Source organism: Pollachius pollachius (assembly GCF_949987615.1).
Source record: "Pollachius pollachius genome assembly, chromosome: 1".
NCBI lineage: Eukaryota > Metazoa > Chordata > Actinopteri > Gadiformes > Gadidae > Pollachius > Pollachius pollachius.
In genome coordinates, this window is record NC_136934.1 from 45,385,574 (window position 1) to 45,507,469 (window position 121,896).

Here is a 121,896-nt window from a genome sequence, read left to right on the forward strand (position 1 = left end):
GTATATGAGTGTGTGCATGTGTATGCGTGTGTGTGTGTTCTCGTGCTTGTGTACTCTTGTGCTTCGACCAAGCGTGTATGTGTGTCTGTGTGTGTGCGTGAGTGAGCCTGTGTGTGTCTGTGTGATCTGATAGGGTCAAGGACAGCAGATACGGTCTGTTCTACAGAGAGACACGGTGGTCTCAGGACCCTCAAGGTGCATCTGAGGTCACAGCACAGAGGCATAAAGTTGGGAAGGAAGAGAGAAGCCCAGAATAAAACACAGAAAATAAAAAAACGAATAAATGAACAGATGGATTCTTATGAAGATACATGTCTGTTGCCAACTGATTCAATTATTCAACTATTCAATTCTCCATTAGCCCGCCCACAATGCTACTGCGCACACACACACACACACACACACACACACACACACACACACACACACACACACACACACACACACACACACACTACTTAAATACATGCATAAATACATACATAAAGTGTAGCCGACATGCCTTTATATTTGATAGCGGCTTAATTGAATAAGACCATAAAAACATTACAAATATGTTTGCGATTCGATTAGCTACAGTAGACTGGGAAACTGCACTCAGCAGATAAAAGCGTTGTGGCCCCAAGCAAGGCCTATTGATAGCCTATATTGATCCGGCACTGCCCCCCTGTGGTCATTCCGGGTAACGCAAGTCTCAACCGTCAATTGATAGCGCAGTACTCGTTAGCCAGTATTGTGTGGTTGGACAGATTTCGACCAAGTTAACCACTGTTAATATGACACGTAGGCCTACATCCCCAGCCTTTATTTATTATATTATTCATTTTCCAACATGGACTTTCTGGAGTCCTAATAGGCTGACATTGACAGAGAAAGTCCTATGGCAACGTTGGCCTAATCTAATTCCTTCGACACAAACATCACCACTTCCACAATAATTTGCAATGCTTTCTTAATTGCTGGAGATAATAACTTTAACTATAAATAGCGCAGCTTCCAATTCAACTGTATACAGTAGCCACACAACACGACTGCAACCGTGCGCTATGAAAAATCAATCGTATACAATAAGATAAATAAAGTCAAAGTAACCTGGGTGATTATGACTGCACACCGGTGGTTTTTAACACCCTGCGATCGGAGGTTCATCTCGGTGGCTGCATGACGTCAGGCAGCATGACGTCATGCCCGCTCAGTGCGGCTCCTCGGAATAAGCAGCTGTTTACATACTGTAGCCGAGCGCGAATCAGCAGCTAGCGGTGTGTGGGAACACGATGGAGGACGTGTAGATAGCCTGTTATACATCTGGTAGGTCCTCACCGTGTTTAAACCGTATGACTGTTTAATAATAATCGTTGTATTATTAAGGTAATGATCCGCTGGTCTGACCTCCTGTGGCGTAGACTGAGGAGCGAAATGCATGGTGCGGATTGATGCTGAACAGATATGGGAAATAGATTCTTGAATGCGATTTATGCGATAGCCTGTGTTACCCTAAAATATAACATGATCCTGTCCTGTGTGTCCATGCCTTCCCGCTGTACTGTACAGTAGGCCTATGTTATTAGCATCGTGATGGGCTTATTGCCATGATCATATGGCCAGAAGGACACACACACACATACAGAGCAGGTGGGGATGTGTTGGTTCAAGAGGGACTCGCTCATCACGCTAATAATTGATGAGCGCCTCAGTGGTTCTGCCGAATAATGGAGTCCACGCCATAGATAAATATTGAACCTGTCCTATGACTTGCAGCCCACTCCATTACTACTCATCGCACTTCACCGTCCGTGCCATCCTCCCTCTGTCGGTATGAGTCTAAATGCACTACAACTTGTTTTTGCTTCGCCCCTCAGGAACGCCTTTTTTTGTAGAAGACACAATGGACGGATCGAATTGGTGAGTATCAAAATCAATGCCCTCTAAATCAACCCAGAACAAACACTTGTCTCACTGAAAGCGGTAGTGATTCATTTAGTCTGGGAGTAAAAAAAACTCAACTGTCCGCTACACAGTGCTGCCAACTTCAGGATGTTGTATTGTAAATGGTAAATTGACTGCATTTATACAGTGCTTTTCTAACCAGTGGCCACTCAAAGCCTTGCTCAGGGACACCTCAACACTCAAAAGCAAGGAGCAGCCGGGGATCGAACCAGCAACCTTCAGTTTACCAGCCAACCCACTCTACCTCCTGAGCCACATACACGTCAGCTTATTTGATTCAGAGCGTTGCAAAATCCCCCCAAAACACTTACAACCCAGGCGGTCCATTTAAAGAACAGGATGGGAGGAGCAGGCTTTAACCTCCTCAGACAGTGGCGTTCCCACCAGAGTGTTCCCGGTGTGTGTCCCCCTCCCAGCTATTCCCGGGACTACGTGGACCGCTTCCTGCAGACCAACGACCGGTCTGTGGTGAACCAGTTCCAGAGAAGGTTCTGGAAGACCAAGCAGACGCTCATCAAGGCCACGGGCAAAAAGGAGGACGAGCACGTGGTGGCGTCCGACGCCGACCTGGATGCCAAGCTGGAGGTAAGGGGGGGGACCACTTCCTGTGGGGGGCGGACACTTCCTGTGTGGCTTTTCTAACCAGTGGACACTCAAAGCACAATATTGCCTAACCTTCACCCATTCATGCACACATTCACACACGCCGACAGCGGTTTCAACCATGCCAAGGTGAGCAGTCAGGCTGAGGTGCTTTGCTCAGGGACACCTCAACCCTCAGCGGACGAGGAGCGGGGGATTGAACTAGCAACCTTCCGGTTACCAGCCAACCTGCTCTACCTCCTGAGCCACATGCCGCCTCTTAGTGCCAGAGGTGTTCGGAAACCTGCTTGTGACTTTGTGAATAGAGTCGCGTCTGTGAGCTGTTAGTTACTCTGTTATGAACTACGACCGCAGTACATACTTACGTACAAAACATACTCTGTGCTGCAGGTCTTCCACTCCGTCCAGAGGACCTGCATGGGTCTGCTGAAGGTGATCGAGCAGTACCAGAGGAGAATCTGCTGTAGGTCTACACAGTGCCGCAACGTGCCGCACCACAGTGCCAGTGGGAGTCATCGAGTCATGTAGCAGCACTTACTCTACGCACCGCACCACACGCTCTTCCATGTGGGAGTCATCGACTCATGCAGCAGCGCTTACTTATCCAAAGAGACTCAGGCTGAGTCTACAATCAATACTCGATTAGCTACAAGTGCTGCACGACCTTCTTAAAGAACGACAGCCGGACGGAGTGCCGGGCAGGAATAGGAATATATGAAACGATGACCAATATATTGTCCAGACCCTGGGTGCGTTTTGTTTTCCAGTGTTGGTAACAGTGGATCTAGTTGTCATCCTGAACGCCTCATGTAGGAGATCTCATTATGGTGGACGGCCCAGAAGGGAAAGTTTAAGACAGCTGCTGTGATCAATTTGGTTCTATCACCACGTAAGACAGAGGATACGATGAGGAAACCGAGGTATTTCCTATCCTAACCCAGGCCAGATGTGAAGTCTCAGGGAATACAGTGTCATTACATAACACTCATACATCATCGGGGCGCTTGGCTCCCCAATGCCAAAACATCACGATGACTAACCTCAACCGGATCTGACTCCCCCTAAGCCATCCCCTCTCTCCTCTTCCCCCTCCCCTCTCTCCTCCTCCTCCTCCTCCCCCCTCTCCCCTTCCACTCCTCTCCCCTCCTACTCCTCCTCCTCCTCTCCCCTCTCCCCTCTCCTCTCTCCTTCTTCCTCTCTCCCCTCTCTCCTCTCCCCTCCTCCTCCTCCTCTCCCTCTTATCCTCCCCTCTCCTCTCTCCTTCTTCCTCTTTCCCCTCTCTCCCCTCTCTCCTCTCCCCTCCTCCTCCTCCTCTCCCCTCTCCCCTCTTATCCTCCCCTCTCCTCTCTCCTTCTTCCTCTCTCCCCTCTCTCCCCGCTCTCCTCTCCTGCTCCTCCTCCAGACCTGTCCCAGGAGGAGAACGAGCTGGGCCGTTTCCTGCGGGCCCAGGGCAGCCACGACCGCAGCCGAGCCGGGAAGATCATGCAGGCGACGGGAAAGGCTCTCTGCTTCTCCTCCCAACAGAGGTTATCACCGCTGCTAAACACACACACTTCTCTATACATCTCTATACAATCTATTTAACAGATCTCTCTACATCTACACTTTGTAACATAACTGGTACCTCTATAGACACTTTTTTTTACCACAACCGGTACCTCTAATCATAAATCTACCAGCTCTACATATACAATCTATGTACCAGCACTAGCACCTCAACATATACACTCTCTACAATAACTTGTGGCTCTAAATATACACTCTAAGTACCAGCACTACCTCTACATATTCACTCTGTCTATCAGTACTAGTACCTCTTCATATAAGTACACTCTACCAGCACTAGTACCTCTACATATACACTCTATCTACCAGCAGAGGCTCAGACAAGCTACACTGACAACACTACAGTTTGATAAACACTCTAGTGTCTTCTCCCAGCCGAAGTTAGGACAAGCACCCCACCTCACCCCTTCCTTCTCCTCCGGTACACCACCAAGTTCCCCTCCGTCCAGCCTCTATCGTGCGGTATACACGATGAACTCTCAAGGCACTGGGCTCACCTTCCCAGCAGAGGCAGACTGAAGTACTCAATGCAATATGTTTATTATTACATTACCTAACATTTCCTTATCAAGGATCCAATACGGGTATCTTAAGTGATATAAAAGTCAGTCTGTGGCAACATCAAGGCAGTGCGCGATGCACTCTTCTAAAGAACAGTTCTATCTCAGATTGGCCATCAAGGATGTCCCTCAGAAGTTGGAGAAAAGTCAAAGAAGAAGCTGAAAGGGATCGGGTGATTAGGGACGAGGGGTATGTATTGATCCTTCGGGACTGTGTTAGCGATAGACAGAGTAGTTTGAGGACGACCCCTTGTTCAGTGTTATCGATATGATGAGCAGCTGGTAGGTTGAGCTTGCTAGAGTTGGTTACTATTTCTCAGTTCAACAGGTGTCCGTCATATGCAGGTAGGGGTTTGGCAAAGTACTTAAGAGTTATACAAAGCAGGCTGCAGACAATGGGGATCAAACCCAGAACCTTTCAGTTGGGAGTCGTACACCATAGCCATTACACTATCCAGTACAATTCTCAAGTGAAGTCAACCACCCCTCAAACGATGAACATGTCTTTGCTACACTTTTCTTCACAAAAACACAAAAACCCTTGCAGAAACTAGGCTGTGAAGTGAATAAACTATTTCCATTTTCACATCGATAGTCACAACCATTCAGTTGACCAGTGTGTGGTTGTGTGTATGTGTATGTGCGTGTGTGTTTGTGTAAGTTTGGTTCTGTGGTTCTGTGTTGGCTCTGTGTATGTGTGGTTCTGTGTATTCTGTGTATTCTGTGTGTGTGTGTGTGTGTGTGTGTGTGTGTGTGTGTGTGTGTGTGTGTGTGTGTGTGTGTGTGTGTGTGTGTGTTTGCGCGTGTGTCTTTGTGTGTGGGGCCTTCCAGGCTGGCTCTGCGCCGCCCGCTGTGCCGGCTGTACCAGGAGGTGGAGACGTTCCGCTACAGGGCCATCTCCGACACCTGGCTGACGGTGAACCGCATGGAGCAGAGCCGCACCGAGTACCGCGGGGCGCTGCTCTGGATGAAGGACGTCTCCCAGGAGCTGGACCCCGACGGCCTCAAGCAGATGGAGAAGTTCCGCAAGGTGCAGAGCTCGCCCGACTCAAAGTGTTGGCACGTTAGCATGTTAGAATGTTGGCGTGTCGGCTTGTTGGCGTGTTAGCTTATAAGCCTGTTGGCATGTTAGCATGTTAGCGTTTGGCCGTGTTGGCCTGTTAGCATGTTAGAATGTTGGCACGTTTGCATGCAAGCATGTTAGCATGTTGGAACGTTGGCATGTTAGCATTTTAGCGTGAGTGTTGTCACGTTGGCATGTTAGCACGTTTAGATATTAGCATGTTGGCATGTATCCATTAGCATATTAGCACGATGGCATGTTAGCATGGATTGAGGTGCGGCAACAATCTCTGGAGAAGACACCGTCTTTGCCATCGATCGATGGGCTGATTGATAACTTGATAATACAATAGTTTATGAATAATCTGTGGCTGTCACAGGACTGTAATAAGCATGTCCAATCATATCATTCGGCCCGAACGATATGATTGGTTGCTTGTCTACGTACGTCCATGCCCACTCGGCTTGGGCACAAACCTCTTCCTTATTACTGGTCAAAAAGCTGGTTCTTTAGTACATTCCTGGAGTCTGTCTAACTGTGTTCCACTAGTTCTATAATTTATGTAAACACCATGCTGCATCGTTGTGATGCTAAGACAGGGCTTTGCTGATGTAGTGGTGCGCTTCCTGCATTGTCCACGTTGCAATGAATCAATTTTGATCTCAAACAAAAAATACCAAACTCCTGCCAATAGAGGGCAGCAAACACCGTCCAAACCATCCACTGCTTTAATTTCTGGGTCCACATTCAGGAAACAACAAAGCGATATTCTACCAAAGCTAAGGCTTGACATCTGCGTGTGATTCCGAACCACACCCGTAACCCATTAAACCCCGAGCTGAAGAGTGTGAGGGGAAGAGTGTATCTTCACCTCCTCTCGCGGCCTTCCACGCCCAGGTTCAGGCCCAGGTGAGGACCACCAAGACCAGCTTTGACAAACTGAAGAACGACGTGTGCCAGAAGGTGGACCTGCTGGGGGCCAGCCGCTGCAACCTCCTCTCCCACGTGCTGACCTCGTACCAGGTGCGCCCCTTCCCTTCCTCCCACGCCCCCACCTCAGGGGTCAAAGGGCCCTGGTTGGGCCACCAGGTGTGGGTGTTATCAGCCAATACAGGCTTCAGAATCGACCCCTCGCGCATTAACAAGTGGGAGTGCCCACCAAGATGTTTAATGGATAGACCGACCTACAGGCCAACACAGTCGAATGGACCAATTGATAGGCTGATCTATCATCTACCATCTCAGTGGAAACAGAAATACTGTCCCTTTAACTTCCCATCAGGTCCATCTCCAAGACCATACCATATATATTTTGCATTAAAATAAGCAATGCATAAAAATGTAATGTGTACTGTCTATTGTTCATCAATGCAGTATTACCCTTCGAAGTCTTCAAATATACTAATGATGAACTAGAACAGTCATCATGGTGTGTAGGCATGAAAACTCCTAATTTAAAATAGATGCATATTGTGGCTTATCCAGCCAACCTCTTGGGAGTCCCCACCCCCAGTATGAAAACTCTTCTACAGTGTGCAGCCTCTCAGAAAACACACCCCCATGCTTTCTCACTATGGCTGCAGGCAAGCAAGACTTGTATGAATGTAGCAATGTATTCCTCTTAAGGTAACACAATCTGCCTTAGGGGTTATTAGCAAGGCATGGGCAAACTGACCCCTTCCAGGCCAGAGGAAAGAGTTTTCCAGTGGTTAGGGATTAGGGGGGTAAGGGGTCAGCTGAAAGGTTCTGGGTTTGAACTTCAACACCTATGCCCACAGCCTGACCTGCAGGCATCCGTAACCAACTGTCCCTCACCCCCATCCATCCACCATTATCCTTAAGGATGAAAACTAGATGATTCCGAGGAAGAAATTACTAATGGGTACACAGTCCGGTTTTCCCACAGTCCAAAAGGCGAGCTCTTTTCCCTGCTGTGAACCATCAGATTAATGTTTGCTGTCACGGTGGCGGCGCTGGTTCTGTTTGTTTGCGCTGCAGACGACCCTCCTGCACTTCTGGGAGAAGACGTCACACACCATGGCGGCCATTCACGAGAGCTTTAAGGGCTGCCAGAACTCCAACTTCTCCTCTCTGAAGGTCAGCGGGCGTGCCAGCGCTCCACGCCGCTGTCTGCATTGATTTCCCCGTCAAGCCCCGAGACCTGGCCTTCACTGAACACCCTCTTTCTTCCCCCGCAGTGCCTCCAGGAGCCAAAGCAGAGGCAGTCCTCCAAGAGGAAGGAGAAGGCGAGGAGCAGAGGGAAGCCCAGCGTCGAAGCCACAGACGGACAGTGAGAAAGGATGGATATTATGTTTGGTTCTTCATGCATGGAGGCTGAAATGTTCCACTTTCCAGCCATTGACGGGGCAGAGTGACGACGCCTGTGCTGAAAGTTTGGGTTTTGACTTGAATGTGAAACCGGTACTTAATTGAATGATCTAATTGTGTTTGTCATGTGCCTTTATTTTTAGGCTTCTGTCCCAAAAAAATGGAAACACAGATGATGAATCCACAGAAGGTAAGCAAAGTTGATGCTAATTAGGTGTCCAAATTTTAATGAATGACACACCAGTTTAAGTATTTAATTGAATTCTTGAAACAACTCTTACCGTCTCCTTCCCTTAAAAGTGTTTAATGCACTATAACTATTGGCCAGTTTTTGTACTGTAATACATTTTAAATGTAAATGAATCTTTCCTTTTACAGCACAGCTGCAATCAGTTTCTGGAAAGTTATTTGAAGATGTGGACATCAGTAGCCAATCAACAGGTGAATAACCATCTTCCGATCATGCATATCTCAATTTACATACTTACTATACTATTTTGTCTAACCACTTTTAAACCATGAAATTAATTTGGTGATCCAGGAAGTGAGGACCTTCTCTCAACCAATCAGGAAGAGGAAGGCGGGGAGAAGGACATCATGGCCCTTCTGAATGACATCCTGGGAGGAACCACTCTGAAGGAGGGCGAGTTCTCCCAGGAGTGGCGAGAGGTGTTCGGAGAGGGGGAGGAGCTAGGGGCGGGGCTTGGGATGGAGTCGGGTCAGGTGTCGGGGAGAGGGGGAGGAGCCGAGGGGACCCTGCGGGACAGTGACTACTTCCTGCCTTCTCACCTATTGGACCAGAGCCTGGAGAGCATGCAGCCCACAGGTCAGAGGTCAAACACGATAATGTGTTAAAACCGTTCCATCCATCCAACATTTCGTTCGTTAAGCAATTGTTTATTGTCACGTCGATATACTGAAGAGTGTCGTCGCCAAGGTTAGCGTACGTAAACAAAACATCCCTTGCACGTGACCGGGTGTCTCACCACAGCACGTTGGGGCCACCCTTCAAGCCCCCGGATGGCAGAGATAAACAGAGCCTATTATGACCAGCCCCGCTGGTACAACGCGATGGACGCGGACACCAGCGTGGCGATTAGGGCTCCTAATGCCCACTTAATGGGCATGTCTGTTTCCATTCCACCCCGCTATGGGAAGCTGCTGCCAACACGTCTCAGCCCTGTTTTGTCGTTTAGTCTATTTCCAGCCCAGGAGTCGAGGCCAGCCCTGGAAAGCTACGGTTTTGCAATAAAATGTTTTGCTAAGCACAGGATTCACTGTCTGCAGTGGATGAGGCTTCAGGTTTTTAGGGCTAATTTGGTGGGTTTGGTTTTAGATGTATAATGTTGTTTCAGAAGGGGGGGGATGAGAGGGCTGGGCTCACTGAGGGGGTTGTTTGGGAATGTTTGACTGAGGTTGAAAGGACTCTACTAATCAAAGGGAGTTTTGGTTCAAGTCCAGCAATCCATTTCCGCATTGTCTGTGCAGCAGACTCGTTCAAGATGGTCTCTGGGATCTGTTAATACTATCAGAAACCAAACCAGGTCCCACTCCCAGTGTTCAGCCTTCTCTTTCTTTTCTTTTTTAACAGCAGATCACTGACTTGCCAATAGACTTACTACTCATATTAGCACATGCATGCATGTTGTAGGACAACAGATTTCGCGATCAGATATGGAACACATAGAATTGTGTGTCTAAATCCATGAATGATGCAATGAACACTCCACATCCTCCACACATTTCCACAGCAAAAAATTCCAGTGACAACAACACAACTAGTTTTAAAATCAAGTTAATCTTAAATTCCCATGGAAGCAAAAGAACATCCTGAGATCCGTAAGAGGAAAGATGAGTTTGACCGCCTTGCATCCCGGACATAATGATAGAAAACGACGCTGATCTTCAAAAAGACTCTTTAGCACATTGGTACACAGGATTACACATACTTAGGCTGAGCTCGTAGAGGAAGGAGCTCTGCATCCATATTTGGTTATGCACCGCTTTGCGTGCTCTGTGTCCATCATTCATCACAATTAGTTTGCGCGTGGTTAAGGGAGCGGGGAGAATGTATTTTAATATGCTTCTGTCTTGCATTAACAAAGCGCTCTGGTAGGGGTTCAGCTGATTGTAATTTATGTAATGAGAGACAGTGTTTATCCTGTTGATCTGTTGTTTGTTATGCAGAGTCGTCTCCCACCCCCCCCCCACCCCCCCCACCTAACGTCACGTTCTCAGTTTATCGGTTCCCTTGGAGGAACCGGTAATTAAATCACGGGTTGGACGGCGGGGGCCGTGACGTGTTAAAACGTCCCTCGACCATCAACTCCCAACTCTCAATCTCCATTTTAGATTGGGCCAAGAGCATTCCACAGCCCGTCGCCGCGGCAACAGAGCAATCATCTGGAGCCAATAAGAGCCCCTCCAGACCGCCTGCGAAAGGTAGGCATCTGCCAAATGAGGAAACCATATGAAGTCATTCGTTTTCTGAGAGAGCCCTAGACTGTACCATGAAAGGGTTTAAGGGGGTGGCTTCTGGCCCCGGCCTGGGTTTAATGGGCGCTCTCTAAGCACCCTCGGAGCGACCAAGACTTTCCATGGATAAAACTAACTTAGGCCAGAAACCTTGTTTAAAGGGGAAATGTCACAATTTAATATTTTGTAATACAAGAGCTCTGCTCCATCGGTGTGTACTGAAAACATTGCAGTCTGCAACGTCAACTCTGGTTCTGCCGGAAATAAGTGGAAAGTTGGACCATTGGCCAGTTAGATATGGAGGGCCGATGTAGATAACGCAAACCAATGGTCCAACCTCTTCGTGTTTTTGCTGCAGAAACCGATTAACATGTGTGCTGTGACACGTTACTCGCTCATATTACAAAAATGAGTGCCTATTGTGACGGTTCCCCTGAAGTTCTCAGTACAGTCCTGATGGTGGTGGTCTTATCTTCCAGAGACGGCAGGCATCTCCAAGGACCTCTCTGCGTGGTTCAACCTGTTTGCTGACCTTGACCCTCTCTCTAACCCCGACGCCCTCGGCAAGCCAGGGGAACATGAACTTCACAACGCATAGGACTAGTCCTCCCACAAGGGCAGTCATGGGGAGCCTTAGAAACCAGTTCTGGTGGACGAAGATCTTCAGAAACTTACGACTATACTCACTCATTTGTTTTGATTTGTTATGTTTTGTTTTGTTAAAGCTACATAAACATAACCACCCCAACAATTGCCCCCTCCCTCTCTTCTCCACCACGGATAAGGGTTCAAGTCCAGCTGTGGGGGAGCTGTGATAACGCTGTGTTCATGCATGTGATTGACAGGCAAGATCGATTCCCTCAACCAATCAGGGAAAAGAGGCACTGATTGGTCAGATATTAGCCATGATTTTCCTCAAACACATTACGGGGCTGTCAACCACATCAGAGCATTTAAATTAAACCCCTTAATCCTATCCACAGCACCTTTGAGTTCGTTCTACCTGTTGTTTCATGCTGGGCTAGACTTTTTTTCCGAGCATAGATACCTCAGTGAATGTTTGCTCAAAAACAGCTGCACCTCCAAAGTGAGCTGTCAAAGAAAAGAGTTATAGAGTTGAGACACACCCACCCATTTTCTTTCCAGTCATAATTGGAAATGACAAACAAGCAGAACAACTTTTTGAAGCAAAAACAACCAGGTTTAAAAGGTGAAAATATCCCCACTCAGAACCACAGTGTCCTACTGCGGGTGTGTACACGGCATCGCTGAGTTCAGCAAGTCCAGACAGTGAGGAGAGAGGAGTTATTGAGAGCCAAGATACCTCATGGAACTTATTGAATGGTCCTGTCAGGGCAAACATCGCTGGCTCCCAACTGATTTTCCCACTAAAATCAACAGAACCTAGAACCAAAAACATCCAAAGCAAACACAGCGAGTCTGCTGCAGACGGCAGGTGTTTCAGTCTTAAAGGGGTAACCCAACCCCTACCATTAAACCAAAAACACTCCAGTCGGCTCTCTTTATGATTGGCTCAAAATTGCGAAGTCAGTTGGCATCAATTTGAGCCAATTAGAAAGCAGCAGTTGGGAAACCCAGTGTTCCACTGGAGATTGTGTTGCCCCAGAGGGGATGTTTTAGGAGTTCAGTTTTGAATGACCAGTTTGCAATTCCAAAGCTTGAAACCGGTCCCTAGAATCTTCCAGGATAGGGAGATGGAAAGATATGTCATCCAAAAGAAGATCGACTCGTCTCTCGATTACAAACCCTGCTATCATTTACCAAGCCACCCTTCCAGTTTCCTTTGTATATATTACGTTCAGCCTTCATGTTGTACAAATAACACACATGCATATTAGTCACTTTCCAGGCATTGTTTTTGAATAGCTGGAAAGAAAGGACATTTATTTTTACTCAAGGACACCATGGGAGGGGTTTTTCTGTATCAGGTACTTTTTTATACAAATATATTTATTACTGCATGTTGCATGTCTAAGGTAAAAAAAAAGTATTGTATGTGATAATTTAGGATTATTGGATTGGGCGAAAATTCATATTTAAGAGGGTCATTTCACTTTACTCATTTGGAAAAAAACTTATTTTGGCCCACACATTATTGCATAATCATAGAACTATAATACATTTTTATGGGTTATAATTCTTCATGAGAAGAGCCTTATTCTAACGACCAGTCACACTAATTTAGCCATTTTACGTGATCGAGTGCTCAGACCGAACCACAGGTACAGCAACAGCTCTCGTGAAAACCAGGTTGCTGAATCTAGTTTAACAAACATGTATTTCACCCAAGTTGTTGCAGCTCCTGCAGTTTCATTTGAAGTGTTTGGTTGACTTTATTATCTAAAATACTATCAAGAGGGAAACAGAATTCTGCTTTGATATTCAATCCATGTGACAAGTATTTGTCTGTGTATATTAAAGAGTGAATGCAGCGATTGGCTAATTTCTGCTCTTTCACCCCACCATCAATGAAGAGAACATTTGTATCCCGTTAAATAGTAAAACATGGGTAGCCCACAGGGTCTCAAAGATGAGCTGATGAATCTAATCGGTTGACCTATAGCACAACACAATGTGACGGGTGGACTTTAGGTATTAGGTCGCAACATGCGTTTGAATACTGTACCGACTGTAAAAGCGAAAAAACGAAAAACAAGTTTGAAGTTGGGTGGTATCACGATTGGTGTTAGCTCAATGAAGATGTTTTTTTGTTTGTGTTTTGTAAGACAGTAACATCAGGGTGCTTTTTGCTTGTTGACTTTATTGAAAAAAACCAACAAAAAACAAGATCTACATACAAAAGGTAATCCACAGGAGAACTCGATTACTTGTGCCAGGAACGCCTAACGTAGTTTAACTGCACGGCACCAGAAGCATGCAAAGGAAGAAAAGGGTTTGTGATTGAACTCCTGAAGCTGGAAAGGAAAGAAGTGAAACGGTTAACAGGTTCCGTGGAATGGTTGTATGTTTTAAAAGCATCGTGGTTTGTTGTGCAAGTGGCTTGGCACAGCTCACGTTTTGGAACAAAGCTAAATATCTCTCAAACTCAAGTAAAGCCAAGGCATACTGGACTTCCATCCAATACAATTATTAATTGGGTCATTTTTGTTTTGGGTGTGGGAAAACTTTTATAGGGAATGTCTAAGGCCGGTTTGGATCTTCTAAGGCAACCTAATCGTACAAAAAAAACAATTGTGTAGACGTGGTCCGACTGCCTTCCCTTCCAACACCACACACAAAATCCAAAGTCTTTCCCTACGGAATCTTATTCGGAATATCAGGCCACTACCAAGTAAGTGCTTAGTCTTGTGTAAACTATTTACACAAAAATGTAGTTTTAAACAAAGTTCGGCCCTATAAACATGGCACTATAAAAAAAATAAGTCCTTTGCGTCTGCGAAGCCTGGGGTTATTCTCTCTGATCTTTGCGATCTGCTTTGGTACATCATTTACAAAAACGGGAATCGGCCAAAAAAACGGGACTAGCACTAGTCGTGCTATCGAGTTAGCACAGAGGAGCTAACGACGCTAATCAGATGGCATCGGTGCTCTCAGCCAAACAAGGAAACGCAGATCTGTGGAATGTGTCGTAGCACCTGAAACGTTTGAACACCTGCGAGTGTACGTGTGTGTGTGTTGTGAGGAACGTCTCGGTTTGGTTCACACTCACACAGCCCCTCTGGCCTTTCGAAGCATAGCTTAGCTTAGCATAGCTTATAGTCTTGACTCAGGAATGATTGACAGCCGGGGCGTGGCCGCGGTTCCCAGATGGGAGCTAAGTAACGGAATACATTCTGCAACACCTGAGTTTCTTTTCCTTGGATTGCTTGCTGGGGGGGGGGGGGGGGGGGAAGCTTTGCGTGTCGTATGAGTCGTCATTGGCTCACATGATCAGATATGTGTTGTCTGTGTGGTGCATGTGGTGAGCGTTGCTGGTTAGCATTCATGCTAGCTCCATATGTACAATATATTAAGGCTGGTTCCTTGTGTCCACTGTGCTGCTAGTACTGTAGCTAGCGCCGGCTAGGCCGTGTGCTAAGTTGCTTAGCTTCAGCTATAAACTAGAATGAACAGTGTGTGGAAAAAGCTTATGGGTCAAGCTAGTAGCTTGCTGAACACTAAGCGGTTAAATAAGCTGGTTAGAACGATCAAACATTAACAAAACGGTTCCCCTGTCGCTGCCCTTCACTCCCTTTCAGTTTCATTTTTTTTTCTCCTTTTTAGTATTTTCTTGAAAAGAACTGCTCTCTACTGAACACAATACACTGAACAGTCTTATAGCCTCTCTATTTTTTTGCAACAAAATAAAATAATCAAAGCAATTTGTGTGTTATTAGGCTTGTTCACCGGGCGGCCATCTTATCTTCGGCATTCGGTTCCATTGCCCTGCTTGCCTTCTGAATCAGAACCATTGGTTCTGATTCAGAAGGCAACCAACCGTTGGTTGGTTCTCACCGCAAGGAAGGCGGTAGAGCACTGCGTTAGTTGTGAGAGAGGGCGTTGTTCCCAGAAGCCTCCTCGCGGTCACGTGTTGGCGAGAACCAAGGCAGCTCAAGGTAGATCCCACACGAGCACCCAGACGGCTCACCACACACCCAGAACAGAAAGGTATCTGGCCCAACACGGCCTTCATCTTTAGGGGCACTGGGACTGCTCGTGATAGTGGAGGGTGGAGGGTCGTGATTGAGGCCCTGCTGGCTAACAATGGGGGTTAATGGAGGCTGTGGTTCTTCCTGTTTTGGTGCCTTTTTCTTCGTTTTGTCAACCGAGACGAAAGACTAAAAGAAAGTAGAAAGAAAAATCCAAATCGTGCCGTTGAGACGAACGAGGGGGAATGCTGCTTGGCTTCAGGATCACAGAGCTCTCCCTCCTCGGTATCCACGGAATCACCAACCGCCAGATCGCTCCAACACGCCTCCCCTGGAGATCATGTTCTCCGAGTCTCTGCCAACGGTGGGCTTAGTGTCAATCATCCAGCGAGGGTGGGGGGGGGGGGGGGGGGAGGAGAAGGGGAAGAGAACATTCCTCCATCGTAAAGGCGGCGCTGCTTTGGTTAGACAGCAGAACGCTATAGGACTCATCTCCGCGTGACGAGTGTTCTTAACATTCTTCACTGGATACTTGGGGTCGCTGGGTCGGGATGGGTAGGAGGGGGACCGGACTGGGGGGCAGCGGGCAGCTCTGGAGGTCCACCCCCAGCTGGAGGGAGCTGGGCTCGGGTCTAGCTGCTGCTGGCGACGAGTGCCTTAGCGATGCTTCCCTCGCTGCCCGGGTCTGTGCTGCCGGTGTCCGTTGTGTCTGTGCTGCCGTCGGTGGCGCCTGCGCCCGCCGCGTCTGTGTCTTTGATTCGGATGGTGGGGGTGGTCGCCGGGGGGTTGCCGTGGAAACCGAGGTCAGTGTAGGACGAGGGGGCGACGGAGGAGGAGGAGGAGCAGAGGGAGGAGCAGAGTTTGACGGGACAGAAGGCGGAGCCCCGGGGGATGAAGTTGACCTTGTTTTTGTCGGGGCAGGAGAAGAGCGGGAATCCTTTGGAGCGGCTGGACCTGGAGGGAAAGACGGACGCACGGACAACAATGAGCCAACGCATGTACAGTAACATTTACATTCACGACCTCACATTCATCCCTCCGTCGAGCGGCAGGTGGCTCAGGAGGTACAGCGGGTTGGCTGGTAACCGGCAGGTTGCCAGCTCTTTCGATCCCCAGCTCCTCCTAGGAGGAGCTGGGGATCGAACTAGCAACCTGCCGGTTACCGGTGGCCGCTGGTTAGACTGTTGAGGTGTCCCTGAGCAAGACACCTGACCCTAACTGGGGGGGGGGGGGGACGTTAAGGTATGACCGTGTGTGAGAAGGACGGACAGACGGACTCACCCCAACTCCTCGAACACCTTGACCCTCTCGCAGCCCTCGGGCGGCTCCCTCTTGAACATGTAGCTGTTGTTGGGTTTGGGGGACGTGGCGAACTTCGGCAGGTCTGTGGACGACAACGACAACACCGGCTGTGAGCGTGCGTTCATTCAGCAGTTCATGGAAGACATTGAGCAAGTGATTGCCAGGTTATAATGTTATCTGATACACAAAAGAGGACCACACATTGCCAGCTATTCGCCAACCCGTTTCCTGTTCCAGCAAGCGCAAGCGGCAGGTCTGACGTCTGTAGCCAGCTGTGCTTTGCATAGAATGCTGCAAAGAACCTCATCTCTGCTTTGACGGTCTCCCGACGTGAGATCACCATGGAGAAAGCGAACTGGGGACCCTGGGCCGAACAATGGCTGGTGCGGGGCCAGACCCAGGAACGACCGGCCCTAGCCCCGTGGAGGAATTTGTTGTGCATACTACACAGCTCCGCTCCAATCACTCATTTCCTTCAATTGCAGTTGGCAGAGACATCAGGAAGCGCGGGACTAGGAAACAAAGAGGGGAACTCCTTTCGTTTGGGGGCTGCTGTGTGCACGCCCCACACACACAGGCACACACACAGGCGCGCGCGTCCTCCAGTACCTTTGTCGGCGTCCTCCACGGACCAGGGGCTGCCCCCCACCGAGCGCAGCCCGTCGGGGCTGCCGGGCCGGGGGGAGGGGCTGCTGTCGCTGCCGCTGGACGGCGCCTGGGTGTCCGTGTCGCGCGTGTCCCCGCCGTTGCCATAGCGATGCGGAGGGAAGGGAGCCCGGCGGCCGTCCATGACGTCCATGGCCTGAGAAGGGCGAGAAGAGGAGAGGGGGTGAGTGGGGACACACACACACACACACACACACACACACACACACACACACACACACACACACACACACACACACACACACACACACACACACACACGTCCCACTGTGTGTGTGTAAAGGGCAACCAGAGAAGCCAATAGCAGGCCAGATGGTGATGGCGTCCACCCTGTGAATAGTGTAATGTGCACACTGCTCTGTTTTGGCAATAGGATATAGCCGATTCAGACGACAGCCTGGCAAAGGTCTGGTGCACTGCTGTCTCTGATGCGTGTGTGTGCGTCTGTGTGTGTGTCTCACCTGTAGACTCTGCTCCCCGTCCTCCCTGATGAAGACGTTCTCCAGCTCGTGGTTGATGCCCTCCACGTGGCTGGGCACCCTGGAGATCAGGCACTTGGGCACAGACAGGCTTGAGGACATCGCCTTGGGCTGGGGCCACGCACACACACACACACACATGCACACGCACACGCACACGCACACGCACACACACACACAAGGTTATTTACTGAGGGACTGAATGCTATTATGGAACTACATTAGAAACCCACCACAAACGTCCTAGTTTGAGCGTAACTAAAATACATTTACAAAGAGTTATGCACACCAGTGTTTCCCATACACAGACCAATGTCTGGCGCAGCGCCACAGAATGAACACTGAGCGCCACAAATTGTTTCTGCTCTTTTTTTTATTTCTTGACGCGATTTTGAAATATAAACATCGTTCCGTTCATTCATCCCCGTATAGCACTCTTTCTCCCCGTCATTCTCGTTCACACACACACACACAGAGACAAGCGCGCATACATGCCAATGGTGCGCGGGGACACTACCACCTATTGGATAAACCCGCGTATCACTGATACATGCACACGCACTGACAGCGGATTCGCCACGCGCCTCCTCTCAACGCGCCTACAAAGGAAAACCCGAAGCAGCGGGATATTTGCGATTAATGTGAAATGCGGTTATAGTTTATATATATTACGGTGTTAGACCCCCAGCCGGTTGTGCCGGCGATTTGAATTCGCTCTGCAGCAGGGACTGGAGAACAGGAAGTGGGCCGGTCCATTTTGAAATGTATTTTGTGCTTGATTGCTCGATTACGTGAATGAGCAAACGAGAAATGCCGCCCCCCCCCCCCCCAACCCTGCCACCAGCGGGGCACCACACATTGCTACCTGGTCTGTGGGAAACACTGCATACAGATTGAAATTCATTTATTTTAGGATACTTAGGCAAAACTGTTTTATTTTATAGAGCATGGATAGACACAGGCAGCGATTGACCAAACATCTTGAAACTTTCACCTCATGGGCAGTAACATCAAAGGAAACGGGTGTGGGGAGAGACCACCATGGAGGAATAAGGACCGACCATGGCTGAAGTCAGCCACGGCGGGAGAGACCAAGTTAATTCACAATACACTATGGGGGGAAGTGGACTCGTCTGCAAGGATGCAGGACAGCTGAAGGAATCTACACATCAAAGGGGAGGGGAGATTGGGCCTGGCTTCAGTATCAGACTTTGTGGCTTCAGAGGCAATGCAAATGGGAACTGGCTTAACACCTCAACGAGAGAGAGGACGGGAGCTAGCTCTAGGTGCACTAAGGAGAACTTAGGCAAATACCCTTTAGATTGATATGTAACAATGTAAACAAGGTTATATAATGGTTACGACTGTTTTTTCCACAACAACAACAAATAGGTCAAACTACTTGAGGACTTTCACCATAGAATGAATAACGAAGTCCCGAACAATGTTCTTAACTGCAATCTGTCAATATTTTCCTAAGAAACCTTTCATAATTGAGCCAGTGAACCTCAAACAGTTTCTTTGGTTTAAACGTGGTAATATTTCTTACATGACAAGTCGACATAGTAATGTATGCCAATTTATGAAGAAGGACATGCATCTAGAATAACCTTTTTGCACTAGGTTATTTGTAACATGGGATTCTATCAGAGAATTAACATGTATGAGAGAGAGACAAGGAGATACACAGAGTGACCCACAGAGAGAAAAACAACCAGAGAGAGACATGACTCAACATGTTCCCTTAAAATGACTCTCAACTCCTGGTCCAAAGTGAATGTCATGGACAATTTCCTTAAAGAGCCAGTGAACTCTTTTCGTTGTCAACGTGGTCATTTGTCATTAAAGTTGGCGTGGGTCATCACCATGGGAATAACACGCCCCCCCTCTTTCCTAAAACTCTCAGCACAAAACACATTTTCTTAAAATTACATAGTGTTCGAATTCCATCTTAAACACCGAAGAACTCACCGGCTTTTTCCACTGCAAAACCTCATTATATAGACTTCACACATCAGGGCATAACTAATGGGCCTCCGGTCTACCGCTTGCTCAGGTAACGACTGTCAGGGGTGAGGTATACACATGACATGCCATTATCACCCAGTATAGAGTATATAGGGACAAACACCATGCATGGGTGCTGTGTCTCTAGACTGGACACACACACACACACACACACACACACACACACACACACACACACACACACACACACACACACACACAGTCGGACGAGAGGACTTTTACATGCAGTGTTTCCCCCCGCACTGTATGGTAAAGGCAGCCGCCTTAACAACACTAGGGCCCCGCCTTGACTACCAATGTATAACATTTTTAAAAAAAAAAAATTAAAAACACAAAACCCCCGTAGGGAAAGAAAACATACTTCCATCAGGTACAAAAAATAAAGATAAATAATTTATCGGTAATACTGTTCAAAAAAATAGTCGTTCGAACTGAAACCCTCACCGAAGACTGCAGGGCCACGAGCCAACGCTCTCTGACCACCTTGATTAAGACATTCTCTGGGGGAAACACTGACACGTGTAGTCTCTTTCTCAGTGAATGGAAAACCACCTTGAGCAATGCATCAGCACGTGAGGTCACAGAGAATGTGTGAATCCATTACACAATAATTCAGGTAATTAAAAACAAGAAAGATCCCGTCCACAACCTGAGGTTTCTGCCGACATTAATCCTAGCCCAGGGTTCCTCAGAAATACTACAATTTAAAAAGATGGTAAAAAGACAAACCTTCTGATATGCTTCAGAATACGATGAGGTCGCCTTGCTGAACCTGATATAGTTGTATTGTTTCTTTTTCATTTAGTTATTCCTTCATGAAAATGATGACCAACGTATTTTTTCTGATCGATCGGTAGAGCAGCATGTGAATGTGGAAGTAATTCAATTATTTGGGCACGTTGCAACATTTTCAGCCAATGACCACGAGTCATCGAATGGGCAGAGACCGGGAAGGACGTGACGCCAGAGGCTATTTTGGTGGGTCACTATTTGTTAAGAGTGCAGAAGGCTTTTTTCCAGTAATTTCAGATGCAGGTCATTAAGGGGTAGGTATGCAAGAGGTCGTCTTGTTTAAGTCGGTTTATGAATCCCGGTACATTTCCACTGGGGAGTCACCACTGCACTATGCTGCCCCCTTTTATTTGTTCCAAAACACCCAGTGAATCTACAAAATGGAAGTATGGATGATGATCCAAAAGTGATTTGAGTTCACCACATCCTGTCCAATGACAAGCAATGACCATGTTGGAATAAAGTCTGAGGTTTGAAAAAGGTCTATATTTTAGGCTGGAATATCTTTTAATTACTCCATCTTCATCCTTTAACAGCCAATAAAGAGCTCATAATTAATTAACAATTTAGGCAATATGTGGTATTTCTCAATCACTCTAAAGGGAATGAAATCCAAGAGAGTTAGGGTGGGACAAAAGGTATGAGCAAGGGAGGAGGAATGCTTGGTGATCCAGGGATACTTTACTCATTACTTTGGGAGTAGTTCAAATCAACTGGGTCCATAGAGATGAAATCTGTATTATTTCCTACTTAGATTGCTTCCAAGCTCTGACTTTTTGCCACAATTACGAAAAGGTTTAAGAGTAAATCAGTCGAGTTTCCATTGCACCGGTCATGTGTGGTGCAGATGGAAGGTAGTGCCTGCGCCAACCAAGTGCCGAGCACTAACAATCGATAGGCTCACCCATTCCATATGCAACAAAGATAGCTAGGATAAAATGCAGAGTTCTGTTTTTAAGTGCAAGGAGGTACAACTTACATCATGTGCCACGACTTACAACATACAATAAGTGCGTAAGAGGGGTGTGGGGGGAGGCTATACAGAGTGTAGGTGACTCTGAACAAGTGACCAGAAGCTCTTATTCAAGGTCTCTAACAGACTGTGCAAAACACAACTCTGGTGCAGTGACCCAGAAGCTCTCGTGACGTGCCCCTTCCACAGGTGTCTCCCCACTGTTTACCCCAGGAGCTGGGTCTCACCTGGGGCGGGCAGGCATTGCTGTACTGTGTCTGCTGGGACTGCTGTGGGACGCCGTGCTCCTTGTCTTTGCCCTGGCGGCTGACCTGCTTGCTGCGCTGGAGCTGCAGGCGCAGTTTAGCAATCTGCTGGAGGAAAAGAAGAGGTTATGGTTACAGGTGGCCCTGTGTGGGTACAGGTGTGGTGCAGGCAGGGGTGACGGGTGTGGTGGTGCAGGGTGCTTATCAAGTAGGTGCACAACAGGAAGCTAAGAGGCACACGTGGGGGCAGAGAGTAGTCAGGAAATGAAAGTAAGGGCCTTTAAATAATGTTTAGAGGTTTTGTTTATACATTCCATGCAAGTCAGCTTTATTTATAGAGCGCATTTCAAAACACAAGTGTGGTTCAATGTGGTTTACATAGGGTAGAAATATCAACTAAAAAGAGGCAAGGATCAAATTGATTCAATAAATAAAAAGGATCAAATTAGCAGCAGAAAGCAGAAGTAGAAGTTGAGACAATCAGCAAAAAATATAAATAAATGACATCCTTCCAAGAGTCCTGCCCTCTAAATAAAAGTATGATAAGCTGACTGATCAGTCAATTTATTATACGTATATTCAGTGACTCGGTTAGTGCACAGGCCTGAGTCCCAGACGCCTTCAGCTGGTATTTATCCTTTTGCTAACAAGGCCTCATTACCCAGCATTTAAAAAATACATCTGTCAAACATTTTAAAAGGCTTTACAACCCACAGAAAACATAGTTCATAAACATGATATAGTATAGCATAGTAATCTAATCTACTACGAGTAACAGAATCTATCTGATCAGTCAACGTAATGTATCGTCCAACTAACCGATAAACCTTAAGTTTATTCATGTCTGTGCACTTTATCTGTCCAGCTTACTCTACTTCTCCAACACTAGTCAGATCCTATCCATTGGCATCAACCTTCATCTGATGACTAACATGGGAAATTTAGAGGTCTGTTTCTGTGTGTTGTGGAGTAAGACGCATTAAAATTTTACGATCATGTTAGGGCGCTCGTGGCAAGCCAAGACGAGTGGACGCACATGCCTACATGAATGATTGCTATTCAGAGCTGGTAAATAACTTTCTGTAGCTTGACCTCTGACCTGCAATCCTCCAGCACTGCTGGCAGTGATTTATTTGACGTGTTGGCTCTGCGCTAAGCAAACCAAGCTCTAATCTCAGTGTTCCCTCGTATAAAATGTAACAATGTTTGTACACCTTCACTTCTGGAAGGCTCTTCATCAACTCCCACGCGAAGTCTGCAGAACCAGGCCACTATAGAGTATTGTTTTAATGACCAAAACAAGTACAGTGTGTGTGTGCTGGGGAGATGGAGGTAAAGTAGAGGGCTGCCTCTGTGTCTAAGCAAGGGTTAGAACAGGTTATGCCAAGCTTAACACAAGCAGTTGGACTATGCAGACAAAGGTGCAGTCTTTATGGCCAAAGTGTGTGTGTGTGTGTGTGTGTGTGTGTGTGTGTGTGTGTGTGTGTGTGTGTGTGTGTGTGTGTGTGTGTGTGTGTGTGTGTGTGTGTGTGTGTGTGTGTGTTCGTCTGGCAACAGAGACAGCCACTCTGGAGACAGAACTCCTCCACCTCCTCCTTCACACATGAAAGCCAGAGGATCCACAGGTTCACTCGTAGTGTGTGTACTGAGGTCACGCATCGCATATAATAACAAGTCCAGGCAGTGCTGCTTTGATTCCAGGTCACCACAACTTCCTTGTTATTGATTCAACACATCAGGGCAGTTCACTGGAACTGACCGGATAAACGCAAAAGATAGGCGCGCACACACACACACACACACACACACACACACACACACACACACGAGGGGGGGGAGAAGTCGTGTCAATGTCATGATCAGTATTGTTTGCACCTGTCAAGTTTCAGTTGCTTTCAGCTCTCTGGGATCCAGAGAGTTCGGGACTTAATAACTCCACACTTAAGCTCAGTAGTATCATGGCAAGGCTGACCCTCAGCCAAAAATAGATACTGGGTTCGATCGGCAAGTTCCACAGCCTATCTGGAGGGCATCCTTGAGCGAGACACCCTAACCTCAACCTGCTACTCAATGACATGCATCTCAAGTCACTGCTCCTTACTTTGGTTAAACTGTCTGCTGAACTAGCAGAGAAGAAGGTCCCCAGGCTGCTATGAAGCATCACTCGATTGGAAGGGGGGCCTTCTCATTGGTGGAGCCGAGGACGAGGGAGGGATGGGGACGGGGACGGGGGAGGGCCGTTACACCCACCAAACGACATCCCCACACTTCTTTCCAAAACAACACGCCGCAGCGAGATGAGGGGTTCTGGTAGTACGAGGGAGACGGAGGGAGTGGTTAAATTTAGCCTGCGGTCTGTGGAGCTGGAGGCCTAATAGCCGTGTGGTGGCTGGTGGTCGGCCACAACGCCTGCCTGATAGAGGGCCTCCGCAGTACCGCCGTAAGAAGCCTGACGTTTAGGGCTGACCTCAGGGCTGACAAATAAAACACATTTTCAGTGAATGGGCCCGAGCTCTGGGACTACAAAAACACACTCGGAGGAATAGATGAGTGTTTAGTCTTGATATTCCACATACCACCTGCGGTTGGATATGTGGGGTCACAGTGGCCAGTTGGAGCTACTCTAGTGCTGTCAGGCAGAGGCTGGGTGGAGATACGACAGTGCCATCAGACAGAGGCAGGCTGGAGCCAAACTAGCACAGAACCTGTGGTTGAATATGTGGGGTCACAGTTGCTAGTTAGAGCTAAGTTAGCCCTATCAAAGAGAGGCCGGCCTGAGATACACTAGTGTTTTCAGGCAGAGGCTAGCTTGTGCTCATTTTGTGCTAGTAGACCCATGGGCTCCAGGGTGGCGTTGGGGTTGGGGCGGTTGTCATTAAGAGTGTGACTTGGTTGAGGGCAGATTGTGTGGGGTAGCCTACCTCCTTGAGGTGGTCTGCACTGCCCCAGGAGGCAGATCGTTGGTGGGGACTCCCCTGGTCCAGAGCTTCGTCTATCCAGGGGCCTGGAGTCTGAAACACATGTAGATACAAGCACATTTAACACACGTACATAGTTAGATACAAGCCATTTGGCGGACACCAAGATCCACAGCGCACTACAATACCGATGTACTGGCAATACCAGTAGAATAACATTTCAACACGCGCACCTCAATTGAGTTTTGTAGAAATTTAAAATGTTCAAATGAAAAACAAATAATGAATTGGTAAACAATCAAAAGCACTACGAGGCATAGACAACATAAATAAACATAATTGTGATGCTTGCATGCTTCCATAAGTAATATGGAAAAGGTTTAACACGAGTACCGCGAAGCAGACCCAAATTTAGCAAGCAAAACTCCAAGATTTGCAATGCAAATTATTGTTGTAATCCCAGCTGAGTTTAATATGTCGAATCGAATGGTGGAACGCACAACAAAACAGCGAATGAGCATCCACTGCCAGCAGTAGAACTACAGGACGGTTCGTGAATGCTGAGCCCCAGTTCTCTGGCCCTCATCCCAAACCCAAAAAGGCCGCCCTGATAAATGTCAAATATCCAATGTTCTCCCCCACATAAAGTCAGTTCTGTCCGTGCACTTCTTCGGCTCCAATTACATAAACAGGGAAACGGTTAAGTTATGTAAATATATGCAAAAGCAGAGAAAGAACTGAGGATGATTCATTCAACGCCCACCCCCCCCCCCCCACCCCACCCCCCCCAAGCCCCAGCCCTCCTCGTTGGGGCCGTATCAACAGCAAGTCGCCTGCTCAAACAAATCCTCAAACGTCTCAAAGATAACAGCCACGTCCGGGGGTGCTGGCCCTCTTAAATGTCAAGGCCCCCGCAGTGCCTTGTGTCTGACCCCCCCCGCTGCATAGGGCGGCCTCTGTGGAGCTGCTCGGCGGTCTGCTGCCGGACGGCCCAGCGGCCAAGGGCCGTGATATGGAATACCCCCGTGTGAATAATGAAGAACACACGTCGGGGCAGCTTGGGCCGGCCTGTTGGCTCCCCCCCCTCCGTGGAAAGGACAGGCCTTTAAATGACTGCTTGTGCTCTCATAAAGACGCTACTGTGCCGGCCACGCTGCGCGGCAGATGTGTTCGCCGGCCGTGGGCTTTAACGTTTTTGTGTGCGCGCGGCTTAGGGCCCGGCCTGGGTTCTGTTTGAAGCGGCTGCCAAATGTGGACAGGCTTAGAGCCGGGGCCTAATCCGTGCATACAGAATACGCATGGCTGGAGTGGAAGGGGAAGGAGAGTTACCCCCATTAGATGAAGTGGGCTCTGTGCTTAACTGGTTTGGGAACTGCTGGTGTTCATGGTGCGTAAAAAGTGTGGTTCATATTTTGACGTTTTAAAGTGACAATCGTGAGCCGTACAAAGGAACAATGAATACATCCGGTTGAAGAGGACAGCCCTTATTATTGATACCAGTTCATGGGGAATAAGTTATCATTTATAATGGTTTGGCTGGACAGGGTCAGTCACCGTAAAACTAAGAGTGGAATTGACATGCCATCATTAGTTCGACCTGAACTTTGACCTTCTAGTTATAGCTCCCAACAGATTGCATGATTGGTCATTATTTGTATTTGTGTTGCAATTTTATTTCAGTTTCTGGGAATTCACATTCGTCTAATAAATTGCGTTACAATTCGCTAGCACGCAACAACACATTCATGTTTTGCTTTCGCAGCTCAGAATGGATTAATAACATTTAAATATCGTCTTTAATGTTTTTTCCCACCTACAGTGCCTCAAAAGTTGTGTCACATTGTTAACTGTAAAGTAAATACCGCGCGGGACCACAGGCTAGCATTCCTTATTGACACTGTGCCCCTGAACACATTGAGAGTCTGTTAAGAAAATCCCCCACCTTTATTTATATCGGAGGCCTTTTATCAACCCCAGTCTTCAACTTCCCTCCTCAATGTGTGCTTTCTAAGCCTGTGCGCCAGGTGTTGTGTCTGATAATGTTCTGTTGGGAGATAAAGCATGCATTACCGCCGCCTGCAGCGTGTTAACCGCGATTACGATTCCCACCCTAGGGGGCTGAGAGGAGGCTCAGAGAGAGACAGACGGTACGCGGCCCCGCTCCGCTTCAGAGCAGGAAGCAATGGCTCAGCTTCCGTACAATCGCCCTGGAATTCCTGTTGGTTTGTTTGTATTACATGCCAGGACAAGAGAAAGCCAAACACCGTTGCTATCGCTCGCTGTGGGCTCCACATGGGGAGAACATGCATTGCGGTCAGCTAGCTTGTTATCTTCTACGTGCTTGAAATTTCTCTAAGGCTCTTGATTACAGATAAAGCTTTTCTTCTCTCAGAGGTAGCTTTGTAGGTTGCCAATAGTGCTGCCTCTCCGAGTGAGTTGATCCTATAATTTACATTATAAGTATGGAACTGTTATCACTCAATTCTTATGGAGATAATAATAATGTATAGATGGATGTTATGGGAAAGTGTTTAACTTACAGTGTGGGTGTTTAAGTTAGTGTGTGTGTATAAAAGTTAGCGTGTAGTGTTCGTGTGTGTTTAAGTTAGTGTGTTTGTCTGTGCATGTATACGTTAGTGTGTGTGTGCGCGCATACGTGGGTGCGTGCGTGCCCCAGCCCACATGCTTGCACCAGCTCGCCTCTGCTTTCTGTATGTCAGTCTAATCTTCATAGATGTTGTGTTGTGTTGTCTAACCACAGGGCCCAGGGCCGGGCGGACCCAGAGCGCTCATTACCATATGTATGGGCCCTCTGCTCTTCAGGCGCCTCACAAAGGGAGCCAGGCGAGGCAGGCAGCGAGCGGGGGCCAGGTGGTAGGCAGTGCGATGCCTCCTCCCCTGCGCCCCAGCCCCGGGGACAGGTGCAAATGGCTTCACCTCCATGCCGAGCTACGTTACAGCTCAAAGGGGAGGCCGTCTTGAACTTGCATGCCGCACAACAAAAGAAGCCCCGAGGCTTTTGTCTGCCGGGTTCTGCTGTTGTTGTAGCCTAACAAGCCCGGCGCAGGCCCGGCTTGTTAGGAGGAAGTGCTGCCTGACTATTATTGGAGTGGGGAGGGGAGGGCTTTTTTTTGTGTGCGCTCTCGCTCTACAATTATATTGCTTGGAGGTTGTTGAACATTTTTCCCTTTCAGAACCCACACAGCCTTTTCCTCTCCTCACGTTGACGTACTTTGAGTGTCCTGCGTTCTGATGGTGGCTGGCACTACACCGGCAGGGCCCTCCAGCCTCTGTGTCCATTCAGCACGGGAATTATCATCTCAAGAACAATTAGCACACTGACACATCTTTGCAAATCTTTAGTCTCAGGGAATGGCGGTGCTTGCTTCCCAGTGCCGTTCCCAGTCTTGCCGGTCCCATGTAAACCCTGTTGTAATTATGGGCTGAGAGTTCTGTATGCAACTCCTTCAAGGGGGCCCTAATGGACCCCTCCACTTCCTCGGCACCAGACAAAGAGCTGCGAGGTGGTTGAAGGGTTAAAGGGACGGAGCCCATGTAAATGAGGCTCGGCGGCTCTGCCACACACACACACACACACACACACACACACACACACACACACAGTGCACGCTAACACACACACACAAACACGGGCTGGGGGGGGGGGGGGGGGGGGGGGGTGGAGTTGTGTCAATGTCATGATCATACATATTCAATATTCAACAATCCACACAGACTTGCATGAGAACACACACACACCCACAAGTGCATTCAGGGGTCAGTGCCATGGCCAGATTAGTGGGTTTCCATGTGCAGGCTGCTACCCGGGAAAGAAGTGGGCCGACCGCGCACCACAGAATCCATATGTAGGCTTAATGGAGTGTTATGATGAGCAATAAAGTAATAAGAACCAACTTAGCAGCCTTATTAAACCTACATCTGTACTGAGGAAGGGCTGGGAAATTGCAGAATACATTGCGTCAACGCTTTCAAGTTGTGGTGGCTACGGGTAGCCAACTTGCAGGAGTAATTCTAGCATGACCTACTACTAGCTCGGTAGAATGAGCAATTAGGCTAGCTTAGTAGCTTGAGCAGCTAGGCTAGCTTAGTAGCGTGAGCCACTTGGCTAGCTCAGCAGCATGAGCCCCTTGACTAGCTCAGTAGCGTGAGCCACTTGGCTAGCTCAGTGTCTTGAGCAACTAGACTAACTCAGTAGCGTGAGCAACTAGGCTAGCTCAGTAGTGTGAGCAACTAGGCTAGCTCAGTAGCGTGAGCAACTAGGCTAGCTCAGTAGTGTGAGCAACAAGGCTAGCTCAGTAGCATGAGCAACTAGGCTAGCTCAGTAGCGTGAGCAACTTGGCTAGATCAGAAAGATGAGCAACTAGGCTAGCTCAGTAGCGTGAGCAACTAGGCTAGCTCAGTAGTGTGAGCAACAAGGCTAGCTCAGTAGCATGAGCAACTAGGCTAGCTCAGTAGCATAAGCAACTTGGCTAGATCAGAAACATGAGCAACTTGGCTAGCTCAGAAGCATGAGCAAGTTGGCTAGCTCAGAAGCATGAGCAACTTGGCTAGCTCAGTATCATAAGCAACTTGGCTAGCTCAGAAGCATAAGCAACTTGGCTAGCTCAGAAGCATAAGCAACTTAGCTAGCTCAGTAGCATGAGCCACTTAAATAGTCTAGTTTAGCAGAGCATTAGTTGGCTAGTTCATTACAATTTACTTGATTTTTCTAAAGCAACTTTATTTTTAGATTTTTCTAAAGCAATTTACAGACACGTCATTAATGAGCAGATTCTGCATTTCATTGGATTTCAACCGCAGAACCTTATACCTAGGGGTAATTACCCTAACCACTCAACTATCCCACCTCACCTCCTCTCACTCAGTAGCATGGCAGCCAGGCTAGCTTCAGCATGACACCGCTTCAACCGGCCATGTTCCTCGAGTGAGGAGAGGGGAAATCCAGCTTAGTAATTCTTCCTGTGCACACAATAGTTTCATGCCAGCTCGGCCGGTACCTGAGTGGCTTTGTCTTTCATGCAGGAGGAGTAGGGCCCCTGAGTGTCCCGGGGCCACTGGCCTGTGAGGTAGGGCCCTGTGATGGCGTCAAGGGATGACGTCCGCAGAATGGCACTGGAACCCCGCACGTGGAACTTGGACCTCTCCACTGTGGATGGAGAGAGAAGGAGGAGGAAACGGAGGGAGAGAGTGAGAGAGGAGAACAGCAGCCATCTTGGTTCGGGCTCTGTCCTTTACGTTCTGCCAAGACACCCAAAATCCTGTAATGGATCAATGAGGCACCATCCTATCTTTTCTACCGGACGATGAGTTTAGGGCCCGAGGTGGAACCTTTTTGGGTGAGTGTTCCACTAAGGTTGACTTAAAAGATAACGTAGAATGCGAGTGTGCGATGAATCTGTAAGCAAAGCCAGATCAAGATTAGGCCATACAAGTAATAAACACTTTGGTTCTTGAGAGCTCCCTCTTCTTCCATCACTCTCGGTTGGACTTTTAAAAAGCATGGACCATTTCTCTAAGCTGGGAAGTATTAGTGCCGAGTAAATAACATGCCTGCGCATCGGGGCTGCAGGCAAACACGAACCACTGAGTCAGAGGATCTGGGCTGCATGTTAGAGGAGCAGTCTTCCGTGAGCCAGAGTAGTTAAGCACACCACCCACAACAGAACTCATAAACAACGACACAATGCACACCAACACCGCCTGCATCTACTCAACATTCCTGCTCGGACTCTCAGTGAAATCAAACCCAAACACACACACACACAAAAGGGGCACGGGGTAAGGAATGGGCGAAATGGGCTCCAACGCCAGGATTACGGTCCGTGTAATTAGTGAAAGCCCTGCAAGGGAAGTGTCTTGCCTTGGATATCAAAGCGAGTGTGAGGACAGGGTGAGGTTGCTTGGAGGCCTTTTCCGAAGGGGGTTGTCCCATTTTCCCCCCCCAGAGCAGGTCAGCACAGATGCCCTTTTTTTCCTACAAATCCAATCCATACAAGGACAGGATCAAGTGAGTCAGGTGGACCAGAGGAACAAAGCAGCATATTGTTGTGCTGATGTATTGTGGTGGGTTCAGCGACTGCGTAAGCATATGCACATAGAGGTGTCACCTTGCATGGTCTTTGCAAGGCACTGTGGTAAGGATACATGGCTCTTAAAGTTTATTTACTCTTGTTGACTTGGTGGACTACGCTAATCCACTGAGTGTATAGGATGGAAGAGGATTCCATTGTGGGGGTGGGTGCGTGTGCATGTGTTTGTGCGTGTGGAGGGAGTTCCTGTTTTAGGCATGTTAAATGCAAGACAAAGGCAGGTGCAATGTTACTGAAAAAACAGTTGCTTCGCTTTCTTTGTTGGTAAAGGGACAGATTATGGACAATTACTTTAACACTAAGGCGGATCCAAGTCCTTTCTATGGGTCTTCTGTTTTCGTTATGTCCTACAGATAATACCCTGTCCACTATTCTTTGAATTATGTGTTTGATAACTACAGTTAAAAGGTTTGGTTGGTTCTTGTCTTGCCATCAGTAAGTGACAACAGTCATAAAGGTACACAATATCCACATGGCCTTAACGGTATTTTGCTAAGCAAATGGGCTGCTGTGTGCCATCTTGCAAGTCACCTTGTAAACTCCACAAGTTTGTTTGTCTGTCTCGGGCCACTGCTACAAAACACACATTGACTGCAGACTGCGGGGATGGTGAGCATATCTCCAGGCCCTGAACTCCACAGGATAGGAAAACAGTTTGAAGGAACCTCAAATAAATCACCTGTACTGTAAATCATTTACAGTTAAAGCCTGTATTTCTGATTATGATAGTGCTCTGAATGTACACAAAAGGGACAGTTTTGTGAGACTTATGTCCAGTGAAGAGGGCTGGGTAGAATTACAGATTCTTCTTCGAGTCCTAAAGTATTACGCCCCGAACACATGGCCATGTTTGAAAAGATGCAAAATAACGTGATTGAATTTAAGTCAAAAATGGTACTATTGGAAGCGAGCGAAAAATGTAGCCCACTACATTCATTCTCTGTTTAATACAATATGATTATTTGATTTATTTGGCTATAAGGTATGTGGGAGAGGGAGTCTGCCTTCATGGGAAGAGTCTGTTCAGCATGAGGCAGCCTGCCTGTTTAACCACTGTGTTTCAAAGATCACACACACACACAGCGTAATTAGATCCTGCAGCAGCACGAGCCAATTGCAGGAAACGTACTTCATCAATTGGGACGAGTTGATTGTTTTCTCATTTGCTGCTACTCTGCAGTTTAAATGGGTGACAATGAGGCAGGGCAAATTCAGCACAGCTGGCACTTTGATGGTGATGGGGTGGAGAGGCTGGTGGGGGTTTCATTGTTGCCATGACAGCGTGGTGAGAGGATGATGACACGGAGGTGAACCTCCAGGTCATGTGGTGGAATGTCAGCCCATCATTTTAGAAATCGCTGTTTTCACAACCATCATCTGGGCCACTTTGTCTTAACCCCACAGCTCAGGGCCAGGTGGGGAAAGATGCAGCAATGAAGTGCATGTCAGGCCAGCCAATCGCTAACTTAGTACGTAGAGTTGCATTATGGGGCAAGGATTGTTTGAGTTCCAGCGGACCCGGCCTGTTCCATCAAAGATTGCTTCTCCATTCTTTATTGGTTACTTGCTGCCCTGAGAGAATCTTACTGTTGTGATGTTGCACATGCTGTGTTTACGGTATCATATCACAGGGTTTTGTTACTTCTCTTGGGACTTCCACCGTAAACATTATGTCAGGGATCGACGGCGAGATTCAAATTTGTGTTGTGCAGTACATCATTCAATAACCCTGGGAAACTCCAGCTTAAGTTTGTATTCACAGAGCAAAACAATAACACGGACCATGTTGTCCTTGTTAATACAGCTGCATAACGTTTACAGGAACATAAATGGATTATCAGGGATATCGTCAATAAATATTAATAAAAAAATGTTGTTTTTGTAGCAAACTTTATCGAATCCATGTTGAGGTTAATCCAAAATCCGAAGTACAAACAATAATTGTTTGTTAATTTGTGTGACAGTATTACTAATTCTTAACACAATCTGAAATAGTTGTTGAGGGAGTACCTGGTCTGAGTTTTGTTTGTTTTGACCAGAAGGTCAGAGTCATACAGGAGACTCCAATCTCTATCGTCACCTCTTCCATGGGATACTGGTCGGGTTCAAAGGTCACTTCTTTTCAGTCGACTTAGGAATTTGGAGAATTCTCCGGTCTACTCTCTCTCTCTCCCTCTTTAAAAGTCAGCCAACCATCTTGTTTTTGGTGATGTGCTACTCTCCTTGTAAGCGAGCCGTCTGGGTGGAAAACCAGCAGAGGTTCACTGTGAGTTCTCAAACACGGTTAAGCGTGGTAAAAGCCACAGTAGACAAAAGAGGTTCCTGTGCTGTGTGGGGCCACCCGTTCACATCGGGCCCCATGCGAGTGATGAACCTGAGGAATGCGAGCCACGTTGTAACAGCATTGTCCTAAAAACATTATCCACTTCAAATTAAAAGTACACTCAAAAATAACAACTCAAAGTTAGAGTGCAAAAAATGTATCCGATGAAAGGTAGATAGAGACAAATAGATTGATACATATCGATAGGAACACTGATTGCTGATGCGACCCAAGGGTTGACTCAGAGGCTAATATAACAAGATGCCAGAGGTCACATTGTGGGCAGAGCGCATAGCTGTTGCAGGCTGCAGTCGTACACACTGTGGTAAGCGCAAGCACAATCAGACTCAGCATGCCTCCAGCCCTTCACTGGGAGAGCAAAAGCTGTATTCAGACACCTCTGTAGCGACACATTGCTCAGACACACGCCAGATGGTAGCTAGCTGCCTGCGTGTTTGACCCTGGTTCAATAGAGAGCACGGGGGCTTACAGAAAACAGCCATTATTCTCCAATGGAGAAAGCCTCCATGGATGTGTGTGTGTGTGTGTGTGTGTGTGTGTGTGTGTGTGTGTGTGTGTGTGTGTGTGTGTGTATATTGTATGCATTTTCTCTCTCTCCATTTCTCTCATATTTCTACACAGAAAGAGAGAGCACTCAAAAGAGTGAGAAAGAGAGTGACACACACACACACACGAGAATGAGTGTTTAGAGAAGTCAGTGTGGCAAGTCTGGGAACAGCCTGGGGCTGATTTAGGCCAGGGTGGAACTCCCATATCCTCCCAAGCGGTCCGTCCCCTTATCACCCTAGCGTCAAAAGACACCTGACTACACCGCATTGTGCCTCTCAGTGGGGGAACACGGTCCCTGGACGACATCCCTGCCAACTGGTCCCACTCTTACGCACCACCCCCTTTAATAAATGGATGATAGGCTGAGAACTCGGCAGATATTGCTTCCACAGGTTACCCAACAAACACCTGACAAACAAGTCCATTACCAAGAATAATAAGCACATTCACAACATTGTAACTAACACGCTTCAATCACTTCCCCGACGTGAGAGACACGTTGAATCCATTACCATGAAATGACAGTGTTACAACACGCATATGAACAACATTATAACTCACTTTTCAGTGAAGTTCTCCTTTAAAGTAGTGACCCAGTAAAAAAATCTTTACCTCTGCAGACGGCCGAGTCGGGGGAACCCGAGTCCTTGTTTTCGGGGGAATGTCTTTGCTTGCCATTGGCACCAGAGTTCAGTATGGGGCTGGCCGGATTCGACATGCACGTACTGTTGGTTCCTCCTCCGACGGAGAGGGTCTGGGTCTGGGTCCGCTGGGTCGGGCTGCTGCTGCGCCCCCCGGGGCTGAGGAGCTGGTAGGGCACCGTGGCGCGGAGGGGGTGCAGGCGGCAGGCGGAGCCGGGGGAGCCCGCCGTGCTGCGTCTCACCCGGGGCTGCTGGAGCGAGTTGCTCGGGGCGGACATGGTGCTTTAAAACGTTGTTTTTTTTTAACTTACAACCCGTGTCGTCCCCGAAAACGTTTTGTTTTCCAAAGTTGTCGGTTGTTCTGTCGGAAGAGAAGGAGGAGACGGAGAGACTGGTTAGGAGGGGGAAGAGAAGGAGAAAAGGAAAAAGGTTACCGTGGCTTCCTTTTAATTTTTCAAGCTCATGCGGCCGAGCCGAACCGACAGCTAGAGAGAGTACCCGCTCCGGGGGAGACTGTCGCTTACCTGGGAAGCACTAAACCACGTCCCCCGTGTCCACACACATGATAAATACAACTTTTAAAGTGACTTCTTCCACTCCTGTTGTGTATAACGTGCGTTTTTCAGCCTCTCCCGTCGTCCTACCTTCCTCATGACCACGCACTCTGAATGACAGTTGGATCAGCGAGGCTACTGGCTGACGCTGAGGGGCGGGCCAGACTCTCCGGTTCTGACCGTGTGGTTGGACGGCGTGGTGGTACAGTAGCGTCCGTCATTGGTGAAGCGCCGACTACGGGCAGCGCTTTGAGCCAATCGATACATTCGATGGATTATAATATATTTAGGATGTATGCATATTTCTGTATGTTTAGTGACTTGTCCCTTTAGAAACTCGTACGTTTCTTTTTAGTTATTAGTTAGTTATTTATGTATTACAGATAGTTCATATTTGTCAAAATGTCGCAATCCATTTAATTGAGCCACAGTTAGCTAATGAGCATATATTATATAAATATAGTTTCAAGTAAAATAGACCTGAAAGTTTCCTTTCCATAAATGGAAAATTTATAAACAAACCATAAGTACACAGTGCAAATCACCTGCTAATATAATAATGTGGAGTTTAATGAGTTCATGCTTGAAATATAGTTTTCCCCAAAAATAAAAAAAAGTTTTTTTATAATTACATTAACCCTACAACACAGAAAGTAAACATCTGATGGTGGACCACAGAAGGGCCATCTGTGTGTTTGTGTGTGTGTGTGTGTGTGTGTGTGTGTGTGTGTGTGTGTGTGTGTGTGTGTGTGTGTGTGTGTGTGTGTGTGTGTGTGCGTGCGTGTTAGCATGCATGCAACCGACAACAATAAAGCACAAGCGTACAGTGTAAATCTGCATCAGACTTCCTATTGAGTAAGCCCTCCAATTTGTCACTCAGGATTTATCCACCAAGCGAAGACAAGAACACAGCAGAAGAAGAAGAGGGGACGACTCTTGATCAACTCGCGTCTCCCAGAAGAAGAAGAAGAACCAAAGAGAAACTGCTCGCCAATTTGTCAACCTCCCTCTGAAGTAGTTCACAAAAGGGCAGCAGGCCCATAAAGCCCTGCCTGGCAGACATGGGTGGGGGGGCCGGAGGACGAGGGGTACAGTAACCTCCCCCTACCTCCATGACTAAGTGATTTAGCTAGCCCTGGTGTAGGGAGGCCTCCTCCATTCACTCCACAATGGCTCCCTGGGAGTGCGGTGATGAGGGGGAGAGAATGGCCATTGAGGACGCCGCGGTCGCTCCGCCCGCCGCAGACGGCGCCCGTCCTCCCGGAGATACCGCTATGCATATCTTTGGGGTGCAAATTGGGGACCTCGTCCCCCCCCACCCCACCAACACCCCCAGCTGAGGGGGCGAGACGGGGGGGCCGAGAGAGTGAGTGAAAGAAGGGAGTGTGGTGTGTGTGTGTGTGTGTGTGCGTGTGCGAGCGGGGTTCAGGCTGTTCTCTCTCGCCCGCTTTGAGTCCATGGTGTTCCGGCAGCTGAGGGGTCTTTATGGAGGCAGAGGGGGGCTGTGGGTGTGTTGGGGGTGTAATCTGGGGGCTCCTTGTCACTGTGCCCAGCAGCTGCTGTTTTCTGCAGAAGCCCATTCATTGACCACAGGCCTGGAGTGGGGACGTGAATGCATAGACCACCCCCCCCCACCCTCACCCCACACACACAAACACACACACACGCACGCACCAACCAACCCAACCAACAAACCACCCACCCTTGCTTCTTCTCTTCGTACTTTTCTCCCCCCCCCCCCCCCAAACACACATGCACACGTGTGCTACCAAAGCTCCCCCCCCACACACACACTGAACACACAATCAAAACGAATGGAAAGACTTTTTTTTTCACTATTACATTAATTATAAATCATATGTATGTAATTTGTCTTAGTTATGTTTGTTGGTATTCACTGTATGTATTTCAGCATGCATGAATGTAGTTAATAGTTTGTATTTATGCAATATGTAGTCATTAGCACACGGCAGAGTGACTTGGAGTGAATTCAAATTTATGTCATTAAAGCAGCCTAGGTAAGACTCAAGGGTTGATAAGAGATTAATAGAGCAGAGAGAATTTGAAAGTGAACCCAGAAGACGCCCTCGACTCCCTCCCTCTCGCCGATACATGAGGTTTAGTTATAAATTCCCGCACCTGTGATTGACAGGCAAGATTCAACTCATTGATAAAATGTAAATTGGCTACTCAAGAACCAGGCAGTTAACTTGAGGAATATATTCTCACAGCACTCACCCTCTAATAGCTGACTGATGGCTATGCCATTTCTCACAAATGACACTCAAATAATAGCTCTTAGATCTTACCTAAACCTTTTAGGAACAGGTAGGGGTTAGGTGTCTTGCTCAAGAGCATCTGCAGGTAGACTACGTACATAGTTGTTAGAATTCAGAACCCTGTGAATGAAGGACAAAATCTCACTCATTGTGATAAACTTCTTTTAATAGATCAACATAAACACATGAATCCTGATTCAGGTTAGATTGAAAGAGGCTGTCCGAGACGCACGACCTCGACGCATTCTCCTGAGTGGCGGCAGAAGCTCAAATTACGGTCAGCAAGGCGCCGAGTTGCATTTGCTCCCTTGTCCTTCATTGATTAAGTTAACCAATCACATCATCATGTTATGATTAAACAATACATATACTCCCTTCTTGTCATCAATACGTCTGTGTTAAAGTGCCCCTGTTCGACCACTGGCTGTGAGGTGTGTCAGCCATTTAAAGGCACATCCCTGGTAGACTGTACCAAATGGCAGGCTTTGGGGGGGGTCTACCCATCATAATTCCTCTTTATGGATAGAGATTGTGTAAAGTAATGGCTAGTGACCCTTGAACCTTACACCGGGTGGTGAACTAAGGGCCCTTAATAAAGTGTTACATTCATATCCAGCTATAGTGTGTCAACTGTGTGTTTGAGGCGTGAGCAGCGCATGAATGCCCGCCCTAGATCCAGGCCCCCCCCCCCCCCCTCGTCTTCCCTCCGCCGGGCGATCTGGTTCCACGAGACCCGAGTCCAAACGGGTTCCGCGGAGGGTTCCTTTAGACGCTGTCGGAGGGCACCAGGTTCCCTGTCGTGTCCAGCTGCATGCACTTGCACGTGCACGCCGACACCGGGCACTCGGTGTGGTCCCTGCGGAAGGTCAGAGGTCAGAGGTCATGCAGCGGTCAACGCTCGGGAATCGAAACATGGCCGCCAGCGACCGGTAAACTAAAACCTCAGACGACGGGAGAGGGTGGAGTGTGAACCACCGACAGTCAAGTCCAGTCAACTGTATATCTACCCCTTAATTCCCAGAAACAGTCTCAGAAGGTCCCAGGCCAACGTTTTATTACACTCCTAACCTGGCTAGGAGACTCACCCTGCTAACCATGGGGGCGACAGCCTTGCAGCAACCCAGGATAGATTCCCCGTTGTGATCCTATGCTACAAGTCATCCCATCTCTTCTTCAACCCACCCCCCTTTCTCTCTTCACTTCCCCAACAGCCCATTCATATTACAATTAAAGAAAAGGCCCTCACAGTGAGGCGAATGAAAACCCTTTTGTCACTCATTTTTCAGTGCTGCCGGGCGCTCACCTGAACCAGCCGAGCATGTGACCAGCATGGCCGCCGTGACGACAGTTGTGGCACCAGGTGAACCAGTTGTTGAACTGAGCCAGCTTGTTTTCCCGGGCCAGGTCCCCCTTCTCCTCAGACTTCCCCGAGCCTGGAGGACACGGGAGGGAGGATGGGATCAATAAGAGGAGGTGTGCAGGGTGAGGGACAGTGTGCAGGGTGAGAGACTGTGTACACAGACTTCATTAACACAGCGCTTTTCTAACCAGTGACCGCTCAAAGCGCTTCACAATACTGCCTAACATTCACCCATTCATGCACACATTCACACACCGACGCCGGTGTCAGCCACGCAAGGCGTCAGCCAGCTCGTCGGGAGCAGTTCCGGTGAGGTGTCTTGCTCAGTGACACGTCGACACTCGAACTAGCAACCTTCCGATTACTAGCCAACGCACTCTACCTCCTGAGCCACATGCCTTAAGAAATCCGTGTGAGGTCGGTGGTAACGCGGTTATGCCATGATGTGGCTGAGAGGTGGATACAGAGTCCAGGCCCCCCCCATGCTCCACCTCCAGATGCTCGGCTAGGAATTACAGCCATAAAGGCTGTGGACACGCTGAACGTGTTTGTAAAGGCTAGACGGGACGTTGGCTAATGGTTTTAGTTCAGCGTTGGTAAATGGTTTAGGAGCTGGGTCTCGCTCCAGGTGGCCGATCCCGGGGAGTTTCCCCCCCTGGGGGACTTTGGTTCTGACTTTTCACATGTAAATTGAGGAGGAAAATGGTGTGCTTCAATAAAAATGTAATAGACCTTGACATCAATGTCATTTTAATGTCTCATGATCAGCTCTTTCATATTCTAACCCTGGCAATGTTAATGCCTTGCTCTACCAGCGGGCATCAAACCGCTAACCCTGGCAGTGTTAATGTCTTGCTCTACTAGCGGGCATCGAACCCCTGACCCTGGCAGTGTTTAAGCTCTCACAGTTTGTATTCGAACCCCCTAACCCTGGCAGTGTCAATGCCTGGCTCTACCAGCAACCCCTAACCATGGCAGTGTTAATGCCTTGCTCTACCAGCGGGCATCTAACCCCTAACCCTTGCAGTGTTTATGCTCTCGCAGTTGGTATTGAACCCCTAACCCTGGCAGCGTTAATGCCATGCTCTACCAGCGGGCGTCCAACCCCTAACCCTGGCAGTGTTAATGCCTTGCTCTACCAGTGGGCATCCTGACAGGACCAGGCTAGGGGACCAGCTGTCCCCAGGCGGGGGGGTTGCTGTCCCAAGGGGGGGGGCCTCCTCACCTTGGCAGTTGGAGACGGGCGTGCCCATGTTCATGAGGCACAGGGCGCAGCGGGGGAGGGGCTTCCGGCAGCCGGGGCAGCTGGTGACCTTTGACTTGGTGGGCGAGCCGCTGACGCCGTACTGGCTGAAGCCCCGCCCCTGGTGGGGGACGGACGAGCAGCTGTAGGAGATGGACTTCCCGCAGAAGTTACAGCTCACAAACACCTGGAGGGGAAGGGGGGGGGGGGGGGGGGCAGAGGTGGAGGTGGAGAGGGAGGAGAAGGAGGAGGAGAACAAATGATGAATGACAATACATAGTAAAGTTGTTTATACTATTGCAGTCAAACTACTAGTCAACTTTCCGGCTGCTAATCTAGCACAAACAAAATATAGACTAAAACTCATTGAGTCAACATGAACCTGGAGAGGAGGAGGAGGAGGTAGTGGAGGAGGAGGTGGAGGAGGAGGCGGAGAGCGAATGGAAAGAAACGGGGCGAGGTGATAAGGACAGGTGAAACCAATGGCTAAGGCGTGGGGCCGGCCGGAGCTCGCTCGCCAGCTGCCAGGAGGTCATTACGAGTCAGATAAGTGCTGGATAATTCAGCGATAGAGACGCTGGGAACATGTGGGTCAAAGCTAAACTGTTTACAGCGGCGTGTCGGAGTCTAGAGCGGCCGGGAGGCAGCAAGGCAATACAAAACCCTTCCCTATTGACCTGGTGCGTTGATTACTGCTGAATGATTAACTCTCTCCCTGGGACATGGTCGCGCACACAGCAGACCTAGCTCCATGTGTTACACACGTAGCAACCCAAAAACACACACTCACACACAGTGAACTAAATGAGATACACGTTGCTTCATGGCCAATGCAACATGTTTATGGACGTCTGTCCCGGCGGCTGCTTTAAGAAGATAAGAAAATACAAACGCATGTGAAAGTTTAACAAACCCAAACCCAGTGTCTGTATATATCAGTGTGTTGATGTGTGGGTTGGTGTTAGTCAACTTCCTTGAGGAGATCAGTAACTAAAAGGCTAAAACACACAGGAACTCAACGGTTGAAGCTCTACTAAGAGGTTTGTGGTGGGCCTGCCGTTGTACCTGGGCCAGGGGCTTGGAGCTGGGGTCCAGCTTGCCCCTGTGGATGTCAAACTCGGCCCGCTTGTGCCAGAACCTCCATGCGTCCAGCAGGTGGCGGTAGTTCTCGATCCAGCCCTGGACCCGAGAGTCCTTGACCACGTCTCCTGGGGAGCCCTGTGAGAGGAAACTATGGAGTCAGGCTAAACGGAGCCACCACCTAGCATTAAGCTTCTGTTGGGATCGTCAACAATGTGGCCAGTGGTCATACCGTGTCAGGGTGATTGAGTTAAAACACAAGGCTAGTTTGGTAAAACTCTAGTTTGTAGGATAAATATATGACAGCTTTCATGTGAAATTAATTTCACTTCTAAATATATTATATACATTTTGGAGTGAAATTACTTTTGGATGACAAAGTATCCTCCATGAGTTTAGAACTTAAGAGTTGCATGTTGTAACGTCAGTGTTCACAATTCACAATTGCCCGAATTTGGTCTTCTCAATGACCCAAACACACGATGATGCAATCGATTGGGGAAATGTAGCGTTCACATGTATGGACACGATTCCTCGCTGTAGTATTCTCAATGTGAACAACACATTCAGTGAGTCATGGCTCGAGTGCTTCTATGGAGGTAGTGTGAAGCCTTCCTTTGTCTACACCTGCTCCTCTGTTATTCAATACGGTTATTTGTGTTGTTATAGCTGCTATTGGGTTGTGTTGTTTCCCTTGTTACACACACATTGTGTTTCTGTTCTGCACGGACATGCAACGTAACCAAGTTTGTGATTGATTGACAGTTTGGCTGGAGGTGTGTGACGTAGTGAGCAGGGGAGATCTAATTATTATGTTATTGTCTTTATTCCATGATCTTGTTCCTATGTTATGATGGGTAGACAGCGAGGGGAAGGAGAGGCTGTCCAGCTATGAGGAAGCGGCGGGTTAAAGCACGCAGTCTGAGGTGTTTCAAACGGGCCGCCGCTGTCGTCGGCTGGGAGCGTTACACAACAACGAACCCAATCACAGACCTGCCATAAATCGAAACAGAACATCCAGCCTTGGTTAAGGCTAATAACACAACAGCAATGGTGTGTGATTGAGACTTTGATGTGTCATCAAAGCGGAGGCAGAGACAAAGGGGCAACCTGTTATTATTCTAATTATTATATTGTTGTACTTCACTGTTGAAGGTCACTATTTAAGTTCCCTCACTGTTTAGTGTGACACCTTGTGGAAATGAAAATATATTTCACCTACATTTCAAACGGTGTGTAAAGTGGATCAATAATGTGTTATCTTATCTAAAACAAGAGATCCCTTAGGAGTGAATATGCAAACCCATGTTCTTGGTTAATGTATGATGTTTCCTACTCTACCCTCAGCATGTGTGTAGGTGTGTGTAGGTAGGTGTGTGAGTGATAGTGTGTGTGTGTGTGTGTGTGTGTGTGTGTGTGTGTGTGTGTGTGTGTGTGTGTGTGTGTGTGTGTGTGGGTGTGCTAGGGCTGTACGGTACGGACTAAAATGTATATCACGGTATGATTTGAGGCATAGAGGGTAACGGTATTATATCAAGGTATATTAATTTTATCTTCTAATTTCAATATAAATGCTTCTGAAGTGGTAAAATACTGGTTAGGCAGCGAAACTGCAATCTTTTCTCAAGTTACTTCCATCTCTGAAAAACACCAATATGTTGTATGGATTTCCTTCTCCACTTGCTCGCGGACCTTGTCATATAGTTTTGGCATCTCAATTTGGCTGAAGTGTGTGCGGGCAGGTAACGCGTACCTGGGATCAAGTGTTTGGACCATCTCTTTAAAGCCCCTTCGGTCGACATTTTGAAAGGGAACCATGTCCTTACAAGTTGCACAGGTAAACAGTGACGGTGTTTGTTACCTCGTTCCACCGCTGGCTTTTTTTGTTGTAAGGACTGGCTCTGGAAAATGACTGCAGAAGCGATGTCTGAGATTCAGAGACAGCTTCACGCTACCAGCGTCTGTCTCGTACGGTGTGGAATGAAAGCACGTGAAGGGACTATTGCGCAAGCACACAGGTGCGCAGCAAGCGCGCCTGTGTGCTTGCGCAATAGCATACTGCCTGAGAATGCAGTATCGCTGTCAAATCTGTCCCTGGGAAAAGTAAAGTTGCGCCGAATTGAAAAAGGAACTACGTTTCGTTAGCATATTTTCAGTAGTTCCGCGTAACTTTACTTTAGAGATGAAAAAGTAGTTACGTTACTGCATTACCACGTTACTTACTTTGTAACGGGTTACACACAACACAGTCTACTGGTCACACGGTAACGGCAAAATCCATACCGTAGCGCAAATTCACGCCGTTGTACTTTCTATACCGTTTCCATGTACACCCCTAGTGTGTGCTTATGTATATGTGTGTCGATGTGCGTGTGTGTGTGTCCTGGTTAATAAGTGTACCATCCACTACAAGTGTCATGCGTTCACACACACACACACACACACACACACACACACACACACACACACACACACACACACACACACACACACACACACACACACACACACACACACACACACACACACAGCCGCCCCGGGCCGTACCTTGAGCATACAGAAGCTGGCCGTCTGCACGTCCCCGGTGCGGTCCACGTAGCTCTCCATCAGGTCCACCCCGTCGCGGGTCAGCCCCGTCAGCAGGATGCCTTCCAGGTTCCCCGCCCCCTTCAGCTCATTGGTCAGCTTCTCGATGTAGCGCGGCAGCTGCCATGGCGACGGTGAGGACCGAGAGGAGAGGGAGGGTTAGGATGTAGTGCAGCGTGATGCTCAGAGGAAGGCTGGATGAGTCTCTGAGGTTAGCGTCGGAGTTGACCCTACACCAGCGTGCGGTAAGTAAGTAAGTAAGTAAGTAAGTAAGTAAGTAAGTAAGTAAGTAAGTAAGTAAGTAAGTAAGATACTTTATTAATTCCTTTGGGACAATTCAGGTATCCAGTAGCAACAGACAGTACAGCACAGTTGACAAACAACAAGATGAACAAACCGTAAAAGTAAACCCAATATGTAAATGATCAATATTGCACATAATTATTGTTGCGGGTAAGCCTCTTCAACGTTACCTGGGTGTCGTTGAGGAACATGCAGGCGAAGGCCACTCGATCGCGCACCGCGACACTGCTCTCGTACTGAGACACAGGGCAAGAACCAAACAATGTCGGGTGAAGACATGGTAAAAGCTTTAGGAGTACCTTCACTGTGTTAATGTGAGTCCTACAACTGAAAAGTTCTAAAACTGAAAAGCTCCTGTTTTAGCAATCAGGTTGACCAATCAATAGAAGCAAATTCTTCTATCAATCTACATTGATCTGGATCAGACATCTGCGTGGACAATGCTTCTAATGTCACCAGAGTGCCCTTTAACTCATCAGCCATCTTAACTTTAAACTCTCTGGGGCCCCCTATAGGGCAGTAATGATCTAACCTGCAGGGAGTGGGAGCCTGAATATTTCCTCTAAATATAAATCTATTCAACTTACCAGTAACCGCCAATCATTAAGCCTAATTATAATTAACGATTGGCTTCTCCTCAAGGTAAACATGAAACCAACGGACACCAAACCAGTTAGGTAGGCAGTCATACATGTCGTTGAATGCTGATGAAAGTTTAAGCGTGAGAGTCACTGTTAGGCCGCAGTGCAAGCATATCCAGACGAAAAATCAACAGGCAAAGTATTTCCCCAAAATAGCTAAAAGTAAACCTTCCGGCTCACAGAAGGAGAGTGTATCGATTCGTCATGACAACGGACAGCTGCTTAGAATCAGTTAGAATCCGGCTAAAAATAACAACTCAAAGTAAATTCCTCACAAGAGGAACGGGCATTATGGGGGATTTGAAGATGACATGAAACGCCATTGTTGTTAACATATTTCTGTAGTTTTACATAATTATTCTCTCTGTAGTGGTGAGAAAATCCCCTTCGGATCGAATGAAGTAGACATCCGTCCATCAACCTAATCTAACATGTGGGCTAACTGTAGGAGTGCTGTGATTGGCCGCGGGGTTTTGTGAAACCACCAGCTGACATTGGTTCCTGGGGCGATGGGGGCGGGGCCTCACCAGCACGCCGTCGTAGGAGCCGGGCTCGCTGGTGAGGAAGGCGAACATGACGAGGAGGTAGGGGTTCCTGAGCTGGGAGCGCAGCGAGCTGCACATCTCCCGCCACAGGGAGTTCCGCTCATCCGTGTAGCCCGACAGCGCCATGGCAACCACGCTCAGGTTCAGGTCGCCTGGGGAACCAGGGGGGGAAAGAGTGATGATTGACAGCTGCGGCCGGTCGCTCCCATGATGCATTGCGTTAGTGACACCTAACCACCAGCCCGTGACCACGAAGGGCTTTTCAAAAAACCACAAAACTAGAAACTTAACCGTCTAAGAAACAAAACTTAACTAACTCTGTCAGGCCAATTATGTGAATTTAATCAAAACTCGTCTTTATTATAGGAAAACAAACTGTTAGTATCCACACACATTCTGTAAAGCTATAAAAGTAAAACTAATAATACAGTTTACTTCTGTAGCATTCTCAAGACAATCAAAGACACAAAGTGTACAAACACAATTTGGGGAAATAAATCAGGTTGCTACGTTTGTTTTGCGAAATGTAATCTGATTCTGTAATATCTGATTATGGTTACGCTCAATGCTAATTTAATTTAGGAAGCCAGACAGATCCGACCGCTTTTCTGCCCTGCGTGGGGCATTGCCAATACTGTTTATGATCTCCACAGTACTGTACTTATGAATGAACTACGTTCATATTCAGCCTGTATCCACCAGGACCACTCATAGCCTGTGATGAGAACTGACCCACTAGAGCTTTCTATATGCAATGCACTCCCTGCCAAGCGGAGGGAATAACACTCAAGCTGTAAATAACAAGCTTTATTTACTTTGGATAAAAGTGTCTTCTAAGAACTACTAATGCTGTACGAAATAGTGTTGTGGTTGTTTTGCCTTATTCAGATAAATGTCATTATGGAGCAGGTCAGAGGTCAGGGCATCTTGCCCTGCATAACAGGTAAGACTACAGACAGTGAGGTCGGGTTCCAGAAACTTTCCACTGGAGACCCGCCCCCTTCCTCCCCCAACTATTAGACCCGCCCCCTTCCTCCCCACCACTAGTCCCGCCCACTCCACCCCAACACTAGACCCGCCCCCTCCTCCCAACCACTAGCCCCGCCCCCGTCTCACCCTTGTCCGTGGTGGCTCCCTTGTGCAGCAGCTGGATGGCTCTCCGGATGTCCAGGTTGAAGAGGGCCACGGCGGCGGCCCGCTGCCACTCCCGGTCCTGCTCCAGGGAGTGCAGGAAGGGCTCGGCGTCCACCTCCGGCCCCCCCCCGGCCCGGCTGGTCCAGCCACACAGCCTCAGCGCCAGGCCCCGCTCCTCGCTGTGGTAGCGCACCGCGCTGGCCGGCCGCTCGGAGCCGCTCCAGCAGCGCCGGCTCTCTGCGGTGCCTGGGGGGAGACATTTACATCAGGGGCATTCAGCCTGAGCTTTCATCCAAGCGGCGTACAATAAGTACATTTGTCAGAAGAAAGATAAACTACAATGTCGCTGTCGGTACAGTAAGGACGTTCATAGAACCAAGCACCAAGCACTAACAATTGCTTGGTTAACCCATTCCGCGTATGGCGTTCTTGCGTGCGTGCGTGCCTGCGACCGTCAGATGTCTCACCTGAGCTGACCTTGACGATGTCCTTGATCCCGGAGTAGACCAGGGCCTGTTTGTTCCCCTGCAGCTTCAGATCAGGGTCCTCGGTGCACTGTTTCATATGTGAAGCTTGCATAGGAAAACCAACTGACTCCGAGACACTGTGATACTGTGACACTGTGACACGCTCACACACTAGAGAACAGGTCTGAAGACTTTCATTTCATTGTCAGGGGGAACGAGAGGACATTTGACTTACGGTTGAAAGGTTCTGGCCTGAGTTCAAACCGCAATGTCCGCTGTCTACCTGTAGGCGTTCCGGCACAAGATGCCCTTACCCCTACTTGCAATTTCTGACATGCATCTAAACAATACATCAGTAAACATAAAAAAAAAGAAGGAAACACTTTCCAAATGACTGTGTGTTGTTCGAATTCCAAACATCATCATATCAGCTGTTTCTACTCTCCCATAACAAAATGCAGCGTGTCAGGAAGCAGCGCTCTGCGTGACAGGGAGTAGCGCTCGGCGTGGCGTTCCCAGCCTCCGGCCTCCAAAGGATATAGAAGAGGTCGTACCACAGCGACTTCAGCTGGGCGTCGTCCCCGCCGGCCAGCAGGTGGTTCTTCCACACCTGGGTGGTGTCGTGGCCGTAGCGCGACTGCGCCCGCTGCCTCATCTTGGTGGCGATGTCCTTCTCGATGGCGCTCTCCACCCCCCCTCCCACGCCGCCCTCCGCCCCGTCCTCGGTGCAGTCGTACAGGTGGCGCCCGCACGCCCAGGTGAGCGAGGCGGTGGAGCTCCAGGCCAGCGAGATGCGCTCGAACACGGTGAAGTCTGTCATGACGCGGTTGGCGGCGGAGACCACCACCATGCGGTTCTGGGCCGAGGGGTGCCAGGCGAAGCTGCCCAGCTGGCTGTCGCAGGGCCGCACGCTGCGCTCGATGACCGTGGGCTCCGTCTCGTCGCCGATGGGCGTGGGCGTGTGCTGCATGTCGTACAGGCGGATCACGTTGCTGTCGCGCGTCAGCGTGGCCAGCAGGCCCGTGCGCGTGGGGCACCACGCCACCTGGAGGGAGGGAGGGAGAAGGGTCACACTCGATGCGTTGTCGTCGCGACGACGTTAGAAGACTTTGTCGGCCTTCGATGTGTGCCTATTTACATCACGGATGCATGCATTTACATGATAGGCTTTCCATAGGAAAATCGTGAGCTAATGGAGCATTACCTACAACTGTAATGCAGTGCATGCAAATATGTGTCTTTATTTGGTCAAGACCACACAAACACTATACATTGTTTACCTGAGAAACGCTCTTATGTGAACTAAGTGATGGATGGACTTCGTTCATCTTGTGCCTCCAAAAAGTTATGCTAAGAAATTATACTCGTAAAAAGTGTGTTTGAAGTTGTATACTTTTATACAAACTGCTCTTTATACCACTTCACTTTGACAGCTCGGTTAGGGTTGGGCGATTTATCGAAATTTTGATTTAGATTTTAGCGGCAAATGATCACAAAATTAACATAATCGAGTTTTCAATTTTTATTTTATTTTTAGAAAGTGCACAGCTGTATACATATCTGTACATTATTTGAGATTTGAACATTTTCTTTTGGACCATTTTGTGTATTTTTTTTTTCTAAGTTCTCAGTTAAAAAGTGTTTTTGAGAGTTATATTGACTAATATTGACCAAAATAATCGTGATTATGACGTATTTGTAACATAATCATACAAAATAATCCTAATGGAACTTTCTATAAAAACTGTCCCGTATCCTACCTTGGTGAGAGGCTTGGGCTGCTCTGTGAGGGTCAGCACCGGCTTCTCAAACTTCCGAAGGTCCCAGATGGCCACCTGGCCCTCGAAGAAGGAGGCCACGCGGTCGTGGAAGTGGGGGTCCACCGTCACGCCCTGGATGGCCTTGGTGTTCACAAAGGTCTTCTGGCTGGTGTTCCTCAGGTCGAAGATGGCCAAGTTGCGGTGCATCCCGGCCAGCAGCAGCTTCTGGTCCTGGGGCAGCCAGCAGAGCGACAGGCAGGCGTCGTTCTGCCCAAGCTCATACAGGGGCTTGGTCACCACCGAGCCCGAGTCCACGTCCACCGCTGACAGACGGATCTTCTCGGCGGCAACACTGGCGTCGGGCGAGAACTGCCGGCTGATGTCCCAGATGAGGACGGAGAAGTCTGCACGGTGCTTGTCCAGGCCCGCGGCCAGCCAGTTGCTGTCATGAGGGTTCCAGGCCAGGGTGTTGCATTGGCGGGCGTGTTTGGGGATGAACTCCTTCCCCATGAGCTCTTTGCATTTAGAGTTGTGGCTCTGGCCCAGGCTGGTGAGGACCACCCGGCCGTTTGCTTGGCCCACGGCCAGAAGGCACTCGGGTTCGTGTTTTGGGTACCAGGCGACGCATTTCATGTAAGGCGTGTCGGAGTTGATGGCGAGTAAGGTGGCGGCGGTCTCCTCTGAGAGCGGGAGTGTGCCCGCCTTGGTCTCCGCGCTGCAGGCGGGGCCGATGCGGTACAGGCCGAGCTCAGAGTCGCAGATCACATAGCGGTCCGCGTGGTGGGGGGACCACAGAATGTCCGGCTTGGAACCACTCATGTTTCCGAGGTAGCTTCGGGGGGTCAAGGAGCTATTCTTTCAACTATGTCAACTGTGTTGCCGAATTGGATTAATAAACAGAACTTAAATCTGTTAACGTTTGACGTTTCATTTTTTTCAATGTGAAGGCACTTTGTGAAAGACAGGTTCTACACATTGACTATGCACTTGAATGAGTTATTAAACTAAATCTATAGTAATACGAATAGCGTTGACAAATGAGCTCCTATCACAAGTTGTGCTTAAAAGTATATATGATGGTTGTTTGAGTAGAAGGGTCGATATTGTAGCACACATGACACTTTTTCTCCTCTGTTCCAGTGACTGTCAGGCTAACAAGAGCTAGCGCTAACTCGCGTTAGGACAACTTTACAAACATAATAAGCACACACGCGTTAATGTACACCCAATTATAGTATCACCTCCCATGTTATTCTATCACTATGCAAATATTTAGGCTATGAACCTTGTTAAATGGGTAAAATATGTAATTGAACATACACATGTCGTCGGAGAACTCCGCGGGATGTTGTGTGTTACATCAAAATATGTCCCTGAAACATGGGGAGGGTTGGGAGAAGATTCCGGTTACGCACAGACCGCAAATTAACAAGGCGTCGTATTAAGGTGGATGTCTCCGCATAGTGGCGCTCTACCCATTCACATTTACAATTCACTGCATTGCTTTTATTATAAATAGCAAAGCCTAACGCTCTAGCCAGAGAAGTTTTGTAAAGCAACAGTTATGCCCACAACATGTGCCACTAGTAAGGATGGTGCCCAATATTGCAGCATGGTTTTAATTCTCGTGTATAATCCCATTCAAATAAGTTTACATTTACTGCAATGATCCCCTCTGAGTAAACACTTTGTAAAAGGGACATTAAGTAGACCACACACTCACATCTGCTTTTCACATTAGTGGGCGAGTGGGGGGAAAAAACATCCTGCGGGAATCCCGTCAATGATCTCCAAACAATATCCAACATAACATGGCATAACGGTTACCAGGACAATATAAACATGTTTTTTTGTCTTCATTTGCAAGCTCAGTAGGATCAGAACTTTACTTCGAGAAACAAGACAAAACGACTTTATGACCTAATTGGGCGAGTGCATGTCAGGACAAGGTATGGTTCATACAGCATAATCCCTTGCGACCCTCATGGACACTTGCCTCCCACTGAAGTAAACCAACGGCGGGTAGCAGGCGCATAACACTGGACGAGACGGCTGGAAGTCAGTGGACAACAGAAGCACAACACTATCCATCGTATCGAAGAAATGCGACAAAACGACTGACCCAACTGCAGGACGTTGTTGCATCTGGAAGAATTTCAAGGTAAAGTGTTTTTTTTTTCATTTTCTTTACAATATGCACAAATTGAATTAGAGATGTTCCAGAAACGTGATCTTAAACGCGCGTGAACTATACAATTTTTACAGACTTAAATGTTTATTATTTTTCACAAAAAAACTCAGATCTGTTGAAACAAATGAAAAACAGCGCAACATTTGTATCTTTATCTTTTAAATTTTTTAGTTGTCTGCGTCATATTTTCGTGCATTACAACATTATTAAGTATTGTTAACAAAATAAGTATAACTGCATTTTACTGCTTGCTTAAAAACGTTCCACGTATCTGCAATATATGAGTGGGCTGCGGAAATAGATTAGGCTACTATGAGTCACATGTACAGGAGCACCATTTACTATTCGTCCTAGAAAGTTAATCACAATCCCATACTTGGAATTGAACAAAGTTTTTTCTTTTTTTTTGGTAGGGTGAGCGTATTGATGGAGACAAACATGCTGAGAGGAGCGGTGCTTTTCCTTATGGTTCTGGCCTCTGTTCACCAGGCTAGAGGCCAGCCCAGAAGACCGGGTCCCAGAAACAACTTGAGTGGCGGTAGGAACGATAATCACTCAAACAGGAAACCCAGAGATCCCCTAGCTGGGGAAGTGAGTGGGATGTTCTGTGTTTAAAGACAAACAAACGACTGAGCTGTTAGTCAATGGATCGGATATATCTGACAGGAAAGATTTGCACACAGCAATGCAATCAGTTTTTATATGATGAGTGATGAGAAATTATCAAGGTTGAAGGAACTACTTGGAAAAAAAATACCTCTCAGGCCGTGCAGAGTACAGCTTACTCCTGACTCTGCTGATGTTAAGTAAGGCATAGGGCTCGATCCCCGGTGTCCAAGCCAGATGCCTGTGACCCACCCACCTACTCATTAACATTATCTGAATTCACAGAGAGTCGCCTTTGAGGATATCCCAACGACCTAAGCCTCAATGCAGCATAGTATCTTGTATCTTCTGTGTCCCAGATCTGTGTGTCTGTTTGTGTGTGATGGTTTGTGTGTGTGTGTGTGTGTGTGTGTGTGTGCATGACCCATCCACTTGCTCACTATGACATCTGAATTCTTAGAGAGTCGCCTTTGATAAAAAACCCAATGAATGAAGCCTAAATACTGAGTACTAATACTGAGATACTAATACTAATATCTCTACATTTACATTTACATTAAGGGCGTTTAGCAGACCCTTTCATCCAAAGCGACTTACAATAAGTGCATTTGTCAGAAGAAGGAGAAGCAGTATATCACTGTAGGTACGGTAAGGATGTTCATAGAACCAAGTGCCAAGCACCAGCAACAGTATCTCCCATCCTCCGTCTCCCAGATCAGCCCTGCTCACTGGAGGTGGCCTTCATCCTGGACAGCTCGGAGAGCGCCAAGGGGGTGCTGTACCAGAAGGAGAAGGCCTTCGTGCTCAACATGAGCACCAGCCTCTCCGCCCTGAGGGTGGCCGGCTCGGTGGTGAAGGTGCGCCTGGCCGTGCTGCAGTACAGCAGCACCGTCGACACCGCCCACCGCTTCCGCGCCTGGCGCGACCTGGCCGCCTTCCAGGACGCCGTGCGCTCCATGGCGTACATCGGCCACGGCACCTACTCCTCCTACGCCATCTCCAACGCCACGCAGATGATGGCGGGCGAGACGTCGCCGGACAGCGTGCGCGTCATGGTGCTGATGACCGACGGTGTGGACCACCCCCGCAACCCGGACATCGTGGCCGTCTCCATGGAGGCCAAAGGTCACGGGGTCAAGCTGTTTGCGGTGGGGCTGTCGGACGTGGCCAAGCAGCGGAGCGCGACGCTGCGCTCGGTGGCCAGCATGCCCGCCCAGCAGTACGTCCACAGCCTGGCCGACCCCCAGCTGGAGCAGATCCTCCTCAGAGAGCTGGTGAGGACACACACGTTAACCTGGTGTACCAACACATAACCGTCATATAGATCGCACTAACCTGGTTTAGCAAGGCGTGTCTATCTTATCATATAACGATCTCATAGATCACACTAACCAGGTTTACCAAGGTATAATCATCTTATCATATAACGATCTCATAGATCACACTAACCAGGTTTACCAAGGTATAATCATCTTATCATATAACGATCTCATAGATCACACTAACCAGGTTTACCAAGGTACAATCATCTTATCATATAACGATCTTATAGATCACACTAACCAGGTTTACCAAGGTATAATCATCTTATCATATAACGATCTCATAGATCACACTGACCAGGTTTACCAAGGTATAATCATCTTATCATATAACGATCTCATAGATCACACTAACCAGGTTTACCAAGGTATAATCATCTTATCATATAACGATCTCATAGATCACACTAACCAGGTTTACCAAGGTATAATCATCTTATCATATAACGATCTCATAGATCACACTAACCAGGTTTACCAAGGTATAATCATCTTATCATATAACGATCTCATAGATCACACTAACCAGGTTTACCAAGGTATAACCATCTTATCATATAACGATCTCATAGATGTGTCTTTCAATCTGTCTGTCTGTCTATCCGTCTATCAATCCGTCTGTCTGTCTGTCTGTCTGTCTGTCTGTCTGTCTGTCTGTCTGTCTGTCTGTCTGTCTGTCTGTCTGTCTGTCTGTCTGTCTGTCTGTCTGTCTGTCTGTCTGTCTGTCTGTCTGTCCGTCCGTCCGTCTGTCTATCTATCTATCTATCTATATAGCTATCATCTAGCTATCTGTCTTTCTGTTTGTCTATCTATCTATAGCCATTCCTCCGTCCATCCCTGCATCCACCCGTGTGATTAGGTGATTCAAACTATTACTGTAATATTCAATGTATTGCTGGACGGGGGTGATGGGGCCTCAGCCACGCCTAATGTCAACCGTAGCTTCAGCAGCTGTTAGCCGATAAAACGCAGACCCTCCCTCCCCTCACGCTAGGGACTTCCATCCATTGTGCAGCTCGCTCCGGACCCCTGGTCGGTGTCCTCAGCCAGGGTCCCGCCTCAAAGACCCCACTGTGCCCGGGGGGGAGGGGGTTCCCTGGGCCCGTGAATGTTGCTAGACATGAGTTGTGCGAACCATGGGCCAACATCTGGACAGCCGGGCCAGTGTTGCATTCTTAGAAATATTGTGCTGCATGGAAACTATCACAATTCTGCAATTCTGTAATGTAGCATGACAGTTTCATTATGCTTGTTCATACATTAAACGTGACATTATAGTGCTGTTGTATTGTACTTGTATAGTCCTATTACGTAACTTACATGTCAATTACATTATACATCTTTTGCAACGCTTAGAGCATTAGTGTAATGATTGTATTATTGATAATAATGTGTATGACCTATAGCAATTATTGATCAACTAATGAGGTGTTTGTTTGCTACAGCTGGCAAATCAATCAAAAATTCAAACTGAACTTTCTTTTATTTTTGTTTCTTTACCCAGACATCAGTGGCTGTTGAAGAGGTATGTACTCCTCTGTGAATACTAATACTTATAGTTACACTACTATAAACCAAAGAACATACCTCAGAGAAGTACGTTGGTTGCCAAAGGTATGCACTCTGATAATAATCATATTTATAATCCTTTAAATCAGATGTATTTTGCTCGTGTGTGTGGGTGTGTGCGTGCGTTCATGTCTGTGCGTGTGTTTGTTTGTGTGTGTGTGAGTGTGTGTGTGTTTCTGCGTGTGAGTGTGCACGCGTGTGCGTGTATGTCTATGTGACTTAATGTGTGTGTGTCTCTGTGCATGTGTGGTTGTGTGTGTGTGTCAGATGGTTAACCCTGTATCATTTCCTACACAGTGCCCCCAGGCTGTGCCCTGTGCGTGTGAGAGAGGAGAGAACGGCGTACCTGGGAGACCAGTGAGTACCTCAACACATTCATGAGTCAGTAGGAGTGTGTGTGTGCAGGGGGGGGTGGGTATGCTTGTGTGTTTGTGTATATGAGTGTGTGTGTGTGTGTGTGTGTGCGTGCGTGCGTGCGTGCGTGCGTGCGTGCGTGCGTGTGTGTGGATGTGGGCGTATGTGTGTCTACATATACTTTGTCGCTGCACATGTTCTTCCCAAAACATGGCTGTCCCCTACAGTTTCTGAAAAGCTTCCGGTGATTGGCTCCTCTGAGCAAGGCACTAACAGTTCATTCTTTCCATCGCTCCAGGGTCAGAAAGGAGACCAAGGCCACCACGGCCAGCCCGGAGCCGACGGAGCAAAGGTAACGCTTTTATTTTGAAAAGCTGAAGCAAACCAATGAGGTTTGAAGTACAGGATGAGGCTGTTTATTTCAGAAGAGAGAACAGCTCAACATCGTTGTGTGTCTCCTGGTTTTCCCGCCATCCGACGACTGAGATTTGATCTCATTTTTACTTTAGGGAGAAGCTGGCGTTCATGGTCGCCCTGGAAACCATGGCAATGAGGTCATACTTACCATCACACCTCATATCCTCCTCCAGCATTATGATCACGTTGCTTATTTTCCACATGATTTAATCATAGACCATTAACCTGAATCAACTGATTTTTGTACTGTTGTGTGTTTGTTGCAGGGTCGTTCAGGGTACAAAGGTAACAAGGTGAGCTGTGTGTTCTGCTGAGCTTTGCTGAGAGTTTTGTTAGCAGGCTGTGATTGGTCAACAGATAAACATGTGACACGCCTTCTGTCTTTCTCCTCAGGGAGAGCGAGGAGAGTGCGGAGCCCCTGGAGAGAAGGGTGGAATCGTACGTTCACTGGATGAGATAACACAACAGGAAACAATGCAGTGTGCCGTTGATTTGTGTCTGTTAACGAGATGTTTGTGATGTCGTACCGCAGGGCATCGCAGGCCCAGCAGGGATCAGAGGACCTAAAGGAATCCAGGTAAACACACTTATGGTTGCTATGATAATCCATCGTTCACTGGTAAAAATCCTATATTCATGGATAGATAGATGGGGGAGATTTGGTCAGCAGAACAATAAATGAAAAGATCCTCACAAAAGCGTCATTAAAAATACAGTACAATATACAATACAATACAATACAAAATTAGATCATGGGGTCATTGCATGTTTGGTTTGGCCGGCAGGCTTCCACAGGAACGCAGCTTAAAATAAGCTGCATAGACATACAACATGTAGAACTAACCTCACATATCCATTCAAATCACAAACACAGATAAGCCTCCACAAAAGTGACCGATACATCATGCAATCTACACACCCTGCTCTTCAAAGACAGAGGCCCATGATGGAGGACGGGTTCGGAAGAGTTGTCTTTCCCCCTCAGTTTCCACTGCCCTCATGGAATGTGAGGCTGTGATCCAGACTCTAATGCGGTGTTCTAACTCTGACACCATAATATTATTCTTGCGCGGTACAGACTTTGTGGGATGACCCTGGCTCTCGGGGTCGTTCCCCGTCAGTCTCCGGAGTGCTGGGTCAATAACCATACAGCCTCGCTGATTCACAGCCGGGCCTGAGAATCCACCAAGCTATGAAGCCATCGCTGTCTGTTGCATGTAAGGGTTAGCGTAGCATTGTAGCTCAGATCACACGTACTGCAAGGGAAGAGGAGGGCCGGGTGGGTGTGCTTTGATCATCGAGGGCCTCACATCTCGTGCCCAGATTATTTGTACAGGCCTCTTACAACAATACAATTGCCAAAAAGCCCCTGGGCGCCCACGTTTACAACACATGACAGATGCAGATGCAGTGTAAATTAGCCGTGTAGAGCAGCAGTCTAAAGCAGTGATATAGAGCATCAGTGTAGAGCAGCAGTCTAGAGCAGTGATATAGAGCATCAGTGTAGAGCAGCAGTCTAGAGCAGTGATATAGAGCATCAGTGTAGAGCAGCAGTCTAGAGCAGTGATATAGAGCATCAGTGCAGAGCAGCACTCTAGAGCAGTGATATAGAGCATCAGTGTAGAGCAGTGATATAGAGCAGCAGTGATATAGAGCAGCTGTGTGGAGCAGCAGTGTGGAGCAGCAGTATAGAGCAGCAGTGTGGAGCAGCCATATAGAGCAGCAGTGTAGAGCAGTAGTATAGAGCAGCAGTGTAGAGCAGTGATATAGAGCAGTGATTGGGAGCAGCACTGTGAAGCAGCAGTATAGAGCAGCAATGTGGAGCAGCAGTGTAGAGCAGCAGTGTAGAGCAGCAGTATAGAGCAGCGGTGTGGAGCAGCAGTGTGGAGCAGCAGTGTGGAGCAGCTGTATAGAGCAGCAGTATAGAGCAGCAGTGTGGAGCAGCAGTGTAGAGCAGCAGTATAGAGCAGCAGTGTGGAGCAGCAGTGTGGAGCAGCAGTGTAGAGCAGCAGTATGGAGCAGCGGTGAACCGCAGTACCTGGGGAGTGTTTTAGGTTCCATCGTCTCTCGATCGGTTATGCCCTGACTTCGGGGGGTGTCTTCCTCCAAAGGGTGGCAGTCTCCTGCAAAACGAATTTGTGATCCGCTAAGATTAGTCTCATCTCACATTCTCTCATGGTATACGAACATAGAAGGGGCAGCTAATTGCAATAATTGTAATATCTTTTTGTATACATTTTATATATCGTTTGATATATTTGACCTAGCTATCTTTACATCCCAAAAAAGCAAATGCACTATTTTAGTTATGTAATTGATGCATTAACATGTATATGTTTAAGTGACCCTGAGTGTGTTTCTGTCCCAGGGAGGTCTGGGACGGCCGGGGGACCCTGGGCGAGAGGGAATAGCAGGACCCAAGGTAAGGGTGCAAACTAAAAGCTTCAGAACAGCCTCAGCTCTCCCTTCCTCTTACTCTGTCCACCAAAACACGAGGAGACACATACCACCAATTCCCTTCTTCATTCCTCCAGGATACCTGTACAGGTAGACTGTAGACTTTGGGAGACCACCTTTAGGCACGGTGCGCGTAGAAGACCCTAGACCCTGCACTACCTTGCCCCACTATCTGCAGCCCATGAATGTGTAGCACAATTGTTTGGCAGCATTGAAGAGAACACACTTCTGTTGAACAGATCACAGCAGAAACTTTATTAGCGAACCCCAAACAACAAACAGACAAGGCTCCAGGCCTGCGTCTACCATCAAGGTGTTAAAAAAAAGAGCAAAATAATATTAATGGACAAAATATAGTAACAACTCTTATTCAACCAACACAGCAGTGTATCATTTCTTAGCACGTAACCATAACAGTCCAAGTGTAGTTCCTTTTAATCTTTAGATTGCAAACTTAAGTCAGGTTTCAAAACGATTATCCATCAGACATTAGCTACCGATGCTAGCGGTTTTGAGTGTGGCCTCCTGCCAGGCTAAAGCCACCTGATATGGAAGGCTTGCATAAATGGTTCTGGATCAACAATTACCGTGATAACCTTATTCATGCGGAGCCGTTGTGAAGTGTCATAATCTTCTGCATATCTCACATTGTAGTGAACCCACTAGGCTTGTTAGCAGCATGGTGGGCGGCTGGCAAAGGGACCCACAATGTGGTAGGCGGTGCGGTCAGAAGACTCTTCTAATACGGGGTTGGCAACCCGTAGGCCTTCTGAAAACACACTAGGCCTATTGTCCCTCATTCTTGGAAGAAAATATGATTTGTGGCTTTTTGTATCAGTAGATAAAGGGATGTTTCCCTACAAGATAGGCCTTATCATGCAGAACACTAATCTTTCTCAGTACAGTGAAGGACAGATAAAGATTATTTTCTGTCCTTATTCTTGAATAAGGACTAGCTAGTAGCCTAGCTACACCCTTACTCCTGCTACCTCTTGCTAACCCTAACCCTACTTACCATCAGAGTCTGAGATGGACTCTTGTGTGTGAATAAATATTGTCCGTGACTCAAGCACTACGGTTAGGAATATGTTTAATGAAGTAGGTATTGCTTTGCGCAACAACTAGACAGTGCAAACCTTGACCACCACTGCTGGTAATGTGTGAAAACTCATAGTTTTTTCGTCAAAGACTCAGATTGTTCTTGTAGTGCTGTAGCCAGGAGCACAGCAAACGATTTGGGGAATTCCATCGACATTGTCAGCCATTTTATTTTAGGAAATTGTTTTTGTCAGGACTGACAGTACGGACAGAGCCCATCACTGTAATAACGGTGTGCTCCCCGATATTCCATTCCCTGTAAAGCTGCTGGTAGCAGCTCACAACATTGCGTACTTACAAAAGACTCTGGCGTCCAGAGAATGTTCCGGTTTACTTTTCCTGATATGTGGCTTTGGACAGAATATTTGGTCTCATTGGCGGTCTGTGATTAGTCCTCAGATAATCAATTCAACGCACCTTTTGACAGCTTCAAACACCACATTTTTTGAATTGTGATAATTTAATGCCCTCTTTCAACAGCTCGATTTACAATATTTTGTTAAAGGATTTCCAGATGTTTCTCCAACACAGTTCCAAAGGGATTTAATTAATTTCTTTCTTTCCACATTGGTATCATTATCTAACCATGTTTCTTCTGACCTTGGTTAATCTCAAGTTTTCGGGTGGAAACAGGTCTGGGAGGCCCAGACACATTCAGAAACTGAAACAAAGTCTGTCTTTACGGTCATACTGGTATTTTTGCGAGATCGGGAGACGACCTTTAAGATGTCTGTGCAAGGTCCTTGGAGGGCTGGCACTGAGCAGCACACAAGAGCCCCTTTCTCTGGCTGGTATGAGGAAGGTCGTTAAGCCGCAGACCAGCCGGTGACAGTTCACACACATGACAAACCAGACGGAATTAAAAACAAGACCAAGATGTTGTTAATGTCATGGATGCTGTGAACCGCTGGCGGCTAGTAGGATCGCCATCTGGGCGTTGAGGACATTTCCACCCCACTGGTGCCTGGATGATTTTTGAGACGCTTCCACGTCAATACGCTTGAAACACTAACCAACTGATGTGGTTGATGAAATGAGAATGCAGGTCTCTCTGTTTTGTTGTAGGTGTATCACATGAATTTCCCTCTCTCACTCTAGCTCCATGTCCTTCTGTCTCTCTAAATGAATGTCTTACAATTACATCTTTAGAATTACATTACTCTCTCTCTCTCTCTCTCTCTCTCTCTCTCTCTCTCTCTCTCTCTCACTCTAATTAATGTCGTAATGTGGGTGTCTCTCTCCCAGGGAGACAGAGGAACGACTGGGTCTCCTGGAGTAATGGGAGAGATGGGCATCGGGTTCCCAGGAAACAAGGTAACTATTACAATTAATAACATGATTAATAACATTATTGTGGTTGGTGTTGTTGTTGTGATTTGATTCATCCTTATCGTCGTCGGTTATAACATGAAGCAGGACTGAATACAGATTAAACAGGAGAAACTGTAAGCTGAAAACATAAAGCAGGTCTATCTGATAGCTCTGTATCAAGCTGTTGATCTGGTTCTGTGACCCCAGGGAGAGAAGGGACTTCTAGGACGACCCGGGTCCACTGGTCCCACTGGGACAGGAGAACCAGGACCCACTGTGAGTATAGAGACTAAATCCTAAATATAAATGATCAATTAATTATATATCATTAACGTAATCTATGTGATAATAACCTGCTGGTGTGTGTCTCTGTGTGTGTGTGTGTGTGTGTGTGTGTGTGTGTGTGTGTGTGTGTGTGTGTGTGTGGGTCTGTGTGTGTGTGTGTGTGTGTGTGTGTGTATGTGTGTGTGTGTGTGTGTGTGTGTGTGTGTGTGTGTGTGTGTGTGTGTGTGTGTGTGTGTGTGTGTGTGCAGGGTCCTGCCGGGCCGCCAGGACTGCAGGGTAACCCCGGACCACCAGGGGAGGGGTTCTCAGGGCCAAAGGTCAGCCCCTAGCTTCACTCACACATTATCACTGAAAAATATAAAAGTCCATTCCTCATTATTCGTCCATGGCAGAAAGTCGTATCCTGAGCGACCCACAAGTGAGACTGACAACAGTCAAAGTGTACAATCAAAAAATGCATTGCAATCATGCAATCAATCTTGCATGCATGCAATCCATACATAAGAATTGCAATGTATATAATGTATTCCAATGTATAGAAAGATTCAACACAGTGTCTTCTAAACGTCATAGAGTTAAACCAAGTGAACTTGGTTCCTCTGCATGCTTCACTCGAGCTGAAACAATAACTAAAGAGTCTGGGAGGAGTTCCCGGAATAGGTCCGTGTTGAACCCTGTACTGTGTTGAACCCGCTGTATCACAGGGGGACCGGGGATACACCGGCGTCCAGGGGGTCAAGGGCCCCCCAGGAAGCGGGGACAAAGGGGACAAGGTACATACACGCCTCATTCATTAAAACAACCTATCCATTACTGCCATTGAATGTCCAATGAAAACATTAACGCTGTCGATGGCCGTCTGTCCCAAGGGAACCTCGGGACTGCCGGGATTCCCAGGTCGGATCGGGGCCCCGGGACCCGGAATTCTGGGGGAAAAGGTGAACCGGACGTAGGGATGCTTGGCCGCTGGGGGTCGTTCCTACTTCATGCCTAGACAAACAAATGAGAAGGCGCTCTCCCCAGGGTTTTCTGTCATTTCTGTCGTGTCTGTCCCAGTGGTTTTGAGGGATTTCCACCCTTGGCCGAGTCAGTTTAAGTCAACCGCCAAATAGATACTGTGGTTGGATGCCAGACACAAGCTTGATCAAGATTAGATTGAGGAAACGATAGAATCAATATAAATCAGATATGTCATTTTTGAATCCCGGATCGGACATTTGGAAGGAAGACTTAAGACATGCATGAACCATAAAGTGAATCTACCTCCTCCCCTCCTCCTCTCAGGGGGATGCGGGTGCCATCGGTGTGCCCGGTTCGAGAGGACCCCCGGGGATCGGGATACCAGGACCCAAGGTAAGAGCCACACCGTTTGTGGGGATCGGTCTCCTCCACTGGTCTAAAGAATACGGAAAAATACAAGTATAAGCACTGTTACTTGATGAGAATATACTCAGGAAGAATGTAAGGTACTGGTACAAAAAACGTCTGTTTGTAAAATACTAAAATGTAAACTTAAAACTAAACTAATGCTAAGTTTAGTTTTATTTAATTTTATTTTTTTTGCAAAGTATATACTAAGCATTTCTCCGTACCACTAACGTCTGAGGAGTTCCTTCCCCTCCCTGCTCCTGACAGGGGAACCAAGGGTTCCCAGGAAGCCCTGGCGTACCAGGAGAGAGGGCCATTGGCCAGCCGGGGCCCAAGGTAACTCTCTCACTCTGTGCAGTGTGTTGATGGGTATATTTTGCATGGAAGATGGTGTCAACATAATTGACCTTCATTTGCAGTTTATTCTCGGTGTGTTCAGAGGTTCTTGTTTCGACAGATGTTGTGTCCACCTGTTAAGAAAGTTGATGTGTGCGCCTGTTTGGACAGATGTTATGTGCACCTGCTTAGAAAGGTGTTGTGTACACCTGTTTAGACATGAGTAGTGTGCACCTGTTTAGACAGGTGTTGTTTGCAACTGTCTGACCGGACTTGTTTGTCCTCTATCAGGGAAACCCAGGGAAGGAGGGTCTATCAGGCATCCCAGGTTCCGCAGGGCTGGATGGATTTCCAGGACAAAAGGTAACTGACTTGGATTATCGATGATCAACACCAACAGGTGTGTAGTTGATCAGCCAATGGAAACCATTTCGAAACAAAAAGTTAATTCACTCACAATGAAGAAAAAGGCTGTAGTTTCTGCGAGTTTAAGGGGGCTGTGTAAGGGGTGATCCCTGCCTAGTGTTTCATGGTTTGTGTGAATCCCTATGCCCTGTGTTTCATGGTTTGTGTGTTTCATCGACAACAGGGTGAAATCGGCCTCCCAGGGCCCCGAGGACCAGAAGGGGCTCCTGGTATAGGCATCGCTGGAGCCAAGGTACCGGAATAACCTTGATTTACATGTTTGGTTTTCTTAGTGATAATACTTCTAATTTACTAGCTTAGCCACCCGTTGAAAGTTTTTTGATGTTGAATTAGTACTTTACAGGTGTTTGTATGTACTTAATATTTTGATTAATTTCTTAGATTATTTTACTCTAAGCAACTTGCCGCCATTTGTTTTAGATTTAGGTCATTGATGAGCAACTAGGGGTTAGGGAGTCCTGCTCAACGGTGCCCCACTGGTAGACTGTGGATCTGGGGTTCAAACCCAGAACCCTTCGGCTTGGAGTCAAACACCACGGCACTAGCCTTCACTTTTAGGCATATGTATTTGTTAGCTTACCACCCTAGCATAACAACCCAAGAGCTCAGGCACTTTACGGAGTCATCTGCACTACCTTCATGACTGCAAGTTTGGACAAAAAACGAAATGAGTCTTAAGTGTTTGTGTTGTTGTGTTTCTATTTCACCTCCAGGGAGACAGCGGGGAGAGAGGCTACAGAGGCCAGTCAGGAGTAGTTGGACCGGTTGGGCCGATTGGGCCCAAGGTTTGTACTCCCCAGCAGTGAAGGGGGAGGACTGACTGACTGACAGTCCCCCTGATGCTCACTGATTTGTGACGCCTTTCGGATCGAACCCCTTCGTCTGCACATTCCTCCAGCATTCCCCTGAAACGACGGGCCGAGCAGCCGAAGCACCTGCAGATCCACAACACCACGCAGGGATACAAACATTTCCTCCCCAGATACAAACATGTTGTCCCGACTTACCATGATTTATTTTCGTTGATGAGCAGCTAGGGGTTAGGGAGTCTTGCTCAAGGGGGCCTCACTGGTAGACTGTGGATAAGGGGTTTGAAAAAAGAACCCTTCGCAGGTTTGCTGTCAAACCAAAGGGTTTGACTGCAAACACAGAACTTTAAAATCACAGAACTTTAGCAATGGATGAGGGGTGGATAAGGGGTTCGAACCAAGAACCCTTCGCAGGTTTGCAGTCAAACCGAAGGGTTTGACTGCAAACACAGAACTTTAAAATCGCAGAACTTTAGCAATTTGGAAGATAGAAGATAAATCAATTTGCAGTCCAACTAAAGGGTTGGACTGCAAACTGATTAATCTTCTGCAACGTGGTTCATCGTGAAAACTATAGTTTTCACTATAGTTTCAACTTCGCCTTACGAACATTTCCCTCACGCCTGATTCAACGTTGATTTATCGACGGTGATTTATTCTAGATTTACGATTCAATAAATCGTGTTTGAGATTTTGTGTGTGTGTGTGCCGTTCTCATCGACAGGGGGAGCCCGGCCTCCACGGGCTAGCAGGTGCTATCGGACCCCCGGGACGGGGGATCCCGGGAGCCAAAGTAAGACCGCCGCTCAGCACACAGCCCGCCCGAAGCACAGCTGTCACCGGCACCGCTCACACGGGGATCTTCCTCTGACTGGTTCTGGTCTGCTTCCAGGGGGATCCGGGTCCAAGCGGCCCAGCTGGAGACGTTGGAGCACCGGGGAGATCTGGGACTGGACCCAAAGTCGGTTTTATGTCCTTAGCTTTGTTTAAGTTGTGATTTTTTTGGGATCCAGAGAAACTGGCCGGAGTCGGTCTAGAGTCTAGAGGAGTCCCTCCCGGTTCCAGGTGTGGAGAACATTCTGGGAAGCGGAATGGACTGACACAGGGGAGGGGTGGGGGGTGTTACACAGACAAACCATCAGTAGTAAACATGAATGAATCACTTAATTATCCTTTCCACTGAGATGACTCACTGAGAAACCCAGACTTAGATTACCCAGACCCAGTTCCTATATTGCATTATAAAAACGTGCACCTTTAATACTCTGGATCAGGACGGGGGACATGCATGTTGTAGAATGATCTACCACCAACGATGCACCTAACACCGATTTAAAATGTTTTGCCTGTATGTACGTAAATGATGGCCCCCATTGCACTCCTGACCATCCCTGGAAGGAGGGATCCCCCACTCTTTGTTCCTTCTCAAGATCTCTTCCTTGCTTATTAAGGGAGTTTTTACTTGCCCTCTGGGAGGCTAGGGTCAGGGGGTGTCATAAATACATGTTAAGCCCTTTGAGACTGGACCTGTGATTAAGAGCGATACAAATAAAATCGAATTGATATTGAATTCAATCTATAACACGAAACATGTTTAAGATGGCACTAAATACGGTAGTATGTCTTTCCCAGGGAGACAGAGGACCCCCCGGGCAGTCTGGGCCGGCCGGTCTGAGCGCAGAAGGCATCCCTGGGCTGCCAGTGAGTGGTCCCATTCTGTGTTATTTCTGCTATAACTCTGCTGGTACACTATACAGCCGTGATGGTGGGATAACCTCTCTCGTCCGAACCCCAGGGACCTCCAGGGCAGATCGGACTACCGGGAGGACCTGGACCGGTGGGAACTGGTTTGCCTGGACCAAAGGTAACGCATGTTTTTGAATGGACTTTTTGGTTAGTGACACCCAGCCGCTCAGTTCTCAGAGATCCTGCCTCCTCTAAGGCCTGTTAATGTCCGTGAGCAAGCCTCAAAGTGTCTCCTGAATTATACTCTAAGCAGGTACACGATATAGTCCCTCTCTCTGTTCACTTTGACCTGTTAAATCTTAACGCTGAGCTAAAGTCTGTGAAAAGAAACAATTAAAATGTTTCATGCAGACAAGACCCAATAGGTGGCGCAGTGGACGCTGGTAGGTAGAGCCGTCTGTCTGACGGTCTACCAGAGTACTGCTCACCCAGTTAGTATGGAAATGAGGGACATCTAGTGGTGAGACGGGCCCATTCAGGACGTGTTTGGTGGCTTGCTTACTGTTGGCTTAGTTACACAAGTAAGTAACGTATATCCATAATATGATGAATGTTCTCTGTGTTCTAGAAACAATAAGGTAAAAAAGTGGTCAAGCATTTATCTCTACCTGACAAATATTTTCTTTCTCTTTGTAGAATAGTAAATGTCATTTGTAGTGACAATGACAAAATGTAAAATCTCTTACCAATTTCTGTTCACCTAATGATGTTTTGATTTTGTCGATTCATTTCTTAATTAATAATAATTTCGAAGGAATACCAGTGTGGTTATTGTCAGTGAATAAACACGTTTTTAATACTTCAGGGAGACAGAGGCTACCCCGGACCCACAGGTCCTTCTGGGCCCCAAGGGATCGGTATAACTGGTGTTAAGGTAACAACCACAGCTCTATTGATCACCTGTTACAATGCAGCAGTGTTCCCACCCCTGGGGTCGGGCCCCCAGCCCTTGGGTCGGGACCCCACTGGGGTCGTGCTGCCCCTGGGGTCGGGTCCCCAGCCCTGAGGTCTGGCCCCCAGCCCTCAGGTCGGGTCCCCACTTGGAGTCCCTGGAGACGTACCAGGGCCGGGGCAGATCGCTGGCTTAAGCTGCAGATTAAGCTATTTGAAAGCTTAAGTATCAGATGATGAAGATGTTCTTTAAGGGCAAACGACCCGGCCTGGAAATAGGGTCACAGGCCAAAAACGCAACACAGTGACATAAACATTTCAGACCCGTGTCTGCTGCAATACCAGGTCAATAGCTGAATGTGGTTTTGTTTTCACACCAGGGGTCGCTGGGTCGACCAGGAGCCCCGGGCCCCCAAGGGATCCCCGGAGAAGGCATTCATGGACCCAAGGTACTGTCCGTCTTCAGCTCCTGCCCTGAATTGCTAACCATGCCACAAAACCTCCCAAAAAATCACCTGACTCCAGCAGACACCAGTAGCCTGTTAGTGCGATTACAGGTGTCCACTGGAGTCAGATGTTACCTGGTGTTATATTAGTTATCTGGTGTCTGGATGTCAATGCTGTTTGTTTCCACTAATCTGACGCTGAGGGTCTGTGTGTTCCCTCTGTGACCAGGGGGAGCTCGGGTACAGAGGGATCCCAGGACCCAGAGGCCCTCCAGGGGTCGGTCTCCAGGGGGAGAAGGTAAGGTGGCCCGGGTTAGGGTAATGAGGACAGGGTTAGGGTAACGAGGACCGGGTTAGGGTAACGAGGACCGGGTTAGGGTAACGAGGACCGGGTTAGGGTAACGAGGACCGAGTTAGGGTAACGAGGACCGGGTTAGGGTAACGAGTACCGGGTTAGGGTAACGAGGACCGGGTTAGGGTAACGAGGACCGAGTTAGGGTAACGAGGACAGGGTTAGGGTAACGAGGACCGGGTTAGGGTAATGAGTACCGGGTTAGGGTAACGAGGACCGGGTTAGGGTAACGAGGACCGAGTTAGGGTAACGAGGACAGGGTTAGGGTAACGAGGACCGGGTTAGGGTAACGAGGACAGGGTTAGGGTAACGAGTACCGGGTTAGGGTAACGAGGACCGGGTTAGGGTAACGAGGACCGGGTTAGGGTAACGAGGACCTGGTTAGGGTAACGAGGACCGGGTTAGGGTAACGAGTACCGGGTTAGGGTAACGAGTACCGGGTTAGGGTAATGAGGACCGGGTTAGGGTAACGAGGACAGGGTTAGGGTAACGAGTACCGGGTTAGGGTAACGAGGACCGGGTTAGGGTAACGAGGACCTGGTTAGGGTAATGAGGACCGGGTTAGGGTAATGAGTACCGGGTTAGGGTAATGAGTACTGGGTTAGGGTAATGAGGACCGGGTTAGGGCAATGAGTACCGGGTTAGGGTAATGAGGACCGGGTTAGGGCAACAGGGGGGGATTAGGGTAATGTGGAATAATTTGTAATATTTGTTGTTTTGCACTCTTGTTCATCACATTTTATAATTGTCCTTAAAATTATCATTGTCCTTTAAGCTGTGTGGTCAGAATAGACCGAGCCATTCGTACAGAGTCAAATACATTGTTCTGGCTTCCCTCTCTCCCCCCAGGGCGAGCGAGGGTTCAAAGGTGAATTCGGCAGAGCGGGGGACAAGGGAGAGTCTGGAGAGCCGGGGTCTGAGGGACCCTGGGTACTGGACACCTTTATTATTACAGTTTCTACTGTTATGATACTTATACTATGACTGTTATTATGACTGTTAGTACTGTTAGGATACTTCAATTAGTACTGTTAATACTGTTAATTATTACTGTTAATATAGTTTCAGCTGTTATGCTCAATGTATTATTACTGTTATAACTGTGATATTCTAAGTGTAATTTAGCAATTTTTTGTTTCTACTGATCTAATAATAATCATATTACTATTCTATTATCGTTATACAATCAAACACACTACTGCCTCTATCTTTGGTTGAATCCATTGTTATCTATCTCTCTATCTCTGCTTTACCTTTGCCATCAGGATCTTATTAACACCTGATAATCTGTGTACCGCCTATATGAATGTCTAATGAAAGTCCTTCCCATGTTGGCTGACAGGGCAGAGCAGGACAGAAGGGGGAGCCAGGACTCACGGTAAGTGTCACACCACGGCTATGATGACTGGATTCAGCTTGGATTACCGCCTACGAATGCTGCTCTAAAATCCATCTCAATCTCTTACAGAGGGCTGACATCATAACCATAGTGAAATCAATTTGCAGTAAGTCTCTTTTTTTACTTTGATGGCTATTAAAATGTGGATCATCTGTAGCTTAACAATAAAGAGCAACATTCACCTGGCCGTGCTGACAAAAATGTAACCGTGGAATCAGCACCACCTCTGGTGAGAAACAGGCCATAACAACCCCTCCCATGAGAGTCAGCTGATGCCTTACGCCAGGGTAGCTGACCACAATGGGCATCAATTTAAGCCAATCAGAATCCACAGTGTTCCCCTCCGGCACCCCCAGGCTGCGGGGTGACGTGCCGGAAGAACCCCCTGGAGCTGGTGTTTGTGATCGACAGCTCGGAGAGTGTGGGCCCCGAGAACTTCGACCTGGTCAAGGACTTTGTGAACTCGCTGGTGGACCGCGCCTCCGTCTCCCCGGAGACCACGCGGGTGGGCGTGGTCCTCTACAGCCACGAGCACACCGTGGTGCTGGGCCTGGGGGAGGCGGCGTCCCGCGACCGGGTCAAGTCGGCGGTGCGCGCCATGCCCTACATGGGCGAGGGCACCTTCACCGGCAGCGCCATCCACAGCGCCAACCGCGTGTTCCTGGCGTCGCGGCGCGGCGTGCACAAGGTGGCGGTGGTCATCACCGACGGCCAGGCGGACGAGAGGGACTCGGTGAGCCTGGAGGGCGCGGTGAGGGAGGCGCACGGCAGCGACATCGAGATGTTTGTCATCGGCGTGGTCAACCAGAGCGACGCGCTCTACCCGCAGTTCAAAAAGGAGCTCCACCTGATGGCGTCCGACCCCGATGACGAGCACGTCTGGCTCATCAGGGACTTTTCCGCGCTGTTCTGTGAGTGGCATTAGGGGTATTATGGGGCTATGGGTACTAGAGTGGGGGTATGGGTATTAGGGTGGGGTTATGGGTGTTACGGGGTTATGGTAATAGAGTTGGGTTATAGGTACTAGAGTGGGGTTATGGGTGTTAGGGTGGGGTTATGGGTGTTAGAGTGGGGTTATGGGTGTTAGGGTGGGGTTATGGTTGTTATGGTGTTATTTGTACTAGAGTGGGGTTATGGGTACTAGAGTGGGGTTATGGGTGTTAGGGTGGGGTTATGGTTGTTAGGGTGTTATTTGTACTAGAGTGGGGTTATGGGTACTAGAGTGGGGTTATTTGTACTAGTGTGGGGTTATGGGTGTTAGGGTGGGGTTATGGGTGTTAGGGTGGGGTTATGGGTGTTAGGGTGTTTTTTGTACTAGAGTGGGGTTATTTGTACTAGAGTGGGGTTATGGGTGTTAGGGTGGGGTTATGGGTGTTAGAGTGGGGTTATGGTTGTTAGGGTGTTATTTGTACTAGAGTGGGGTTATTTGTACTAGAGTGGGGTTATTTGTACTAGTGTGGGGTTATGGTACTAGTGTGGGGTTATGGGTGTTAGGGTGGGGTTATGGTACTAGAGTGGGGTTATGGGTGTTAGGGTGGGGTTATGGGTGTTAGAGTGGGGTTATTGGTACTAGAGTGGGGTTATGGGGGCTAGAGTGCGGGTTCTCATTCAACCACCAGTCCTTGAATGAGAACAAATCAGTTCCCAAAGCCTACAAATAGGGCCGCACACTTTCTAAAGCGGTTTGAAACTCTGCAGGTTCAACCGCACCCTATCGCTAACCTGGTGCCCTCTAGCAAGTCCCCTACCCTCTGTTGTGGGTTCCCCCTTTAAACCACGTCCTCCGCCCCTTTGTGATGCTGTCTCACAGCTCTGGAGTCCAAGCTGCTGCTGAAGGTCTGCGAGGACCCGGGCCAGGACAACGGTCTGTTCAGCTCGGTCCCCAGCAGCAGGACCAGCCCCGGGACGGAGGAGGGGGCCGGGAATGTCCGGGAGCAGCCCTACAGGACCGACACCGACACCCCTACCTACACCGGGGACCCCAGAAGGACTCAGCAGAGGGTGAGGGGGGCATACCCCGGGGCTCTTTGCGGTCATCGTCCGAGAATTTCCAATCAGATCCACCTTATGCAAACAAGCAGGGGTGCGGATAGTCTAGTGGCTCGAGTGGTCCCAGACCCAGCTTGAAGGTACTGGGTTCGAACCCTGATGTAGAAATCATGGAGCAAGATGCCTAACGCCTTTCTGCTCCTCAGTGAAGTCACTAACAGTAGCTTAGGATAAAGGTGTCCACCGAATAGTACACAGAAGCTGGGAACCAAAGCGTCCCTATCCCACAGGTAGGCCCAGACCTTTGGGATAGACAGCACCTTTCCTCTGGGAGTGGAACACCCTTTCCACTACACCAGTGGTTCTCTAACTGTTTCTACTAGTGTACCCCCTCTAAGATCATTTTCAGCTCAGTACCTGAGTAGGGTCAAAGCATGTAGAGGTGAATCCCATTCAAACATATTCTTCCTGAAACGGTTGACATTTTGGTGTTTTTGAATGCACTTTCTTTTCCATGGATTCTCTTTTCTCCTTGTTTTCAGATTTACATTTCAACCACTTGTCCTATTTCTTAATTTTCTTTTGGCTAGTTTTCAAAAGAATAAAGTATGCCCATTAGTTGAACCACTTCACTACACTTTCCTGAGCCACCAGTGGCCCCTCACATCAGTTTCTGTTACTGCTACTACCCCAGATCGCTCTGTCTGATGCACATAGGAGAGAAATGACACACAAAGGGCTCAAAGCGGTCTGCAATGTCCCTCTCTCTTCCAGCCCGGACCCCCAGCCACACGGCCTCACACAGAGCCCCCTCTTCCCCGGCCGGACCGCTCTGACCCCAGTCCCTCCGGCCCCCTGGACACTGGAGGCGTCTCCTTCGGCCGGGAGCCCTATAGACGCCCCACGGAGCCGGTGGTGGAGCCCCCCACCCCGGACCGGAGACCCCCACCCTCCACCCTCCAGCCCTGGCCCACCGTGCTGGATAAAGGTACCCGGAGGGGTCGCCATGGAGATGGCGGGGTTTCTGCATGAACGAGTATCTCCGCTCTAATGGAGGGTACAGGGCCTCCAAATCATCATCATCCAATCATCCATCTGTCAATCATCAATCTATCATTCTATCCATCCCTCCATCTATCCATCATCCATCCACCCATACATTCATCCATCCATCTTTCCCTCTATCCATCAATCTATCCAACCATTCATCTATTCGTCAATATCATCGACGCATTTATCCATCATCCATCCATCTTCTACCCACCCTTACATTTATCCATTCATCCATTCATCTTGTTCCCAGGGTCCTGCAGACAGGCCCTGGACCCCGGTCCGTGTCGGCTGTACCTGGTCCGCTGGTACTACGACCCCGACGCCAACGCCTGCGCCAAGTTCTGGTACGGCGGTTGCCTAGGAAACAGCAACCGCTTCTTATCAGATGAAATCTGCCGCAGCACCTGTGTTGTGGCGTAGCGTGGGCCTGCGTGGCCACACGCACACATACACACACACACACACACACACACACACACACACACACACTATTAACTTCACTCTGAACCAATAGAATCTTATCTTTACTAGAATGTACACTTGTCAGGATTTAGCACTGTGTTTTCTACCTTAAATCCACTGGCAATACAAGGAGGCACTGCTAACAATGTTTTTATATATTTTATATACTGTAATACGTCAAGATGTTTCTATATAATGTAATACTACGAGACTGTTCTGTACTGTTTTACTGGAACACGCTTGAAAACAGATGACAGAAGGGGAAAGTAGAAATATTAAATCAATAAAATACCAAGTACTACTTCTGGGGTGCTACATACTTTAAGCAATACAATGAATGGGTATTTCTAGGAATAACCTCTAACTTTTACAGAAAGTAAATTGTGTATTGTGTTGTGTTCGAAATGTGATTTTGTAATTTCTTGTATTTCTTTGTACTTCACACATGAATATCATTAAAGACGATACACACACACACAATATAAATGTAGTGCGGGCTCCAAACAGATGTTGGCATTATGTGGAAGGAAAAACGCTGTCCTTTCTCAGAACTTCCTTTCTCAGAACTCCCTTAAACTGCTTCCCCAACTCACGCCAATGAACAAGCCCAGAGAGAGAGAGAGAGAGAGACGGAGAGGAGAGAGACAGAGGGGAGAGATTGAGAGAGACAGAGAGGGGAGGGAGAGACAGAGAAAGACTGATTGAGAGAGAATGAGCGAGAGAGACAGAGAGGAGGGAGAGAGGGAAGATAGAGAGAGAATGAGATAGATAGAGAAAGGGGGGGATGAGAGAGGAAGGAAAGATATGGAGAGAGAGAGATTATCTAGAGTGTGTACAAGGAGGGCCCTGAGGAGCAAGTAAAACCCAAGACTGAGGAGTGAACGAGGTCAATGTCATCTTTTCTTCCCCTCTAGTGGGACGTCATTACTAATTACACGCAATTACCCGAGAAGATGAGTCCGTCCGGGGGGATGTACGCGGGCTAAATCCTTTCAGGGATCAGGTGTCAGCAGGGGGGCCTGTCAGGTGGGAAGCATCCTTTGTGTGTGCTGTCAGCTCTCTCCTCGGGGGTAAAAGGTCACATTAGCCGTCCATTGAAGACGTCTGGGGTCAAGAAGGCTCCATGCTGTGAGGAGCACTCCTTCTCTAATTCCCCCCCCCCCCCGGAGCATCCTGAGTCATCATTGTTAGCATGGATTTAGCCTGTTACTAGCAATATGGTTTGTACGATACGATATGATAATACTTTGTCAGAGCAAGTCTGAAATCTGTCTTCCATCCCAAGCAGCTCTATTTACAAACATCACAGACAAGACATCAGGACAGGACATCAAGACAGGACCCACAATTAAAATAAAAATACATATATTCATCATGACATTACAGCAACAGACGACAACATTTAAGGCCCATAAGCGTGCATTCGGTCCGGGATTTAATGCCTGGTTCAGTTCTAGGATTGACTAATGAACAAAAGAGTAATGGAGCAGCATCCATTTGTCTGGGCTGCCCCTCAGTCTCCGATACTTACTTGTAAGTTTCCCCACTCTGCAGACATAACTAAGGACAAAGTACAACGTACATAAAGTACAAACTTATCTTTACTTCTTGTTTTTAAATTCACATTCAATCAACAATCCACAAATTGATGCATTTTTTGTAAAAAAATATTATTTAAAAAAGTCAGTGCGTTGAGGTCATCTGTAGAAGACCAGGAAGGAGGACATGATGATGTACCCCGGGTCCTTGGTGGGGTTGGGGTCCCGGCCCTCGAACAGGCCGTAGTACAGGATCTTGTTGGACAGCTGGCCGCTCATGTCCAGCTGGGGAGGCACACAGGGTTTAGCTACGACGAGATTGATCCAATGTCCCCCCGGTCTCATTCATCCAAGGACGAATTACCGTGGATTGTGATGAGGGCTGGGTGACTAATCGAATTTTGATTGCGATTTCGATTTTAGCGTCAAACGATCACAAAACTAATATAATGATTTTTTTTTTTTTTTCATTAAATGTTTTATAGAAAGTGCAGGACAGCTAGATACATATCTGTAAATTATTGTAGAATTGAACATTTTCTTTTTTTACCATTTTTTTTGGGAGACATGCTGAACAAATACATCATGTTTTCAAACTCAAAAATAATCGTTTGAATAATCGTGAGTTCAATATTGACCAAAATAATTGTGATTATGATTATTTCCATAATCGAGCAGCCCTAATCCAGATGCACGTCACTAGCGAGCCGGTGGGGGGGGTCGGGTGTCTAGCTCATAAGGATGCATACAAGTAGACTGCGGACATTGGGATTCGAATCCAGTATCTTTTGGCTGGGAATCGAACACCATAGCCACTAGACGTCCATGTCGGTTATACAAACCCAAATCTCCTGTTCATTCCATATCATATTTATGCTAATGGGAGGTAGGACATCGTGATGTAGCCGACAGGTAGACTGCTGCGGACATCGGGATTTGAACCCAGTACCTTTTGGCCGGGAGGCGAACACCCTTGCCACTGCTATGGGGTAGAGAGGAAGGGGGTAGAACATTTTAATAAAGCAGACAGGCTCCCTGCTGCGGACATTGCAGGCTTCGAATGCGGTGCCTTCTCGGAACCTAAGGGGTCAGAACCCCCCCTCCGCCCTGGCCCATAGCCTTCTCCTTCGGCTGCCGCTGAGGGAGGGGGGCCCGCTCACCAGAGCTCACCACTCACCTGCCCCGTGACGTCCGTGACCCAGGGCCGGACAGGCAGCCCGCAACACCAGCCCGCCCGCCCGGACAGCCAGGTGCCGTACTCGTTGGGCACCGCCCCCTGCCGGACCCGCCGGGTACAGCCCAACGGGGAGCCTGGAACCACAACCGGTAGAACCGTGAGAACCGTGAGAACCGTAAGGACCGGCAGAACAGATAGGGCCATTAGAACCATTAGAACAGTGAGGACTGTTAGAACCATTAGAACAGTGAGGACTGTTAGAACGGTTAGAACCATTAGAACAGTGAGGACTGTTAGAACGGTTAGAACCATTAGAACAGTGAGGACTGTTAGAACGGTTAGAACCATTAGAACAGTGAGGACTGTTAGAACCCTTAGAACCATTAGAACAGTGAGGACTGTTAGAACCCTTAGAACCATTAGAACAGTGAGGACTGTTAGAACCGTTAGAACCATTAGAACAGTGAGGACTGTTAGAACGGTTAGAACCATTAGAACAGTGAGGACTGTTAGAACCGTTAGAACAGTGAGGACTGTTAGAACCCTTAGAACAGTGAGGACTGTTAGAACCCTAAGAACCATTAGAACAGTGAGGACTGTTAGAACCATTAGAACAGTGAGGACTGTTAGAACTTAGAACCATTAGAACAGTGAGGACTGTTAGAACCATTAGAACAGTGAGAACGGTTAGAACCATTAAAACAGTGAGGACTGTTAGAACCATTAGAACCATTAGAACAGTGAGGACTGTTAGAACCGTTAGAACAGTGAGGACTGTTAGAACCCTTAGAACCATTAGAACAGTGAGGATTGTTAGAACCGTTAGAACAGTGAGGACTGTTAGAACCCTTAGAACCATTAGAACAATGAGGACTGTTAGAACCATTAGAACAGTGAGGACTGTTAGAACCGTTAGAACCATTAGAACAGTGAGGACTGTTAGAACCGTTAGAACAGTGAGGACTGTTAGAACCCTTAGAACCATTAGAACAGTGAGGACTGTTAGAACCGTTAGAACAGTGAGGACCGTTAGAACAGTGAGGACCGTTAGAACCCTAAGAACCGTTAGAACAGTTAGAACCTTTAGAACCCTTAGAATCCAGGGGGCCAAGCGGATTGGATGGCAGTGTAGGGAACAGACGACATATAGCCTGTGATTGGAGATGATTTAACATTAGCCAACTAATCCACCATTAATGACCCTGAGCATGTCAATGATCCTCCAGGCTGTTCACCGCTCACCTGCGTCACTGAACTCCAGGCTGTTGTTGATGCCGTTGACGGGGAAGGTGTGGGACGTGACGCAGAACTCCCCGCAGTGGCGGTCATCGCTGCCGTGGGCAGTGATGACGGCGTACAGCAGGACCTGCCGGCCAGATCACTCTCATCGTAAAGACGCAGTTTAGTACACTGGCAGTTCAGCTGAGACAAGCTTTATATCAGTGTAATATGTTAAAAATACAACATTTAGATTCACATTTAGATCCTTTAGTACACGCTTTTAACCAAAGTGACTTACAATAAGTACATTCGTCAGACGAAGGAGAAACAACTATATATCGCTGTCGGTACAGTAAGGATGTTCAGAGAAACAAGTGTAACAAGCACTAACAATTGTTTGGTTAACCAATTCCCTGTGTACAACAATAACACATAATAAATAAGCAATAAAGGGTAAAGATAAGTAACAATCACACAACCCACACTTGGTTAGAAAAAGACAAAGTCAATTGTTGCTTGGAACAGATTTTATATCCAAGAAACTAAAAATAATAATATATAAATGGATTTCTTTAACCTTCTTCGTGGAGTCTGGGATGGGGATTGTGATTGGCTGGCGCCCCGTGTTGTAGTTCTTGTCAAACACTCTGCCACCATATAAGGGCATCACCCAGAAGGGGAAGCTCTGCTCTCCCCCCTCCCCAGTAACTGAAAAATAAAAAGAACCAGTGTTTACATCTCCAGCAGAAGCAAAATAACATGAAGCCAGTACACACACAATGGATTAGAAAGCACTGAAACAGAAAGGTTTCAGGAAACTATTGATTTATTAATAAGTATTTTGGTTGGTACTTTTCCATTAACGGCATCTCGTGTCTGTTATTATCATCCATTTGTCCAATGGTCAGTCGTCGCCACGGCAGCGTTGGGTACCTGGGCTCTGGGGGGGCCTGAAGCGCAGGTTGAGGGAGACCACCCAGGGCATGGCCCACCAGGGGTGCTTCATGGTGAAGGTGCAGCGACCCGCGCCCAGCAGGTGGGTGAGGGGGGACACGTCCGTCAGCCAGCGGCCGGACCCCCTGTCCAATCACAGGACAGACCCGGCATCACTCAGAGGATGACCACTACTGAAGGAAACTCATTGGCTGAACCGGAAGGGGGGGGGGGGGGGGGGGGGGTTGGCTTATTGAGGAGGTAGAACGGGTTGGCTTGTAACTGGAAGGTTGCTAGTTTGATCCCAGAGTGTCGAGGTGTCCCTGAGCAAGACGCCTCACCCTCACTGCTCCAAACGAGCGGGCTGTCGCTGTGTGTGGTTGACTCCGCCGTCAGTGTGTGAATGTGTGTATTAATGGTTGTAAGTCGCACGGTTAAAAGCATCTACTAAATGTAAATGAAAGGCTATATCAATATTGAAGAACATTGTTAAACATATTGGCATCCAGGATTTGGTTCAATTTGGGGACCATTGTAACACATATTGGCATGATTTTTTTCTTACCACATGGGGACCGTGCTAACATTGTGTGGACATTGTTGCACACATTGGAAAAAAGTGCCAATGTGGGGACCTTATTCCCGCACGTAAAAGGTCTGTAACGTCAGCTCTGCTTTATGACATGGCCAAGTTTTGGTTGCATCGTGGTTAAAGAGCACCTATTATGCTTTTTCAACTTTTATGACCTATAAACATTGTTATAATGATTTATAGTTATAGTTAACCATACTTAAGTGTCAAATAATGTCGTACATGCATTTAGACGTATTCCCTGCTGACCGTCTGGGGCGGCTGTGCAGAGCGCTAAACACTAGGGACACCGGTCGCCATTCACTTGTTCAAAAATTTCCAGGATTTATCTACGTAGAACAATCCGGATTTTCCTTGTATGGTAATGCTGCAACATGCTCTTGCGGAAGGTAACCAATCACAACGGAGTGGGGTTGGTAGGAGGGGGGGCGAGGGGGCGGAGACGGACGAAGCCGAGTGTGGACAGAGAACGCTGAAAGCGCCCGGATGAGAGGAAGAGTTTCCCCGAAAATCGACGTGGTTTTTTGTGCCGTGATTCGTGTCAGGTTGCTCTATAGGAGTCGTCAATAAGCAAATGAAGACCAGAAAAGTAGTATAATAGGAGACCTTTGGGTTCTGGCTGGAGGTTACCTGCGGAAGGCGCTGATCCAGCGGCCCAGCTCCACGTTGCAGTAGGGGCCCAGTTGGTCGCAGCACACCAGTAGCTGAACCGTGTGGTCCCAGTGGGCGCAGCTCATGTCCCGGCGGCCCGGGCAGGACAGCGCCGCGTCCAGCTCCAGGGTGTCCGAGAGCAGCATGTCTGGGGGGCGGGCCGTCGGGAAGGAGAGGAGCATTATGGTTTGTTAAAGTGCAATGCAGCGTACTTTCTGGATGCCAATGATGCGATGTAAAATCTTTGCATCAGATCGTTTTTTTTTCGTATTTTACAATACGCTAAATGTAGTATATTGGTTATACTAACATTAACCAGACTGACCCAGACGTTACTTTTTACTTATTTATTGAAAACCCAAAGACCTGGCTCTCCCGCACAGCGACCGCACATCAACTGGCTAGCTCAGGATAGCTAGGTAGCTAGTAGGTTACTTCAAACAGCAATAGCAAAACTACCCCTAGTGGTCAGATGTAAGTATCCAACTCTACAACACTAAGTATAAAACAAATAGTAGTAATTAAAAAGGGCCTTCCAACATTCCACCTTTGAATGGATATCACTACAGGCAACGATATAGCAATAAACGCTAGCGTCTCGGTTAAAAGGTACCTGGCGATAGCTCCACTGTAGCGACGGCCCCCTTGTGTCCGTGCATCACGACCCTGTCGAAGACCGGGACCACCTGGGCCGGAGCCAGGAGCCGGGTCCGCAGACCCTCAGAGAACTCAAACCTATTGGGTAGCACCAGAACAACATTGTAAATGGACTGCATTTATACCACAATTTTCTAACCGTTGGCCACTCAACGTGCTTTACAGTATCGCCTAACATTCACCCATTCACGCACACATTCACACACCGACGGCGGAGTCAACCACGCAAGATGAGGGCCAGCTCAGCGGGAGCAGTCAGGTCGATGTGCCTTGCTCAGGGACACCTCGACACTCAGCTAGGAGGAGCAGGGGATCGAACTAGCAACCCTCCAGTTACCAGCCCACCCGCTCTTCCTCCTGAGCCACATGCCGCTGGTTTGCTCACAACAGTGTTTGGCCTCTGATGACTGTGGAGGTGTAATCACCACTCGGCTGACGTTACCATTGGGCCTGCCAGTTGAGGAAGCTAAAAGAGGGATAGAGGAACCCGCCCATCTCCGACAGCGCCCCCTGCTGGTCGACGGCGATGAAGGCATGCGGAGACGGCGTGCCCTGGAAGGAGACGTTGACCACTTGTCCGAGTCTAGAGGAGGAGAGAGACGTCAGAGGTTAAAATGTGGTTCATATGGTTAAAAGATCACTTCTTCACGAAGCCACACTGAAACTGTAGTCTCCTCCATTTTAGTGATCATCCTATCTAAAAGGTCAAAACAGGATCAATATGTGCAGAATTGTAGAAATAGAAATGACCAATATGCCAATTTTAAAATCTAGATATGCAAAATCCTACAAATATGTTCACATAACAAATTGATTACGCTTGATAATATAAAATCCATACATCCTTTGTCAAGACAAATAGACTTAGAGTCTCCCAGTCTGACCCTAAACCCATTCATTTGCTCTGGGGGGCTGAGAGTGAATCCCTACCCTAGGGCCTCGATCACGGACCCCTCCCGGTGGACCATGGAGGCCGGCACGTCCGGCAGCTTGGTGGAACACTCCTCCTCCCCCTGGCAGTTCATGTTCTGCAGGGGCCGGCCTTCCGGGGCCCACACCAGGACTCCAGAGGCGTTGGACTGGGCCATGCTCTGCACCTGACCTCACGGAGACACACACAGGGTCAGGGGTCAGAAAGTCAGGAGGTCAGCAGGTCAGGAGGTCAGCAGGTCAGGAGGTCAGCAGACAGGAGGTCAGAAGGTCAGGAGGACAGCAGGTCAGGAGGTCAGCAGACAGGAGGTCAGAAGGTCAGAAGGACAGCAGGTCAGAGGGTCAGGAGGTCAACAGGTCAGGGGGTCAACAGGTCAGGAGGTCAGCAGACGGGCTGTGTGGGGGCTCCATTGTGTTCAGAGGATGGACCCCACACCTTGGTAAAGAAGGAGCAGTTCCCCTCAGAGACCCAGGCCACGCGGCCGGCCACGCGGTCCGAGGGCTCACACCCCTCTCCTGCGTCCACCAGGTGGTACGACCCGTGACCCCAGTTGTCCAGCCAATCGTATCTGGCGTCCAGGCGTTTCACGATCAGCGGCATCTTCCAGCCTGTGAAATAAACAACTTTAAGTTTTATTAATAAAGGCAACTATTATACATTTTACTGTAAGCTTTTTTTTAAATGTGTATGTTATGCAGTGTATATGGTTAGTTAGTTAGTTAGGCCTTTAAGTTCCCTAGGGAACATAGGCCATCGATGAAACTCCTCCATCCTCGTATATATACTGTATATGGTGCATTACCATAAACATGGCACCCTCACTAAAAGGCAGTAAAAGTATTAGAAGGTAAAAGAGTAGAGAGTCAATTCTTAAATCAACTTGTGGAAAGGTGTTAAGCCCATGATTTGAATGTACTGTACTGTCGCTGCTTCATCATGCTCTGGGGCGACATTGCCCACCCACCCTCGCTGGTGAAGGCAGCCTGCGCCAGGCCACATCTGGGCCGCGTGCAGACCCAGCTGTAGAGTACTGCGGGGATCCAGTTTCCCAGGGCGAACACCGGGACGGGTGAGAAGTGCAGCCTGGAAAGCACCTCTTCTCTCCTGTCGAGGTCAACGTCCTATTAACAGGTGCAATCGGAGCGTGGGGAGTTTTCCGAATCACTTCAAGCCGGTGTAGAGATATTTGACTTGTTGTTACCCGTGCTGCAGGGCCGCTCGCTGCACCTTCCTCCTCATCCACAGCGCGTCATCCGCGGCCGAGTCGTCCAGCGACAGGAACAGGACCTGCGTGCTGTCTGGGAGGTCTAGGACCAGGGCGGATAGGGAGGAATCGTTGTTCCACAGGCACTCTAAAAACCCTGACTTGTGTGTGAACGCGTGGATGATCAGAGCGCCGTGCAAAGCCCCCGGGGAATAGCTGAGCTCCCCGTCCAGGGTGGGGACTCGGAAGGCGGGGGCGGTGTCCCCCGGTTCGACCCCCCAGTGTTTGGTCTCGGAGCTGAGATCTACCGTGCTTTGGTCGAGGTCTTGGTCGCTTCCCTCACCCAGAGTCACACGTGATGTCATCAGTGTTACGACGAACCAAAGCTGCAAGCTCTCCTTGGAGGAGCGTGCCATGTTTTCGTCGTTCAATTGACAGAAACGAAAGTGAAAGAGCAACAACACCGGGACAGTGCTCCTACAGTAACGCCGCGAACCGCGCTTGGTTCCATCATAAAGGTAGCTTTTGCAGGCCAGGTGACTTATGGCTAAGAACCTAGGTTAAAAACTAGTAGAAGGGTTAAATGCGCGCCAACAGCCCTTTCCACCAAATAATTCGTTGGATAAATGGGCGTGTGGCCTGGCTACGGTGGCCGCAGTCGTGCAAAAATCATATTGGGTTCTCAAGGCATTAGTCTTTTGAGCTAGACCTTTTTATACCTCATCATGGTGCACGCAAATTGTGGTCAATGAGGGTGGGTTGAGGAATGTTAGGTTGTGTTCTCTAATCCAATACATGATAAATAATACAGAAATATAATAAATAATAAAGAGTGGCAACTTTCAGCGCAATGATGTGGGGGAAAGTTGCGCACCACTATCACTTGACTCAGTACACATCTTCATATGATAATCAGATCGAGCGGTGCGTAAATGCACACCGCGCGTAAAGGCGCGTAGGCTACCGCCCCCTTGGTCACTCCTTTCAATTCAGGCATAATCCGGTAATGGACTGAGAATAGTTTATGATAAACGATTCTGAGTTCATTCTGCTTGCTTCGTCATTCAAGATGAGGATATTTCAGGTTTCGCTCCTTCTCGCTTTTCTTTTGACTAACGTCGTTTCTCAAGACGATCCGGACGAGAGTTGGTCGATCGGTAAACAGGTGAGTTTAACAAACCTGTACTTTAATCTTACTAAGAACACGGGTTCAACGACGCTACGGTATCTATAGAGGAATCCTCTATTTACCATGGGAATCTAAAATAGGTTTTCCTTCCACTCTTTGACCAAAGCACAGATGGCCCCGTTGGGAATCCAATGCAGAAGTCCTGAGGAGCCGAAAGCGACGACCAAGGAAACATCGATACATGCCCAGAAACAGAGCTTCTGGTACACTGCTTCCCCTTTAAACGTCCAATACAGTTAGACTACTCTTAAAATACAAGAGACAGTCCCTCACAATTTCGGAAGCAGTGAGCCTTACAGCCAATAATTAATGTTTGCTTCGTTGATGTTCATGTGGATCTTCTTACCCCCAGGACATAAATCCCAAAACTTCATCGGACTGATGGGAAAACGGAGTTTTGAAGAAGAAGGTAGGTTGTGAAGACATTTCTTTACTGTGTAAAATCAAACGTTAGGTTAGGCCTACTATATTATGTCTGGTGTTTAAAGGACAACTTCTACCCTGCAGGGATCCGGAGCAAATTCTACAAGAAGATAAAGCTCCCGTTCTTTTTGGATATATTATTGCTGCAATAAATGTGTTTAGGTTGTTTCATATTGTGTCATATTCAGCGGAGAATCTCAAGACTGAGGGGCAGGTTGGAGACAGTTGTATATGTACCAGTTCACGTCAGGGGTTCATTTCCCGGCATCATTTTTGTAATAAGCGGGATGTATGGCTATGTTTGTCCATCTGTTGCCCATCTGTTCTTACAGGTTGGAATAAATTATGATATAGCCGCAACCCTAAGGAACATTGCACATATTGACCTGACTTTGTGAAGTTAACTACAAATGTTTGGAAGTAATATAAGACAGGGATCTACCACTGGATTGGGAACACTGAATTTGGCATATTTATGTGTTTTATTTCGTTTTGGCCTTATTGATTGTAACTGTTATGAAATAATGCAAGATATTTCTGAACTTCAAATAACATCCAAGTGGTATTCCAAGTCTGTGTTTCATCATTTGAAAAATAATATTCATATAATTTTGACCACGCATTTATTCTAGAGGCCACATCTTTTGGAGTTGTTCTGAGCACTTTACTGATCCTAACGGAACATTAAAGCCCCTGGGAAACCTTCCAGCTATACTGCGCTCTGGCGCCATCTAGTGTCCACCATTAATACCACAAAACGAGCGTTTGTAAAATGGACTTGAACCATCAAATCTCAATGACATGCACTCTACAATAAAGCGAAAACAAATCCATATTATCACAGGTTTATTAAGTGACTTTGTACATTACAAATGAAAAATAAAATTAAAAATACAGAGATAAGAGTACATAGCCCAAGAATCTTCGATGTCGACTTCTCCATTTCCCACCAACATTATTTCCACTGTTACTGAAATAATCTTTCCCTGCCCTGGCTGACCATTTATCGGATGTCTTCCAATAAACGGTTCAACCAGAGGGCTTGCTGCTCTCGGGTCGATGAGAAATGATCCACACATACAAAATAATCATGGATCACTTCGGCTGGCTCGGTAAATATAAAAAAATAAAAATAAACTGAAATATATAACACTCATCAAGTTATACACGGTGGTCCGAGGCTAATGGCGATAGCTAAAGACAGAAGTCAACGTTACGTTTCGGGGGACGGGGAGGCGGAGCCGTTTGGTTTGTTATTGCTGGAAAAAAAGTCCAAGGTGCGTGTTATCCAAGCGCTAGTATTTGCGGGACGTGGGTCGCCGGTGCCTCCCTGACGTCGCGACGAGAGACGACGGTATTCCCGTGACGTAAGACGGGATTCCCGTGACGTTAGACGGGATTCCCGTGACGTTAGACGGGATTCCAGTGACGTTAGACGGGATTCCCGCCCATGCACAACGGGATTCCCGTCCACACTCGACGAGATTCCCGTTCACACTCGACGGGATTCCCGTTCACGTTCGACGGGATTCCCGTTCACGTTCGACGGGATTCCCGTTCACGTTCGACGGGAATCCCGTTCACGCGTGATGAGAATCCAGTTCACGCTCGACGGGAATCCAGTTCACGCTCGACGGGAATCCCGTTCACGCTCGACGGGAATCCCGTTCACGCTCGACGGGAATCCCGTTCCCGCTCGACGGGAATCCCGTTCACGCTCGACGGCAATCCCGTTCACGCTCGACGGGAATCCTGAGACGCTCGACAGGATCCCGTGACTCGCTGGTCTGGCTTTTTGGTTTCTTTATTTTTTCTACTTCGATACCTCACACGGGGGGGGAGCAGAGCTACCGTGTTAGTTTACGTCTTCAGACTCGTGACCTGTGAACCAATACAATTCAACCTGTTTGATTGTACAACTGTTAGACACACGCGCGTGTGTGTGTGTGGGGGGGGGGGGCATGTGTTGGTGGGGGTAACTATGAAACTCCTTACAATTCTAGACGGGAGTTGTCCAACCTGGCAGGGGGGGGTAACTGATAGCGATGGGAGGGCGGGGCATAGGGACCGTATTCATCATAACAATAATAACAACAACAATAATAATAATTATAATAATAATGGGTTTGGCCTTTCTAAAGATGGTGTTATTTAGTCGTTCTTCTGTTATTCGGCCCCGTTAAAGGTCAACACGTTGGCTGAGACCCAAGGTGGCCTAGCATTGAGGGGTAGGGGGCGGGATGGGGGCGCTCTGGTTGCAGTTCACACAACAGGACATGCAGAGCCCCACCTTAACACCTGCTCTTCACCCACTGTACCGCCCTCTGGTGGCCGCGAGGAGAAGCACAGTCCCACAGGTGGTGATGGTTGGGTGTAAGAGAGAGGGGTAGAGCGAGAGAGGGAGGGAGAAAGCTGGAGAGGGGGGGGGGGGGGGCAGTGCCGCAGACCGTTGGGTGTCCTGACCGGAAATGTTGGCAAACGCACCGACACCTGGGAGGGGGGGGGGTAGCACCGTCGCACTGTCCTTGTTTAAAAGATCTTGCCTTTCTTTTTGTTTTTCTCCAAGGTTCTGAGAGAGAGAGAGAGAGAGAGAGAGAGAGAGAGAGAGAGAGAGAGAGAGAGAGAGAGAGAGAGAGAGAGAGAGAGAGAGAGAGAGAGAGAGAGAAAATCAGATATCACTTGTGGAGCTGAAGGCCTCGAACCAGTCTCTACTCCACCGTATAAATCAGTCTCAAATAATCTTTAATGAGATTTGTGAATGTGTGAAGCAGTCTGCAAATTTGTTTTCAGAAATTCATCAAACATACATCGGTAAATGTATAAAATAAAAATCTGTAAATGTGTACATAGATCTCAATGGCTTATCAGTATCTTCCAGCAAGTGTTTTGCTGGAAGAGCTGAAACTACAGGCAGGTCATCAGTTACAACTCAATCTGCCTGTGTGTGGTGATATATCTGTGCCGTCACAGCGATGCCACCTTCATACCAGCAGCCGGCAGTAGAGCCCTGTTATTTTAAACAAGACAATGGCGAGCTGGTCTGCGGCTGCAGTTGTGTCACAGCAAGGCAGACTACTTCATGTAACCAGAGGGGTCATGCGAAAGTATCCTTCCAGAGGCTTAAGTTATGTATTAAGCTATGTTAAGGGAAATGATCCTACGTACGTGATTCATCACAGAACAAAAATGCGTGATTATGTAATTTCATAAAACGCGTAGGCCGGTTATTGAGATGGAAAATAGTTTGGCCTTGCCTACAAATCGAGCCACGTCGTTTTAAAAAAAGGATTTCTGACGTAGTTAGACGAAGCGTGGAAGGCGTCAAGACCTCCGGTTCCCACACAAACAAAACAGTTGCAGCATTGAAAACAAATGCTTATCTGAATTTGTAAGGGCGCATGTCTCAGCCCGTCGTCTGGCGTCGACCGGGAGCTCGTGCGTCAGAGCCATCGACCGGCGCGACCGTATCTCGCGCCTGCTCTTACCTGGACGCGTCTAGTTTCTGCTGCTCCAGTCTCTGCTGCGTCTCCCAGTTGGCCCGCTCGTCCTCAAACAGACGCCGCTTCTCCTCCAGCTCCTTGTGCTGGGCCTCCAGGTTCCTCTTCATCTGCTCGTGACGCCGCTGGAGCTGCAGGGAGGAAGACCAGGAGGAGGAGGAGGGGGGAAGAGAGAGAAAGGCGGCAGGAGGGGAGCAAAGGGGAGAGAGGATTGGTGGGAAAGAGAGCAGAGAGGGGGAGGAGTGAAGGGAGGAAGAGGAAGAGCAGGAGAGGGAAGAGGAGGAGCATTGAGAAACAGTTCCTCCGGGGAGATTGACTGGCTTTAAATTGGCCAATAGAGTAGATGAGTGCGAGTACTTCTGTCCACAATCAGAATCAGTTCAATTGTATCCCTTATCCAATCTAATTTAATGGGAGCCGTCTGTGAAACATTTACATTACCTCTATCCAATTTGCATACGGACGTGTGTGCGTGTGACTGCATTGGTGCGAGTGTGTGCACGTGTGACTGCACCGGTGGGTGCGTTGGTGTGCGTGCGTGTATCTCCGCCGCCCGTTACCTCTGCCTCGGAGTCCTTGAGCTTCTGCACCTTCTCCTTGACCTTCATCTCAAACACCTGCTCCATCTCCATCTCCATCTTCTTCATCTTGGAGACGTGCTCCCGCCTCTCCTCCTCCATCTGGGCCAGCGGGCTTCTGAACACACACACACACACACACACACACACACACACACACACACACACACACACACACACACACACACACACAGTCAGGGGCCGTCCTTCAGCGTCGTCATGGCGACCTCCTCAGCAGGTGAGCGCCTAGGTTACGAGCCGAGACGGCAGGTCTTCTGGTCCCCGATTTCAGAGGGAGCAGGGTGGAGAGGGGGAGACAGGGGGAGGGACACGGGAGACGAGGGCCAATCGGCTGCGCGGCGAGGAACCCAAGCAGCCATTCAGAGAGTGGGAGGGCGGGTCAATAGGTTAGTGGTGGTCTGGACTTCGGTGTTAGGTATGAACAGAGGGTCACCCGTCACAGATTGTCAATTATTATATTATTGGTTTTCAAAATTAAGCCATTACATTCCCCGCTTTTAAAATCAGAATCCGAACACATTGAGAAACCAAATCCACCAGAATTCCCCCAGCATTGGTTTCCACGTGATTTGCATCCCCCCTGTGCTGTAGGTTGATGCCAGTCTTGGAAAAAGGTGGTCCAACAAGCGAGGTGGGGCTGGGGTACGGAAGCAGACCCAGAGAGAGAGAGAGGGAGAGATGGCGGGTAGGGGTCTGACCCGGGAGAGAGGAGCAGGGAAGGGATGGAGAGAGAGAGGGGTGGTCTGACAGAAGTGCTTTAGGTACAGCAAAACAACAAAAAGACCACTTACATTCCTTCACCTGTGTCACGTCTAAAAACAAACACATAGACACACACACAGAACACACAGAGTGCGCAGTGAGCAGACCAAGCGGCACAAACAGAGCCCAGCAAAACGACGACTGTATTGACGCTTCTGTTATGCTATGAAGCTAGGTTAGCCCTGCTGTAGGGAGGCTAGGTTAGCCCTGCTGTAGGGAGGCTAGGTTAGCCCTGCTGTAGGGAGGCTAGGTTAGCCCTGCTGGAGTGAGGCTAGGTAAGCCCTGCTGTTCTTAAGTGAGGAAGTTAAAGCTTAAGAGAATTTGAACTGCCAAATACCACAAAGAGACAGCGATAGAAACCAATGAGGCAGGGGGGGCCAAATTAATCCTTTAGATCGAGGCAGGGGCCCCTACTACTCTAGATCGAGGCAGGGGGCCCTAATACTCTAGATCGAGGCATTGGGACCCCTAATAATGTAGATCGAGGCAGGAGGGCCCCTACTACTCTAAGTCGAGTCAGGGGGGGCCCTCCTACTGTAGCTCGAGGCAGGGGGCCCCTACGAATCCTTTAATTTGAGTAAGAGGGCCCCTTCCCTATATCGAGGCAGGGGGGGCCCCTACTTACCCTCTACAGCAAGTAAGAGGGCCCCTACTCTAAATCGAGGCGGGGGGGCCCTCTTCTAGAGCCTCCAGATCGAGCCAGGTGGCCCCTACTCTAGGCCAGGACTTACTTGGTGGAATTTTGACCCTTGGCTCTGTTGTTGTCGACGCCGTTGTACGTGACTGCAGCCAGCTTCCTGCTGCGGTAGTTCTCATAGTGCACGTTGTTGGTGACGTCCTTCAGGTCCTGCATATGGGTCCTTGGGGCAGACGCACAATCCTTAGCTACACAGGCCAACACACAACAACCAAAAACGCAGAATCTTAACTTCAAATGTACCTCTAATCTTTAGACACAGACATCTCTTCACTTCAGACATCTCTTAACTAATCTCGAAGACATCCTCAAATCTTAAAGTACGCTCAGATCTTAACCCCAAATACAACTATAATCTACAAATACAGGACGACAGGGGATATGCTTTCCTGCTCTGAAACGTGGGGGGAAATTGCGAAAGCGGTCGTTCTAACGGAAACAATGAGTCAAGATTGAGACAAAGCAAATTCCCGAAACTAGAGATGAAACATGACACACTTGCATCCTAGTTTCACAACAGTACAAAGAGGAGAGTACTGCATTCTGTTACCTGATGAGCATGTCTCTGAGGATGGTGAAGTCACAGTGGTCGCCGTTCTCCACTGGGGCGGGGAGAAGAGGGAAACACAAAGAAGGACATTTTGAGGCTCAGCGAGCACCACCTCTACGGCCCGTCTGGGCCCCTAGGCTGGTCAGGGGCGACCAGGATAAGACGTCGCTGCGGGGCCCTTACCTTCCGCTACCCCCCAGGGGTACTGCCTCCCTCTGGCCCGCTTGCCGTTCACCTCGATGATGGTGTTGCTGCCGACCACAGCCAGGGGCAGCTTGTCCTGTGACACAGGCGGCAGCGTTAGCACAGAGGTGACTGGGGCGACACGAAGGGCCTTATCCACAAGTAGTAAATGGCTTTTCTAAACAGTGGCCTCTCAAAGCGCTTTACCAAAATCGCCTAACATTCACCCATTCATTCATGCACACATGCACACACCAACGGCGGTGTCAAACCATGCAAGGCAACAGCCAGCTCGTCGGGAGCAGTTAGGGTGAGGCGTCTTGCTCAGGGACACCTCGAAACTCAGCTAGGAGGAGCCGGGGATCGAACTAGCAACCTTCCGGTTACCAGCCAACCCACTCTACCATCTGAGCCACATGCCGCCCCCACAAAGCGGCCATCTCGGTTTCTAAAGACTAGCCGGGTGGGGGAACTTGAATGTAGGATTTCGCTTTCAGTTCCACCACCCACAGTGTTTAGAACCAAGATGTGCACTAGGTGGGTAGGGCTCATAAATAATAACCTTGATCTTTTTCACAAGTCTGTTCTCCTCTTCCTCGTCCGACTCGGGGAACTCGTAGATCTTGATTTTGTGCTCTTGGATTTCCCTCATGATCTGAGAAGGGGAGAAGAAGTAGAGTCGCTCAACTGCATAAGAACAGCGGCAGGTCTGTGGGGAGGCCATTTGTTCCCATGGCAACGGAAGTCGTTAGTGGGAGTTCCCTTAGAGTTGAAGCCGAGTGTGTCACAAGTTGTATACGTTCTAGTTGCAACACGAAAGACTGTGTACGACCATGTGCACGAGTCAGTGAGTTTGGACGTGAGGTAATGACGTACATTCACGCTGTCCAAGTGTTACCTGTTTCTTGAACTGTTGGCACTCTTCGGGCGTGAGCGTGTCTGCTTTTGCGATCAGCGGGATGACGTTGACCTTCTCGTGCAACCGCTTCATGAACTCGATGTCCAGGGGCTTCAGCCTGCGATGGGGAACAAGTCATTTACATTTAGGTCATTTAGCATACGCTTTTTAAACAAAGCGACTTAAATTTGTCAGAGGAAAGAGAACCAACAATATATCGCTTTCGGTACGGTAAGGATGTTCATAGAGCCAAGTGCCGAGCACCAATAATCGCTAGATTAAGCCATTCACCGTACACAACAAAGACAGCAAGGATGAGATGCTACACAATACTTAGTAAAATGTTTAAGTGCAAGGTCATACAACATAAAATAAGTGTGCGCATTAAGTGCCAGGACATACAACACACAATAAGTGTGCACATTTAGTGCCAGGACGTACAACATACAATTTTGTAAGAGGGGGTAAGAGGGGGATGCTATGCAGAGTCTAGCGATGACGTAAAGCCACTACGTAACCACCGTTTTGTCCCACTTTTGAGGCAATGACACAGAATATTGTGGGACACGGTTGTTTTAACTATCACCCTGTGTGCAAGTGTTTTCATAAATAGACAGGTATGCATTATAAAACCGGGAACATACTACTTTAATCCTACAAGTCAAGTAACTCCACTTGAGAACGTCAGCTCAAAAACAGCATTTATTGTTCAGTTTGCCTCGAGGGTGAGACTACGCTCGCATAAAAAGGTCAATTGAGGAGTGGGTTATAATTACAACGCGTGTGTTCCCGACTGAAGACGACAACACTAGAACAGCTCACGCAAGACTCCTTCACACAACCAGCCCCGCACTCACACTAAACCTCTACAGCGCTATCAGACAGATGGCGACCGCAGAGATGACCAGCGGGTCGCAGCCCACACGGTGACATAGCATTGAGTTTTTCAGATTATTGGCGAGTGTCTACATTCTGCTAAATATAGCAGCTTCCTGTCCACACGGAGCTGCTTAGACCTCCTTGGCAGGAGCACAAACACTACAAACCCAGGAATGCTTTCTACAGAAACTCGCACTTCAGACTCATGCATTCTGTAAAGCCCGAGAGATCGCACCAGCGCATAACCAGTCGGGTCGAGATACCGGCGAGAAAGCCAACATTGTATCGCCCGTTTAGCGCGAGGAATGCAACGTAAACACGATCCAGTTTTTCTTTGTTATTCGCTCGGTTGGGAAAACACAGCCACACTGGTCTCCCACTGAGGCTGAGGGTGGCGGGTGTTTGAGGGCGGCGGTGGTGGGTTTGTGGGAGGGTGGGGGTGGTGGTGGTGCTGGCGCGTTGAGGACACGTCAGGACTTTTGACCCAGCTCTCATGGCCCCCTCCGTGGGTTCCCACTGCGCGGAGTTAGCGCTGTTGATGTTAGCGCTGGAGCCTTCAGGGCTAAACACAAACAGCCGAGTACAGCTGGGACCCCGGGGGTCGCCTCGCTCCAGCCTGAGAGCAGTCAGCGGCTCTGCTGTGGGAACGCTTGAAGAGCGGCCGTGTCTATGAATTTGAATGCGTGCAAATAAGGTGCGTCCTTGTTTGGGTGAGCGTATGCTGCCGCGTGGGAACGAGAGCTAGGTGTGTTTGTGTGTGTGTGTGTGTGTGCGTGTTTTCCTATGTGTGTGTGTGTACAATGCGTTCAAGGCTGGAGTATTGCGTGTCTAGAGACGGGTTTGCTTGTACAAACAACACGTTTACGAGGATGAACAGAATGGACCCAAGGCCAGAGGAGGAGATGGAGGACAGAGAAAGGGGACAGAGATAACAAAGGAGGAGGAGAGAGGCTTATCTAGTGCTCACTATGTACCCTGGACACCAGGAGGGAGGGATAGGTGCATTTGCATACGCGCTAATTGAGAGGTTTCACACAGAACACACAATCCATCCAAACAGACCATGCCAAGGAACAACCACAAAAGCCCTGCAACCAAACAGACTGAGTCTCTCTCTCTCTCTCTCTCTCTCTCTCTCTCTCTCTCTCTCTCTCTCTCTCTCTCTCTCTCTCTCTCTCTCTCTCTCTCTCTCTCTCTCTCTCTCTCTCTCTCTCTCTCTCTCTCTCTCTCTCTCTCTCTCTCCCTCCTTATCCCTCTCTTCCACCCTCTAAAGCACTGGGATGCTTTAAATTGTGCTCCTCATTGCCCATTAGTACTGCAAGGCCACCCCCCCCCGGGGGAGCTCCGAGCGCCCCCACCAGAAGCCCCCGGCCCCTGGTCTTACCCGTGGCCCGAGGGGGCGATGAAGTACAGGCAGCTGTGGATGCGGCTGTCGGGCATCTGTCGTCGGTTGACCCGCGACTCCGAGTTCAGGTAGTCCTCGAACTTGCTGTCGATGTGGTCGATGACGGGTTGCCAGCTGGGTGAGGGGGAGGAGAGGAGGGGGTGAGGAAACAGAACCAAGATGGTGGCCGCTTTTACCGTTATTTACAGAAGGTCACTCAATTAGAGATGCACAGATAAAATGTTTTCCTTCCTGATTTCGATTCCATTAACGAATGCAGCATAACACCGTAGTGTTTGTGATGTTCTCTGGCTGTGTAGTAAATGAGATAGTATCAGATCGGCGCATAGACTCTTGGATACCCGATACTGGGCTTTCCAGGATTTTATCATTATCGGAACAACTCTGAACTCAATGAGGCCAAGCGCCTAGAGACCTGGACTAGAGCAACTGGTATGGGCCTGTGATTTACAGAGGGCGTCACTATAGTCTAGGACCCCCAGCGAATTATCATAACTAGTCTGTATGTTGTGTCGTCTACATTTTGCTAAGCAGGAAAGGCGTATAGAGGAGGGGATCCAAAATGGAGCCCTTCTCATACCAGTTGCTGTTGTCGACGGCGTCTCCGAAGCCAGGGGTGTCGACTATCGTCAGCAGGAGCTGAACGCCTCCTTCCTTCACTAACACCTTGGACTGCTCCACCTGGGGCCGAGAGGAGAGAGCAGAGGGAGATGAGGTCAACTGAGAGGTCTGAGAGCCAGTCTCACATCCATAGGAACCTTGTGCAACACTAAATATCTTCCCAAACGACGTTGTTTTTTGACCAACCATTGACCATTTAATCATCAACACATTGTGTACTTTACAAACATAGTAAACAGCAAAAAGAAATGAAACTATTTTTCCTTTACCTACAAAGTAAAAGTGACCTACAAAGTAAGAAGTTCAGAGTGCCAAGATTATGGCACCAAAAAAAACGCTTGACTAATAGTGATGGTTTTCTTTGGTGCACCCCCCCCCCCCCAAACTAATCAGTGTCCTTGTTTGGCCCATGAGATTGACTCTTGCCGTGATATCGCACAGGAATCGTAAAGCGTGTAGTGGCACGCCACACCGTGCCATTAGTTAGCTATGCTGAGGAGCTGGAAAAACACACACATCACGCGAGCGCTCAGACACATCAAAGCGTGTCTCCTTAAACACTTCACCCTCGTGTTGCCTATTTACGTTGGGAAGCGCGGAAACGTCAGATGTTTACGACCTGTTGTTCAGAATCGGCGTGTTGATGGTTTTACGGCTGAATAGGAAAACGAGAAATCAGGTTCACAAAAGGTCAGAAAACTAATAAAAACATCCACTAGAAAATACAATAATTTCCCCTGATCCTATTTACCTCACATCAAAGAATGTACCCTATAGCATGTCAGATGATAACCACTCCTCCTGACATAAAAGGACATAGATGTAATTACACGTTGATATAATTGACTCAGTTAACGGTTCAGCGTAGAGTAGAAAGGGTCTGAACCGGTAATACTCCAGCCATTCATCCTCGTACGTGGGTCTATGTAAAGCCCTGAATGCATCACACAAAAAAACATCAGGTTTAAACTCCTTAGTAGCACCGAGGTGATGAATCAATCTGCTATGCTCAGTCCTGGGAAACAAATACAAATAATACCACATTCAAATCAGGAGCCAACTACCTGATGCTGCAGCACAGTAAGGCCTAGCCTCACGGTACATTTTCCATGGTTAAGCTACTCTACCCATGGGTATGGGGGTAGGGGGGGTATGGGTTGTGGTAGGGCAGTATTGGGGTAGGGGTTAGAGTTTGCTGTACCTGTACAGTCTTTTTGATCCGGTGGGAGGGTCCAGGGTACTCTGATGAATACAGGTCTGTTAGGAAGAGAGAGTTGATCAACGTGGACTTCCCCAGACCCGACTCGCCTGTGGAAGATAAACACAAAGACAGATTGTGATTAAAAACACAACCTTTGTGTGTTGTTGTTGTTTTTTGCCTTGAAATGAATATCTAATTGTCAAGGGACAGCTGGATCTGGAACAGAAGATGGCACATCAGTACACCACAATACAAGGTTAGGGAATTATACAATGCAGCATGTTAAAACAGACATGGAAATATTGAGGAAAAAGAGCACGTCCACAGAAACAGGAAGGGACCACAGAAACAAACTACAAAATCCAGCTGAGGAATCAACGGCAATCAAACCCTTTTGTTTTTAATCAGAGCTGCGACCTCTCCCAGGGAGGCTAAACCAGTAAGCTGTGCTGTGTTCCGGGGGTTAGTCCATGACCGGGGCGCTAAACAGGAGAAAGCTGCTCTACCGAGTCCCAGCCAATCCCGGGTACCAGGCAGAGCAGACAACCAGCGGAGCGGAGCCAAGAATGCCAGTGGGCGATCCAAAAGGGCACCAGATAAGGACATCAATCAAATGTCAAGCTGTGGAACTCGGAGCTGGTGAGGGCGTGGCCGTCCATACAAGGCGACCGGACAACAGAGGGCTAAACACACAAGTGATAAGAGAAACAAATGTCTTATGGTCTGGGAGGCCTCTTCTAACCGGGCCATCCAGTGTTGCCAGATTGGGTAGGAGATCTGGCAACACTGACGCCAACCGTTATGGGTCCTTGTTCCCAGCCCCTGATGAATAAAACAATAAGGCTGCTGGTATCTGCCGGCCTGGCGGTTAGCCATGGGTCTGTGTTCTGCGAGCCACTGTTTACACTAGGGCTGTAATAGGAGGGGGAGGGGGGCTACCCATAGGGGACAGATCTTCCCTTGTACAGGAAAAACATCTGCTTATTACACTATAACACAATGTGGATGGATGTTGTGCAGACAAAGTAAAGTCCATCGCTCTCCTGGGTGACACTGGACAGGCCGCCGCTTCGCCACATGGCGTCTGTGGCAGACGGAAATGGGTTGGTTCTCTCTCTCTCTCTCTCTCTCTCTCTCTCTCTCTCTCTCTCTCTCTCTCTCTCTCTCTCTCTCTCTCTCTCTCTCTCTCTCTCTCTCTCTCTCTCTCTCTCTCTCTCTCTCTCTCTCTCTCTCTCTCTCTCTCTCTCATAGCGGCGCCATCACAGTGACGCACGGCAGCATGGGGACATGTGGTCAAGCAGTTCCTCAGTGCCAGAGGAAGTGCGCGTCCCAGTGGGAGTCGTTCCGTGAAGCTGTGAGTAACAATCGAGGGATAGGTGGCCCAGAAGATCTATTTTTAAGCCCGGAGCGTTCCAGTAAAATGTCTTTAAGACGAGGCCCGAAGCACTGCTTTGGCGTCATGAAGAACGACCTGCTGGTTCTGGTCTCCGTGGTAACCGTGCACGGTAGAGGGGACCTCTGTGGTCAGCCGTGTCCCCACCCCGTGGTAGAAAGGTCCCTTTTATTGGGTGAAGAGACACATCACTGGATGACAGTGGAGCTGTGAACTAGCCAGGCTTGGAGAGGGTACAAGCAGCAGAGAACTCCAAAGAGCTTGCAGGAGGGTGGGAGGGGGAGGGCGCTATTCTTAGCAGCCGGCTCTATGGGTCCCACCACAGGAAATGGTTTTGACCCACGAAAACTTTTCCCCTCCAAACAGGGTCTGATTAGCAGAGGGGAGGATCTTGGCCCTGACTTTGCACCGCCATATCCCAGCATTCCACAGGAATGCTTTTCCTTGCAATACGCAGAGCAGTGCCAAGTTAAATGTTTCTGTTCTGGTGGGAAGGGGTCGAGGGCTGTCGTGACAGAGAGATGATGAATGCAAAGAAAGGCTTCTGTGATATGGGCCCCGGCCATCAGGGAGTCTCTTGTGGTCTGTCCTGCATTCTCTTTCTCGCAGAGAGGGAGTGCGAGCGAGAGAGATAGAGACAGCGACACTCTTCCCCAAATGACTTTGAACGTGACAATCCACAACAACACTACAGTACTTTCACACAAACGGCAGCGGAATGCAAGCAAATTGCAACACTGGAGAAAAGCTTGTGTTCTTACCCACGACCATGAGAGTGAACTCAAAGCCCCTCTTGACAGACTTCCGGTACACTTGGTTCGGGAGGCTTGCAAAGCCCACATACCCCTCCAGATTCTTTTGTTGCTAGGACGAAAAAGAAAACAAATTAGACCACCATAAAGGGACATTGCAAATTATTAATTATTTATATATTATCTATTTTAATAGAACCCCATCTTTCACTCAGCCAAAATCAATGACCCCTCCCCCCCACACCACCCACTGCCAACATGGCCCATGACAGCCAACCAATAGAAGAACACATCCAGCCATACTCACAGCTGATTGGTGTGTAGATCAATACGATGTGGTTCCAACAGAGATCCGCAATGGGTCAGTTTTCCCAGGATCAGAGAGAGACAGAGACAGAAGGACAATGCAGTGAATTGTTTGAGCTGTTTTTTCAAGTTTACCAGCATTCAGCATCATTTTCTCCAGCCAGAAAAGGCTCGGTGCTAAATCACGTGCGCTCTTTTCTGGTGTAATGGCCCAGATAGTTGGCCAGTGCAATCTTCCAGTTCAATTGCTTTTTTCAGTGAGCCACCCAGTAACAATTATTCACCATTTGGATTTGATGTACCCTGAGGCTTAGAAAGTATTTCTGCCTCATATCTTAAACTAAATATTTGTTGACAACTTAGCAATGTCAACCTAGAGATAACTTAGAGATAACCCTGACACACCAATCAGGTAAACAAAGATACATTTCAACATCTTCCATGGTGTAGTTCACATCATTTCATAGAACTGATCTGTGTTCATTTGTCCCCACATGAACCCTTTGTAATTATGACCACTTCCTCTGTGAATGGTTGCAGGTGGAAGCAGGTTAGCTCAGGGTTTTGCATTTGTATATTTTTTTTAGAAATGGCTCTTATCACTGACTTGCAGCTTTCATTGTTTTCGGTTGAAAGACATGCCGTGTACGTTGAGAGAATACAAAGGCCAGGAGCCCAGTAGGCTAAACAATGTCCATCAACAGACACCGAGGCAAAGCTCAGGTACCGCATCCGTCCTCCATCGGATTAAACAGTAGAAGAGTAAATCTCTTCCGATAGTACGACCAAATAGGTGACCCATTGTCATTCCAATGACGCTTTCCGAGTTCAACTATTATTAAATACAAACTATGCACACACACACACACACACACAAACACACACACACACGACATAAAGTTTGATCATCAACATTGTCTTATAACTTGAAATCGGTATCAGGGTGTAAGAGAATCAATCCAAACTGATGTTAGCCTTAATCCAGCCTAGTGCACACACACACACACACACACACACACACACACACACACACACACAGAATAGCGAGCGTCCGCAATCTCAGCCCAAATAGCATTAAGGTTAGCCATTTAATCCAGACTCTAAATACCCTAATTAACCGTAAAGACAAATTAACCACCAAAAACCTCAAAATAACTACAATCACAAGTATCCACGTAGATACGTTCGTATATATATCCGATCAAGGACTTTGTCTACTTCTATACCAAGCTATTCCAGCACAGGAAATGACACTCCCGTTAAAGTATGCGGCTAACAGCTAGCTAACCTGAGGCTACATTTAGCCAGCTAGCAACACAGCCGACTACAGGGCGTTGGTTCCTCACACAACCCGCTAAAACCCCAAGCCCCCCGGATATATCCTCTTATTAAAACACAATTTATCAGTAGGGATCATATCAACCCGGCTCTCGGAATATATGACAGCTTCTCGAAACAGCGCTCTCACCCATAACGTTGACGTTCCCCTGCCGCCTCAGAAACCGATCATTCACAGACCGACATTCCCTTTCTACTACAACATTTGCCTACGCAGTCTGGCTTGCGTAACTGCTCTTGCGTAGGCAGTGCGTACGCTGGGAAAGGAGCGCCCAAGACAATGTGAATTGGAAAAAAAAAAGGTAGAGCCGTTGTGTTCTCGCGATGGTACGCGCGTTTCTGACCGTTTTGACGGGTTATCGCGAGAGTAATGTATATCGTTGAGTAACATGAATGTGTGTGGTAATGGCTAATGGGGATTTAATATGGTATTCATTCAGAAGTTACTTAGATATATGGATAGAGAGAGAGAGAGAGAGAGAGAGAGAGAGAGAGAGAGAGAGAGAGAGAGAGAGAGAGAGAGAGGAGATCTGTTTATAGGAGATACTGGAATTGCTATAGCATTTTACTTTTTATTTATTGATTATTTACTATTCTAATATTTGAGGTACATATATATTTTGTATTAGACGTTTTGTACTTTGACCTCCTGCTTTGGTAATGTTAATGTTCCATACCAATAAAGGTTTTCGAATATAATAAACAGATAGATGGATGGATGGATGGATGGATGGATTTGTGATTTTCTTTGGCTAATCTACAGAAGTCAGTTTGAAACTGATCGGTTGGTGTGGATGACAACCTCGAACGCTCGTGACGGAATGCAAATAGCATCCGTTGTCTCCATGGTAACCTCAACGCGGTAGCATCACCTGTTCCGATTGGTGGACGACACACTGAGCTTGAGTATCGCGTTGTTTCACACGTCCATCACTAGACTATCGACTCCCCATCGCAAATAACTTAATAACACCGGTGAGTTTTAGGACCTACAACCTGTTGCAAGGTCCGAGGGGGATTAAATTAAGTTGCGTTTTAACGATGGTAAAGGTAATTGTGAATAAGTCAGTTTTGAGGTTTGCCATTCAACACGAATGACCGAACCCTTGGGCGTAGGGGCTAGATGCTATATGGTGTATCAAATGTCGGCATTTTAAACCTACGCCATACAATAAAGAGAATAACAACCATGCCCAGTCCGGGTAAAAACGCAACTCAAGGACCAACAGCATCCCTGAAATCGAAAGCAACTGATAACAAGTAAGTATTGCAATACAATGCAGAAGCAACAAATAAAACTGTAGGAATGTCAAAGGTAGAATGTTATTCTCATCATAGATAAATGAAATACATTTTCAGATCCTCTAATGAACTTAGGAGACTTCTATCCTTGCTCGAAAAGCCTTTGCCGGGACAAGAGGTAGGCCTATAATATAGAAGTATTAATAAACAGTAATTCGACATCACCACCAGCATCATTTGTCTGCATAACAGCTCTCGTTTCCTTTCTGTGTGCGTGTGTTCTGGTGTTTGGTCCCAGGGGGCAGCACTGAGTCGCGGTAAAACCAAACCCGAAGGCGCGCGTCCTGCCAGCGACGCTGTGTGTCGGAACATGGGCAACACGTCCACTGAGTCTTCCCTGCTGGATAAGTTCAAGTATAAACAGAGTCCTGTGTGTGTGTGTGTGTGTGTGTGTGTGTGTGTGTGTGTGTGTGTGTGTGTGTGTGTGTGTGTGTGTGTGTGTGTGTGTGTGTGTGTGTGTGTGTGTGTGTGTGTGTGTGTGTGTGTGTGTGTGTGTGTGTGTGCGCCTCAGGATTAATGGAGAGTATTTTGTTTCTACAGCGTAACTTATAGTGTCCAGAGGTGTTTCCGAAGCCACCCACAACACAAACTGTTTTCAGGCATCCTCACCTGTCTGGTGAAGAACAGGCTGTGCAGGTGGGTTACATTTACATTTAGGGCATTTAGCAGACGCTTTTATCCAAAGCGACTTACAATAAGTGCATTTGTTACAATAAGTACATTTGTCATAAGAAGTGAAACAATGTATCGCTGTCAGTACAGTAAAGATGTTCATAGAACCAAGTGCAAGTATTACAATCGCTAGGCTAACCCATTCCCCGTGTAAAGCAAAGATAGCAGCTACTGTAGATGCTACACAATTAAGTACCTTGAATAAGTACAATGTACAAGTGCCAGGACGTACAACATTCAATGGTGGCTGTGCATTGGTTTCTATGCAGAGTCGAGGTGAACTCTGAACAGGTGAGTTTTGAGTCTTTTGCGGAAGCTGGTGAGCGACTCTGCGGTCCTGACATCGGTAGGGAGCTCGTAGAAGAGTTGTGACTTCGCTGATCGGTTACCTCAACTTACCGGCTATCCTCAGTATATGTCCACAAGTCTCCCCTCAAGGCTTACCTTAAAAAAATACCCATTTAAATGATAATGGATTTGTGTGTTGTATGAATATTGCATAATATGTAAAATATTCATAAATATACCCCCCCCCCCCCCCCCCCCCCCTCATAGGGACTGGATGGACAGCGCCGCCCCAGAGTCTGCCCTCAGAGTCCTGGTGTGCCTGCGCCTCCTCATCAGAGATCCCCACTATCAGGTGGTACTCCCAAACCTTCTGGTGTTCCTCTTATCAGATGTTAGGTTAATGAGGACTGACCTTTGGCCCTTGACCCCTTGACCCCTCCTTCCAGGTGCTTCTTCATCAGCTGCAAGGTGTCGGTTTGCTCGCTCAGGTAAATACGCGCTACACAAACGGATGAACACACACGCGTGTTCATCTTTTCTTATCCCCCTCCCTCTTTCTTGCTCACTTAAATTGTGCTCACTTTAAAAGCACTGGAACGGCATACATTTACACGGCAAGGCTCGTAAAAAGTAGAATAAGCTGTAAAAAAGGATTAACAATTAATAGTGAGAAATGCAATACATTAACAATCTGAAAATGTGTAAAACAGGATAACAATTAAAGGGAAGAGTAAGAATTGTAAAAGTGGATGTAAATTTAAAAGGTAAGTATTATCTGCAGAGTTAGAATATGCAGAGAAAATAATTTGCTCTCTCTCTCTCTCTCTCTCTCTCTCTCTCTCTCTCTCTCTCCCTCCCTCTAGCACCTAGAGTCTGTCACGGACCAATGCTTGCAACAGGGCGAGCGACCGTGTTCCGTGCAGATTCTGGTGACCCTGACCTGTGAGTGACCCCTGGCCTGGTGACTAGCTCCGCACTGATAAGCAGAGGGGGGGCTGTGAGTGTTGTGTGTGTTGTCTTATCACTGATGAGTCTATGACCCCTACAGGTATGTTTCAGAAGCTATCAGCCCTGGAAGGTCAGAGGGACTGGGTCATCAGAAGCGGAGCCCACACGGTCAGGCACACGCTGTTACAAGCGTGCGTGTGTGTATTTGTGTGTGTGTATGTGTGTATGTGTGTGTTCATGCATGTGTGCGTGTGCCTGTTTGTTTGTGTGCACGTGTGTGTGTGTGTGTGTTTGTGTGCATGCGTGTGTGCATGCATGTGTGTGTTTGTGTGTGTGAGTGTGCACATGTGTGTGTGTGTGCGTGTGTGTGTGTGTATGTTTGTTTTGGTATTCATGCTTACATTTTGTCAGTAGGACATTATATATTTATATTTCAAGAAGTTGTATCTTGGTTGAGGTTATAACTTAGTTGTCTAATAAAATAATATAGTATGTTTATCAGTATCGCTATGGATGTTGATGATCAGTGATCTCTTTCAATGATCTCCTGATGTCTGACCCTCTCTTTGCTCTTTATGTGAGGTCATTTGGCCCTTTGCCTCTTTGTCACACTAATAGATTCAGAATGGAATCCCATCCCTATATTGTTTATTCTTTATGGGCTCAGTAGTTCCAATTATTTTGAACAACGATAAAGTGATGCAGTTTAAAAGTCCCATTGCACATTTTATTAATCAATAATGCATGATCAAAATGTTTCACTTGAGGCATCTTATCCCAGCATAGGCGATACATCATAATAAGACATCTAAAAAAATAAAAAATAATTCACAATAATCTTGACAGTCCAACAACACCCATTTCAATTCATAAAACATCTCCCAGATCTCACTGAGCAGCATGTATTTCAGCATGTGGTTTTGATACGATGCCGTGCTGTGTGTGGTGCAGACTCTGGTGAAGCTGCTGTCCTCCAGAGACAGTAGTGTGCTGCTGGGGACGCTGCTGGCTCTCACCAGCCTGGCAGAGAGGTCAGTACCCGCGTTGACATTAACGTTTCCCCTCTGGCTGATTCAAGGCTGATTTAAATGTCTGAGTAGCTGCTGTAGGTTTGTGGGGGATCTCTCCATCACTCTGTTCAGCTTCTCTCCGAAATCTAGCTACACGCCATAGCGAAGGGAAGGCCGTGAGGACGTTCATTTTCCTTCTAGACGTTCTGGTTCATTCCTGCTGACAGTGCAGCAAACACCCGGAGCAGATGGAAGACTCGTGCGACCAAACATACTGAGGTCGTAACGATCGCCAGATGTCACCAATTTAGTGGGGAGAAATCGTTAACCAGAAATGCAAGCTTGGGCATAGTTCCCCCCACCGCCCATCTCCAGTGGCTATTCAACCCAGACGTATCATCCAGCCCTGAGGCCCCAGCCCACTTACCCCCTGCTCCTCCTCCTCCCAACAGCCCAGAGGGCAGGGAGAAGATCGGGGAGTGGCCCCTGGTGGAAGACCTGCTAGTGATCCTGCAGGAGTACGACTCCTTATCCAAGAGGTAAGGAGGTTGAACCACTTTAGAAAAGATTATGTATAATGGCAAATGTTCTTAAGGCGTACCGCTGTTTAAAGGGTCCCTATTATACCACCAGAGTGGTATGTTAACCATTACACACCGTTTGGAAAACTGCCGTTTCCTGTACCTTAATGACATCACAAGTGGGCGTGTCCAGCTAGATGTATGATGGATAGATAAGCAGCATTTCCACAGGGTAGGCTGGTAGACTGATCTATCCATCAAAAATCGAGGTAAACATGTCCACTTGTGATGGCACTAAGGTACAGGAAAAGGCACCATTTCAAACCACTTTCACAGAATGGCGGCGGAGCTACTGCGCCTGCTGGCCCCGGTGCCGGGGGTCCGGCAGCAGTTGTGGGACCTGGAGGGTCTGCCGGTGTTGCTGGGTCTACTGCACGGCCGCCACCTGCGGCTGCTGTGGAGCTCCGCCTGGGTGCTGGTGCAGCTCTGCCAGGACCCGGACGCCCGCGCAGAGGTCCGCAGCTGGGGGGGCCTGCAGCAGCTGCTCCGGCTCCTCAACAGGCCGGTGGACCGCCCGCAGGGGGGGTGATCGTCTGGGGGGCTGGACGGATGTTGGGTTCGGGTTGACTGTTGCTGTGGCTGGCTGTTTGTCTGGAGGTCCGGTTGGATGCCGGGTTCTGTTTGACTGTTAGTGGCTGGCTGTTTGTCTGAGTGTGTGACTGTTTGTCTGGCTCTTTGTCTGGGTGTCTTGGTGGATGGCGGGTTCTGTTTGACTGTTAGTGGCTGGCTGTTTGTCTGAGTGTGTGACTGTTTGTCTGGCTCTTTGTCTGGGTGTCTTGGTGGATGGCGGGTTCTGTTTGACTGTTAGTGGCTGGCTGTTTGGTTGGGTGTCTGGACGGATGTTGTGTTCTGTTTAACTGTTGGTGTGGCTGGCTGTTTTGCTGGCTGTTTGTCTGGGGGTCTGGGCAGACATTGGGTTCTGTTTGACTGTTAGTGGCTGGCTGTTAGTCTGGGTGTGTGGCTGTTTGTCTGGCTCTTTGTCTCGGCGTCTTGGTGGATCTTGTGTTCTGTTTAACTGTTGGTGTGGCTGGCTGCTTTGCTGGCTGTTTGTCTGGGGGTCTGGGCAGACATTGGGCTCTGTTTGACTGTTGGCGTGTGATGACTGATGACGTGTTGCAGCGAGGGGACGTTCGTGTCGGACCGCTCCTCCATCGAGGCCCTCTCCAGCGCCAATGCCGCGGGCCGCCTCCAGAGACCGCCCTGCTCCGAGGAGCTGCCCCCCACGGAGCAGAAGGCCTGCACCCTGGCCCTGCAGTCTGGTGAGACCAGCGCCTGTCCTCCTCACCGCCAAGCAAATACATCAGAATGTCCGCTCTAAACAGAATATGAGCTAAATCCGCAGTATATCGGCATGTGGCTCAGGAGGCAGAGCGGGTTGGCTGGTAACCGGAAGGTTGCTAGTTTGATCCCCGGCTCCTCCTAGCTGAGTGTCGAGGTGCTCCTAAGCAAGGCACCTCACCCTGACTGATCCTGACGAGCTGGCCGTCGCCTCGCCTTGTTGACATCGCCGTGAATGTGTGAATGTGTTCATGAATGGGTGAATGTTAGGCAATATTGTAAAGTGCTTTGAGTGGCCACTGGTTAGAAAAGTGTTCCATAAGTGCAGTCCATTTATATTCTACTGCAGCGTTTTACTACATAAGAGAATATCAGAACTAGAAGGTTCTGATCTAAAACGCGTTTTCTCCCCCTCCTGGGAAAAATGATGACGCTATAAATCTATGAACTTTACAATTCATTACATACGGGAAAACAAACATAGTTACAATTGATATTAAGTATATTCATGATTCCAACATTTCCCAGCATGCTGTGCAGCTCTGACGGAGCTTGTCCTGGACGACTCCAATGCCTACCACCTGGTTCAGGTAAGATGAGCACCCCAGAATGACACCCACTGTGGACCGCTGGTGCACAGCCAGGTATGACACGCCGGTCGGGAGGGGAGGGGACTTTGGATAAAAGCATCTGCCCAACGACCAAACCGTCAATCTTGAACGATGTAACAGTAAAGTACTGCAGCAGTGTCAAAGACTGGACCTGGTGAATCCGTGTGCTTGCAGGAGAACGGCATCTACGTGGTTGCTAAGCTGATTCTGCCCCAGGACCCTGCAGTAAAGGCAGCCTCTCTACAGGTAGGAGACAGGGCGTTGTGTGTGCACCTCCATAGAGGCCGATGTGAGCCTGACGCGGTGAGGGATGAACATGTGTGTTGTCTGGTTCTGCTGCAGTGCTACGCCTTCCGGACGCTACGATTCCTCTTCAGCGTGGAGAGGAACAGAGCTCTCTTCAGAAGGTGAGAATGACACACACACTGTTACACCAAACATACGTACACATCAGCGTTTCTTTTGTGAGTTATTTTCAGGTTTGGGAAATCAGTGGCGATACCCAGCCCTAGAAACAATGCCTTCAGGAAACACCACATCACTTTTACAATTTTGGGCCGCCAAGTTTTGGAACTTGATGGCCCCTAGACCAGTACTTAAAATGTTAGTGTCTATCCCTGCTTCATATTCGACAGACTGCGAGCCGTATTCAAAGATGTGCCATTTTATTATGTACAGTAGGAGAGCGGAACAAACTCTTAACACTGCAAACGTTTGTTTTGGAGCGACTCTCCGCTGAGGAATCCCTGTTGGTTTCCGTTGCAGGCTTTTTCCCACAGAGCTCTTTGAGATGTTTATTGATGTTGGACATTACGTCCGAGACCTGACAGCATACGAAGCTCTGCAGGCCGCAGTCTCCCTCTACACTGTGAGCAGAACCCATATGCTATTATTAATTCCATTATTTTGTCTATTTGGCCCTGTTTAAGTCTGATCAATATTATACTCTATTTACTTTATTTAGTTAAATTCTACTATTTTTCAGTCTGTTAAAGTCTGCTTTACTTCCATTCTGTTATATTCTACTTTATGCTATTCTATTCTACTCTATTAAACTTTATTGTAGTCGTGTCATATCTATGCTGTCCTGTTATGTGCTTTATCTCATTCAGTTATATTCAACTGTATTCTTTCTGTTCTACTGTTCTTCCTTCTGCTCTGCTCTATCCTATTTGGATCCATTCTATAATCCGATTTCATCAAGGTCTAGTTCTGCTCAGATGTGTACTGATTGGCTGTGACCTGTTGCAGGAGGAGCAGCTCTGGGCTTTGAGGGATGGCATCGAATCCTCCAATCAGAATTGCCCGCCTATCAGGGTCATCAATGGTTACGCGGTGCTGGACCACCTCGGCACCGGGGCCTTCGGCAGCGTCTTCAAGGTCCTGCTGCCCCTTCAGACATTCCTACCTCAGTCTCTGGGTCTTTATGATAGCACTGATGGTCTTAGGCCCTGTTTAAACCGCAGTCCTTCACCCTGAGCCTTCAAACAGAACAGGAAAAACTGTGCAAGGTGAACAGGTACAGGAAGGGGCAGAGGGGATTCTCCCTTCCAGGGATGGCTAGCAGAGCATGAGACAGCATGAGACCAGATGATGATGCCCAGCCACATCTCAACAAAACAATGAGTCACAGAAATTAACATTTAAAATAAGAGAAAGTAATGAATACTTGCAAATGCATTAACAGATCAATCGTGTGTGTGTGTGCGATTGCATATGCATGTGTGTGCCTGTGCGCGTGTGTTTGTTTGTGCGTGCGTGCGTGCGCGTGTGTGTGGTTGTATATATGTGTGTGCCTGTGCATGACTGTGCGCGCACGTGTGTGTGTCCATGGCCAGGTGCGTAAGCAGTGTGGGCAGAACCTGCTGGCTCTGAAGGAGGTGAACCTCCTCAGCCCGGCCTTCGGGAAGGACAAGCGCTCCCGGGACAGCACGGTGGAGGACATCGTCTCTGAGCTCACCATCATTAGAGAGCAGGTGCTCCTTTGCATAACACACTCCATGTCTGAAATCCAGGGGTCGGATCAGACTCCCATCTGCATAACTCTCCACATTGCATCTGTATGCATTTAGCAGACACTTGTATGCAAAGTGACTACACGAGAACAGAAGAAAGTGAAACAATTTATCGCTGTTGGTACTGTAAGGATGTTCATAGGATCAAGTACCAAGCACTAACAATCGCTAGGTTAACCCTTATACATCAAAGCTAGCGAGGACAAGATGCTTCACAATGCTAAGTACTATTTTTAAGTGACAGGACGTACAACATACAGTAAGTGCGTACATTAAGTCTGCCTAACCCCTACCTGCTCAAGAATGAATTAATCAATAACGTATATTTAAACAAATTCACTGTAAATCCCTTTGAAAGTGTCGGTTCATCTACAAAACAGTAATGAATAATGTGTTATTCATTTAATGAATGCACACTCTTGGTTTTCTCGTTCTACAGATGTCGCATGCCAACATCGTAAAATATTACAAGACGTTTCTAGAAGGTGAGGAAAGCAATTTCCACACGATAATCATGATTGTTTGCATCCCAACGCATTCATTTTAAAGGGCCCTTATTTTTGCAACCAAGCATGAGGTCATTCACATGCCATGCAAGAGGATAGGTGGCCAGCGTTCATCTATGTACCAAAGATCTCCCACCATGACTTCGGAGTACACCTGGTTGCGAAAGGAGGGCCTTAGAAAACGGGCGCCTGGCTGGACACATAGCCTAGCGTCCCAGCGCGTGACGTGGAGTCTGCTGCCCTCTAGGGGGCCGGCTGTACATCGTGATGGAGCTGATAGAGGGCGTGACGCTGGCCGACCTCTTCAGCGCTCTGAAGGAGAAGCAGCAGAAGCTCACCGAGCAGAGGGTCTGGAACATCTTCGTCCAGGTATCGGTCCACCTACATCCCCCCTTTGTGTTTCACATCTTGGCAGCAAACTACAGTGGGGAATGTGATGGATGGGACCCACTTTATTTCAACCAATATGAAGTCTTGAACATAAAGTGTTTGCTTTATTTGAATGAGATGTGTAGAGGTTAGGGTGTTTGACTCACAACCGAAAGGTTCTGGGTTTGATCCCAAACGTCCGCAGCCTACCCCAGGTATCCTGGAGCAACTTTCCTTTACCTCTGCTTGCTCCATAATGACGTGTCTGTGTTCAATAAAGTCGTTGTGAATAAAAGCCTCTGCTAAACTACTAGACTGTACAGTGAGAATGAAAGGCTGTCTGCTGGTTTCTGTAACCTGGTTCCACTTCCAGATGTGCTTGGCGCTGAGGTACCTGCACAAGGAGAAGAGGATCGTCCACCGCGACCTCACGCCCAACAACATCATGATGGGGGACCGGGACAAGGTTACCATCAGTGAGGAGCCCACCACAGTCACCACACTGCCCGCTCTGAACACCACACACACACACTTCCTCCACTCCCACCTGTGTTACTCTTGTTTCCCTCCGGTTTAAGCTGACTTTGGGCTGGCTAAACAGAAACAGGAGAGCAGCAAGCTGACATCAGTGGTGGGCACCATTCTTTACTCCTGGTGAGTCCTTACTTGGAAGAGGAAAAGCAACTGTGTGTGCGTGAGTGTGTGAGTGTGTGTGTATGTGGATGAATTCTGAGGTCTTTAACATTCAAATAGACTAGTAGGAACATCTGGGCATTGAATGATGAGGACGTTTAATGTCTGTGTGTGTGCTGGTTTTGAGTATGTGCGTGTATTTGTGTGTGTGTGTGTGTGTGTGTGTGTGTGTGTGTGTGTGTGTGTGTGTGTGTGTATGTGTGTGTGTGTGTGTGTTTGTGTGTGCATGTGTGTGTGTGTGTGTGTTAATTTTTGCGTGTGCATGTGGGTGCATGTGTGTGTGTGTGTGTGTGTGTGTGTGTGTGTGTGTGTGTGTGTGTGTGTGTGTGTGTTAGTCCAGAGATCGTGAAGTGCGAGCCTTACGGGGAGAAGGCCGACATCTGGGCCCTCGGGTGCATCCTGTACCAGATGACCACCCTGCGGACCCCCTTCTACAGCACCAACATGCTGTCTCTGGCCACCAAGGCAACCATCACACACACACACACACACACACACACACACACACACACACACAAACACAGTCACACATCCTTTTAATTAATTAAATTTGGCCCTTATTAATTATTAAACACAATTATTGCACACACAAGCACACACACACACACTTACATACACATAAACAGCAATCTCACACACTCGTGAACACACAGAAGCTATATATCACACAGCACTTCAAAACAGCACACAATGCTGTTTTGAAGTGCCGTGTGATTGGTTGTGTGTTCAGATCGTGGAGGCAGTGTACCAGCCGGTGGATGACCCACTGTTCTCAGAGAGAGTCTCCGGCATGATCAAGTGGTGAGAGACCAACGAGTGCTTTCACAGCACACACCCAGCGTCCTGCCGTCTTCTCAAACTCACCTGCTCAGCTCCGTCCAGATGGGCGGCATGTGACCCAGGAGGTAGAGCGGGGTTGGCTGGAAGGTTGCTAGTTCAAGCGTCAAGGTGTCTCTGGGCAAGGCACCTTACCCTACCAAGCTGGCTGTTGCCTTGCACGGTTGAAACCACCATCGTCGTGTGAATGTTAGGCAATATTGTAAAGTTATTTGAGTTGCCACTGTTAAGAAAAGCGCTATATAAATGCAGTCCATTTACCATCTACCATTGTCGTTCACGTTGAAGCCATCATTCCCAAACGTATCCATCGTTGAAAAGGGGGAGTCAATGCCAGTCGATGCAGTCCACCTCCTTTGATACTCCAACATGTGATGACGCTAGATTTACTGAATACTTCTAACAGCTGAGCCACATCCCACCTAGTGCTAAAGCAGGGACCCTTAGAGGCCCCTGACGTTCTACAGACCCAGATCCACACCCTCCCCCCCTCCCCTCGGTCCCAAGGTGTCTGAGCCCCGACCCGGACCAGCGGCCCGACGTGGTGGAGGTTAGCGCCAGCATCTCGGACATCATGATGAGCCTGATGGACAGCTTCTACGCCTCCCATCATGCCCTGCAGCGCCGGGCGGACCGGGACAGGAAGCGCGCGCAGAAGTACTTCCTGGAGCGGCACAAAGGGCAGATGGGCGGTCTGATCTCTAGCCCTCTGCAGGTAGTGAGTCACTTTTCACTGTTTAGTCACTGTGTAGACGCTTTTGTCCAGAACCATACGCTCTGATACAAAGTCTGCTCAGATACATCATTATTATTCATTATTCATTATGAAGCAGGTAGGGTTGTTTAAGGATCCCCACGGCAGGTTGGGGACATTGGGCATCAAACCCTGTAACGTGAGCGTTTGGCTGAACCCAAGTGCACAGACTGGCGAAGAGCGTGGAACAGTGTCAATCGTTTATTCGGATTCAGGATCGGCAGGCAGAATAGTCAGACAGGCGGGGATCAGGAGCAGGCAGGATAGTCAGACAGGCGGGGATCAGGAGCTGGCAGGATAGTCAGACAGGCAGGGATCAGGAACCGGCAGAATAGTCAGACAGGCGGGGGTCAGGAGCAGGCAGGATAGTCAGACAGGCGGGGATCAGGAGCAGGCAGAATAGTCAGACAGGCGGGGATCAGGAGCAGGCAGGATAGTCAGACAGGCGGGGATCAGAGAGCAGGCAGGATAGGTGGTAGGTCAGGATTCGAATGACGGGAAAGCGCTGTGAAACACAAGATACAATCTGGCAGGGAATGTTTGGGAGGAAAGGACTGATATAGGGGAAACACAGGTGAAGGTGGTTGGGTTAATTGGGAGTGATCAGGGTGGCAGGCAGGTGAATGGGAAAACCAGGGGCGGATCATGACAAACCCAGTACCTTTTTCTTGTTTCTTTCTGAGGTAGTATCAGCACATTATCTAATCCCAGCTGGATCCCAAAAAAACCAGATGAGAAGAGAAGGGGTTGTTCAACTTTATTGATCCTAGATGGATGCATGTCTCAGCGGCAGATCTACAGGACGGTATAGTTAATAAAAAGAGATCAAACATTTGAATTAGGACATTAATGAATGAAACGTGTCTTTCAGGCTCCCCAGGGCCCAGAGGAGACCCCCATGAAGACCACAACATCAGCTCCTTCTTCTGCAGCCTGCAGCTCAGACCAACCCCAGCAGGATGGGGGTCAAGGTCACATGACTCATTTACATTCACATTTGCATTTAGCAGACGCTTTTGTCCAAAGCGACTTACAATGAGTACATTTGTCAGTAGAAAGAGAAACAACAATATTGCTGTCGGTACAGTAAAGATATTTATAAAAACAAGTGCTAAGCATTAACAGTTGTAAGCCATTACCCGTGTACAACAAAGATAGCTAGTATAAGATGCTACTCAATGCTAGTACTATTTTTAAGTGCAAGGAATAACAACATACAATTGCATTACAACAAGTGCATAAGAGGGGGGGGGGGTGTTGGGGAAAGGAGGGAGGCTATTCAGAGTCTAGGAGAACTCTGACACATCACATGACCCAAAGCACATCCACCAACTCGCTAACTGCGACACGCTGACGAGGTCAATGTGTTTTGTGATGTATTTTGTGTGTTTAGTGATTGTTCTCCTGTGTGTTATGTCCATCAGCGGACGCCTCAGATGATGCTGTCGATGTCAGCAGGAAAAGCAGCCATGGCTTCTCAAGGAAACCTGAACGTCAGTTGATTTATTCGTTTGATCGCATAGAGTCGGAATGTCTTTGTGGAAACTGGGTCAGAGAACTGGGGTCAGAGAGCAGGACTATTCCAAGACATATCTTAAGATATGATACTGGTTCTCCTGAACCAGGATTCACTTGGTTTTGTCCGGGTGCTAAAGCCTGAACGCTGAAGCCCTTTGTCTGTTTGTTTGTTTGTTTGTTTGTTTGTTTGTTTGTAAAGGGTCTGCCCGAAACACTGTCCCACCAGACACCCCTCTTCCTGGGTAAGCAGGGCAGACTGACTAAGCATGACAGACCGAGAATAATTAGACAGACTGAATTGAATTGTTGTTCTTTTGTTTTTCATGATAAGTGACAACAGCGCTGTTCCAAAGACTAAACCACGACCAGGTGACTCACCACTGCATCACACAGCGTTATCAACCCTTTCAATGACTCAGATAGGCTGCCATCTGCTCAGCCACCTTGTTGAGGACATGAACCGCTGCTCGTTCCCTCAGGCTCCGCAGGGATCTCTATCTCCCAGCGGAGGCTCCGAGAGCTGGACGACCCCATCCAGAAGTTCCTGGTCCTGCTGCACAAAATCATCTACATCACCCAGGTAATGCCTACATTACCCAGCATGCATCAACCATGTAATGACTACATAACCCAGCATACAGCACCCAGCTAATGACTACATTACCCAGCATGCACCACCCAGGCAATCTCTACATCACCCAGCATTCACCAACCAGGTACTACCTACATTACCAAGCATGCACTACCCAGGTAATGACTACATTACCCTGCATGCATCACCCGGGTTCACTTTCTGTTACAATAGATACACTTGTATCCACGTGTGTGTGTGTGTGTGTGTGTGTGTGTGTGTGCGTGTGTGCACTAAAGACTGGCCTCCTCCCTCCCCAGCTCCCTCCAGCCTGTCACAGCAAGGGCCACGGGAGGCGGCTGGTGGAGAGGTTCAAGAAGTCCCTGTTCCACCAGGAGAGCAGCGCCCTCAGCCTGAAGGTCACACTCAGCAAGGTCAGAGGTCAACGGTTCACTCATCATAGCAAACCCAATCACCTACCAGATAGGAACCAGCCCTAATGAACTAAACAGGATAGCACTATTTCTTCTGCTAATATTGACTGTATTATAGCTAGACCAGCTTCCCCAAAAGTCTCAAGACCCATTGGTTCAGAGTTCAGCATTTCCCCCCCCCCCCACCGACCACCACCGCCACCACCAGTCTGTGTATCATCTTATCCTAGCTATCTTTGTTAGCTATCATTCAGGGGAATGGGTTAACCTAGCGATTGTTAGTGCTTGGCACTTGGTTCTATGAACATCTTCACTGTACCGACAGCGATACATTGTTGTTTCTCTTTCTTCTGAAAAACCTACATATTGTAAGTCGCTTTGGATAAAAGCGTCTGCTAAATGCCGACACCCGAAATGTAATGTTAATATGACAACAGTGTTGGTGATGGATCAGGTGGAGGTACGCCTGGCTCTGACCCTGGCTCTGTTCTGAACCATCAGGTCCTCCAGGGCTCCTCTGAGCCGGTGGGGCTGGGCTCAGCCAGCTCCGACTGGTGGCAGCAGGGTCTCTCCGTCAAGGCCCCACTGAACGGTCCTCGTAAGCCAGGTACCACCGTGTCTCTGTGAACACAGACCCTGGTTCTCTGTGGAGAACACCGTCTGTAGGAGGGCTTCACATGACGCCATCTTGTATTTTTTTTCACCGTTATTATTTAAAAGTCAGTCCAAGTTAGTCCACACCGCTTTTCTAGAAGAATGACCGGTTGCCTGGGAGCTTGAAAGTACTTGGAATAAGTAGATATAGATTTAGATTTAGGGCATTTAGACACTGTTATGAAAGCAAAGCAACTTGCAATAACTTCATTTGTCAGAAGAAAGAAACAACAATATATCGCTGTTGGTACAGTAAGGATGTTCATAGAACCAAGTGCCAAGCACCAACAATCGCTAGGTTAACCCATTCCCTGTATACAACAACGATAGCTAGGATAGGATGCTACACAATGCTAAGTACTATTTTTATGTGAAAGTACCAAGATGGCGGCTTGGAGGTGCTTTTGGAACTTCAGGTCATGTGATTGAAACCCCCTGTGCTCTTCAGAAAGCTCCCACTGGCTGATGCTGAAATCATCTCCGGTTGTTCTTTGGTTACATTAAGATAGGATAAGATTGTTCTTTATTAATCCGAGATGGGGAAAAGGGGGCCACAGCAGAAGATACAGGAGAGAAGTACTTATGGAGAGTAATGAACTTTTAACGCAATCAAAATAAGAATTAAAGGGGTGATATTGTGCCACCAGGTGTGAGTGTGATTAACCATTACGAGCCGTTTGAAACTCTGCCTTTTCCTGCGTTTTAGTGACATCACAAGTGATAGGGTCCACCTAGATGTTTAATGGATAGATAAGCAACATTTGCGACAGTCCACTGGGTAGGGTGGTACACTGATCTATCCAGCATACTTGTGATGTCACTAAGGCACAGGGAAGGGCAGATTTTAGCTTATCACACTCACACCGTAATATCAGGCCTAATATCAGTCATTTAAAAAGTAGAAAATGAAAATATATATGTATACAATATGAGAAGTAGCAATGTTATTGTAAATGCAAAAAAACCTGGAAACATTGCAGCTACATGATTGTTCAGCATTGACCAAATGATCGGGCTGGGCGTGGCTGCACACCTGTTGCACATTGACCAGTCAATGTTAAACCAGCCATCACCCCGCGCACACTCCAGGATATCTCCTGCCTGGCAACATGGAGCACCAGCACAGCACACGCCCACGATATGTTGCATCCTTTAAAGTGTGCATTCTCTCTGTGCTCTCAGAGACGATGGACGAAGGTTCCTTCAGGGACGGTGTGTCTTACGAACAAATGCAGGTCTGTTTTTACATATTGCTGGATTCCCCATTTCCTTCCAAAGCGTCCCACAACATTGAGAGTGCATACATGTCCTTGATTTCTAGATTTCTGTAATTGTATGAGTTATTTGTTTTTTTAATTTATTCATAGATTCAACAGTGCAAACAGACAGGAAAGTAGTCTGATACAGAGAAGGATTAATGACATAATGTGGGCATAGAACCCATGGGGTCAGGGCCATTCTTGTTGGCATAAATAAATACAATTTGCCTTAGTACTACGTGCGCAAAATCTATGTAGCCTAACCCATTTGAATGACACATTTTAATACACATTTGCATCACACGTTTGGTTATATATCGGAGGCTTTATATATGGCCTTTTGTCTAGACAAAATTAGGTTACCAGTAAGACTCGCTGGGTCTCCGAGGGATCAGTCTTGGATTCGCTCAATTACTTTCCCATTTCCATTCGGTCATTTAGCTGAAGCGTTCATGCAAAGCATCCTTCGAGTTGGGCTGAGATAGATGTATTCATACAATCAAAATGTACTTTAACGAGTCTCTACACACTGATGCAGAGTACACCAATGTTTTTGTTTGGTTTAGTAACCACTGTTGATTGGTCAGAATCGTCCTTTCTGGTTCATGTGGATTTGATGGACGTTTCCCGGTTTGAACCGGGGATACGTTATTTTGTTTTTTTTATTAATCATAAATCATTCTTTCATAGGTCCATGTCATAAACAAAGTACAAAACTCTCGTAAGAGAAGAAAACATACTTCAATCAGGTGCAATACAAATGTCATTCTGGATGAAAAGAAACGTCACAAAGAAAAAGAAAAACAGGGGGTATACATTAAAAATCACGAGTTGAAAGCAAAAGGCTATAGAAAAAGATAACATTTAGGAGCAGCATTCAGTGGGATGTTCATAAGAACAACAATTGCCTGGATATATCTTCACACATTTTTCTTGCAATATGACTAGACTTTACTTTTTTCAGTGAGGAGAAAAACAACTTAAGAGTCGGTGTTGAGCGAACGACTTCCGGGATGGTTGGTTCTCGTATGTTTCAGGCGGTCATCGAGGAGGTGTTGGAGGAGAGCCGATACTACGAAGGCTCAGGAGCCAGGGGACCGAGTGTGGGTAGTATGGGTCAAGGTCATTAACACATATTCACTAACCCTCCCAATAAGTTCAAAACCGCCTCCATTTAAAAAAGAACAATCTCAATTTATAATTATTATTTGAATAATTACTATCATTAGTATTTTGATATAAAATGCAATCTATATTTTTTGGGGGGGGAAATGTACTTATTAGGTCTACTTTAATTCAATAAATACAATAAATTCGTTATTGTTTGTTTTTTATTTGTTTGTCCACACATTGTGTGTAATGTGCTGAGACTTAATGTCTTCTTTATGAATTGGGTGTGACTGTACGGATATTTGATGTATGAAGACTATGTCATCACATTGTTTTTGTTTGTGTAAAATATGTACAGATATAAATTTAATACAATGTAATTGTTTGACTAATATATTGGATGGCTCTTCAAATATACAATATAAGAATATCAAAGTAACGATATAGGCCTAATGTATTATTTTATTATGTAATTTAGTGAAACATTTAGTGTCATTTGGATTTCTGTACCTTCTGATAACTGCAGTTCATCACTTTGACAATAAATATAAATAGCAGATTGATTTCTAATAATGTTTTTATGCCGTTATAATAACTCTATTTTGTGAACAAACAAACGCAACTATAAAGACTTTCATAGTTGCGTAATTTGCCCAAATGTTGTACCTTGCACATTTAAATTAAGTAACTTTTTAAATAACTGTTCTATTTTTGCATTTTTTAATGGTCTATAATAGTAATTGTATCGATACGGTTATAGTCGACTAGTTGGGTTACATATTAGGCATTTCTAAATTGAATCACTTTATCCTCGACCTTTATGTAAATCAGTAACCCGAGAGCCCTCCCTTCTGTGTTTGCTAGTAGTGGGCTGGATTCTTTATCTGACTATTTACGGTTTCAGTTAGGCACTTAGCAGACTGGAGCACTGACACGTAAGTAGGCCTACCCTCCAATGTAGTTATTAGTCATAGGTTCAGTTATTGATGAGTATGATACTCATGAGATAATCACTAGTTAAACTCTAAGTTGTTAGTGATGGCTTGACCACTGTTGTTGATTTTTTGGAGCAAATACCTTAACATTGTAGCGTAATGGATCTGGCATGGAACTTCTATATTATGTTTGTTAGTTTAATAAATTAACTTTCAGGTTAATTTTACTTAGAGTCTGTGAAAAGACAGTGTGTGTGTGTGTGTGTGTGTCTGTGTGTGTGTGTGTGTGTGTGTGCGCGCGCGCGTGTGGTAGTTGCATGTGTATACTGAGAGTAAAGGTTCAAGCTGAACGATATGTTTTAACAAATTGTGGCACACTAGCTATGACACAAATTGCAATTTGACAAAGAAGTCCACACACAGACTTACCTCTCCCACAGAGAGTTCTTATGAGCCATTTTGCGGCAAGTATTTTAATTGTAAGGTGGACAAGGTTCCCATACCATGTTATATTTATGCATTAAAAGTCTAACAATGATGATTAATTTTTTTTTTCGTTGAGCAGTACAACAAAGTAGGAGTATGGATACCCAGGTCCTGCTGATGCACCTCCTGTCAGGTAGGCCTGCGAGTTATTATTAGTTATTGGTTACTAAGTTATTTTCTGAATGACTAACTAGGCCATCATTAAACCTGCACCGTGTCACTGTTCTACCTCAGCCATTGGAAACATCTGAACTAGAAAAGGTATGGATGATAACACGTAGCGAGACGATCCAGTGAGGAACATTTTCTCTATGAATGAATTGTTATATTATTAAATTATTATTCAGGTCTACTTAACAAAATCGATCCAGCTGAGGGGATCCTACTTACCTTTCGATCCGCTTTAAATGTAGTCCATGTCGTGATTAAAGTCAGATTACGATTCGTTGCATGGGCATTGTTTGCCTATCCACTATTATATGGTTAAGAAAAAAAAAGTTTAATAAAGTCTTCATCTGCTACGGTTGTCTTCGTCCATATTTATATTTTCCTGTCTCATATTAACCCCCGGATAACCACATAAGCATGCACACACTTCTTCTTTCCACACCCAGGACTATCCTTCTCTGGCGCCGAGAACCTGAACCGGTTCGTGGCGGTGGATACGCCGATGACCATGGCCAACGCTGTGGCTTACTGCAGGAGCAAACACGTGGACCTGGCCAGCCTCAGGGACGCCGAGGATTTGCAGCAGCTCCACGGCATGAGGAGCAACTCCACGCGTTGGATTGGGCTGAATGACAACCCGGCGTTCAGCATGCAGACCATCAACGTATACACCAACTCGTGGAAATGGTCCTTTGAGTACACGTCAGAGTATCTTAATTTTAAATCGGGCGAGCCTGATTTTACAAACAACGTCAAGATATGTGTGACGATGGATTCGGACGGCGGCTGGAGGGACCAAGAATGTTCTTCTCTGAACCACTTTCTTTGTTTCACCGGTAATAGAAGATTTCGTATCAATGTGATTTTGTATCAATTTCTCTCCGACCTGTCAGAGAGAGTGTCTCTCTGACCATTGACCATTGGTCAGAGAGTGTCTCTCTGAAAAAGGGTCAAAGAGACACTCTCTGACAAGAGAGTTGTCAGAGAGTAGCGAGGAGTGTCTCTGACCATTATCTGACCAATGTTGGTCATAGAATGGTTAGAGAGTGTATGGTCATAGAATGCTTAGAGAGTGTATATCTGTCCATTGTTCACTCTCTGACCACTCTCTGACCCCTCTCTGACCATTGGTCAGAGAACGATCAGACAGACACTCTCTGACAAGAGAGAGAGTGACAAAGAGTGTCTCTCTGACCATTCTCTGACCAATGGTCAGAGAGACAGTCTCTGACAAGAGAGTTATTCAGAGAATAGTCAGAGACTGTATCTCCGACCATGGTTAGAGAGTGTATATCTGACCATTGGTCACTCTCTGACCACTCTCTGACCAATGGTCACAGAGAGACACTGACCACTCTCTGAGACACACACTTATTATTCCACGCTGTTGCTGCTGCTACCGTATTAACTGTGACAGCTGGACGCTATGTGCCTCTCAGGCTACCCATCAAGCAGAGACTACCATCTTGTCCTCGAGAAGAAGACGTGGGAGGACGCCAGGGACCACTGCCGGTTTTGGTTCGTCGACCTTGCAGTGATCGAGTCTAAGGAGGAGAAAAATCATGCTAAGTCCAAATTCTATATCCTGTTCGTGCAACTCTCCAGCTCCGCGTGGATCGGCCTGTACCGAGAGCCCTGGGCATGGCAAGACGGCAGCCTCAGCGAGTTCAGACACTGGGCCCCAGGTCAGCCCAACAACATGGGCGGTAATGCAATGTGTGTCAAATTAGTTCCTGATGGATTTATCTGCACTGACTGCAGCGATGTGTATCCGTTTTTCTGCAACAGAGGTGAGCAGCCGAAGAAACGTGCAATGCATCGCATTCGCTCACCATGCATTCGTTATCTTGTTTCTAACAGTGTCATACCGGGGGTGGTTCTGGTCTGAATACTAATGTTTCACCTTCTCTTGGTGGGTTGCTGCTCTCCCAGCTCTGAAACAGACCGCACTAAAGATAAAAATTCCGTCTGACTTGGATCTGACAGACCCGAACGTTCAGGACAACATCCTACAACAAGTAAGACTCCACGCATCTTGTATTCAAAACAAAAAACATAATCACCTTGAGTGGAACCCTTGGTATTCAGGAGTAACAGAATCAGATGACACTGAACACTGTTCTTTACCTATACCCTTTTACCCCCTGTTTTATGGCTTCATACCTTCAATCAATATTCCAGGACCTCCACTTATATTAATGAGCATGTTTTGGTTGTCCACTGCTCATGTTTCAAAGCATTTAGCCTTTATCCCTTTTCCTTCTGATTGGCACGAGTTGTGTGTGAACATGGAACACAGATTTTAGTTAACTTTAACTATTTGTGCAAGCTAGTCAGCAGTTTGCATTTGTTTAATTCACTTTAATTTCAAATTGTGTCATGTGCATAGTGAACAGTTAAACTTTAAAGGTCTCTCTGGTATCGGTGTTAAAATGAAGACGGAGAAGGTATAATGAGAACATATACTATCCCTGATCCTCTCCTAAGTTTGGCGCCACTCTGACCAACGCTGGAAAGACTGAGTTCCACCTGAGCTGGAGTGTTCCACCAAAAGAGGAAACCAGAGCCAGCAGTAGTTGCTGAAGTTGCTGTTGATGAAGTATGTGATCCATCTTCCTCTGCTCTGATGTCTTCAGCTCTGGAAATCAGCGTCAAGACCAGCTTCAACCAGAGCCAACAGAACTGAAATCGAATAATGGAAAAGGCAGAGCTTAGGTGAACAGAGTAGCACAGCTAGGATTGATCACTGTTTAGCACTTCCCTTGAGTATTGGATCTCTGTTTTAGCTTGAGAAATGTATTCAATCATATGAGAATGGTTAGTCAGTACATTAATTTAAAATATATATTAAAAAATAGCTGTTATTTCGCTGGCAACAATGCAAATCGTAGGCCTATCCCTGTGTATAATTCAGGAGCATATATATTGATAAACGTTATTATGAAACATATTTTTTATGTGGTTATTTTGTATCTATATCTATCTATGTCTTCAATTGGGAAACCTGAGCTTTTTATTACGTCATTCAAATCCTTATAACCATGCTTAGCATAGAAAGAGTCCTGACTATAATCAAAACTTCTCAAATCGTTGTTTTTGTTGTTGAAAGCAAATCAGCTTAGGCTTTATTCAAATGTTTAGCTGCAGTTCAACTTTAAGGTGAAAAAAGGTCACACAACCATGTATCCTTATTTATTATCAGAGATAATGAGCTGTAGTACCTGTTCTGCTCTGTATCAATAAAATGTAATCAGTGTCCTTTTCTCCAGCCACCCGAGGATCACTGGCTACACCTGCACACGAATCTACACCCAGCATAACCACAATCAACTCTGCCACTTTACTGTAAAAAAAAAACACATGTCACACAATGTTTTGGGTGGAAATATATATTTAGACAAATCATCTGATTTGTCCAATTTAGTCCAATACACCATATCTGTGATCCCTATTATATACCCTTAGCTGGGAACCTTCTTTAAGGGAGCGACTTAAGGGACAAGGCTGGGCGCAAACCTGATGCGAACCACAATTCTAACCCTAATGCCGCAATTTAACTACAAAAAATTAGGCCTTTACTAACTTGACTTGCTTACCGCAAACCTAAACGTGAACTTCCTCAAAATACTGAAACCAAACGGTGCCTAAACTTAACCATTACTTACTATACCAAAATGTCATGATCATGCAGAGAACGCCTAAAATGTCCTCTATCAAATATTACACCAAGTTAACAATCATTAATATTAATCCCAAACAAGTTTAAACATGGCACTAAACTAGACTTGTCCCTTGGTCACTCCACATTGTTTAATGTTAGGGCTTGCAGATAAGGACCCAGGTGCAGACCAGATGCAATTGGCAAAAATATTTATTCCTTTTCTTCAGGATTCAAACAAAGTGCAGACAGGTCAAAAAGTCAAACTTAGCAGTCAAAAGTGTAATGCACAAAAGATCCAGGCAAAGTACGAACAGAATGAAAGATCCAAAAACAGAAAATCACAAGGCAGAGAATCCAATGTCACTGGCACAGCAGAAACAGGCAGAGCAAAAACGGGCAGTGTCTCACCAAACTGTCTGGTACAATCTGACAAAGGCTACTTCTACTGTTTAATGGCGAATTATAGCTTTTTACTATATACCGCCACCTACTGGACTACTACACATGGGCGTGTAACAAGGACGTTGGCAAATGATACTATAAATCATAAAAATAAATTCAGAGAAAAAACATACAAACAAAACACAATAAACAAACAAAATAAATAAATGAATAAAAAGAGTATATATTTAAGGTTAAATTATTCTAATTAGTTCAGTATCATTAAGATACTGTGGCAACCCCAGTCGTCGGCGGTTGGGATCACGAATGAAAACGCTCAAACAGGTCTCGGTGCAACGGGTTTATTGCCTGCAGCTCAAAAAGAGAAAATCATAAAGAAACTAAAATGCTTCCTCAATGGGGCAAAAAAGGGGGAGGCGTCTCCGAGTCCGGTCCGTTGGTGAGGTCGGCGTGGTTCTCGCTCCCTGCTTCTCCCGCTCAGTCCTGGGGAAGGAAGTGATCCGGCGTTAAATGCGGTATGGTGCGATCTTTCATTACTGCGTCTCTCCAGCTCGGTTTCTTTCCCCAGTCTGGCGCGTGCCCGGCCCTTAAAACCCTCTGTCGTCTCCTTCCGCCAGGTGATTCCAATGTCCATGATTGCCCCGGTTTGTGGGATGCGCGATCTAGCGCAGCCGCGCTGAACGGCACGTATCTCCATCGGACTACCTGTCCGCGGAGAGGGCTCTGTTCAGGGTGCTGGCGCAGTTCGTCCAGGCGCAACGGCGCGGGGTTGCCACAATACATAACAAAATACCTGCATCTTTGTCCCTCCATTCCTTGCTCCTGTCAAATATTGTGAATGTCATTTTCTTTATCCAGTTCTTTCCATTTCTGCCTGTGCTGGTCAAATTTCTTACATTTAAATAAAACATGATTAACATCCTCTAAAACGTTGCCCTCAGAGCATACACCATTACTTTTACCTATTATTGCTAGATTGGAATTAAGTCTATTATGACCTAATCTCAACCTTGTTTTTACAACTTCTTCATGTCTGTTTGGCCCCTTTGAGGTGATTCTTTCTCCTCCAATACTGCTCTGGTTCCTATGGTAGTATCTGGCTGAGCTCTCTGACTCCCATTCATCTTGCCACCTTAACATAACCTCTAATTTAATTAATGATATAGCATCACCTTTGCCCAATGGAATGTGAATATCTGTTTGGTCTAATTCCAGTGCTTTTTTTTGCTAATTTATCAGCGATTTCATTGTCATAGATTCCATAGTGGGCTGGAATCCAACAGAACTGAATAACTAATCCAAGGCTTATAATATTTAAAAGAAGATGCTTTACCTCTATTATCAAATCTTCACATATTGAATTATTTGTTATAAAACTTTGTAGTACTGCCATAGAATCAGTACATATAACTGATCTAAGAGGTTTAGTATCTACAACCCATCTAAGAGCGGTTATTATTGCAGTCATCTCTATTGAGTATACTGATAAAAAGTCACTCACTCTATATCCATATCCTTTTTCAATTCTGGAATAAATATACCAATACCAAATTGCCCTTTGGGATCTTCAGAACCATCTGTAAATATTTTCAGATATCCATAGTATGAAGTATTTAAATAACTCAAGCAGGCTTGAGCAAAACATTGCTTGGTGAGATGCTCGCTTTTCTGTTAATAAATCAATGTTTACCTCTGGATCTGGGAGCAGCCATGGAGGAATACAACTTAAAGCTAATGCTGTACCATACTTTAATTCTTTCAATCCATACTCATTCACTAAATTGTCAATATTCCAACCAAATCCATTGGCCTTTTTAGTATATTCCCAACAATCACTAAGCACTGAAATAGATGAGTTGTTAACACTTCCTTTTAGTCTAACCCAGTACGTTAAAGACAATCGCTCACACCTTAAATGAATTGGGGCTTCCTTAGATTCTACTAACAAGGCGCTTGTAGGAGTTGTTTTAAAAGCACCTAGGGCAATCCTCAACGCCTTATACTGCATTCTTTCAATTTTCTTGAGGGATGTCTTACATGCTAAGCTGTACACTATACAACCCTAATCAATTGTTGATGTCATCAATGCTTTATATATGTAAATCAGTGACTGCCTGTCTGCTCCACAACTATGCCATGTAACCATTCTCATAAGATTAGTTACCTTTTTACACTTTGTTTCGATATAATCAATGTGAT

The 121,896-nt window shown here is 47.5% G+C and overlaps 7 protein-coding genes and 1 long non-coding RNA gene across 12 annotated transcripts; 4 read left to right on the forward strand and 4 right to left on the reverse strand.

The window, feature by feature from the left end:
• Window positions 1-1,885: 1,885 nt before the first annotated feature.
• Window positions 1,886-11,161, forward strand: ica1 (islet cell autoantigen 1; the record flags this gene model as incomplete). Its single annotated transcript, XM_079749691.1, has 13 exons — window positions 1,886-1,902; window positions 2,364-2,532; window positions 2,941-3,013; window positions 3,953-4,076; window positions 5,508-5,706; window positions 6,637-6,762; window positions 7,738-7,836; window positions 7,938-8,029; window positions 8,211-8,257; window positions 8,446-8,508; window positions 8,609-8,893; window positions 10,420-10,509; window positions 11,022-11,161. The coding sequence occupies 13 exons, from the start codon at window positions 1,886-1,888 to the stop codon at window positions 11,138-11,140; spliced, it is 1,503 nt and encodes a 500-aa protein (XP_079605817.1). The 3' UTR covers window positions 11,141-11,161.
• Window positions 11,162-13,304: 2,143 nt separating this feature from the next.
• Window positions 13,305-34,857, reverse strand: glcci1b (glucocorticoid induced 1b). 2 transcript variants are annotated; one of them, XM_079752625.1, is made up of 9 exons: window positions 34,724-34,857; window positions 34,171-34,560; window positions 29,574-29,722; window positions 24,559-24,648; window positions 21,620-21,742; window positions 17,582-17,710; window positions 17,064-17,256; window positions 16,434-16,536; window positions 13,305-16,106 (listed from the first exon to the last, which is right to left on the reverse strand). In XM_079752625.1, the coding sequence occupies exons 2-9, from the start codon at window positions 34,475-34,477 to the stop codon at window positions 15,785-15,787; spliced, it is 1,416 nt and encodes a 471-aa protein (XP_079608751.1). In that variant the 5' UTR covers window positions 34,478-34,560; window positions 34,724-34,857; the 3' UTR covers window positions 13,305-15,784. The 2 variants fall into 2 exon arrangements, with proteins under 2 accessions (XP_079608751.1, XP_079608750.1); XM_079752624.1 differs by having other exon boundaries at window positions 21,620-21,745.
• Window positions 34,858-37,196: 2,339 nt separating this feature from the next.
• mios (missing oocyte, meiosis regulator, homolog) lies at window positions 37,197-49,498 on the reverse strand. The gene is made up of 11 exons (XM_079738200.1): window positions 48,152-49,498; window positions 46,928-47,436; window positions 46,392-46,486; window positions 45,907-46,170; window positions 44,773-44,942; window positions 43,775-43,840; window positions 43,263-43,421; window positions 40,701-40,853; window positions 39,618-39,822; window positions 38,336-38,465; window positions 37,197-37,888 (listed from the first exon to the last, which is right to left on the reverse strand). The coding sequence occupies exons 1-11, from the start codon at window positions 48,968-48,970 to the stop codon at window positions 37,798-37,800; spliced, it is 2,661 nt and encodes an 886-aa protein (XP_079594326.1). The 5' UTR covers window positions 48,971-49,498; the 3' UTR covers window positions 37,197-37,797.
• Window positions 49,499-49,992: 494 nt separating this feature from the next.
• Window positions 49,993-71,342, forward strand: col28a1b (collagen, type XXVIII, alpha 1b). The gene is made up of 35 exons (XM_079757277.1): window positions 49,993-50,312; window positions 50,756-50,880; window positions 51,663-52,222; window positions 53,775-53,795; window positions 54,137-54,196; window positions 54,492-54,545; window positions 54,703-54,747; window positions 54,877-54,903; window positions 55,004-55,048; window positions 55,143-55,187; window positions 56,979-57,032; window positions 59,411-59,479; window positions 59,684-59,752; window positions 60,010-60,078; window positions 60,466-60,534; window positions 60,631-60,699; window positions 61,046-61,114; window positions 61,397-61,465; window positions 61,757-61,828; window positions 62,055-62,123; window positions 62,605-62,676; window positions 63,425-63,493; window positions 63,593-63,661; window positions 64,333-64,401; window positions 64,496-64,564; window positions 65,252-65,320; window positions 65,718-65,786; window positions 66,013-66,081; window positions 66,985-67,065; window positions 67,478-67,513; window positions 67,604-67,640; window positions 67,891-68,445; window positions 69,345-69,535; window positions 70,298-70,511; window positions 70,827-71,342. Exons 2-35 carry the CDS (start codon window positions 50,769-50,771, stop codon window positions 70,994-70,996), a joined length of 3,486 nt encoding a protein of 1,161 aa, XP_079613403.1. The 5' UTR covers window positions 49,993-50,312; window positions 50,756-50,768; the 3' UTR covers window positions 70,997-71,342.
• A 1,044-nt stretch (window positions 71,343-72,386) lies between these two features.
• LOC307078643 (uncharacterized protein) lies at window positions 72,387-80,626 on the reverse strand. 2 transcript variants are annotated; one of them, XM_079740568.1, is made up of 12 exons: window positions 79,940-80,626; window positions 79,703-79,842; window positions 79,174-79,346; window positions 78,738-78,904; window positions 78,250-78,390; window positions 77,764-77,885; window positions 77,130-77,298; window positions 75,908-76,053; window positions 75,552-75,682; window positions 74,996-75,119; window positions 73,754-73,887; window positions 72,387-72,861 (listed from the first exon to the last, which is right to left on the reverse strand). In XM_079740568.1, the coding sequence occupies exons 1-12, from the start codon at window positions 80,356-80,358 to the stop codon at window positions 72,736-72,738; spliced, it is 1,992 nt and encodes a 663-aa protein (XP_079596694.1). In that variant the 5' UTR covers window positions 80,359-80,626; the 3' UTR covers window positions 72,387-72,735. The 2 variants fall into 2 exon arrangements, with proteins under 2 accessions (XP_079596694.1, XP_079596695.1); XM_079740569.1 differs by lacking the exon at window positions 72,387-72,861 and adding an exon at window positions 74,835-74,904 and having other exon boundaries at window positions 73,796-73,887.
• A 454-nt stretch (window positions 80,627-81,080) lies between these two features.
• LOC307078685 lies at window positions 81,081-82,387 on the forward strand. The gene is made up of 4 exons (XR_013812003.1): window positions 81,081-81,107; window positions 81,238-81,334; window positions 81,484-81,540; window positions 81,639-82,387. It is a non-coding gene; the product is annotated as an uncharacterized lncRNA (long non-coding RNA).
• On the reverse strand, window positions 82,384-96,825 carry septin7b (septin 7b). Of its 3 annotated transcripts, XM_079740587.1 has the most exons (14): window positions 96,755-96,825; window positions 95,001-95,094; window positions 92,847-92,953; window positions 91,605-91,705; window positions 91,004-91,138; window positions 88,741-88,858; window positions 88,405-88,497; window positions 87,843-87,939; window positions 87,660-87,711; window positions 87,144-87,272; window positions 86,442-86,462; window positions 85,612-85,747; window positions 85,040-85,182; window positions 82,384-84,123 (listed from the first exon to the last, which is right to left on the reverse strand). In XM_079740587.1, the coding sequence occupies exons 1-14, from the start codon at window positions 96,767-96,769 to the stop codon at window positions 84,084-84,086; spliced, it is 1,281 nt and encodes a 426-aa protein (XP_079596713.1). In that variant the 5' UTR covers window positions 96,770-96,825; the 3' UTR covers window positions 82,384-84,083. The 3 variants fall into 3 exon arrangements, with proteins under 3 accessions (XP_079596713.1, XP_079596714.1, XP_079596715.1); XM_079740588.1 differs by lacking the exon at window positions 86,442-86,462; XM_079740589.1 differs by lacking the exon at window positions 96,755-96,825 and having other exon boundaries at window positions 95,001-95,097.
• A 1,422-nt stretch (window positions 96,826-98,247) lies between these two features.
• On the forward strand, window positions 98,248-118,320 carry nek10 (NIMA-related kinase 10; the record flags this gene model as incomplete). Its single annotated transcript, XM_079757393.1, has 33 exons — window positions 98,248-98,291; window positions 98,490-98,573; window positions 99,165-99,252; window positions 99,344-99,365; window positions 99,946-100,013; window positions 100,797-100,876; window positions 101,308-101,394; window positions 101,713-101,941; window positions 102,560-102,695; window positions 103,243-103,304; window positions 103,500-103,571; window positions 103,668-103,732; window positions 104,091-104,193; window positions 104,577-104,705; window positions 105,164-105,301; window positions 105,780-105,825; window positions 106,094-106,215; window positions 106,589-106,691; window positions 106,794-106,869; window positions 107,244-107,373; window positions 107,639-107,709; window positions 108,253-108,460; window positions 109,380-109,470; window positions 109,924-109,992; window positions 110,497-110,597; window positions 110,909-111,022; window positions 111,524-111,629; window positions 112,859-112,911; window positions 113,973-114,036; window positions 115,546-115,599; window positions 116,081-116,470; window positions 117,074-117,319; window positions 118,271-118,320. The coding sequence occupies 33 exons, from the start codon at window positions 98,248-98,250 to the stop codon at window positions 118,318-118,320; spliced, it is 3,501 nt and encodes a 1,166-aa protein (XP_079613519.1).
• Between the last annotated feature and the right edge of the window lie 3,576 nt (window positions 118,321-121,896).

Coding starts and splice junctions, on each gene's coding strand:
- septin7b (XM_079740587.1), bottom strand. Junction 91,706..92,846: donor GGATCAAAAAGACTGTACAG/GTACAGCAAACT, acceptor TCTCGGCCCCAG/GTGGAGCAGTCCAAGGTGTT. Junction 87,940..88,404: donor GACTTGTGAAAAAGATCAAG/GTTATTATTTAT, acceptor CCTGTGTCACAG/GACAAGCTGCCCCTGGCTGT.
- col28a1b (XM_079757277.1), top strand. CDS start 50,769: ATGGAGACAAACATGCTGAGAGGAGCGGTGCTTTTCCTTATGGTTCTG. Junction 53,796..54,136: donor CATCAGTGGCTGTTGAAGAG/GTATGTACTCCT, acceptor TTTCCTACACAG/TGCCCCCAGGCTGTGCCCTG. Junction 61,115..61,396: donor TCGGGATACCAGGACCCAAG/GTAAGAGCCACA, acceptor TGCTCCTGACAG/GGGAACCAAGGGTTCCCAGG.
- mios (XM_079738200.1), bottom strand. CDS start 48,970: ATGAGTGGTTCCAAGCCGGACATTCTGTGGTCCCCCCACCACGCGGAC. Junction 46,487..46,927: donor TGGTACGACCTCTTCTATAT/CCTTTGGAGGCC, acceptor AGCTTCACATAT/GAAACAGTGCACCGAGGACC. Junction 43,422..43,774: donor TGTTCCTCAACGACACCCAG/GTAACGTTGAAG, acceptor TCGCCATGGCAG/CTGCCGCGCTACATCGAGAA.
- glcci1b (XM_079752624.1), bottom strand. CDS start 34,477: ATGTCCGCCCCGAGCAACTCGCTCCAGCAGCCCCGGGTGAGACGCAGC. Junction 21,746..24,558: donor GTGCAGACCACCTCAAGGAG/GTAGGCTACCCC, acceptor CTTTTCCTCCAG/CAGATTGCTAAACTGCGCCT. Junction 17,257..17,581: donor ACGGGGAGCAGAGTCTACAG/GTGAGACACACA, acceptor CGCCCTTCTCAG/GCCATGGACGTCATGGACGG.
- LOC307078643 (XM_079740568.1), bottom strand. CDS start 80,358: ATGGCACGCTCCTCCAAGGAGAGCTTGCAGCTTTGGTTCGTCGTAACA. Junction 75,120..75,551: donor TCCCAGACTCCACGAAGAAG/GTTAAAGAAATC, acceptor TCTGGCCGGCAG/GTCCTGCTGTACGCCGTCAT. Junction 73,888..74,995: donor CCTGGAGTTCAGTGACGCAG/GTGAGCGGTGAA, acceptor TTGTGGTTCCAG/GCTCCCCGTTGGGCTGTACC.